Below are 144179 nucleotides of genomic sequence, written 5' to 3'. Positions count from 1 at the left end.
GCAGCTAGCCTGTCATCAGCATGGCTTCAGAAAACTCCATAGCACAACCACCGCCCTAAATGCCATCAGCACCCAGATAAATTGCGGTTTAAATCAAAACCCCCACCATAGAACAGTACTCGTAGCGCTAGACTTATTAAAAGCTTTTGATACGGTCAACCATGGCACGTTACTGCAAGACCTGGAAGGGTCTACCCTTCCCCCATGTCTTAAAAGGTGGACCGCAAATTATCTGGGTGGTCGGCTGGCATCGGTGCAATTTAGAAACGAAACATCAAAACCAAGAAGAATTAAACAAGGGGTGCCACAGGGTGGTGCCCTATCCCCACTTTTGTTTAATTTCTACATATCTAAGCTACCTTCACCACCAGAAGGAGCCACTATCGTTTCATACGCCGATGACTGCACAATAATGGCCACAGGCCCAGGCCCACAGATCGATGAGCTCTGCAACAGAATAAACGGCTACCTCCCTGATCTCTACAGTTTTCTCGCCTCGAGAAACCTGGTATTATCACCGACTAAATCTTCCGCGACCTTATTTACAACATGGACGTCCCAAATGTCGAACATCCACGTCGATGGCACTACGCTACCGACTGTCCTACACCCCAAAATCTTGGGTTGACGTTTGATCAGGATCTACATTTTGGTGAACACGCAGCCGCAATTGATCGGAAAATCCAGAGCTGTAATAAAATCCTCAAATCCCTTGCTGGCAGTACCTGGGGAAAAGATAAAGAAACGCTCATTACTACATACAAAGCAATTGGCCAGCCGTTTACGTGCTACGCGTCACCCATATGGTCGCCAAGCCTAAAAATTACCCACTGGAAGAAGCTACAGGCCTGCCAAAATACTGCTCTCAGAATCGCCACGGGCTTTCTTCTTATGTCCCCAGAACACATCTACATAATGAGGCGAGAATACTCCCCATCAAGGAGAGAAATGAGATGCTAACCAAACAGTTCCTGTTGAATACCCAGAAACCTGGACATCCAAACAGGCATCTGATTGATGAGCCAACACCGCCTAGGGGCTTAAGGAGTCATCTCCGTAAGCATTTTGAGGAAATACGGCACCTGAGAACCCAGCCGTATGAAGCAAAAAAACACAAGCAGGTCCTTGGTGAACTCCACAAACAGGCGTCGGACCTTTATGTCAGTAAATGCCCGGTGAATCCAGTAATCAAAGAAAAGTACTCAAAACTTGTGGAAGAGGAACGCATACTCCCCAGGGAAACGCGTGTCACTCTTGCTCAACTTCGTTCTGGATACTGTAACAGGTTAAACTCTTACCTATCCAGAATCAACCCCGACATACAAAATGTATGCCCCGCTTGCAATGTGTCCCCACATGACACCAACCATCTCTTTAATTGTAATGTGGAACCAACGCCTCTAACACCCCTTTCATTATGGTCCACCCCTATTGAAACAGAAAGTTTCCTTGGACTCCCGTTAGAGGATATTGATGACAATTTGTGATCGGTCGCGGCTGTTAGGTGGGGCGAAGCACTGCTACAACAACAACATACTTTCGTTACCGGAAGTATAAACAGTTTGGCCTGTCTTTGTCCTGGGTAGCGAATCCAGTGACACCTGAAAAGGGATCTGGACCATAGAATCCTGCTATAGCACCCTGCTTATCTAGGTAATCTGCATGTTCATTACCTTCATGTCCCTGATGTCCGGGAACCCATCTTAACAAAACCTTGTTTTTGGCTCCCAGGTCATTAACGATTTCATTGCAGTCATCCACTAGCTTAGATGTAACTGCGTAAGATTGTAAGGCAGGCAGGGCCGCTTGGCTGTCCGACATAATGTAGATGCTCTTCGAGGATGAGCCTCTCCGCAGACATTCTATACCGCAGACTTCTATTGCCTGGATTTCTGTCTGAAATATGGTGGGGTAGCGTCCCATCGGTATCGATTCCTTGAAGTTAATAGATACGTAAATCCCTCAGATGGTGGCAAAGGGCCAACCAAATCCAAATGCACTTCTGAAAAACGCTTTGAAGATAAAGGAAACTCACCAATTGAAGAATGAGTGTGCCTATTTACTTTTGATGACTGGCAAGGTAAACAACGTTTGGTCCAGATCTGAACGTCCTTATTGAGTTGTAGCCAAACAAAACGATCTGCAATTAGTTTCCTTGTAGCTCTAACACCAGGATGTGCAAGGTTGCAAGACATGCTTCATTGTCAAAAACAGGAAGTATAGGCCTGGGCTTACACTTAGATACATCACAATAAATTTCTGTTGTAAAACCTAGTAATGGTACCAGTTTTAACTTAAGTCCAGAATCAGTTGATAGAAGTAATTTTTATATATCTTCATCTGTTTTCTGAGCCTCGGAGAGTCGCGTATAATTAATTATAGAAACTTCATCTATCCTTGACATCGCATCTGCAACTTAAGAGGAGGAGTTCTTATTGCTGTACGCCGTATATTTCGCGCATACGTCGTCACCCTTATGAATGATAATTCCTTATTGGATCAATTGTGTGTATGTATAAGTACGTCCTCAAAAAGTGACTCATTGTATATTGTGGCATCCTACATTCCACCCAATAGTGAGTTTGAATTGTATAAAATGCATGCGGATAATATTGTATCTCTTGGGGTTAATAATATTCCGGACGGTAATCTTTGTATTTTTGGTGATTTTAACTTAAGTAGTGTCCGTTGGACTTCTAGTTTTTGTAATTTAGATCTTACTCCATCTAATGTCACGACTTCTTACGAGTCCTACTTTATTGATTCTATTCTCAGTCTAGACTTGAAACAAATAAACAAATTTGTTAATTCTTTGAACAAAATCTTAGATCTAGTATTTGTAAGCGATAATTTTAATTACAGTATATCTAATTGTTAATCTCCTATAACTCAGTGTGACAAACATCATGTTCCCTTAGTTGTAAGCATTGACTACTATAATTATTTGCCTATTTGTGAAGCCAATAATGATAGAGTCGTATTTAATTTCTCAAAATGTGACTTTCTAAGTTTAAATAGCTCGTTGGTTGAGATTAATTGGGATTCCCTCTTATCTGACATGTCAACGTCTAACTCTTTTCTGAAATTCAAGAAAGCTGCAAATGAGCTTTGTTTGAAGTATGTACCTTTAAAAAAAATGCCATACAGAGTGCCTTGGTACACGAATGTTTAAAAAAGCTAAAAAATCTTAGAAATAATTATTATAAAAAATTTCTGAAATCTAAATGCCAGAATTTTTTTGTCATGTATCAGCGGTACTCAAAAGAATTCACAAGGGTAGATAAACATCTTCGAAAAAATTACACTCGATCTGCTGAGTCCAGCATTAAATATAATCCTAAATTCTTTTGGACTTATATCAAATCCAAGAGATCGTGTTCAAACATCCCTAAATCGGTTTTCTTAGATGATAATTTCGCGGAGGTTCCTAAAGATTATCCTCTTCGCTGATTTTTTTATGTCCAACTTCGTATCGGATGATACCGATGCTTTACCAAGCTTTTCTTCTGACGAAAACACGTGCCTCAACTTCGGTTCCCTCACACTTTCTTCTGAAGATATCTCCAACGAGCTATCGTTGCTAAATTCCTCTTCGGAAACTGATGTCGATGGTCTGTCTGTGGTCCTATTTAAAAGTTGTCCAGCTTTTGTTGAGCTTTTGAAAATCTTGTTTAACAAGTCGCTGGCGTCTGGTAGCTTCATTGATGACTGGAAAGTCACTTACATAACTCCCATTCTAAAAACTGGTAAGAAAAGTGATGTTAGAAACTATCGGCCCATAACAAAACTTTCAACTATATCTAAACTTTTTGAGTGTGTAGTAAAAGAGAAGCTTTATTTTGCTACAAAGTCCATTATATGCCATAACCAACATGGCTTTGTTCCCGGAAGGTCTACAGTTTCGAACTTAGCGGCTCTTAGTGACTACTGCATAGCAGCGTTTTCTGATGGTCATCAAGTAGATTGTATATACACAGACTTTTCAAAAGCTTTCGATAAAGTCTCGCATAAAATTCTAGTTAAAAAACTGGCTAGTTTAGGTTTTCATTCCTACTTCTTGGAATGGATCAAATCCTATTTATCGAATAGACGCTGTGTTGTTACTATTGACGGCATGTGTTCCGAATCTTTCGTGGCCACTTCAGGCGTACCGCAAGGAAGCGTTCTTGAACGTCTGCTGTTTGTCTTATTTATTAATGACATTGGAAGTTGTTTTTCATTCGCCAAGTGTTTGCTTTATGCAGACGATCTTAAGTTATTTGCTGTAGTCAAAGATTCTCTCGATGAAGCAAGGCTGCAGCAGAATGTTAATAATGCTCTTTATCTATGGTTTAGTAAATCACATTTATCTTTAAATATCAAGAAGTGTTTCAAAATGACCTTTGCTAAAATTTTGAATGTACGTAGTACGTCTTACAGCATTTCAAATGTTACTCTGATAAATGTTAATGAAGTTAAAGACTTAGGAGTTATATTTGACACAAAACTCTCTTTCAACAGCCACATTAATTTTATTATCGCGAAAGCATACTCAGTTCTGGGGTTTGTACGTCGTAACAGCACTAATTTCTCAGACCCATATACCTTGAAACTTTTATTTACAAGCTTTGTGCGCTCGCATCTTGACAATGCTGTCTTCGTGTGGAGGACCTATAATCAACTTCCGATTAAGAGGATTGAGCGTGTACAAAAGGTTTTCCTTAAATTTGCCTTACGGTTTCTGAATTTTGAAAACCCGCTTCCGGCCTACACAGCTCGTCTTCAACTGATAAACTTGCAATCTCTGGAAAGCCGTAGATCTATCTTGTCCTTAACGTTTACGTTTAACATGATTCAAGGCATCGTTGATTGCCCATATCTCTTGCATAAAATATGTTTCAATGTTCCTAGACGTAACCTTCGTGTATATTATCCATTTTATCTACCCAAAGTAGAAACGACATTTGCTGGAAATGCACCTTTGGTACGCTCAGTGGAACAACGTTTTAAAAGCCATCAGTACAGAAGCTGTGCATAATGGAAAACCGTTTTAACTGCTATCGCGCTTGGGATATGAAACGTTTTTCCACTGAAAAAGTTTTAAAATGACTGCATACTAGTAATTCGAAATTGAAATTCCTCAATTTTTTCATATAAGTTATTAATGTCATTCTTTTGGACAAGCCAACAATACAGGAACAAAAAACAATCACAAAGCCTCCAAAAAACGTTTTTTTCTTTCCTGTAAAAAAACGATTTTGTCATCTACAACGTTATTCGCGGCTGCGCTTCAATTATTCAATTGTAATATGAAAAAAAAATTTGATGGCAAGAAAAAATATTACAAAGAAAAACAATGCCAACTAAAACTATTATTAACAATTATTGTTGTTATATCGGCCAACTGATTTTAAGATCGCGGGTTCGAATAGAGCTCAAGGCCTAACAATAATTTTGTATCATTATTATTGTTATGATAAATTTTTTCTTAATTGAAAAAATTTTTAAATTAGAATAGAAGAAAGAAAAATTTTTAGACAACTGCCAAAGCTCGTTGTATAGATCCATTTCGGGAACTGCTAAATTCCTTCATCGGCAACGTTTAGGCGCCGCTGCTATAACCATTCAGCCATCACAGCGGTTTTTTGTTTGTCTTCATTAATCCTACTTCTATTCTGGTTCGTGCCAATTGATATTCACAACACTGCGACATCTGTTGCAGAATGGATGTGAAAATTGGACTTGTTTGATGGCAATGCTGCCATAGTGTCATATTTTAGTGACACTTTTTTTCCCCGTGCTCTGGGATGTATTAACAATTTTTGTTGTTATATCGGCCTACTGATTTTAAGATCGCGGGTTCGAATCGAGCTCAAGGCCTAACAATAATTTTTTATCATTATTATTGTTATGATAAATTTTTTCTTAATTGAAAAAATTTTTTCAATTAGAAAACTATTATTATGAAAAAATTTCAAAGCACAGTGTTGTTGCTACAGGCATATAGATGGCAGCTCCCGTTCGATCCATCCGTGAACCAGACATCTGAGTCAGGGCCATTATAGGGATTCCCTGTTTCCCAGTGGGTCCTGTCCACAATGGACACTTCAAAGTTCCGTGAGATTTTAAGCTGGGGGACATTACGTCACCCAGTTATAATGTGGGATTCCAATGAATTTTCTTATTACTTTCATATGCCCTATCATATTTCCTGGCTTCAACTCCGCAATATTTTGTAGTCGTAGTGCGCCTAATGTTGTCTCTTTCTCTATCAGAATAGGGAAGGGAGGTATTCCCACTAAAACACCAAGTGCATCAGCAGGGGACGTTCTCATCGCACCCGTTATGCCAATGCAAACTAGTCGATGCAGTTTGCTGTTGCCGTTCTTTGCGTGGCCTTCTGCCACCAAACATAGTGAAGCATAGGTGACTATTGGCCTTACAACAGTATTAAATGTCCAGTATACCATTTTTGGAGATATTCCCCATGTTTTGCCGTAGAGTCGAGTACAGGCGAAGAAAGCTCTTGTTGCCTTTTTTCGGATAGCATCCAAATGGGCATTCGACGTGATAGATCCAGTGTGACCTCTAGGTATTTTGCCTCCATTGACCATTGTATTTTTGTTCCACCCAGGGATGGTTCTGGGATAGATGCTTTCCTTCTCCGGGTGAAAGGCCATATGACAGTTTTGTTAGGATTGATAGACAGTCATTTTGTATCGCACCACCTCTCTATGATGAGAAGGGCTTGTTGCATGCGATCTGATATTGTGTCCTCGTGCATCCCTGTGATGCGAATAACTCGCTCATTAACTGAAGGAGGTCATCTATGACCAGGCCACACAGAAGAGGGGAGAGCACACCTCGTGGGCATCCTTTTGTGGCCGCAATTGTTTAGTCAATCACAGCCTGTTCGATAGCTTGATGTGTTGTGTTATCGAAAGCTCCTGATATGTTAATAAAAGCGCAGAGTACTATTTTTTTTTTTTTGAATCTAGAGCCTTTTCGATTTTTACTATGAGGCTATGAATAGTCGTCTCCGTGGATTTCTCTGACTTGTAGGCGAACTGATTCTTGCACAGAGGGAGTTTATTTAGATTGACCTCCCTGATATTCTGATCTAAGATTTGCTCCATACCCTTTCGGAGAAACGAGCTCAGGTTTTTTGGTCGATACAACTAGGGTAGTTGCTCGGGCTTCCCTGGCTTTGGTAAAAATTCTAGCTTAACCTCTGCCCACCTGTTTGGATTATGGCCGAACAGTAGTGATGCTTTATATAAAGTGGATAAGGCGGGGGCTATATGATTTATCCCTTGATGTAACAGTCAAGGATAGACCCTATCCGGTCCTGGTGACTTGAATGGACTGAAAGTAGACAGGGCCCATTGCACTTGTTTGGCAGTGGTGAACTTTTTAGCTAGGCTTTTTTCATTACCGCTGATGGTCGGCAAATCTGACATTATAGGTGGTGATTGATAGCCTACTGTGCCGTCAGGAAAGTGAGTTTTAAGTAAGAGTTTACATGTATCTTCCGGCTGCCTGGTGTAGCTCCCATCAGTTTTTTGCAAAGTGCCAATTACATTTCTGTGATCTATAGAAAGGGCTTTTTGTAAACGAACTGCTTCTGGAAGATCATTAATCTTCTCACAGTGTTCTCTCCAGGTAGCCCTTTTAGATTTCCTAAGTTCTTTATTGTAAGATGTTAGAGGGACTTTGTACGAGTCCCATTCGCCCGTAGCTCTCTCTATATTAAACAGCTTCCTAGCCTGGCATCTCATGTGCCCAAGCTTTTTGTTCCACCAAGGCACATCGCGTTGTATACGTATCTTTCCGCTCATTGAAAGCCTTTTTAATGTGTGAGTAGAGCTGTTCAGCTTCCTTCTCAAGCTCGGTGGTTATAAGTCGCTGTAAGCTGTTTCCAGCTTCCTCAATAATAAAACGGAAAATCTCCCAGTTCGTTTTCCTGGGATTCAGGAAGCTGGCATGTGTTCAGGAAAGTGACGAATGGCGAATACAATGTGTTTGTGGTCCGACATTGACTCCTCCACTGTAAACTGCCATTTAGTGACGGTGCTGGTCATATTATGGCTTCACAGAGTAAGATCTAAAACTTCCCCTCTAATAGAATTTTCAAAGGTTGGTTCATTGCCCCGGTTGATAATGCTTATATTGTTACTACTAATAAACTCAAGCAGGTACTCAGCCCTGTTGTTGATGTTCGTGCTGCCCCACATGGTGTGATGGGAATTTGCGTCACAGCAGAGGATCCATGGTATACCACTCAGCTGACAGTATTTGATGAGGGCTTTTACTTCAGTTGTTGGGGCCTTCTTCTTCCCTGGAAAGTATACAGAGCACAAAATTGTCTCTTGTTCGCCTTTTGGGGTTGGAAATTTTGCCCATAAAATAAAAATAAAAAAAAATAAAAAAAAAAAAATGTAAGCCGCGATAACCTCCGAAGAGATCTAAGGCCGAGCATCTCTTCCAATTTGCTCCTCTTGATTATCCCTACAAATTGGCTGGACGGGACCTACATGTTTTATGCCAACTCCGAACGGCATCTGCAAGGCAGATGAGTTTTCACTGAGAGCTTTTCATGGCAGAAAAACACCCGGAGCGCTTACCAAACACTGCCGAGGGGGACCCCGCTTAGAAAAATTTTCTTCTAATTGAAAAACCTTATTTCTAAAATTTTGATGTTGCTTTGCCCGGGGTGTGAACCCAGGGCATACGGTGTGGTAGGCTGAGCACGCTACCATCACACCACGGTGGCCACCCATACTGCTACCAAATCAGCCGTGATGAACTGTAAAAGTGGAAGAAACATTAGTTTGTTGCTTAAAAGCATCGCCGCTCGTGGGCGAGAACTGGTCGCATAGATTAACTTACCATCAGTACTGTTCAGGTCTTTTACGGCACCATATTGAATCTAGGGCTCCTGTATTAAGGCTTTTCCCAGACCTTCCTCGGCAAATTAATTAAGTAGGACGTCTGAAGCTGCCTTGGCATGGTGAAGGTTCACCTAAAGGCATTTCAGACGTCTTGCCTTTTGGGCTTTAATTGGGAGGGGAGACGCTAGTTTCGGTCTTTGCGGCCACGTGTAGCCACCTTCCTTGCCACATTGTTCCGCGACATAACGGCTTTTTCAGCCGTTCCTCTTCGTCCTTTCTTGTTCCCTCTCCTGCCGTTGGGGCTCTCAAGAGGTGTTTGCCTTATTGGCGGGTTTTGTGGGACAGGCTGGCGGACTGTCGCTGCCTCGTTTGGCCAACGTAGACCCGGAAAGCCGGGGCTCATCTTGTGATGGTCTTTTGGGGGTGTCCGATTGACTCCGCATATTCTTCTGTTCAGTAGGTAGCTGCTTAGTAGATACCTTCAAAGTCTTCGAACAGCAGGGTTTGTCTTCGTCAACCGTTTCATCCTCCTCACCCTTATTGTCTTGCCGCTGGTTTAATATTTACCAGGGGGCAGTGAAGACAGAAAATCAAGTAGTTTCGTTGCTTTATTATCTCGGCAGACAGCGGATCGACGGCTTGTAACTTCCGCCACCGTGGAATTTCGTATCCGGTTGAGGATGTCCCGGATACTCACACCGACATTTTGGGCCTCAGCCTACCGCAAGATGTCGTCGTTTGAGGGGCATTTCTCTTCCCTAAAGTACCCCCCGAGAATGATGCGACGTGGCACCCTGCCAGGGCGATAGCCTTAACCACTCCATGGTGGTTTCATCCCTAGAGGTGATATAAAGCCAGCCTGGGCGAGGTTCAACACCGCTAAAGGTGAGCTTTATTGCACGATATTTTTTGGCTCATCACCTCTCTCAGGATGGCTTTCTGTATGGCTTTCAGTACTATTGAAGACCAGACTGTGGCTGGATAGATGATTAGGGGACCGTTCCACGAAAGAAAGAAAAATTGTCAGAACAAATGTTCTTGCATTGCAAGACTTGTATTTTTTGTGAAACGGGTCCCAAGACTCCAAGAAATCAGAAATGAGAAGATTGGATAAAGTTCCAGCCTCTTCATTGCAAATGAGGCAAATAATAGACGGTCTTTCCGCATTAATATTTATAAATTTCAAGGGTAAGGAGAAGAGCAAAAGTCGTTTTCATGAGTAATACAGGCAAAAACTACCACTACTTAGTTAAGTCTTTCGTAAAAATTAGTTTAACACTTTCTGTTTTGAAAACAATCATGAAAGTTATAGACTTCGGGCCATTGCGGAAAGAATATATCACCCTCATTGAGACACACAATTCTTGAAGCCAAATACTTGATTACTCGGAGACGGTCGTCTTAGATGAAAAAGACTACAAGTGGCCATCAGATCTCCTAATTCCGTACTGACAGTGACCCTATCAGATAGGATCAGCTGTAATCCATAAATTGAGTGTAGTGGTTAATAAAATTTACCACTATATTATTTTTAAAAGAAATTTTATTTTCCAACTCCTAAATGTATGTTATTTTTATTTTTATATTTTACCACTGAAATGAAAATTTTTGAAAGAATATTTTGAAGAATAAATATTTAAACAACTTGATAAGTATTAGAACAGTTCAAACTGAAACATGAGTTAAGTTACAATAACAATAACAATATAATAAAAGTACCCTACAATACTCCCCCTTCCGAAAATTAATTGTTCAACAAATTAAACCTAACTTTTTTCTTGTTCGTTGTAGGTACATCAGTGTAATTGGTGGTGTTAAATGTTGAAGCCTTTTCAATTGTTGCTGGCTTCAATCCGTCAATATGAATAGTTTTTACTTCATCATTTATTTCTATTTTAAATATTTCTTATCTTTTTTAATAACCTTGTAAGGTCCTTCATATGGTTGTTGAAGATATCTTTTATTGATAATTCGTACAAACACAAATTTACAATTTTGTAAATCTTTCGGAATATATATATCAATATCTAAATTTTGATTATGTTTCAAATCTGAACTAACATTTATAAATCGTTCGCGTAATTTATTCAAAATTTTATTTGAAGAAAAATGTTCAGTAGTTGAAACAACTAATTCACCGGGTAAACGTATATTTTGTCCAAAAACTATTTCAGCTGTTGTAGCCAAAATATCTTCTTTAAAGGTAAATCGCAATCCTAACAGAACAATAGGTAATTCTTCATACAAATTTCTGGTTCCATTTCTAGCCATTATCGAAGATTTTAATTGTCTATGGAAACGTTCCACCATACCATTTGCTTGCGGATGATATGAAGACGTTGTAATATGGTGACAGCCAAGTAACTTTGTTAATTCCGAGAACAAATTAGACAAAAACTGTGTACCTTGATCTGCAGTTATTTCTCACGACACACTAAAACGAGATATATATTCATTTACAAATTTATTTGAAATCGTAGATGCAGTAATATCTCTTATAGCGTATGCCTCTGGCCAACGTGTAAACCTATCAATAATTGTTAAAATGTAACGATATCCTTTTGAAATGGGCAGGGGTCCTACAATATCTAAATTAATGTGTTCGAATCTTGTTTTTGGAATTGGAATTTTATTAACTGGAGATTTCGTATGGCGATGGATTTTTGATTTTTGACAACTTATACATTCTTGTGATCAAATGTTTATTTCTTTGTTCATATTTGGCCAAAAGTATTTCTCAACTATCAAACGGCGTGTGGCTCTAGTTCCAGGATGTGATATACCATGTAACATATCAAATACAATTTTGCGTAAATTAATTGGAACAAAAGGTCTAGGATTTTCTCCTGACGCTTCACACCATATATTAAAGTTTTGAAGAGGAATTTTTATTAATTTAAGATTTTGAAATGTTTGTTGGGATATAATTGAATTACGTTCATTGTCTTCTTGTTGTTCACTTTGCAAAATTTTGAAATTTATTTCTTCATTTTTAATTGCACCTACTTCGAACGCTCGAGGTAATGTATCAGCTACAACATTTTCTTGTCCCTTAATATATGTATCTAATATCATTTGTGAATTGAGCAATGAATTCCATATGTCTAGTTTGTCTTGGACTACGTTCTGTTTTTGAATTTAAAGCAAATACCAATGTTTTTTGATCTGTGAAAACTGTAAACAGTGGTCCTTCTAAAAGATAGCGAAAATGTTTTATATTCAAGTAAATAGCTAATAGTTCCCTGTCAAATGCACTATATTTAATTTCGGATGTAGGCAGTTTCTTGGAAAAGAATGCAAGTGGTTCTGATTTACCATTAAATGTTTGATGTATGACACCAGCAATTGCCGTATTAGATGCGTTTAAAGAGAGTTTTGCATCTTTGTTAAAATGATTTAACAATATCGTAGATGCAAATCTGTCTTTAATGCATTCGAAGTCTTTATTAGATGTGTCGTCCCAAATTAAAGTTTTGTTTAGTTTCTTACTTGTCCGATTGATTAAATCATAGATAAGGTAAGTGTCCCCAATTTCGTGGTATTAAGGATTTTTCTGACTTTCTACCTCTCTTGCGTTAAAACAAATAAAAGAAAACTAAAAAAGTAATTTGTTCCCATTTAGTGCATCAATTACGATAAGTTCCCACCTACTGTCAAACAATACTAACAAATGTTTTAATTTATATAAATAAAAATGTGTGAGTAGCTCAAATGCACCTAATTTCGTGACAAAAATTTTCTGATGTACCTAATTCCGTGGTAAAGCGTCCCTAATTTCGTGGTATTTAGTTAAAGTCTAATTTTATGGAAAAAAATAGTTATAATTGATTTTAAACGCAAATTCCTAAAGACACATAAATTGATTTACTGAAATTCATATTCAGAAATTTGAAATTTAAAACTATTTTTTGTTATTGTTATTTTATTTATGAAAAGAGTTTTAAGACCAAAATAAATAAGTAAAAACAAATTATTTTAATGTACGTACTTTTCAAAAACTTTTTATTTTTATTTTTTTGTTCTTTTTTTTTTGTATTTTTTCATTAAATTTAAGAGTTCTTACAACTTCAGACATTAGTGAAATGAAATAACATTAAATTAAAAAGCTTTAAAACAAAAATAAAAAATAAAAAAAATTAATTCAATTGATGTAACTTGTTACTTTTCTAAAAATTACCCTTATGTATTATTTCTAAAAAAGCTTTTTTTATTTTTATGTTTTTTTTTTTAATTTTTTTGTTTTTTTGTTAACAATAAAAAAATTAATTCATTGATGTAACTTGTCACTTTTCTAAAAATTAATTTTATTTATTAATACCTGTAAATCTGGCGGCTCTAGTTTTTTCAAGACATCGCAAGCATCATAAAAGAGTACATCCACTTTGTCAGACCAGCGCCAGTTCGCCCCACTTATCTGCATAGTTTTCACCTCGAACCTTTTTCCCGATGGTCCTTCTATTATTATCAGTACCACACCAGGTAAATTTTCTTCCTAATAAGTTATGAGGACATAATCGCCAATTGCGGTTTGTTGATGTTAAACGGGGCCTAAGTATATTAGGTGATATATCTTTTTTCGCGGTTTTTATACTCAGCTGAGCAGAGCTCACAGAGTATATTAACTTTGTTCGTATAACGGTAATCCGTAACGGCATAAACTAATCAAGATGGATATAGACTTCTATATATATCAAATTGATCTGGGCGAAAAAAAAAAATTTATTTAGCCATGTCCGTCCGTCTGTCCGTCCGTCAGTAAACACGATAACATGAGTAAATGTTGAGGTATCTTGATGAAATTTGGTATTTAGGTTCCTGGGCACTCATCTCAGATTGCTATTTAAAATGAACGAAATCGGACTATAACCACGCCCACTTTTTCGATATCGAAAATTTCGAAAAACCCAAAAAGTGAGATAATTCATTACCAAAGACGGATAAAGCGATGGTAGGTGGGTTGACCTTATGACGAAGAATAGAAAATTAGTAAAATTTTGGACAATGGGCGTGGCACCGCCTACTTTTGAAAGAAGGTAATTTGAAAGTTTTGCAGCCGTAATTTGGCAGTCGTTGTAGATATCATGATGAAATTTGGCAAGAGCGTCCTATATGTGTGCTAAATAAAAATTAGCAAAATCGGATGATGAACACGCCCGCTTTAAAACAAAAATTTTAAGCCAAATTATAACAAAAAATTGAATATCTTTACAGTATATAAGTAAATTATGTCAACATTCAACTCCAGTAATGATATGGTGCAACAAAATACAAAAATAAAAGAAAATTTTAAAATGGGCGAGGCTTCGCCCTTTTTAATTTAATTTGTCTAGAATACTTTTAATGCCATAAGTCGAACAAAAATTTACCAATCCTTGTCAAATTTGGTAGGGGCATAGATTCTATGACGATAACTGTTTTCTGTGAAAATGGGCGAAATCGGTTGAAGCCACGCCCGGGCTTTATAAAAAGTCGACCGTCTGTCCTTCCGCTCGGCCCTTAACACGATAACTTGAGCAAAAATCGTTATATCTTTTCTAAACTTAGTTCACGTACTTATCTGAACTCACTTTATCTTGGTATAAAAAATGGCCAAAATCCGACTACGACCACGCCCACTTTTTCGATATAGAAAATTACGAAAAATGAAAAAAATGCCATAATTCCATACCAAATATGAAAAAAGGGATGAAACATGGTAATTGGATTGGTTTATTGACGCAAAATATAACTTTAGAAAAAACTTTGTCAAATGGGTGTGATACCTACCATATTAAGTAGAAGAAAATGAAAAAGTTCTGTAGGGCGAAATCAAAAGCCCTTGGAATCTTGGCAGGAATACGGTTCGTGGTATGATATATATAGCTAAATTAGCGGTACCCGACAGATGATGTTCTGGGTCACCCTGGTTCACATTTTGGTCGACATCTCGAAAACGACTTCACATATACAACTTAGGGTCACTCCCTTTTAAAACCCTCATTAATACCTTTAATTTGACACCCATATCGTACAAACACATTCTAGAGTCACCCACGGTCCACCTTTATGGCGATATCTCGAAAAGGCGTCGACCTATAGAACTAAGGCCCACTACCTTTTAAAATACTCATTAACACCTTTCATTTGATTCCCATATCGTACAAACACATTCTAGAGGCACCCATGGTCCACCTTTATGGCGATATCTCGAAAAGGCGTCGACGTGCAGAACTAAGGCCCACTACCTTTTAAAATACTCATTAATACCTTTCATTTGATTCCCATGTCGTACAAGCACGTTCTGGAGTCACCCTTTATGGCGATATCCCGAAATGGCGTCCATCTATAGAACTATGGCCCACTCCCTTTTAAAATACTCTTTAGTACCTTCCATTTGATACCCATGTCATACAAACACATTCCATGGTTACCCTAGCTTCATTTTCCTACATGGCGATTTGCCCTTATTTTATCTCAAAGCTTTCAGCTGAGTATGTAATGTTTGGTTACACCCGAACTTAGCCTTCCTTACTTGTTTTTATTGGATGTTGTTTGAGTTTGCTTGGGCCGGCTAACTTGGCTCTTCTTTTCCCGTCTCTGCGACGTCTTTTAATTTGATTTTTTTTTCTTCTTCGACACGGCGCTGATGTTCGATGAAGTCTGAAGCTATGGCCACTGTGGGTGTTACCCTTTTCACATTTCTTTTTGCCACTTATCCTGTAGGTATTTGGGGCCACAATAAGGCATTCTTGAACGGGGTTGGAAACCCTGCTTTTCTATCATCGTTATTATTAGCATTGTGACTAGAACTTGGTTGTGCCACATCATCCTCGCACACAGCAGACTCAATATTTTGAGAACTATATTCATTGATAGTTCTTCCTTGGTCAGTTGCCAGAGTTGAGTATGGTTTACATTTGGGGGTCGAGCTAATCAATGAACCATCAGGCTGCAGTGTGAAAATCTCAAATGAACCATTCTCTATGTTTAGCAAATCAGAGATCTGTATTTCAAGGGAGACATCTAGGGCGTTGTTAGCCGCGAGTGTATTGGCACTAAAGTTCAAGCTGTTATTAACATTTTCTCCCGTTTTATTGCGTATTTTTCTCCAAAAGTGAAACAGATTTTCATCCTTTATGTCACCCAGCCATACCCGATCTTCGCATTCTTGAAACGATCTTATTTTGGAAAACAGCTACGTCCATCGGCTGCAAAATATGAGTAGAATTAGGTGGCAAAGCAATTAAAATGATTCCCTTATCTTTGCAAAATTCGCTTAATGCAAGTGACAAATTGGACGAGTGGCCGTCCATGAAAAGTATCACTGGCAGCTTAATTTTCTCTTTTACCAAATATTGGTAAAATACATTCGTCATATGTGACCCGGCCTATGAAAAGGATGCTTATGACTCAAAAAAGAAATTGCTAGAAACAGCTGTTAAAGATAAACAATGCATTTCTTCAGTTTCTCAGTAGTTTTCTTTTTTTTGAGCCATAAGCCACCTTTTAATAGGCCGGGTCACATCCATCCTTTGTCGGACTTACCAATGGCCCAATTTTTGGGTATTTATTCAAAATGTTTTGATGCATGCATTTATAAGGAAACAAAGCGAAAATCGGCATTAGTTTTCCACTTGCAGAGGCTCCTAAAACCAAGTTCAGGTTTTCTTTTTCGTCATTCCCTGAATTATATAAACAATTGTAGCACCTTTCTGTGTCAAAACCTTCTGATCTTTTGGGCACATAAAAAATGTGGACTCGTCGCAGTTGAATATTCTCGTTGGGTCATTTAGAATATCCAGTTCATTATGTTCCTGTAAATAATGTAAGACCCTATCAAACCAACCTCTAATTTTTTCCTCGGTTGCTCCAATGCGTGCTGTTGTAAGTGGCTGAGCCACCCTGAGAGATACTGATGGATTTCGCGTTAAAAAGCCTTCATACCAAAGTCTCTCAGGTACACCATTAGTGAAATCATTTTTTCGGTCAATTTCTTTTGTTAGTCTACCAATCGAAAAAAGAAGTTGAACCTTGCTGACTGCAAACCCATACTCATATTTCTTCTTCTACGACAGTCAAAACTATTGGTTTCCCTAACGGTTTCTTACGCCTATCAAGTATTTTATCTCTAAGAGTCTGTTCAGGAATTTTATAAAGTTTTGCAGATTTATAAATACTTAATTTTTCATTAGTGACACCATTAAGCGCTGCTCTCAAATCTTCTTTTGTGCAACGAGCTTTTGTCATTTTTTCTATAAAATTAAGTTATTAACCCAATAATCAGCGAATGGAGATCAAAATAAGTTTGAGCCAGTTTTCTTAAATTTATTTGAAACAAGTAAGGAAGGTTAAGTTCGGGTGTAACCGAATATTACATACTCAGCTGAGAGCTTTGGAGACAAAATAAGGGAAAATCACCATGTAGGAAAATGAACCTAGGGTAACCCTGGAATATGTTTGTATGACATGGGTATCAAGTGGAAGGTATTAAAGAGTATTTTAAAGGGAGTGGGCCATAGTTCTTATAGGTGGACGCCATTTCGGGATATCGCCATAAAGGTGGACCAGGGGTGACTCTAGAATGTGTTTGTACGATATGGGAATCAAATTAAAGGTGTTAATAAGTATTTTAAAAGGGAGCGGCCTTAGTTCTATAGGTGGATGCCTTTTCGAGATATCGCCATAAAGGTGGACCAGGGGTGACTCTAGAATGTGTTTGTACGATATGAGAATCAAATGAAAGGTGTTAATGAGTATTTTAAAAGGGAGTGGCCTTAGTTCTGTAGGTGGACGCCTTTTCGAGATATCGCCATAAAGGTGGACCAGGGGTGACTCTATAATGTGTTTGTATGATATGGGTATCAAATTAAAGGTATTAATAAGAGTTTTAAAAGGGAGTGGCCTTAGTTGTATATGTGAAGGCGTTTTCTAGATATCGACCAAAATGTGGGCCACGGTGACCCAGAACATCATCTGTCGGGTACCGCTAATTTATTTATATATGTAATACCACGAACAGTATTCCTGCCAAGATTCCAAGGGCTTTTGATTTCGCCCTGCAGAACTTTTTCATTTTCTTCAACTTAACTTTGTAGGTGTCACCCATTTTACAAAGTTTTTTCTAAAGTTATATTTTCCATCAATAAACCAATCCAATTACCATGTTTCATCCCTTTTTTCGTATTTGGTATAGAATTATGGCATTTTTTTCATTTTTCGTAATTTTCGATATAGATAAAGTGGGCATGGTCATAGTCAGATTTCGGCCATTTTTTATACCAAGACAAAGTCAGTTCAGATAAGTACATGAACTGAGTTTAGTAAAGATATATAGATTTTTGCTCAAGTTATCGTGTTAACGGCCGAGCGGAAGGACAGACGGTCGACTGTGTATAAAAACTGGGCGTGGCTTTAACCGTTTTCGGGCATTTTCACAGAAAACAGTTATCGTAAAAAATCTATGCCCCTACCAAGTTTCACAAGGATTGGTAAATTTTTGTTCGACTTATGGCATTAAAAGTATTCTAGACAAATTAAATGAAAAAGGGCGAAGCCACGCCCATTTTGAAATTTTCTTTTATTTTTCCATTTTGTTGCACCAAATCATTACTGGAGTTGAATCTTGACATAATTTACTTATATACTGTAAGGATATTCAATTTTTTGTTAAAATGTGATTTAAAAAAAATTTTTTTTTAAGTGGGCGTGTTCTTCATCCGATTTTGCTAATTCTCATTTAGCACATATATAGTAATACTACTAATGTTCCTGCCAAATTTCGTCATGATATCTTCAACGACTGCCAAATTACAGCTTGCACAACTTTTAAATTACCTTCTTTTAAAAGTGGGCGGTGCCACACCCATTGTCCACAATTTTACTAATTTTCTATTCTGCGTCATAAGGTCAACCCACCTAGCAAGTTTCATCGCTTTATCGATATCGTTCATTTTAAATAGCGATATGAGATGAATGCCCAGGAACCTACATACCAAATTTCATCAAGATACCTCAAAATTTACTCAAGTTATCGTGTTAACGGACAGACGGACGGCCGGATGGACATGGCTCAATCAAATTTTTTTTTTTCAATACTGATGATTTTGATATATGGAATATATGGAAGTCCATATCTATCTCGATTCCTTTATACCTGTACAACCAACCGTTATCCAATCAAAGTTAATATACTCTGTGTCAAAGCACGCTGAGTATAAGAATACGGACATAAATAACTCCACTCCAAAAATGTGTGCTTTCCGTTTCACTGCTGAAATGTAAATGCCACTCTTTAAGCGGTAATTTGAGGTTTATATTCAAGTTGTTTTGCTATTATCAATATTCATTCAAAACAATAGTAAAGAAGTTGGAATCTTGATACATTTTTTTAAATTAAATGAAAAGCTATTGAATAAACAAATGTTATATAATGCCATTATTTCGTTAAAATGTTGTGCTTCGCAGAGCTTTTTGATTAAAATATTGACGAATAGATTAATAAAAGCCTAGCACGAAATTACATCAAAATCTTCCTCGGGGGTTTATTTAATAATAAAAATACTTAAAAAATAGGGTTTCTTATGAAATGTTAAAGAAAATATGAAAAACATAAAGTATTATATTACCCTAATTTCGTGGGTTAGAAATACTAAAAAAAAACTTAAAAAAAAAATTATTGGAATGAGTTTTCCAGTAATAGAAACGTTTAAGAAATGTTCACTAAATACTAAAAAATTATTCAAAAAAATTTAACGATACAATTTTTACAGGCTTAACAAAATACACTGGACTAGAGGTTTACGCCGATCACTTTATCGGCGGCGGCGGCGTGGGCGGCGCGCCGGCGTACGCCGGTGTTCTTACTTTAAAAAAGCTTGATTTTTCTATTTAACAAAATAATATTAAGGAAAGGTTTTGTTTGTATGTATTTAAGGAAATCAACGTGTCGGCCATTTCGCATAGATCCGGGGTTTTTGCCTTAAGATCTCGCAGACCGTTCAAAAATTTTCAGGAGTAGCTCCTTGCGGATGGATTGTCCCTCGTTCACTTACTACAGAGAGGCTTCGAACCTAACCCCGGTCTTTGGAATTGGTACTGCTGCGTCTGCTGAAAAGAAATAGAGATACATAAAGTGGTCACACTTTTGTCTGTATATCTCGTGCAAAGCGTAGTTTCACCTGGGGTTATCCCCTAATAATCGTCGCGAACACAATTTCTTTAAATGATTTGTCACCCACAAAGGCGATTTACGGTTGCTATTAATGGTCTATTAATACTCATGACTCTCGTGGTACAGGGCGCCTCCAGTTTTTTCGGCTGTTTTTAAGAGCTAAAATTCCCGATGTGCGAACAGTAGCTAGCACGACCACCAGTCACTACCACGCCTCCTGACCCTCACACCATATGCCAGCACAGAAGCTATAGGACTGCGACTTCGTACTCATACCTTCGTCGACGTCACTTTCCTAGAAGCTCTAGGTGTAGCTCCGAAGGCTTTCCAACGGATGCTTTTGTCGCGCTATGCTGCCGATCTACACCAGAGAAACACCTTGAAACGTTTGGTAGTGACTATTCGGCCAAGGATGCCGCCTTCGAAATCATGAGCAATCTAAGGGGAAATCATTGCGTAATGGGTGAAAATCGTATAATCCTCGGCGCACCTACATAATTAAAATGTTATAAGGACCCTGGATAAAATTTTTAAAATGTAGACCAAAGTTTGCAGACGTTTGTGTTCACATCATTGATTTTAATAGTCGTCGTTAATCAAAACGATATTTTAGAATGAAAGTCTACCGATTTTAAGTTGAAAGTTGAAAGCTGTTTTCCGGCCTTATGATATAAGAGTTCATTATGGATGACCGCGTAGCTTCAGTTTTCAGACCAGTTCGACTGTCCACTAAGTTAGGGTAGAAGCACACATGGTCATTAGTTCGACCGTCTGGGGAAAGCTTTTGATCCACCACTTTGAGTGTTCTTGCGAAGGACAAAGCTTCATATAAATTTATTATATAACTTTTCTTTTAATGTTTTGTTTTAATAACTTGGTGAATTGGATGATGCAAAGTCCGTGTTAAGCTGACATCGAAAAGGCCTGTTTTTTAAAATAACTTTTGAACAGTTAGAAAGAGTTAAATTTCGCAATTGGTTTCTTATAACTGGCAGTAATGCGCATCCTTTGATACCACTTTCGACCATATCCGACCAATTTTCGACATGAACAATAAATGGCCTAAATAGTCTTAAACGAGTAGAAAATATAATAACGCGCCGGACGCCGCCGCCACCGCCGAATGTCAAAAATATCGGCGTTTATCGGCGGCGACCGTGGTGTGATGGTAGCGTGCACCGCCTATCACACCGTATGCCCTGGGTTCAAACCCTGGGCAAAGCAACATCAAAATTTTAGAAATAAGATTTTTCAATTAGAAGAAAATTTTTCTAAGCGGGGTCGCCCCTCGACAGTGCTTGGCAAGCGCTCCGGGTGTATTTCTGCCATGAAAAGCTCTCAGTGAAAACTCATCTGCCTTGCAGATGCCGTTCGGAGTCGGCATAAAACATGTAGGTCCCTTCCGGCCGATTTGTAGGGAAAATCAATAGGAGCACGACGCAAATTGGAAGAGAAGCTCGGCCTTAGATCTCTTCGGAGGTTATCGCGCCTTACATTCATTTATTTTTTTTTATATCTCTACACTGGACTTACTTGAGAGGCCTCCTTACAACAGGCTCATTTTCCGAGCTTCCAACTTTATATTGCTTGACATTTAATATTAGGTTTAATATTAAAAAAAATAGTAAAATATCAATTATTATACCGTAAAAACCAATTTTTATTATGAAATTTTCAGTTTAAAAAAAAACTCCCCCAATTCCTTGTTTGGAAGAAAAAATGGTTAACAACTGGTTGCGAATAATCTGGTTCAGGAAAGAGTGAAGGAAAATCTTTTAACAACTTAGTATATTTATTATCAACAACAAAAATTTTTGGAAGCGAAGTATTACAAGCGCATGAAATTGTATTAACTGAAAGATTTGTTACTGGGTCAATCAAACATTTACATCTGATATCAACTAAAAGACCATATTTGGATAGAAAATCAGCACCAATAATTGGTTTCGCTATATCAGCTATCAAAAATGTAAACGGAAACTCGCGACGTAAACCCAAATTGATGTTTAAAAGTTTTCTACCATACGTTGAAATCGTTGAACCGTTAGCTGCAGAAGAAAGTATCAAAAACAAAAAAGTGTACCCAATCAAACATTTTTCTCCTGTATTATCAGCTGTGGGCAGCGACACCTCTCTTTGGTGAAGTCGAGCTATTTGAGCGGCCTCTTTTGACTAACCCCTCACCACGGACTGATCCCCAGGGTTCTTTGGCAAGCCCCCTGGCTTCGTCATAGTTAATTCCCCTGGCCAGAAGTCGCTTGCGAGCGGCGCCACGAGCATGTGGGAAGGTAGGTCAGCCGGTGTGTGCAAGGCGAGACATCCCCATCAAAGACATACTAGGTAAAGAGGCCTGTATTTTCCCGTTAGATAATCGGGCAAGCGACTGTGAGATACGCATATACTCGGACAGCCAAGCAGTGCTTAAATATTCACAATATTGCGTCCATCACACTCACTTGGGTACCCGGTCACAGGGACATTGAACACGTGGGCGGTGTCAAAATGCTCCATGAAGGACATCAGAAGGTTTATAGATCTTACCAAATGGTTTGAGCAAATACACGGGGTACATTATGTAATTGGTTCTAGGAGAATATGCATCAAAATGGCGCCAAATCCGCTTTTTGGGCCCGGCCTTTTCGGGTGGGCAGCACAGCAACCAACCAACCAACGATAACACGATGTGAACTATTTCTTCACATGCTACATGCAACCAACGGTTGTAACTAGAAAATCACTGTGTTCCGACCATATTGAAATGTCGAAATTTCTTACGGTTACATGATCCGAACGATCCATGAAGGAATTACTACAGGTGGCTGACGTTTCTAATGGCCTTCTTGAACTCCCACTCTGAAACTCAATTTGCCTCTTTGCGAAACTACTTTTTTATTCAGAGGAATCTTATAGTAAAAACCATAGAAATACATTTTCCTCCAAAAGAATGCAATGGCATCACTTTTCTCTCCAATACTATTTTGTGTTGACTTTTATACAATTCGAATTTGGGACAATTTTCATAAAACAATTTTGTTTATCTAACAAAGTTATAGACTTTTGAATATTTTCCACACAAAATGAAGGTAATAAGTTTAAAATAGTAATTACAATACATTTTTAAATGATTTTTCTGATTCGGGTCATTTGCTTTTCCTTTCCACGTGCTTTTTTCCTGCCATTCTGAGGCGTTTTCCGAAAGCACTACTTCCGCCGGAAGACAGGGATATCTGTTTGGAAGACAGGACTACCCCTTGCCAATGTTTTGGGTATTGGGAAAAGGGAGCCAGGTACACTTTTGTTAACCCTGGCGTTAAAGTCGCCAAGCATCACTTTTATATAATGGCAGAGGTATCGCTCGTATGCGCATTACAAGCGCTAGTACAATATTCTTTGCCGGTGGTGCGCAGATTAATATTACATTAAAGAACTACCACACTAAATTCAAGCTTTTCTACAATTGACCATATTTCTTTCGTATCTCTTGGTGGATGTTTAGTTTTCATGCTGTAACGAATTTTGGGAAATTCCTGATTATCTTGCAGCTTCTGTTAACGCTTGAATTGCCGAGCTGTCGAAAAAATAACTCAAATATTCAGTATGGCAAAATGTTCTTTATTTGCAACTTTACTTCACAATTACAATACTTGAATCGCCGAGCTGTCGAAAAAATAACTCAAATATTCAGTATGGCAAAATGTTCTTTATTTGCAACTTTACTTCACAATTACAATACTCGCGTACTTCACTAGCAGCGTGTTAAAATCAAACTGATTGATTATTCCTCAGCTTGCGCTGCCTTTATACTTTCTGTTGCCTCGTCCGCATATTTCTCCAAAGGTTTAGACTTTTCACGAACAACGTTCCCGGAAAGATGCTTATTTATTTCTCCTTTATGTATCTGGTATTTCCCTGCAAAAAATCGTGCGATTAATCCCTAAGGAGAGCAGATTGCGACTGATCTCTCTTATCCACATTGGGGTATAATATATCCTCGGTATGTCCTTTTGGGTATATGTGGCATCAGTCAGTTTGGAATTTATGTAGCCAATTAAAAAAAAAAGAGAACAATAAAAAACCAGTAAGGAAGGCTAAGTTCGGGTGTAACCGAACATTACATACTCAGTTGAGAGCTATGGAGACAAAATAAGGAAAATCACCATGTAGGAAAATGAACCTAGGGTAAACCTGGAATGTGGTTGTATGACATGTGTATCAAATGGAAGGTATTAAAGAGTATTTTAAGAGAGAGTAGGCCATAGTTCTATGGATGGACGCCATTTAGGGATATCGCCATAAAGGTGGACCAGGGCTGACTCTAGAATTTGTTTGTACGATATGGGTATCAAATGAAAGGTGTTACTGAGCATTTTAAGAGGGAGTGGTCCTTAGGTCTATCGGTGGACGCCTTTTCGAGATATCGCCATTAAGGTGGACCAGGGGTGACTCTAGAATGTGTTTGTACGATATGGGTATCAAATGAAAGGTGGTAATGAGTATTTTAAAAGGGAATGGGCTTTAGTTCTATAGGTGAACGCCTTTTCGAGAAATCGCCATAAAGGTGGACCAGAGGTGACTCTAGAATATGTTTGTACGATATGGGTAGCAAATGAAAGCTGTTAATGAGTATTTTGAAAAGGAGACCAGGGGTGACTCTAGAATGTGTTTGTACGATATGGGTATCAAATGAAAGGTGGTAATGAGTATTTTAAAAGGGAATGGGCTTTAGTTCTATAGGTGAACGCCTTTTCGAGAAATCGCCATAAAGGTGGACCAGGGGTGACTCTAGAATGTGTTTGTATGATATGGGTATCAAATGAAAGATGGTAATGAGTATTTTAAAAGGGAGTAATCCTTAGTTCTATAGGTGGACGCCTTTTCGAGATATCGCCATAAAGGTGGACCAAGGGTGACTCTAGAATGTGTTTGTACGATATGGGTATCAAACGAAAGGTGTTACTGAGCATTTTAAGAGGGAGTGGGCATTAGGTCTATAGGTGGACGCCTTTTCGAGATATCGCCATTAGGGTGGGCCAGGGGTGACTCTAGAATGTTTGTACGATATGGGTATCAAACGAAAGGTGTTACTGAGCATTTTAAGAGGGAGTGGGCATTAGGTCTATAGGTGGACGCCTTTTCGAGATATCGCTATTAGGGTGGGCCAGGGGTGACTCTAGAATGTTTGTACGATATGGGTATCAAACGAAAGGTGTTACTGAGCATTTTAAGAGGGAGTGGGCATTAGGTCTATAGGTGGACGCCTTTTCGAGATATCGCCATTAGGGTGGGCCAGGGGCTACTCTAGAATGTTTGTACGATATGGGTATCAAACGAAAGGTGTTACTGAGCATTTTAAGAGGGAGTGGGCATTAGGTCTAAGGTGGACGCCTTTTCGAGATATCACCATTAGGGTGGGCCAGGGGTGACTCTAGAATGTGTTTGTACGATATGGGTATCAAATGAAAGGTGGTAATGAGTATTTTAAAAGGGAGTAATCCTTAGTTCTATAGGTGGACGCCTTTTCGAGATATCGCCATAAAGGTGGACCAAGGGTGACTCTAGAATGTTTGTACGATATGGGTATCAAACGAAAGGTGTTACTGAGCATTTTAAGAGGGAGTGGGCATTAGGTCTATAGGTGGACGCCTTTTCGAGATATCGCCATTAGGGTGGGCCAGGGGTGACTCTAGAATGTTTGTACGATATGGGTATCAAACGAAAGGTGTTACTGAGCATTTTAAGAGGGAGTGGGCATTAGGTCTATAGGTGGACGCCTTTTCGAGATATCGCCATTAGGGTGGGCCAGGGGTGACTGTAGAATGTTTGTACGATATGGGTATCAAACGAAAGGTGTTACTGAGCATTTTAAGAGGGAGTGGACATTAGGTCTATAGGTGGACGCCTTTTTGGGATATCGCCATTAGGGTGGGCAAGGGGTGACTCTAGAATGTTTGTACGATATGGGTACCAAACGAAAGGTGTTACTGAGCATTTTAAGAGGGAGTGGGCATTAGGTGGACGCTTTTTCGAGATATCGCTATTAGGGTGGGCCAGGGGTGACTCTAGAATGTGTTTGTACGATATGGATATCAAATTAAAGGTATTAATGAGGGTTTTAAAAGCGAGTGGCCCTTAGATGTATATGTGAAGGCGTTCTCGCGATATCGACCAAAATGTGGACCAGGTGATCCAGAAAATCATCTGTCGGGTACTGCTAATTTATTTATATATGCAATACCACTTGTAGAACTTTTTAATTTTCTTCTACTTAATATGGTAGGTGTCACACCCATTTTACAAAGTTTTTTCCAAAGTTATATTTTGCGTCAATAAACCAATCCAGTTACCATGTTTCATCCCTTTTTTCGTATTTGGTATAGAATTATGGAATTTTTTCATTTTGCGTAATTTTCGATATCGATAAAGTGGGCGTGGTTATCAAACATTTTTCTCCTGTATTATCAGCTGTGGGCAGCGACACCTCTCTTTGGTGAAGTCGAGCTATTTGAGCGGCCTCTTTTGACTAACCCCTCACCACGGACTGATCCCCAGGGTTCTTTGGCAAGCCCCCTGGCTTCGTCATAGTTAATTCCCCTGGCCAGAAGTCGCTTGCGAGCGGCACCACGAGCATGTGGGAAGGTAGGTCAGCCGGTGTGTGCAAGGCGAGACATCCCCATCAAAGACATACTAGGTAAAGAGGCCTGTATTTTCCCGTTAGATAATCGGGCAAGCGACTGTGAGATACGCATATACTCGGACAGCCAAGCAGCGCTTAAAGATTCACAATATTGCGTCCATCACACTCACTTGGGTACCCGGTCACAGGGACATTGAACACGTGGGCGGTGTCAAAATGCTCCATGAAGGACATCAGAAGGTTTATAGATCTTACCAAATGGTTTGAGCAAATACACGGGGTACATTATGTAATTGGTTCTAGGAGAATATGCATCAAAATGGCGCCAAATCCGCTTTTTGGGCCCGGCCTTTTCGGGTGGGCAGCACAGCAACCAACCAACCAACGATAACACGATGTGAACTATTTCTTCACATGCTACCCAGCCGGCATTTTTTGAAAATTTTGATCAAAAAATATTCAAATATCATACCCTAAGATGATTAAAAACGTTCAAATTTCAAAGCATTTTCTGTTCGAATATTAGCGTATCGTCGGGAGAAAAATGTACCATAAATGTGATTATTCTTGAATAATCATTTATGATTCATATTTCGAAACGCTTTTTATTCATATTTGATATCATTGTAAAATTGAGCTTTAATTGTTTTAGAGTAATATTTGACTGCTTTTCACAGTCATTTTCTGATCATATTCGTGAATATATTTCAATCGTTTTGGTTTAGATTTTTGACTCATTTTTGAATGCGATTATGATGCATTTATTCTTCATATCTCATTCAAAATAAGATACTACATAATAATCTTATTTCATCAGGGGAAGAAAGCATGCGGAAGTGAGCTAGAGCATTTTAAGAGGGAGTGGAGGAGTGGTCCTTAGGTCTATCGGTGGACGCCTTTTCGAGATATCGCCATTAAGGTGGACCAGGGGTGACTCTAGAATGTGTTTGTACGATATGGGTATCAAATGAAAGGTGGTAATGAGTATTTTAAAAGGGAATGGGCTTTAGTTCTATAGGTGAACGCCTTTTCGAGAAATCGCCATAAAGGTGGACCAGAGGTGACTCTAGAATATGTTTGTACGATATGGGTATCAAATGAAAGCTGTTAATGAGTATTTTGAAAAGGAGTGATCCTTAGTTCCATAGGTGGACGACGTTTCGAGATATCGCCATAAAGGTGGACCAGGGGTGTCTCTAGAATGTGTTTGTACGATATGGGAATCAAATGAAAGGTGTTACTGAGCATTTTAAGAGGGAGTGGGCCTTAGGTCTATCGGTGGACGCCTTTTCGAGATATCGCCATTAAGGTGGACCAGGGGTGACTCTAGAATGTGTTTGTACGATATGGGTATCAAACGAAAGGTGGTAATGAGTATTTTAAAAGGGAATGGGCTTTAGTTCTATAGGTGAACGCCTTTTCGAGAAATCGCCATAAAGGTGGACCAGGGGTGACTCTAGAATGTGTTTGTATGATATGGGTATCAAATGAAAGATGGTAATGAGTATTTTAAAAGGGAGTAATCCTTAGTTCTATAGGTGGACGCCTTTTCGAGATATCGCCATAAAGGTGGACCAAGGGTGACTCTAGAATGTGTTTGTACGATATGGGTATCAAACGAAAGGTGTTACTGAGCATTTTAAGAGGGAGTGGGCATTAGGTCTATAGGTGGACGCCTTTTCGAGATATCGCCATTAGGGTGGGCCAGGGGTGACTTTAGAATGTTTGTACGATATGGGTATCAAACGAAAGGTGTTACTGAGCATATTAAGAGGGAGTGGGCATTAGGTCTATAGGTGGACGCCTTTTCGAGATATCGCCATTAGGGTGGGCCAGGGGTGACTCTAGAATGTTTGTACGATATGGGTATCAAACGAAAGGTGTTACTGAGCATTTTAAGAGGGAGTGGGCATTAGGTCTATAGGTGTACGCCTTTTCGAGATATCGCCATTAGGGTGGGCCAGGGGTGACTGTAGAATGTTTGTACGATATGGGTATCAAACGAAAGGTGTTACTGAGCATTTTAAGAGGGAGTGGGCATTAGGTCTATAGGTGGACGCCTTTTCGAGATATCGCCATTAGGGTGGGCCAGGGGTGACTCTAGAATGTTTGTACGATATGGGTATCAAACGAAAGGTGTTACTGAGCATTTTAAGAGGGAGTGTGCATTAGGTCTAAGGTGGACGCCTTTTCGAGATATCGCCATTAGGGTGGGCCAGGGGTGACTCTAGAATGTGTTTGTACGATATGGGTATCAAATGAAAGGTGGTAATGAGTATTTTAAAAGGGGGTAATCCTTAGTTCTATAGGTGGACGCCTTTTCGAGATATCGCCATAAAGGTGGACCAAGGGTGACTCTAGAATGTTTGTACGATATGGGTATCAAACGAAAGGTGTTACTGAGCATTTTAAGAGGGAGTGGGCATTAGGTCTATAGGTGGACGCCTTTTCGAGATATCGCCATTAGGGTGGGCCAGGGGTGACTCTAGAATGTTTGTACGATATGGGTATCAAACGAAAGGTGTTACTGAGCATTTTAAGAGGGAGTGGGCATTAGGTCTATAGGTGGACGCCTTTTCGAGATATCGCCATTAGGGTGGGCCAGGGGTGACTGTAGAATGTTTGTACGATATGGGTATCAAACGAAAGGTGTTACTGAGCATTTTAAGAGGGAGTGGACATTAGGTCTATAGGTGGACGCCTTTTTGGGATATCGCCATTAGGGTGGGCAAGGGGTGACTCTAGAATGTTTGTACGATATGGGTACCAAACGAAAGGCGTTACTGAGCATTTTAAGAGGGAGTGGGCATTAGGTCTATAGGTGGACGCTTTTTCGAGATATCGCTATTAGGGTGGGCCAGGGGTGACTCTAGAATGTGTTTGTACGATATGGATATCAAATTAAAGGTATTAATGAGGGTTTTAAAAGCGAGTGGCCCTTAGATGTATATGTGAAGGCGTTCTCGCGATATCGACCAAAATGTGGACCAGGTGATCCAGAAAATCATCTGTCGGGTACTGCTAATTTATTTATATATGCAATACCACTAACAGTATTCCTGCCAATATTCCAAGGGCTGTTGATTTCGCCTTGTAGAACTTTTTAATTTTCTTCTACTTAATATGGTAGGTGTCACACCCATTTTACAAAGTTTTTTCCAAAGTTATATTTTGCGTCAATAAACCAATCCAGTTACCATGTTTCATCCCTTTTTTCGTATTTGGTATAGAATTATGGCATTTTTTTCATTTTGCGTAATTTTCGATATCGATAAAGTGGGCGTGGTTATGGTCGGATTTCGGCCATTTTTTATACCAAGATAAAGTGAGTTCAGATAAGTACGTGGGCTAAGTTTAGTAAAGATATATCGGTTTTTGCTCAAGTTATTGTGTTAACGGCCGAGCGGAAGGACAGACGGTGGACTGTGCGGCGGGCGTGGCTTCCACCGATTTCGTCCATTTTCACAGAGAACAGTTACCGTCATAGAATCTATTCCCCTACCAAATTTGAGAAGGATTGGTAAATTTTTGTTCGACTTAGGGCATTAAAAGTATTCTAGACAAACTAAATGAAAATGGGCGGAGCCACGCCCATTTTGAAATTTTCTTTTATTTTTGTATTTTGTTGCATCATATCATTACTGGAGTTGAATTTTGACTTAATTTACTAATATACAGTAAAGATATTAAATTTTTTGTTAAAATTTGAATTTAAAAAAAAAAATTTGTAAAAAGTGGGCGTGTTCTTCATTCAATTTTGCTAATTTTTATTTAGCACATATATAGTAATAGTAGTAACGTTCCTGCCAAATTTCATCATGATATCTTCAAGGACTGCCAAATTACAGCTTGCAAAACTTTTAAATTACCTTCTTGTAAAAGTGGGCGGTGCCACGCCCATTGTCCAAAATCTTACTAATTTTCTATTCTGCGTCATAACGTCAACCCATCTACCAAGTTTCATCGCTTTAACCGCCTTTGGCAAGGAATTATCGCATTTTTTCGGTTTTTCGAAATTTTCGATATCGAAAAAGTGGGCGTGGTTATAGTCCGATATCGTTCATTTTAAATAGCGATCTGAGATGAGTGCTTAGGAATCTACATACCAAATTTCATCAAGATACCTCAAGATTTACTCAAGTTATCGTGTTAACGGACAGACGGACGGACGGACATGGCTCAATCAAATTTTTTTTCGATACTGATGATTTTGATATATGGAAGTCTATATCTATCTCGATTCCTTTATACCTGTACAACCAACCGTTATCCAATCAAAGTTAATATACTCTGTGAGCTCTGCTCAACTGAGTATAACAAACAGCAATGAAGTGAATAAAATAAAAAGATTAAATGTGATTGAATAGCATTTTTTAAGAAAAATTCGGAGCTCTATACCGAACCGAAAATACTAGGACTAATGTTCCATTATCGTAATATTTGTTGTGTTTTTATTATTCTACAACATCAATGCGAACAAAATAAAGAATATTGTATTAGAGTGTAAAAATTATAAGATGCGTACGGGTAGAAACAGCACTTGTCCGACAATACGTATAGGCGAAAAAGAGTATTGTGTGACTCTGGCTGTAGAGGCACGAAGAGAATCAGCCCAAATCTAAACAAAAACTCCCTGCGAGTTTTTTCCCTTCTCCCATTCCTCGTATTCTGAACAATGTTCGAAAAAGGGAAAACTGGTTAATAGAGAAAAGTAAGTATTATGAATGTGATTGAAGGAAAGATTTCTCTGCCATTTTTTAGGAGTTTTTTCACATGTTGAATTAAAGGGAATGCATCGAAATAGTTTATGTTTACTGTTTCTTATACGAAAAAACACTAATTTGTGCAAATTTGTACAATACATTAACATTCGACCACAAAACTCATTGTTACGGTCCAAAAGTTTATAAATAGCAAATTTTAGCAAATTTGATGCAGTCATCCAGAAATTGCGCAAGGATTTTTTAAAAAGGCTTCAATCGATTGTGGCATGTACGAAAGATGAATTCAACTCGGCTTAGCCCCAAAAATATTGTTTTGTTGAATGCAAGCAGGCAACTCCAGCGGATTTGTGTTATCGCGCAGTCTTCTTCTTATGCTCCTCTGTTGGTGTTGCTATGGCACCAATTCGTTAATGAATTCGTTACTCATTTCAGTCAATACCGTATGAAAGGCAAAACTGTGTTTTGTTTATATTTTATTTCTCAATTTTGAACAAATTCGCAACAATAGCTAAACTTTTCAATTTGTTAAACAAAAAATAAATGCGTAAAAAAATTCAATTGGCAAATCAGCTGATTTCGAAAGATCGAAATTCCTATTCTCCTATTATTGTTCGCCCTGGGTTAAAAGAATTGAAGGCATTTTTTTGCGAGAATAAAAAAATCTGCGAGAGGGAATATTTAGAATTGGGCTGAATATGTCCGACACTACCCGTATGGATACTAAAAGGGCCTGTCGGATTCTTCCCATAGGGGTACAACAAAGAGGAAGTGTCGAACAGCACAGAAAAGATCTGTCCGACAGGACTCGTAGGGGTAAAAAGAGGGCGTGTCGAACAGTTCCCAAAGGGGTACAAAGAGGAAGTGTCGAACATTACAAAAAGGATCTGTCCGACAGTACCCGTAGGCAGAGCTGGGTAGTAATGATTACTTTAGGTATTCAATTACCGTCAATTACGCATTACATGTACTTGAGGAAAGTAATCAATTCCTCTCCTCCACAGCAGAATTGATTACATTTCAATTCCTCAAAAAAGAAAAAAATATCAAAAGTAGTTTAGTTTTTTTGAGGCTCAAGTAAAAAAAATTTTTGTTTATAATTGAAAACAAATACTTTGCTCAAATGTAATTTCTGTCCCAGTACTTTCGAAAGGAATTGCAAATGTAATTGAAATTTTTCCAATTACATTACAAGGAATGCCAAAAGTAATTAATAATATCCCATTCCGCCAAGGAATTGCAAAAGTAATTGAATGTTTAGTGTAAAAATATTTTTGCGATTCAAGCGTTGATTTTATGAGGCCATAGTAACTCCTTTGACCATAAGAAAATTTTTGTAAAACACAAACACTGCCTTCTATGATTGCCAATTTATTTCTCCGAAGGACAGGTATGGTAAGATTTTATCATCGTAGTTTAGATTTGCTGTTGAACGGCCGCCCAATTGCTTTGTATGTGGCTAGCAACGTTTTTTTATCCAAGTGCTGCCGGCAAGGAGCTGATGTATTTTTTACGGCTTTGTTGTATCTACATTTCGATAGCATACACCTTGAAGGTAAAGGCGTTACCGAAAGTTACCCCTAAGATCTTTGGATGCCTGACAGTTGGTGGTTGACTGTGTCAAAACCTTTTGACCGCGCTGGTAGTGCTAAGCATTCTCGGAAACCATGCTGAGTGGCTTGGCGAAGATTCGGAGTAAAGGGAGGGAGCAGGAAGGCTTCCAATGTCCACGCTACTGGCGGAAGGAGTGAAACCGGTCGGTATGATTCACCTTCGTTAGTCGGTTTCCCAGGCTTGAAAATGTGCATCAGGTAGCTTACTCCCTCAGAGCTAAGGTGTATTGGCATTGGGCCTATTGATTTAGAGGGTTTGGTTTTTTCATGACTTCTTCAACCTCGGTGGGGGTGCTGATAACGGATCTCACTAGTTTCTCAATAATAAGCTGGTCAAGGAAGTACCCCCGTACCACATTTCAAGGAAATCGCACCATAAATTTGTTAAGAATATGTCGGCCCCTGGTTCATTTCCCGGAAAAAACGGGAAGAAAACGGACCAAGCTGTGAATCCAAAGCATCCACAATTTCCCTTGAACATACACACAAATATTCAGTAAAATCAGTGCAGTTTTTTAGTTCAGTTCAGTTACACACGTGCATATGATATACATACTATCCTGGGTCGATTTGTATGGACGAAAGTTAACCTATATCGCGCCATCGATTTTTCGATAGGATTTGGGCTCAAGAAAAAAAACTCCACTACGCATACCCAAAAAAATAATTTTTGAGCCTGCAAAAAAAATCGATTTTTCGACCAAAATTCTTCTAAATCTCCATAAAAGAAATTTTTTTTTTTAAAAAACTGCATTTACCAATTTTGCATTTGCCAATTGACACGAAAAAAAAAATACATAAAAAATTATTTGGAGCCTTGAAAATGAAAAAATTCATAAAAAATCGAAAAAATCGTTGAAATTTTGCAGGCACAAAAATTATTTTTTTGGGTATGCGTAGTGGAACTTTTTTTCCTGAGCCCAAATCCTATCGAAAAGTCGATGGCGCGATATAGGTTAATAAATTGACACAGTTTAATACATATTGTAACGAAGCACAGTGTTTCGTGTAGAACAAGCTAGCTGGACAAGAAAGTGTAATGAGAAATGAAAGAAAACAAACAAAATAACGGGATTTTTGCTTTTTTTTATATTTTTGCTCATATATATTGAGTAATTGAAGTAAGAAGGCAGGAGTGGTCGTAAAATGCATTGATTAATTTGCAAAGTTCTTGTTGAATATTAAGCTTCATATTTCTTTTAAGTGAACACTTTTATATAATATTTTTGATGGATTCTAAGCTCGAAGGTAAGTAAAATTTTTTAATAGTAATTCTTTCGCAATTAGAGTATTTTCAATATATTTAACATTCCGTTATTCAGAAGAAAAGGTATTTTGCCTCTATATTTTTAATTTTAGGGACAAAAAAGTTACATACATCCGCGGACATCCGGGCTAAATTTTACATATGTTGTAGTCGCAAGTATTCTCTAATAGTCGAAAGAAAAAACCATTTCGAATTCTTTGCACATCTATTTTTAATTTTTTTTTTTGTAGATTTAGTTATCTCTACATATAAAATAGGATGTATGTACGTACCAGCTCCGACGAGATATTTGAACCTTTAAAGCTGATTTACAAACGGCAAAACCAATTCCCAGGTACAGGGAACAAACACGTAGCCATAAAACACACAAAAATAAACGCGCAAGGTCAACAAGAGCACACCAAAAGCAAAAAGGCGAAGATCACTGACTTCAACCTGCCAAAACTACCGCACCAGTCACCAAGGCATAGAAACAGGTACATACAAAGCAATCCTAATGCAGGTATAACCACACAGGAACGCTACACAAAACAACCCCATTTGGTAGCATCTACGCCAATACCTGAATGTAATATAAATACTGCACAACTGATAACAAATCAGAACGATCAACGACACTTAAGATGGCAGCACAACAATCATCAACTATTCACCCTGTCGGAAAATCAACAACACAAAGCAGTTTAGTTATAACCGTACCAACAACGGAGTTTTTTGACATTTGGGTTCAACATTCGAAGGAAACCAGATATAAATAATTATTGAGTTTTGTTGTACTTAAGTATGATTTAAGCGAAGCAGCCGAGTATTCGATAAAAAGTTTAAGCTTACAAATATCGGCATATTCGTCGAAGCTGGATCACAAGTGGAACACTTCTAGAAGACATAAGGAACGATTTTTGAATAAAAACTCGGAGTGGCTTTCGGGTCCAGACTTCACATTTATAATACCGGTGGATTCAAAGTTGCCATCAGAACAACCACTTCTTCAGGTAACCCCGGCCCCGGAAGACGAAAGAAGGACTTTGTTAGCTGCAGTGAAAAAACCAAACGGCGTCGAGTGGATGACGTCTTGCAATCTAGAAGTCCTGGTGAGTTACTTTATGCGGCAGAAGTATCAACGCGTATGTTCGGCAACAGAAATGATGCTAAAATTATAAAAAAAATCACAGGAAACCACTCAAATGTCCGGCAAAAAGATGACATGTGAGCCAGTTGCAAGATGCTTGAGCAATGTAGAAGCTTTAGCATACTACGTAGATAGCAAGTCGACGACTCATGGGTACAAAAATACTCGGAAGTGGAGCATCAAGGCAAGCCATAAGGTTTATCCATCATTTTATAGTCTAAGAAAAGCTAAGGAATAATGCTATCCAAATGAAATTGATGTGGGTGAAACACGTGCGGAAATTAAAGTCCAGTCCGTATTAGATAAAACTGTTGAGCGTTTAGTTTTAGCAAATCAAGAAGTTTTTGTTAGTTTATTACCTACAAACTTGACGTATACTTTAATCAGCAAGTGGGGTTGCGATGGAAGCTCTGGCCATAGCACATATAAGCAAAAGTTTACATGCAGTTCTGACACTAATGAGTTTTTGTTAATATTTTCTTTCGTTCCTCTTCAATTACAGGATGAAAAAGGTAACATTGTTTGGCAGAATCCTCGCCCTTCTTCTACCATCTATTGTCGTCCAATAAAATTTATTTTTTCTAAGGAAACAAAATATTTTATTGTTTTTGAAACAAACAAAGGAGATAAATGCGTTGTTGCCAACAAAGTACAGGCTCGAAGAATACGAAGTTCCGTAAACCACAATATGCTTCTAACAATGATTGACGGAAAAATTTGAAATGCTTTGACTGAAACTTCTTCGGCACAAAAGTGTTATATTTGTGGTGCCACTCCAAAAGATATGAATAATGAGTTACGGGACTTTACGCCTAACCGAGATAATCTCTCCATGCATGGATAAGATGTTTTGAATGCTTGCTTCACATAAGTTATCGCCTCGAAGTAAAAAAATGGCAGCTTAGGAATGAGGCAGATAAAGAGAGTGTAAAGCTATGTTCCAACGAAATCCAGAATAAATTTAAAAGTATACTTGGATTGATAGTAGATATACCAAAACCACGTTTCGGCAATACCAATGACGGCAACACTGCTCGTGGGTTTTTCGAAAATTCTGAGGCTAGTGCTGAGATTACGGGATTTGATGTAACGCTCATCAAAAGATTCGACACTCTCCTTCGCGCATTAGCATCTGGGTACAATATAAATATCCAAAGATTTGAAAAATTTGCGGTCGAGACTAAAAAACTATACATAGATCTCTATCCATGGTTTAATATGCCTGTTACAGTTCACAAAATCTTAGTGCATAGTACTGATGTAACAATAAAATCAGCAATTTTACCTATTGATCGACTTTCTGAGGAAGCACAGGAAGCCCGTAACAAAGATTTGAGACGATTCAGGGATGATAACACACAAAAGCAGTCGCGTGAAGCCACGAATAGAGATCTTATGAATATGTTACTTATAACATCGGATCCTTTAGGGAGATACCTAAGAAAAAATTTAAAAGTCTGACTTGAGAAGTCTTAAATTAACTGTCCCCCGATAATGTTGAGGAGTCAATAAATACCTCAGTTGTTTCAAGCTTTTACAATAGTGTTGCTGATGCTCATGACTATTCCACAAGTGACTCATCGAATGAAAGTGATGATAGCGAATAATAACATAATTATAAAAGATAACCTACCCTATAACTTTTTGTTGGGTCAGGTTTTATTTAATTTAAATCTATTGTCTTTTCTACTTTGTATGATACTTTACTTTTAAGTTTTTGTAATAAGTAATTTTCACACAATTAATTTAATTATTTACGTTGTTATTATTATTATTGTAACTCACTTTTACATTCTTGACTGGTACTATAAAATAATTTTGTAAAAATGGAAATGGTATCAAAAAGTTTCATAAATTTTGTTTTATTTTTATAAAAGCGGTATTCATGTATAAATTGCCATGCATCGTGAAATGCCAAAATTTTGTGCCTACGGCTATTTTCATGCTCAAGAAAAATGCAAAATTTTTCTTGAATGTTTTTTGATCTGCGTACAGCGCTTAATAATACCAAAATGTAAGCTTTCGATTTCAAAGGATTTTGGAAAGTATGTATGTATTCTGTTTTTAAATACTTTCAGGGCCGCGGAGAAGGATGATTTTAAGTTAGATAAACGTTTTTGACACAATTTTATAAGCGCTATCTGTCAAAATTGTTTCAACTAACTTAAAATCACATTTTATTTCGACTTCCCAACGACTTAAGTGGTCGCCATTTCCTTCAAATCTCACTCCATACTACTCTAAAAAACGGAGAAAAAGTAAAACGTGATTGGCTCATTTGGAGTGCAACAAAAGAAGCGCTTTTTTGTTTTCCATGCCGACTTTTCAGCAAAATTTCCGAAAATGCCCGATCAGTTTTGACAAAATCTTCAGGTTATTCTAAAGAAAAAGGTTGGAAGAGGACACACGACAAAATTCCTGAACATGAAAATAGTCAAAATCATAAAACTTGCTATATAGAGAGGTGCCAATATGAAATGAGAATTCGAAATGCAAGTTCAGTGTATTTCCTCTTAGCGGAAACCCTTAAAAATGAAGCAGCTCGCTGGAGTATTTTGGAACTGATCAGCAATTATGACCCCCTATTGCATGAAAATTTGGAGAAGATGAGGGAATCTCAAACGAAAAAGAATCGTCTCCAAGCACATTATTTGTCTGATGGAATACAAAATTAGTTCATAGAAATCTGTGCAAGTCAAGTAATTAGAATGATAGAAGGCGAGAGAAAGTCCGTCAAGTATTACACAGTAATAGTAGATGCGACCCCTGATTCGCAGCATATTGAGCAGACTGTTTTTATATTGCGTTATGTTTTATTAGACAGGGACTCCGGAAAATGGAAAATCCAAGAACGCTTCTTAGAGTTTGTCGATTGTAACGTAAAAACAGGAGAAGCTATGGCTGAGCTGATTCGCAGCACCCTAAAAAAGCACAATATTCCACTGGATGACTGCCGTGGGCAAGGGTATGATAATGGCAGTAATATGAGCGGTCATAACAAAGGAGCGCAGTCATATCCTGAGAGATAACTCCCTGGCAATATTTGCTCCTTGTGCTTGTCATAGTTTAAATTTATGTGGAGTGCAAGCTGCTGAATGTTGTGCAGAAGTCATCACATTTTTCGGTATTACGCAGAAATTGTATAATATCTTTAGCCCAAGCCCTAAGAGAAGGGACATTCTCAAGGAAAAAACTAATTGCTCCTTGCACAGCATGTCACAAACACGATGGTCTGCTCGTGTGGATAGTGTGAAACCTTTCGCAACTCACATACCCCAAGAAAGCTATTGATGAAATCAAGCTTTTGAATCTGAGTTCAGAAACAGTAACGGATTTGGAAGGTATTGAAGCGTATATGGGGAAATTTGAGTGTATCCTCTTAGCCTCCATTTGTCTCAAAGTGTTGACGGTAATCAATCATCGAAATCTGGTACTGCAAGCTAGAAATGCCACACTGGACGTGGAAACAGAAAATATACGTAGCCTGATTGATGAGTTGAAGAAGTTCATACCTCAAGAATGTAAGGCTCTGGCAGGGAGTATAGGAGTTGTGAATACTTTCGCAAAGAAAAGAAGGAAGATAAGAAAGCGCCAGTTCGATGAATTACCTGGCGAATCACCTGAGTGTGATTCCAAAACTCAATTCAAACAGCAAGTTTTTTACGTTCTTTTGGACTGCTTGATTGGTAACATGACAAGACGTTTCGAAGCCGTAAATGACATTGCGATTAAATTTAGTTTTTTGTGGAAGTATCAGGATCTGACGGAAGAAGAGTTCAGAGAAAAGGCAGCGGCATTTTGCACTATTAATGGTATCGATATTTCTACGGATCTAATAGATGAAATCATTCATCTCAAAGCCATCCACTTAGCAAATTTGGGATGTGATTCGCTGCCACCATTTCAACTTCTGAACAAATTTCATGACTTGAAGATGGAAGTATTATTTCCGAACATCTGCACAGCATTAAGAATATTTTGCACACTTTCAGTCAGTGTGGCTGAAGGGGAGCGTTCTTTTAGTCTATTGTCTCGCGTGAAAATTTTTTTAGGTTCTACTATGAGCCACAATCGCTTGACAAGCCTTGGAACATTGGCGTTGGAGTCCAGCCTTGCTCGCAGCATTAGTTTTGAATCGGTAATTTCCACATTCGCAGACCAAAAAGCACGGAAGGTTTTCCTTGGCTGATTCAAACTCTTAAAATGTACATATTTAGAAAAAGTTAATGTAAGCAAATCAAACATTGAAATCTAAATCTTATTTTATATGAAATAAAACTGACAATGTGAAATTTATGTATGTTATGTTATTTTTCTACCGAATTGAGTTTATTTTTCACATTATTATTGTCGAGGTAAATGCGCGTCTTTTGACACCTCTCTCGATATTTTTGGTAGCGTATTAGCAGTCGACCCCTCAACGAGACTTTTACCGACAATTCAAACACCACTTTCCTTGTAATTAAAAACTCTTTAAGAGCACATTTTTCATTTCTGTGAAATAAATTTCAAATTTTAAAATTGTTGCAAAAACCATGCAAAAAAAATTGTTCTTGATTACATTTTTGCATGCAAGGAAAAGCACATACGCAAAATTTTACTCTCTATCATATTCCGTTGAGAAAAAAGTGGCCCGCAGTATTGATGCTAGATATTTTCATTTCCACACCTTGGACTTAAAGATTTTCCATACAAAATTTTATTTTTCAAATACTTTAAAAATTGAACATTTGAATATTTTTTTCTTTGGATATTTCATTTTTGTTCTGTAAAGTATGTATTTGAAAAATAAAATTTCTTGACCTTTTGGGAGGGGGGGGGGGACTACATGGTTCACAGATTTGGGTAATGCTTGGGTGTCCCCACCCCCTGAGTACCCGGGTATCTCAGGTCAAACGATCAGCCCTACCTCTCATCAGGCATATGGCAAATTATAGCAGGCCACAAGTATTTTCATTCAAAGCACCTCAGAATCGTACCTTCTTCCTTCACTACATCTACACTCATAGTTCATCTTGAAAAGGAGCCCTCGCTGCCCTTTAAAAACGTCCGAGATAGCGAAAGTGATTTCTGCAAAGTAGCTACTTATTCTATCAGCAGCTAACTAGAAATGATAGTGATCTATCTTTAAGCGGTCGGCTCTACTTGTTTTATGAACACTTCGAACGACATCTGCTAGAGCTGCTGAATCCTCTCTCAGAAACTTTGTATAGTAGAACCAGAAGTATATTCGGAGAACCTGCCATAAACGTATATTAATATAAAATGTAAAAAAATTTACTAGTCTAGGGCCTCTTGGTTTGTTCCCCTTTCCCTCATCCTTCGTTTAAAACGGAAGTTTTCAAAATTAACTGGAACTACATAGAAGCCCTGGCTTTACTATATCATGCGAACCACCATTCTTTGTGGGAGGTGTCGGCTTTGCTAAGTGTAGCGCACTCGGAAAATCACGACACATATTCTATTAAATAAATTCATTCGACACCTATTCCTATTAGTACAAATAAATAGATGTAAGGCGCGATAAACTTTGAAGAGATTTTAGGCCGAGATTCTCTTCCAATTTGCGTCGTGCTTCTTTTAATTTTTCCTACAAATTGGCGGGACGGTATCTACTTGTTTTAAGCTGAGAGGGACGACCCCGCTTAGAAAAATTTTCTTCTAATTGAAAATACTTGTTTCTAAAATTTTGATGTTGCTTTGTCCGTGGCGTTAACTTAGGATCTTCGGTGTGGTAGGCGGAGCACGCTACCATCACAACACGGCGGCCGCATCCTATTTGTATGCTAACGTCAAAAATACTACTCGATTGTTTTGAAGACCTCTGGAGCTGGGATCCGACAGTGATGAAAACTTTATCTAAAACCCTTTCACTCTGAGACGAATCGATCGAAGCTCCAGCAGGCTTAACCGATGCTGTAACATCACATGATAATTTCAGCGCGCCCAATTCATGTAGGTCTAAGTAGCGAATTGAATACATATCCGACCAAAAAATATTAGTCCAACAACATTGCTCAAAACTTTCGCGAAGTGATTTTGTTTTTAAACAACGTTTTTATTTATTTAAATTATGTTTGATTGAATAAAACACATTTTTTTTTGATTTCCTTCATTTGGATATAATGGAGCAATCATTTATTTGCAATGGTTTTCTTAGTTTTTTCATAAAAAAAAAATTGGAAATAAACTTCCCATTTTATGTAATTTTTTTAAAGGCCAAACTAAATTCTGTTATTTTTACATATATGAAAATAACGCAATTTGAAAAATTTATAACTAATATATTTTACAATTATAAGTAGTTTATTATTATCGTAATAGAAGTTAGAGATAAGGACTTACCAAACTATTTTCAAACATACAACGATAACCTTAAGCAACATTCTCAGCTGATCTTTCTTTATCTACATTTTATTATCTTTCGTTCGATATACATATCTTTTCTAGTGAATTGCCGAATTAAGTTTGAAACTAAGCTTGCTACATTCGTGCTATATGTATGTATGCCCGTGGTTGCCTTCAGCAGTCATTTGTAATTGGCATTATTTATATATATATATATATATATATATATATATATATATAAATAATTTAATTTAATTTTTTTTTTTTCTAATTAATCTATGTACAACTATATCCGTTTTTTTTAACATATATCATTGTATAAATATAACTTTTAGCGGCTTGGAAAATATTTCAATAATCGATCTCTTAGATTTTGTAACTGCAAATAAAGTTGTAACGAAATAATTACTTTTAATTATACAAATTGTTGTTTTTATATATCCATAACTTAGTTTTGTTTTAAACAATAATTTCAGTTGTATTTCATATACATAGTATTTGTTGTTGGTTTTTCTTTTCTTTCTTACTTATCTACTCACTGTGCCGGTTAAAACATCTTAGATTGAGCATGAAGGCGAGTTTTAGCCTCTAAAAACTTTCATATCAAATTTGGCATGATTAAAATTTCATTAACGACCTGTATCAATCTGTAGCAAAGTACTCATAAATGGAAATCTGTGACAGGTATGAGGTGAATATAATTTCACATTCTTGCCGTTTGCTATTGTTCACCGTAGTAAAAATGCTAACGTTTGACAGAGGCTCTTACGCTATAATTAATACTATTCAAGCGAATGTTTCAAACATTGCACATTTTGACCTGATATTTGATAATTTTGTATGGAATTAAATAAACCCGATTTCAAAGGAGTCGCTTTTTAAATTCCTTTGGGATCGCAACTAGTTTTTAAAAATAAAAACTGGCCAAATTTAATATGAATGCTTTATCTGGTAAAAACTTATCATTATATTCAGTCCAAATGTGTTAATACTGTATAGTATACAGTTATGTTTTGAAAAAGAGCAGCGATGCATCCACCATTACAAAGTGATGCGTAACAGTAGTTCTTAAATTTTATATTTTAGTTAGTGCACTTTTTACTTTTTTGTTTCCCGTTCCTAAGCACCGTTATAAGAGTGTGTAAAATAAATATTAAATACGGAAAGATCGAATTAAATCAAATTTTCCAAAAAATTATTCCATGATACTTAATTTGTCTATTAGTTCGGAATCAAAACCATGGAACACAAATAGTTACATGGTCCCATGTACAGACCACTTTTCTTTTGTGTGCAAGTGTACCTACCTAATTAGCTAATTTTACTTCTATACTAAAGCCGGTCAAAGTACTACGCCTAAAAAAGCAGACTTTTCATAAAATAAAATTAGATAATTTTAAATTATATCCCACAATAATGCTCCACATGCTCTAAACTAATAAGGTCTTGGAAACTGTAGGCATAAACGAGCAAAACAAAAGCCAAGAACCACTTCCAGAGAAATAAAACAACAGATTGCGCCGAGAACTATTACATGAAAATATTATTAGTGAGGAATTGACTGTCAGACAATTTCTGAATGTACCTTTTATCATCAAAACGCACATTGCTAAAAGGATGGAGTTTGCTACAGCGAACGGCAATTGGTCGATAACGAGATGGTACAAGATGCTGTGGAGAAACGAGTGGAAAATGGTGTTGTTTGTAGGCTGCTTAAAACTATTCCATTAATCGATTATTCGATTTTTGTACGTTTATTAATCGAATCTCACTATTTGAATTATTGGTTTGCTTAGATTAATCAAATAACCGCAACTCAACGTTTATTCGAATATCTTACCAAAGTCGATGTATGATTTTATCAAGCGTTATTTGTGACAAAAAAAATAATGTTTTTATTTTTTATGATTTGTAGGCTAGTCTGATCTAATTTATGCTAGTGCAAATAAAACAATTAATTCACTTTACGCCCCTTACGCCCCCTTACGCGTAAAATAAAAATTATTGAACTGATCGCAAAAAATCAAACAAGAATAATGTTTTTGTTTTGGGAAAATGAGAGCAACAAAAAAAAAAAAAAAAATTGGGATTAGAACATTTTTACAAAATACAGTGAAGGCAAGGAAGTTGCCTGCACCATTTGTGATGCTATTTTAAGTTTTCGCAACTCTACGACCTTATTAACTACTTACGACTACTTCACAGGAGGGAAATGACTCAGTTTGGCGAATATCGTTACCAATAATATATATCACACACCTGAACCTGCATCATCGAATGAATCGCAAACAGCACAACCCACTCGTGGCCGCAAAAGAAAAAATGCAGACGATGCTTACGAATGCACATTAGAGCGACAGGAAACTTTATCCCGGGGAGTAGCGCGTTTAATAGCTAGCAACATGCTACCAATCTCGTTATTTCATCCGATGGCTTCGCAAGCTCAGGAGTTAAGTTGAACCCGGACATAAAGTTCCCTCTGAGCAAAGCATTCGATCACGCCCTCAGCTTATATACAATGATATACAACAAAACCTTTCTAACGAGTTGGCTGGGGTAGCAAGTGCGTCCAATACTGTAGATGAATGGACTTAAAGAAGCCAAGACGTGATGATACTGTATGTATGTATTTGTCCCCACAATCATCACAAAATAACACCGGCAGAACCCTGAAATAAACCATAAGTTCATTCCGAAAAGAACCAAAAATAGACAGCGAAGTCATCCGCAAACTACTCTCGAATGATGTCGAAATTATCCTGGAAGTACCCTGAAACAGTCCGCAAGACCATAACGAAATGACAAAAACTTTACTCCGAAATCATCCCTAAATGACCCCGGGAGCTACGAAATAGTCCCCAAGTGATCCAAAAATAGTCTGCAAAACCATCCCGAATTTTCCCAGAAGTTATCCCTATATGACCTATGGAGAACCCCGAAATGGTCCCTAATATCTTCAGGAAATTACCACAAACTGACCTCGAAATTACCCCGGAATAACCATGGTCACCGTGGTGTGATGGTAGCGTGCTCCGCCTATCACACCGTATGCCCTGGGTTCAACTCCCGGGTAAAGCAACATCAAAATTTTAGAAATAAGATTTTTCAATTAGAAGAAAATTTTTCTAAGCGGGGTCGCCCCTCGGCAGTGTTTGGCAAGCACTCCGGGTGTATTTCTGCCATGAAAAGCTCTCAGTGAAAACTCATCTGCCTTGCAGATGCCGTTCGGAGTCGGCATAAAACATGTAGGTCCCGTCCGGCCGATTTGTAGGGAAAATCAAGAGGAGCACGACGCAAATTGGAAGAGAAGCTCGGCCTTAGATCTCTTCGGAGGTTATCGCGCCTTACATTTATTTTTTTTAACCATGAAATAGTCCCGAGGACCACCGTCATGTGGGCACGAACTGATCGCGGAACAGTCCATACAACCATCCCGATATGATCCCGAATAGTTCCTACAAATGTCCCGAAATTACAACGAAATAGTCCCTAAAAACTTCCGTGAGTGACCGAAATTCTCCTATTTGCTGCGCTCTAAAATACGACGTAGCTCATAGCAGCGCCAGAGCATTACTATCGCATTTTATGCAATTGCTCCACGCTATACTCTATGCATATTCAGAGCCAGAGCAGTAGCAGCTGCTGCTCTGGAGTATCAAATAGAAACATTGGTTTAAAATGAAAAATATTGAAATTTTATGCTTAACGTGTATCTATGTATATCTTAACATTCCAATAATCGTTCAGCAGCGATTATTTGTATAATCGACAGTGAGCAATTATTCGAATAATCGACGATGTACGATTATTCGATTTTAACTAATCGACTTCTGAAAATCGAATATTAGAGTATTCGAATAATTAGATTAATCGAATATCACGAGCTCTTGTAGTTTGGTTCTACAAAATTTTTGGAGTAATGGATCAAATTCTTTGTATAGATATTCTTAAGGGAACTATGCCTGCATAACCTGAAGAAAACATGGCAACAGCTCATATGGAAGTATCAACAGGATAATGTGGAAGAATTCATCAGATAGGGAATATAACCATGGTTTTGTGCGAAACAAGTCTAAGCTATGGAATGGCCAGCTCGATAACCGCATTTGAATTTAACTAAAATCTGTGGAGAAATTTGCAGAACGCAAAAAGAGTAGCTAGCCCTGGAAGTTGCCATAGTCAAAACCATATTTTTACTTCACCATTCGTTTTGAGATCGATTATTGTAGCCCTAACCTAAAATGTTTGATAATTTCATAATAAAAGAAGAAAATTCAAAGAATTACAAGCAAATTGCACAAATAGTCAAAACGTATCCAAAACGAAAAATAAAATAACAGATTACACATATCGGGCAGTCGTAAAAAAAGGTACCCATGCTTCTAAATTGATCAAGCTATTTACTTACGTATAGTTCTGCTATTTTTGTGAGCATAATTGTATATAGTGCTATGATGTCCCTATTCTTTAGAATACTAAGTTATTTGTTATGATTATGTATGCAAAAATCGTCACTTGGATAAAATATTCCAATTTTATATCTGCACGATATATATGTATGTATGCACATATTTATGGATATACGAAAAGCAAAATAAAACTTGATATTTCAAGGAATAAACCAGGCATGCCTAACCAACCAACCGATATAATTTCGTTATGATAATTAACGTTAATAAACGAAACAAAGTCATTTCGTTTCGTTTATTAACGTTAAGAACGTCAAATTAATGTTGAAATGACTTTGTTTCGTTTATTAACGTTGATTATCGTAACGAAATGATATCGGTTCGTTGGTTAAGCATGCCTAGAATAAACGAAATATCAAAAACTAAAAGCATAAAACAGGGGAGGGGATGTTATTTAGAAAAATGTAGCTGCATATCATTAGATAAATTCACACTCTAACAGATTTTTCGAAACTGGGTTTTTTACAGTTTCTGGTATGAAAATTTTGTAAACTGTCAAAAACCAATAACAAGGGAAGCAAGCCACTTTTAAAAAGTCAAATCTGCAGTGTTTGTGAAAGAAACTTTTTTGGATTCTCCTGTAAAATTGGAAATTTTGAAATTAGTGCCTTTGTTAATTGAGTTAACGATGTGTATCCCGAAATCGTCGATATGACGATTATGTCAATATTTTATCCACGCGAGTATGTTTTTGATGAATTTCAACACCTGTGATGGTCTGTTTGTGTGCCTATGCATTCATATGGATAGTTAATTTAATGCTGTTTATATTTACGTATATTTGTAAATTAATGTGGACGTTTGGTTGTATGCATATGACAGTCACGTCAACTTTATCTAACATTCCAAGGCGGACTTTATTTAAGCACAATGAAAAGCTTGACGCCAATATTCAGGCTTCACTCCGTTAGAGCACCCCTAGCTTTAATGTATATATGTATAAATATTTACTTCTCAGTTTAATTAATGCTTGAAAGCATCATTTTGAAAATTATATGCTTTCAATTAACTTAAATTTAAAAATTTATTAAATTGCTAAGTATCTAGTTTAAAACAAATAATGAAAACGAATCGATGTAATAATTGCTTTTCCGAAAGTACAGTAGTAACTTTTGATTATAGTAAAAATAACTAGAAATCAGATTTCAATATATGTATAATTTCAGGGCATTACCTATATATAGGGGGAAAACATTACCCTCGTAGACGATTAATATCAATTTTAGTAAACAAGGTTATTAGAATGAAGTTCTCTTCAGTCAGAAACCTATCTTAAGTCCATTTAAAGGGCCGCCCAAAACATAATGCTACGTTTCCACCAAACCCAAACTCCGTGTTTTCAAACGGTTTTATGAATAATATCTCTTTACAGTGACAATTTTTTTTCGCTGTAGCATCAATTATACTGAGACAACCCAGCGTCTTTACATACCTTTTTCGACTTTTTTGGACGTCGCTAGCGGTCGATCAAAACTAGCAAGCACGGAGTTTGGGTTTGGGGGAAATAGTATCAGCTGCACTATCTGGCCTGTAGAGAACTACCGATTGATATTCATATCCTAACACATTGATTTATGGTTCTGTACAAATCTCTTCCCGGGGTTTCATGAAATCGCTCCTTGCAACATAAGTTGGACATTACGCATACCACCACATTTACAGTTTTACAAATATGTATGTATGTATGTATGCATATTATGTACAGCTGTGAACACGAAAATAATAACAAAAGTATTTAACACATTTTAATAGTATTTTTTTTTTCTTTTTAGTAGGGATATTCTCTCACTACAGAAAGCGTTTAATATGTTACATTTTTTCTAGACCACGTTAAGGACACTCATAGAACGCACTACTTATAAGAAAACATTTCTTTAGATTTTACCATGCATAAAGCGCAAAATTTTAAATATAAAATGTATGCTTTGTTGGTTTTATATTTCAAAATTCAGTTTTCAATATTCTTATCAAACTAATGAATTCATCCTTCAAATATAAATGGGTATGGAAAATGGAAAAATCGGAGAATATTTTTCGCAAATGTATTTTGTTGTTGTTGCGTGTAGAAAAATGTTGGCAGTAATATGGAAAACTTTCTACCTTTTATATGCTTCCTATAGAAAGAAAGAAAATGCTAGAGATATTCTCTCTGTCTAAAATCCGCAGAAAAGTAGAAAGTTTTTTATTTAACTGTAAAAAGATTTCTACACTGTTTTCTATATTCAAACCCCCCATGTATGTACATATATTTGAATAGAAAATTTATTAATTTGACAATAATATTGAAATAAATTTTTTAAATAAACAAAATTTTTTATTTGTGTGCGCGGCAGTTTTGAAAATTTTTTGAATGCATAAATTATACATTTTGTATTTAACTGTTATGCAGGATCAGATCAAAAGGAAATTTCTTGGCAAAGTGGTGCATTATCTGAGTATATTTGGTCTAGTAAACGTGAAATAAGTATTTTTGAGTATATACACACTAAATGCTCTATCATTTCAAAAATTCGTAAAAAAGAAAACTGCGAAAAAAAGTTGTTCTTCTGTCCTGTGAAATTCAAACGCCGCCAGAAAGACGGTTTTGCAGTTGGTCGATAGATGGTTTTGCAAAGGCACTGATGATATAAAATACTCTTATATTGCTACTACAGTATACTCGCAATGAGTTTTGAATTCGAAATCAAAGAAAGACAACATGTTTGTGATTGTAGCAATATACATAAGTGACAAAAAAAATTATAATTAGGTAAATTCCCTTATCGAAAACAAAAACATTTTAACAGCAATGCATCGGCACTGTGATGCTATCGTGTGTACCCTACCTGTACTAGCAATATAGGAGTATTACGCAAATATATGATATAAACACATAAACTCCTATTTTCATAGACACATAAAAGGGAGAATAGCTGCACCTTTAGTTAGTTCTTAGCAACTTGAAAAAAAAAAACAACGGTTAAGTTGGATCCGTTCTACCTCATATATAAAAAATAATAAAAATAGTTTAAATTTTTTAAAGCGAATTTGCAACTTTGTTATACACATTTCCGTTTTACATTTATAGTGAAATAATTTATAAACATTTGCTGAGAGCATAAAAGGTATGCTTAAAAACATTTATTTAAAACTGAAAACGCTTATACCGTTTATCAAAGTTTGCTTTAAGTTATTTTTTAAAACGTTTACAGAAATGCTTGTTGGGTCTAATCGAGTATACAAGAACTGCATACGTAGAATTTTGAATACACTCTTAATATCTGGAGTTAGTGACCAAAAGCTACTTTTCCATAGGTTATATTGCCCCCGCAACTTTATTTCAGTTTTTTTCCACGAACACAATTTAAATTTCTGATTTTGAATATGTTAGTTATTGAATGCTCGACTATATCTACAACTTGGTGTAGTATGTCTCGCTAAAAGTATATCCCTGTTTTGTTTTTTTTGTCACACAGTGCAATTTCACTGTTCACAGCCGATACAAAATTGCAAAGAAAAATATTTCGGTTAACTTTTCCAAGCTTTAACGATTGCTTCCACAAGAAGCGAGGTGTTTGATTTTCAAAAGCAAATAGCGAGAACTTTTCCCCTAGTTCTTCCAAATTAAAACTCTCCATAATTTCCTTGAGAGTAGCCAAGTTTAAATGCCTTGCAAACATCACACTTATCCCCACCTGAAAAGATACACCTATGACAAGCAGAATCGATAGATTTACTTTTGTTTTTTTAACACTGATAATATTTTTTTGTATCTTCATATACGCTACATTAGATAATAAAACCCACTCAAATCAGGGACCGTATAGTGTTATATGTATATCATCATATTATATCACTGATCGAAATCAATTTTTTAAATCACAATAGCTCTGAAATGGTGAATCCTTTGAATAACATATGGTTACTAGTGACCATACGAAATCATAAGATACATGTTTTATTTCAATTTTTACAAATAGTTTGTCAGATTCGTAATCATCATTTGGGTGAGATTGGTTTTTCATCCCTGATCGTATAACACGATACGGGCCCAGATTTTATAACTTCCTACCATATTAAAGCTAATCGAATTTTTACAATAAGGTTTACATCGAAATTGTAATACATTTACTACAACATGGACAGAAATGATTCTAAGTGTGTAAAAAATCTTAATTTGAATTTGCATATCGAATGCTGTTCAAATTTTCAGGCTCTAGCCGAACTATGAGCATAAGAAATATTCCGCCGATTCAAAGAACTTCGCTTACTCTAGATACAAAAAAATCGTCGTACTCACGACAACCCAATAATCAAATTATCACGTTAAAATTTATTTTGCTCTATTTCTGTATTTCATTCTTGTAAAATGAGTTAGAAATATAAGAAAATAATCTAAGCACCTAATTACCAGGTCTACGTGAATTCCCCATATGTATGTAATTGAGGAAAGGGTTTTGTACATACACATGTATATGAAAATATTGCAAAATTTTAATCACATGTGCAAAACTTGACGCCATATTGGAAGCAACAACAAATTTTCATAATATACATACTATATTTAAAGGGGGATTCACTTTGTTTTGCAAACGGGGAATGCATAGATTGTAAAGTCACAACAAAATACATGAAAAAAAGTTTGTGCAATCCGTGCAATTTATAAGATGCTTAAACCTACATATGTATATTTTCGATCAACGAAATGTTTACCAATATTCTTCTCATAAAAAGATTGAGCAATTGTTTTTCATATTTTTTCGTCGTATTTTAGTATTTGATGTGCACATTTTTTCGAGCTTCTTACTGCTGCTCGTAATAACTTCGCAATGGAATGTTCCCATAGTCTTCCACATTTTGTCGTAGGATACAAACAATGCGTGAACCTTGCAAGACAAAGCAAATCCCCCTAATATTTCAGGAAAAAAATGGTAAAAAAAAAACTGATACCGCTAACATCTGTGCTTAGCTGTATGGTAGACTACTGCGGTTTGAAATATTCTGTAGAAATAATTGATATAGCGTATATTAAGAAATTTCTAATAATATTATTATAATTAAATTTATAGGCATTGCTAATAAAAAAAAATAAAAAAAAGTGTAAGATATATTACAAAGATATCTTCAGCAAGCAAATTAATATGCTTATGGGACATTGTAAAAGTGCTGCATATGAAATTTTCGCGTCTAGCAATAGCTTATGCACGCACTCTGCCGCCACCCTTAATCGAAATTAAATTTGCTTTAATTCTCTTATAAAGCAAAGTAAAATGATTTTAGTTTTATTAGTATGTAGAATTTCAAAATTGAAAGTCCAAACAAAAGCTCCTTATGGAACTTGGGGGTGGGGTAGGGAGGGATGTCCTGAAGGTTTAATGTGGCCATACAAATCGTTCCCGAGATGGTCGGGCTAGTACCTTAATGGTGCTGTGTTACCGGAGCGTACCGGATCCGTATCCGGCAAAGGACCATCACATCGATAACACTCCCCAAAGCCTTCGGGGAGTAACCTTATCGCTACAACAACAACAACAACAACAACAAAGGGCTGCCCAACTCAACATTTACCATATTGTATACTCGATTTAATAATATCTCTTCTAATCAGCGATAAAGGACTCTGTAAAAAAAAATCATTAGCGCATGTGGGGGAGGCAGTCAGCCTTTAGCGTTTCTGAACATTGCGATTTTCTGTGTTGTTCGCTGTTTGATATAGGCGTGCGATATGTAATATTAAATATGCTTGTACATTCTCCCGCTCTATTTGCATACATAAGGTTTTATATTATTTAATTGTTAATTATATAGAATTTGATCAATCCCTAAGAACTTTCATTTACAGTTCAGGTCAGAGCTTAAGAGCGTTTGTCAATAGTGAAGAATATTGCTCACAAAAATCTATTTTTAAAAATTCAGCTAAGTTTTTCAACTGCTGAGAGGAATATTACCCTAGCTGCTAGCCGAAATCGTCAAATCTCTAAAATTGCTAAGTATGTCAGACTTTTGTCTCTATTCGTCCCGAAAATTCTTTATTTTATTTCATTCTCAACAAACGATATTTTTTTTCCGGACGAATACCCACACAAAAATTCTAACACAAGTTAGGAGGTCATTATCTGCATATATTTTCATAATACTAAAAACTGCAGGGTTGAATTATGTGTTTGGAAAAAAATTTTGTTGGACAATGATTTAAAGGACTCTTTTCTACCTGTAGAAAGTATTTATCAATTATTCAGTACTATTATTCTTTCATTCGTGAAATGGTGATCCAAAGACTTTAGTGACCCTTATGTAACTAGAGCACTTTTCACCACTTTAGTTAGACCGATACTAAAATACGGATCAATAGTTTGGAATCCAAAATATCGAGTTCATGCAGATAGAATTGAATCAGTACTAAAGCAATTTCTATTTTTCTCTTTAAGAAATTGTCAGTGGTACTCTGCGTATAATCTTCCCCCTTATACTAGTCGGTTAAAGCTTATCAATCTTCCAACTCCTGCAAGTCGTAGAAAAATGCTAGGCGTAATATTTATGGCTAAACTACTGAATGGATTGATTTCTAGCCCAATTATCTTGAACGAAGTAAATTTTAACGTCCCATCACGAGTGTCAAGACATTACAAACCTCTTCTTTTGAGGCAGTGTAGAACTAATTTCGAATTAAATGAACTTTTTCAGTGTTGCATTATTCTAACTTTTTACAAAAACAAAAAAAAAAATAAATATTTTACGTACTAAAAAGTTCGCTTACTTAACAATGTAGTATATGTATAATTTTTAACTGTTATGTATAATACTCAGCTGATGATTTTTATTCTGTAGCTGAGCAGTTTTAGATCTCAACACTTAACAAACCTCCGCCTATCAACAAGTCGGCAAAAATAAATCCGTGCGTCATGCGGATGCGCCCCTCGCGTTGGTTGGGCGGGCTTTGGAGGGTATTAATCCGTTGGAGATTATTATTACTTATATCCGTTTGAAATAATTTAAATTTTTCTTGTACTTCATGCTAGAAATACTGAGGAAACATTATGAAAAAAGCAATATGCAAAAACGTGACCAATACTACACAAAATACATGAGGGAGACATTTCATTTTGATTTTGAAAAATTTTATTATTTCCCTACGAATAGACCCTGCGCGGCTGTCACATAAATCATAAGATTCCCTATGAGAAATATTATTATGGAGAAACACGACTGTTAAGACGTCATTTCCGTAATGAACTCATGGTCCCAACATGTTTAGGGTGAATTTTTAGCAATAAAAAATGTAATATGAATAAATCTTTGTGTTTTCTTAAGTCAGCCACATATTTTTTAAACATTCTGCACTTCTCTGGTTCCAGCACTCGAGTTAGTTTCGGTGGTATGATGTTTTAAGTGAAGGATTGTCACTATTTTTGCGCTATTTGCCGTGTCAAGCCAAGTTTCATATACATTTGTAAAAATATCGGTTCTCCTTCAAGGCGACTAGAAATTGATGAATTAAGGGCTTGGCAATATTTTAAGCTTTTTCCGAATCTTAAATCAAATTTTCAAAAAGTTTGATAAGAAAGCTGTTTTAATAAATGCACGTGCCATTTTAACTTTAATTTCCTGCTGGGATAATTATGGTCTCGCTCTTACAAATACACTTACATCAACATTTTTGCCGACCACTGACTTAGAACCATTTCTAGGGTGTGTTCTATGGGTGGAAGCACTGAATAAAATAGAGGCGTGAAAGTTTGAAAGCTAACAATCTAGTTCCTAGGTTGGATGATGGTACATATGTGAACGCCTAGATTAACTATCGTTTGTTTATGACAGATAAGTGTAAATGTAAGCCGTATTATTTATTGATAAAAGAGACCTGAAAAAAATATATGTGTGACCTGGAATCATCAAACAACCCTATTGTGCGAACACAAGTTTTCGAGAACACGCGTTTAAAGATTTGAATTATCGTGTATGAGGGTACTGATCTTGTACTTTAAACGCGATTTGTATAAAAACTAAGTACTGTGGTGTGTTCCTTTGGATAGAGCGTAAAATTTACTATAAGAAACACTCAAAAAGTGAAAAACGGTATTTTCGGACAATAGGGTCGTTTGATGATTCCAGGTCACATTATAGATAAAATACAGGGAAAACGCCTTTTCCAAAAATGCTTTTAAAAATATCAATTTGATTTTGACGGCGTTATATGAACTCCAGAACTATCAAATCTGTTTTATAAAATAACAAATGTACTTTAGAAAAAATCGGAAGTTTCTTCGATGTATCAAATTTACTTTGGAGTATATCAAATGTACTATAGAACCGCATAAATGTTTATTTATTTTATTTGAATTAATAATGTAAATAATAATAATAATATAAATTTAATACTGCCGAAAGATATTTTCTAAAAATACATTTGACTTACCTAAGGTACATTTCATGCTTTCTTAAATCGAATTGATTATTTCCACAGTCCATATGATACATTCTAAGATTTAACTGAAGCTTTCTAAAATCGAACTGATGCTTTCAAAAATTAATATATTTTCTAAAATATGGCTGGAAAAGGTGTAGTATATAAAGGTGTCAGTTTCACAAAACATGCTAGTCATGCCTTAATGAGAATAAAAAAATTGGGCCAGTGTCCGGACTGGATTTTTTGATATATAGCTGCGGACATAAAAAAAACAGCAAAAATTAAAAAAAAACTTCGATAAGTTCTATAACTAAAACTATGCAAGCCCATTTCAAAAACGTTATCCAAAATTCTAGGAATGCTTTAAAATCTGCATATTTATAATTTTTAGAATTTTTTCGAGTATGCAGTTTTGTAGTCTTTCAAAAAAAGTATTGATTTTTGACAATTTTTGCTTATATTAAAAGATATTCACGAAAAACCTAAAAATTACCCCACAGAACATTTTTATTGGACTACACATCTGCATACCGACAAATTTTTTTGAAAATGTATGTAATGAATTCTATTTTCATGCAGATTTTTTTAAACTTCACAAATTTTGGAATTTTTTCAACAATGCTTTTGAAACTGGGCCGAACCTTGTTATACGATCCGTGATCGAATTTAGATTTCAAAATCACAGTGGTGAATCGGATTAAGAAAATAGGTGAAATAATAACAACGAGTACTCATTAGATCCATGAGATATTCTTATTTTTACGTATTTTGACATTATCATATTTATCGGAAAAGTGCGCTAAAGCTCTGACCATAGCTGTATATCAACTGCGTTAATTATTCTAAAATATAAACAACTAAAACTAAATTTTCTGACGAAAACAATAAGAAATAATGCTTATGTCAACTAAACCGTTTTCCAATTTCACCTCGCACACAAAAATGCGCTATTGGCCCGATTCACGTAAATAATAAAATTGAAAAGCAATATTTTTACAAAAGCAATAATAGTGTAAAGCTTCTTTTGGCTCGCAAAAGCCTTTCCAAAAACCGTTTTCATAATAAACTTTACTGAAAAATTTCCTTGTGCTACTTCACATACCCCTAGTAATATTCGTAGTATTTGTTCCGGGATTATCATATCTCAAAAATATAAAGGGAGATAACTCAAAAATCACGACATCTGTAATTATGCACACTTAAATTCGACCGATCTATATAGACGAATCAGTAACCTATAAAGTTGGCATATATTAGTGTTCCGGTTATTTTGTAACAGCGACTAACATATAACAGTAAATCGGAGCAGAATTTGGAGTGACTTAGTGACTGTGAAAACAATTGAGCATACTTCACATTCACTGTTATCAATAATTTACAATTAATACCGAACCACAGTTCTTGTCACAGGAGCAACTAGCTAGGATAACATGAATCGTGGAATCTTTGATTAATGCTGTACCTAAACAGCTGAACATGACGAGAAATAGGAATGCTGATGCTAATGTAAACACCACACGCAAACGTGAGAAATAAAAAAAAAACGAGTTCAATTAAAATGTGAATAATTTTTTGTTTAAATGGCGGTCGATATTGACACTAAAACCAATATTGGATTTTGCAGAATATATACAGCAAGTTAATAATATGGTTTAACTAGCTAAGTAGGGACAAATAATCATACAAATAAGCAACATTGTCGACTATATCTGCACGCGAAAAACGAGAATGAATAATCACAGCAAATGTGATCAAATTGCTCTGCCATCAGTGTTCAGTCATAACTCACGTTATTTTCAATGTGTGCACCCTACTCGCCGAGACGACATTGTCAAAACTAAAAACTCCTTAAGTGCTTATGGGAAATTCTGTCAGTTTTTCGCTTTTGATGAGTAGATCGCTGTTTAGAATCCAGGCATAGCATATGCACAGGGTACGAGAAGTACTTGGTATCACGAACAATGCATATAGAAATCAAATTATGCAGTTTTTCTCTTATTTAGCGGCGAAATTAGTGCCTCGCTTGAACATTTTATTAAATTTTCTCTACTAATTTAAACTTAGGGTTCAATTTTCTTTACTTTCTATCTCCATTTTTTAAATTTTTTTTTATGTTTTAAACTTTTTTATGTTTTATGTTTAAATATTTTTTATCTTTTATTTTTTTATTATTGACTTTTCAACTTTGTTGGTTCCTTATACGTACATTTATGTAGCAGCAAAACGTACCTAATATCTATGAAAACTGTGAAGCGGTTCACCATTAGTACGTGTGAATGTGTCTGTCTTTCCAGGTTTAACGTGACTTTTAAAACTGTAAAAAAAGAATACATATTTAGATTTGTTGCCGGGATAGTATTTACTATAAAGCACATTATGTTATCATTTTATAGAAATTGACATATAGAACATCACAATATACATAGACATTTATGATACCCAAGAAAAGCTCATATGAAAAAGAACACTGTAGAATGAACCGACTGCTTTCTCAAACGCCTTTTAACATAATATAAATTTATGTATTTTAAACGTCTGATTAGTGAGTTCGACTCTGCCACTAAAATAGGGAGATTCGCTCGTCTTGCGAAGGAAATCAGAACACATTCAAAAATATATGCAATCCCTGCAGATTAAGGTATTCGTGCAACGATTTGTAGGAAATAGAAATACGCGGAAATATTGATCAACTGTTTCTCATAATGTTCGTAGTATTTTGTTATTTCCTACACCATTTTTTTTACCGCTGTTACTGGTGCATGTTTTAATTTTGCAAGGAGGTGCTCTCATAGTCTTTCATATTTTGTCATATTATATGGGCAATCCATGCAATCTGTGCACGTTGCAACACAATGCCAATTCTCCTAATTTTTTCATAAATTTTTTTGTAAGTCACCTTATTCCTTTTTTATTGTGTCTTTTGGCTATTTGAAAATTATTTACCTGTCCAATGATGTCCCGAAAAAGGGTTGTTTTTTGAGTAATCCAGATGTAAAACATGCTACTCAAAGTACTTCTTTACATAAACAAAATACCATAGGACTATTATTTAATTTTAATACAGAAATTCAATATTCGTCTTGTGTTTAAAAGGAATGAAAACCAAATTAAAGAGATGCGCCCTAAATATAGGGCGTTTCCGGGAATGTAACTGGTTAAATTCTTACTTGTCCAGAAAGAACTCCGACATACTACGTATGTCCTGCATACGATGTGTCGACACCAACCAAGCAGCTTCCCTACGGTCCACCCTGGTGAAACTTCCAGTTTTCTTGGATTCTTAGAGAACTTTGACGACAATTTGTGATTGAATGTGGCGAAGCACTGTTAACTTAACAACAACAACAACAGGGTAAAAGCGAGGTATTTCGCGAAAACGAGCACCACAAGTTTTACTTGGAATGGATTTTGATACTTTAGATGATCATAGACCCTATCCCTTTTATTGTTTTGGCGTAATTTTTTTAAATATATTTATCAGAGAAAGGTGTGCGCGCTTTTAATTAATTTCCGGCACTCAACCTGTATGCAGGACAGTAAATGCTTGGTTTTACTTCCTCTACTTTAGTTCGGTTTCATGTTTCTCCGCAGATTTCAGTACTAAATTAGGAGATTTTGTAATCCATTTTTAAGTAGCTTCCGGTGAGCCTAACTACAAAGTTAAATAGACTTTGCGTTCAAACTTGAGTAGACTTAACATTGAGCTAAAAAATTTAAACTTCAAACATAGTTCAGAGCACCGAGACAATGCAACAAAAGGAGAAACTAAAAAAGAGATAAACAAATTTTAAACACTTGTTTTATATAAATCAAAATGCAACGGAAAATGTGTCCTTAAGCAAAGACATATAATGCGATTTTGAAATTTGAACAATAGTTGTTTGTATGGAGCTATCAGAAACAAAACTACAAAGGTAGATCGCATTTTATAGACGTTTAATATCTTCTTTACTTTACGAAGTTTCCAATCTAGATGGGCTTTAAGTACTTTTTAACCTCGAATTGGTAAATTTATACTTCTATGGTAAATTTATACTTCCATTTATGACCAAGTACATGCGCTTCCCAAGGCAGGGTTTTTTCCCGACCAATGGCTGTCATTTTTGTCAGTGTAATCCCATTAAATTTGTTGCGTCCCTCCCACCAAGTATATGTAACAATTGCGGTTTACATATGAGCTCAAAGGAAAATGAAAATAATTTTAGCCGATTGTTTGAGTATGCATTTTGGTTCTAGTTCAGGTAAATTTTTTGAAACATCTAATCGATTTTACCAGTCTCTCCAAACTGAACCTGGTTATTTCTTTGTTAGTTTTCGCTCTGAGCTCCGGATATGTATGCACACATGTGTGTTTTTCTTAACTTTGTATCGTTATTTTATTACCAATTTATTTGTGATGTTTTAGTTTATCATCGCTGCATATGATGTTGCGAATACTTTTGCCCATAATCAGAAGTTTTACGCGTAGAACCTGTAGAGTTGATGGAATTGGATGTGAAGGTATCCGTGTTATGAATTCTATTCTTATGATAATCCCCATAATTTTTATGACCACTGTTACTATCGTCATAGTCATCATCATCATGCGACTCCCCAAAGAGTTGGTTCATATTATTCGATAACAGTTTCATCTGCAAGATCATTATCAAATGGATTGAAGCTAGTACCTTAATTTAAAGTTTGGAATATTGCATTCGCTTTTAACCCATTACCATTCGTATTAGTTCGTTTCATTGTGTATTCTAGATTAAGAGTTAGCCCGCTGCCGCTTAGTTTTCGGAATTATTATATATACATACATATGTGAAAGGTATGTTTGTGCATGTGTGATTGCAATTTCACTTATCTAAACGGTTGACTCAGAAAAAGGATTACAGCTAAAATGCGGGCGCTGTATAGGTTAGTGATGAAATGCATTGTCAATAGGGATGATAAAAGGAATATTAATTATGCAAGCCTGATTTTAGGACTAAATTTGTTTTTGGTTATGGCGATTGTGCTTAAATCCTTGTTCCGTTTTTAGTCAATGGATGGATTTATGTTGGACCTAATTAATGTATGATGATATTTGTCGATTTTATTTATGAGAATTCATGTCTTAGTTTGCAGTTTATGTTCATATATTGAAAAAAAAATATATATAAAATATTTTTAATATGTTTTTTATAACCTCACATTTAAGTCTAACTCGCTTACCGAAGTACTTGACATGAATGCCCACATAAAATGTGTGAATATTTCTGTGTCGTATGTTTTATAGAACTAACAATGTGTCCTTCAGCACCTTAATACAAATTTAAATGTTTACCTTGTTAGGGTTTTGGCTCTTTGGTGGCACAGTCGGTGTAGGTGGTAAATGCGTAAGCAATGGACCACCTGCTACTCCCTGTAACGTTATTGCAGAATGAAAAGATCCACCACCATTCGATTTAACGTTTTCATTGCTAGCCCGTTTTTTCTCTTTTTCTCGCTCCCGGTCCTTGTCACGATCACGATCTTTCTTTTTTCCGCTACCACTACTACCGCTACTACTGTGTGACGTTGTGTTCGATGTATTATTAGGTGTTACAAATGAAGAATAAAACCCCGTCGTCGGTTGCGCCAGCGCATGTAGTTGTTGTGAGGACAAATGAGATGAAGACTCTGTCGCATAGTTTTCTAACTTATCTTTACTAATTTTGATCTTTAACGCTGGTGCTGGATGCATAATAATTCCCATATCAGCAGTAGCGTTGCCTGAACTGCTGCTCATGTCATTTATTATTCGATCTTTTGGTATTTTGATCTTTAAAGATTCACCAGAGCCTTCAATTTTATCTTTAGATATTTTAATCTTTACATGCTCTGTGCTGTCCATTTCTCCTCGATCACGTTCCTTATGCTTGTCTTTGTCTTTTTTATGTTTTTTACGCTCTTCGCGATCCTTTGATTTATCCTTTTCCTTATGCTTATGTTTATCCTTTTTCTTTTTCTTTTCTGTTTTGCTACCACTTGACTCGGTTGTTTCTATTGGTGTGGGCTCATTACCAACATTTAAAGTAAACGGCTTTAGAGAAGTTTCTGCAGCAGTTGTTGGAACATACATTGCGGAGGGTTCGAATAGCTCAGCTGGAGGTTGCAGACTTGGTGCCCCTAACTGTTCCGTTTTGAGCAGAGCATTTGGAGGACATAAACTTTCTTTCAATAAACTTCTCACAAGGTCGGGATCGGTTTCTATTCCATTGACCACATGCAGTTTATTAGTTTCGGCTGGCTTTATGTCACTGTATGAAGACAATGCGGACTGAGTGTCAAGTTTTCGTATCTTATTTTGTTCCTCTTCTTGTTTATAGACTCCCTCGTTGGGACGTTTGATACCTGAAGTTAAACCTGTAAAAAGCAATTAAAGCGATTAAAGGAAATCTGACTGACTTGGGTGAAAATATCAAAAAGCCAAATTGATTACCTAAGAAATGTGGTACAACGGCAGTAAACAAACAAAAACTTAAGAAAAATGTGCTACGACTAGGGAACTACCGCAACATAGCTCACTACATCATCTGTAATCGAAGTGATCACTTAAGTTGCGATATATAAGAACTGGCTACTTTAACGTTTCTTTTAGGCCTGTGAACTGAATCCGAATTTTTTAACTATCCGGATAAACCGGATATTCGAATAACCGGATAGCTAAGCAAAAAATCCGGCTATCCGGATTCGTAAATGGAAAACCGGATATCCACTGTTCGGATATCCGGATTTTGCGTTTACGTATGTCCGGATATTGGAATATAAGTTGAATATCTGCATAACAGAATTGAACGAAGCAAACATCGGAAAATTATTCACAAAATATGTTTGTAGATTATTAAATTAACGTCGAAAATTAAAAAGCTACAATTTTACAAACATCAACAATTTTATTTTTTTTTATTAATGCTAAATAAACAGTATGTATATTGATCAAAAGATTGCTTTCAATGGATATCCAGAAATACGGTTATTAACCGGATCTTCATACATCTGAATATTCGGATAGTTTCACGAACGAATATTTACCGGATATCCATGCCGTCCGGATTTTATCCGTGTCAACGGATATCCGTGGGGATATCCGGATATTCGAATATGCGAATAGTCCCAGTCCTAGATTTTTTACACATTGGGACTAATTTTCATTGCGTTTTCACTTTACCAAATTAGCTAGCCCGGCTAACTTCATTCTTAGTTCCACGCTCAACGGTAAGTTATCTAACTGTTGCTGTTGTGTTAACCGTGCTTCGACCCATTCAATCTCAAATTGTCATCAAAGTCCTCTACTGGGAATCCAAGGAAACTAGCAAATTCGACAGGGGTGGGAAGTTGGTATTAGTACGTTTTTTCTTAACTTGTGACCGATGGGCTTGTTTTAAGAACAGTTTTTCCAAGCACACCGTTCGTATTTTATGACCACTTTGGTATCGATGTGTGAACCTTCTGTGCTGATTTCAAGCACTACTTGGGCTTGATTTAGGATTTTTCGTTCTCACGCTTCGAGAACGATTTGGGGCCGATTTAACATTTTTCGGTCTCAATTTAAGAACGGTTCGTGCTTGATCTTTGGTGGGAGGGAAAGTATTTTTTTAAATATATTTATTAAATTTTTATTAATAACAATATTTTTGTCATAAATAAAGAATATTTACAACAAAAAAATTGTTATAAAAATTCAAAAGTTTAAGAAAAATGCATAATAAGCATTTTCTCATACATTTCTCTTATTGAGAAATTATTCTTATTTAAAGATGTAATCTGCATATATACTTAAAACATTTCATAATAAGTTTGAGAATTACCTGTGGATATGTGAATGTAACTGAACGAAAAATAAGAGTTAAAAAAAAAGAACAAAAAAAAAATTGTTTTAAAAAATTCGAGTTTGGCGGTGATCGAACTCGCGCAACACGATCGCAAGCGCAACATCATAGCCGCTGGGCCACTACAACTGCTTGATAGCTGGTGCCAAATGGTGTATTTAGCATTGTAGTGCACACGAATTGTACCGTTTTTTTTTTCTTGGGCTTGATTTAAGAACATCGTTCTCATTAATAGAACATTTGTTCATATTTTAAGACCGGCCGTTCTTTTTTCAAGAAAATGGTGTCAGTTCAAGAACAAGGTTGTTGTTTTAAGAACAGGTCGTTCGTTTTTCAAGAACAAAAAAGTAAGAACATGAAAAGCTTGAGTTGAGTCCGGTGGTGCTGGATTTTAGAACGGCGTTTTTCTCTGAGTGTATGTCGTTTTTTGTATCTTCATAAGAAATCGTTGAATATAACAATTAAACCTTAATTAATCTTTAAAATCTTGCTGGATGCAGAATTGACAGTGAGTTCTCTTCAACAATCCTTTGTACATATATACATGTACCCAAATTAGTCCAGAAACCCGTTATACAAATAGAACAAGTGATGTGTTACGCTGAATTTTCAGTCAGCCCAATTCTAAACAAAAATTCTTTGCGAGTTTTTCCACTTCTCCCTTTCCTCTTATTCTGAACAATGTTCGAAAAAGGGAAACCCGATTAATGGAGGAAAGTAGGTATTATGAATGTGATTGCAAGGGAGATTTCCCTGGCATTTTTTACGAGTTTTTTTCACTTGTTTAATTAAAGATAATGCATCAAAACAGTTTAAGCAAATTGTTTCTTTTACGAAAAAGCACCATTTTGTACAAATTGGCTATAAAATACATTAATAAACTACCACAATACTTTTTCGAAAAGTATATAAGCATCGGAAGGGCTCTTAGTAAATTTGATGCAGCCATCCAGATATTGCGCAAGGTGTTTTTAAGAAGCTTTAAATAGATTTTGGCATATGAAGAAAGCAGAGTTCAACTGCTTGGTCACCAAAAAATTGCCTTGCTGAATGCGAGCAGGCTAATCCAGCAGATTTTTGTTATCGCGCTGTCTTCTTCTTATGCTCCTCTGTTGATGTTGCTGTGGCACCAATTCATTACTAATTTCAGTCAATATCATATTAAATGCATTGCTGTGTATTGTTTATATTTTATTGATAAATTTTAAACAAATTCGCAGCAATAATTAAACTTCTAAATTTCTTAAACAAAAATAGAAATGCGCAACAAAATTTCAACTGGCAAAACAGCTGACTTCGAAAATTCGAAATTCCTATTCCCCAATTACTGTTCTCCCTAGGATTAATACCCTCCAAAGCCCGCCCAACCGACACGAGGGGCGCATCCGCATGACGCACGGATTTTGTTTTTGTCGAGTTGTTGATAGGCGGAGGTTTGTTAAGCGTCGTGATATAAAACTGCTCAGCTACAGAATAAAAATCACCAGCTGAGTATTATACATAAGAGTTGGAAATTATACATATAGTAAATTGTTAAATAAGTTAACGCTTTTAGCATATAAAGATTTTTTTTATTTATTTTGTTACGAGTTAAGATAGGATAGCACAGTTTTCTTTATAGTAAAAAGTGAATCCGTTATATCATATGAATTCGAATGAGAGTTCAAGTCATGACACAAACACCGAAAAGGTTTATTTAATTCGAAGTTAGTTCTGCACTGCCTCAAAAGAAGAGGTTTGTAATGCAAAATGGTATTTATTAGAGTACTTCACAATAACACTTGTACTTCGCAACAAATAGCGTGCTTAAATCAAACTGATTTCGGACTACTCAGCTTCTGACGTTTCTTCATCTAGAATCCTCTACCTGGTCACTAGCCATACGCGCGTGTATTTGCAGTGTGTAACCATATGCGTGTGTATTTGTGAGCAAATGTAGCTGATGATGACATGCGTTTGTGAGAATCTCTCTGCTGCTTGTATATATGTGTGTACATGATTAATTTGTTTACGTACATACAAATGTGGCAGCTCGCTTTATTGTTGTTGTGGCTTTATTTACTTAGTATCAGATTAGTGATGTGAGTATCACTTAGTGTTACTAATATTCGTCACACTGCTCTCCACCTAAGTCTTTTTCCGGTCTACACGCTGCCAGCCTTTTCAAATGAACCACTTTAATTTTGTTTCGTGGTTTGCCAATGGTTTGTATGCGGTAAACTACATCGTTGATTCGTTTTATAACTTTGTATGGGCCTTCCCAATTACACTGCAATTTCGGTGACAAACCTTTTTTTCGTTGTGGGTTGTATGGCAGCACCAAATCTCCTTCTTGAAAACCTTTCGAATTGCTTTATCATATCTGGCGTTCATCTTGTCACTTATAATCTTGGTTCGTTGTCTTACAAGATCATGTATTTCCCTCAGCTCTTCCTCCAAGACACCAGTGGATTTCTTGGAATTTCTCTCCGCATCAGCATTTGTCCCAAACTTCAAATCAGCTGGCAGTCGAAGGTCATTGTCAAAAATTACTTTTGCGGGAGTTTGGCCCGTTGTCTCATGCACTGCCGATCGGTAAGCCATCAAGAATAATGGTATGCGTGTATCCCACTCTTTATGTAGCTTGTCCACTACTTTCCTTAAGTGCTCCTCCAATGTTCTATTGAAACGTTCCACCATACCATCGGTCTGACGATGCAATGCAGTTGTCCGTGTTTTTCGAATGCCCAACTTCTTACACATTTCTTGGAACACAGCTGATTCAAAATTCCTGCCTTGGTCAGAATGTAACTCCATTGGTACACCATATCTTGCAACCCAATCGTTTGTAACCACTTCTGCTAGTGTTCCCGCTTCTTGGTTTGGGATTGGGTATACCTCTGGCCATTTACTAAAATAATCCATAACCACCAGTACGTATTTGTTTCCGCGGTTGCTAATGGGAAATGGACCTGCGACATCCATGGCGATCCTTTCAAATGGTGCACCTGAGTTGTACTGTTTCATCTGGCCATGACTTCGGGTTTTGGGCCCTTTCGCTCTGCTGCAAACCTCGCAGTTTGCAATCCACTCAGTGACCGACTGACGGCAACCAACCCAATAGAATCTCTGTTTAATCTTCTCGAGCGTCTTCGTGATTCCAAGATGACCTCCGCTTGGGCCGGTATGCAGCTCGCTGAGCACGTCAGGAATCCTCTTTCTGGGAACAACTATCAGGTTCCTCTTACATTGACCATTTTCACTCTTCCATACTCGATGCAAGCAACCGGTATCAACTCTTAACTGTTCCACTGTACCCAATATGACTTCGCAATGGGACTCTCTGCTGACATCTCCTCTCTATTTGGTCTTTCGTTTCGTTCGAGCCCTTGCATAACATGTGACAGATCTGTATCTTCTAGCTGACACTTCCTTAGTTGTTCCTTGTCCCATTCATCCACACACGTTATAGTCATTAGCCGGACATCTATAATGTCTTCTTTATCCTCGGCCTTTGAACAGTGCTTGCATTCCAAACTACATTGTCTTCGTGACACTGCATCGGCATTCCCATGGGTACTACCTTTCCGATGCTCAATAGAAGTCATAGCTTTGTAGCCACTCGATCCACCGTGCCAATTGTCCTTCCGGATTACGGAACTGCAGAAGCCATTTCAACGCTGCGTGATCTGTCCTGACGCGAATTCGCTGGCCGTAGAGGTATTTGTGAAAATGTTTAATGCACTCTACCAATGCCAACAGCTCTCTCCGTGTAACGCAGTAGTTCCTCTCTGGTTTTCCAATTGAACGGCTGTAATATGCAACTACCTTCTCCTGTCCATCAACCAGTTGTGACAAAACGCCTCCTAAAGCATATCCGCTCGCATCTGTATCTAGAATAAACGTTGCTCCTGGAATCGGATATGCTAAAATTGGGGCAGTGCACAAACGCTTTTTCAATTTTTGGAAAGCTACTTCTTGGTCCTTTTTCCATTCATAACCTTTATTTTTTTTGTACGTGGAGGCTATGGGCTACGCTGGAAAAATTTGGTACAAATCGCCGGTAGTATGTGCACTAGGCCGGGTCGATTTGTCGGGAAGCAAAAAAATCGCCCATTGCTCTGTGAAAATCATATCCAAAGGGGGGGTCATCAGAATTCGTTTTAGAGGTATGGTTCCTTCGGCAAAGTTTCTTATTTTGATCCCTAGAATACGATTTTCACAGAGCAATGAGCGATTTTTAAATCGACCCGCCCTAATGTGCACAGCCCAAGGAAACTTCTCAATTCATGCAAATTCTGTGGTCTTGGCCAATCCTTCACTGCTTCTATCTTTTCATTCGCGGTGCAGATGCCCTCCGTCGTTACTTTATGACCCAAGTAACTAACTTGCTTCTTGAACTGAGAACACTTTGGGACTAAGTTTCAGACCAGCACCAGCTATTCTTTGGATGATGTTTCACAACATTGGTGCGACCTGGTTTGGAGCCATCGTGGTCAAATATGTTCGCGTACTTTAGGAGCAGTTGTTTTGCCTTACTCTGATAGGCTTCCTCTAGCCTCTCCGTCCATGCCGTGATTTGGTTTGCGTGGTGACTTGAATTCACTGAGTACTCTTACCGGAATACGTCCATCTTGCCTTGTCATAGCCAGGGTTTTTCCTACAAGTACGTTCGGTGCTGATTTGTTTGCTGCTTCGGCAACCCACAATTTGTTTGTCCCACAAGCTCCATCAACCTTTGCCCAAATGACTGCTTGTGATTTTGGTAGTATTTGCTGACTCTCTTCCACCAGCACTCGTTTACTGCTGTAGCCTCTCTCGTAACCGAAATTAAGTGGCACATCCCTGTTCTTATACCGCATCATCTTGCTTTGCATGTCGATCTTGATGCCCTGGTCGATTAAGAAGTCCACTCCAATTATGATTTCATCAACAATCTCTGCCACTATAAAATTGTGTACTACCGTGACGTTCCCAATTGCGACTTCACATGCTACTTCTCCTAGAACCGTGGTGTCTTCTCCAGTGGCACGCAATCTTGCTCCATGCAATGGTCTTATCTTCTTGTTGACTAAATCTGCTCGAATGATGGAATGAGATGCAGTAACGTTCCTTTCCATCCACATGTCCTCTGACAGTAAGATTGCTCGATCTTCTTCCAATCTGCGAGATAGAGATTATGGGGCATTCAATTGCGGGAGCCAGCTGTCGCCCCTTGCGGCTGACTCGCTTTAGTTTAACGATTGAGTGGATTTGGAGATTTGCTCATCTCGTTCAGCTCTGCGTTTACGGCCACCCACATTGCTGCAACTGTTAGGATTGGTACTGCAATGACGTGCAATATGCCCTGGCTTTTCACATTTAAAGCATTTGGTGGCACCATCGTATTTCCGCTGCGTTCCTTTTAATGCTTCCAAAATTGTGTCTACCCAGTCTGGCCTTTCCGCTTCCACGGGATGAGCTTTGTATTCCGGCCTACTCCAAAGTGAGGCATTTTCCTGAGTTATTGAATGGGACACTGTTTCAGCAAATGTTTGCTGGGCTTGCGTATGTAGCTCGCTTTGTTTCGACGCCCCGTATGCCATTTATAAAACTCTGAATCTTTACCCTTTCAGTGTATTCCACAGGTGCGTCCGCATTTGCAAGATGAGCCAATCTTTCAATGTCTGAAGCAAACTCCTGCAAAGTCTCGTTAGATTTTTGGTAGCGGTTTTGTAATTCTATTTGGTAGATTTGTTTCCTATGTTTGCTTCCGTAACGTCGTTCTACAGCAGCCATAAATGCTTCATAGTTGTTCCTCTCCTTCGGGAATCGTCTGTAGGATTTCGGCTGCTGGCCCCTTCAATGCTACGAATAGAGCTGCAACTTTATCTTCAGCATTCCAGTTGTTCACTGTTGCGGTCTTCTCAAACTGAAGTTTAAACACCTGGAAAGGAACAGAACCGTCAAAGGATGATGTTTTTACCTTTGGATTACTCGCTGAAACTGCTGGCCGATTTATTTGCAACTCCTGTATACGACCTCTCAATGTTTCAATCTCGGCATCAATTTTGTCTTCGAGTTGTAAAATTTTTGTATCTTGCGCCTCCAACTTCGAGGAAATACGTCCTTCTTGCTCTTCCAGTTGAGCAGAGATCTGCGATGATATATGCGCTGAAATTTGCGCCGACATTTCGGATATTCGTGCCTCTTGTGCCTCAATCTTGGATGTTATGCATGTCTGCTGCGATTCCAGTTGGGATGCCATATATGTCTTCTGTTCATCCAGTTGAGTTTCCATCTTGGATGTAATCTGTGTCGACATTTCTGAAATACGCGTTTCTTGTGCTTCCATCTTGGATGTTATACGGTTCTCCTGGGATTCCAGTTGAGATGCCACTGTCGATGTTTGAGCAGATATTGCAGCCAAAATCATGCTCAAGTCTGTGCTCGTAACTGTTTGCGATGTTTCGTTTTTCTCTTCAATTTTTGTTGTCGTCCCGTCCCCATTAGGATGAAAGACACCATCGTCCACATTAATTCCTTCCGACTCCATAGCGTCTCGTAGTCGTGCCTGAAGTTCGACTTTATTGGCGGTTGTATTCAATCCACGGCTCTCCAACTCATTCTTCAGTTGCTGGATCCTCAATTCACCCAACTTTGCCATGTCCAAGTTGTATTCGCAATCGGAATTTATTCAACAATTCCTCTTCTGACACCAATTGTAACGAGTTTAGTGCAATTCCGCTTATTTGCAACCTTCTACTAACGTTCGTATCGCTAAACTGTTGAATAAATAATTCCAATATTCAATAATGCAAAATGGTCTTTATTAGAGTACTTCACAATAACACTTATATTTCGCAACCAATAGCGTGCTTAAATCAAACTGATTTCGGACTACTCAGCTTCTGCTGCTTTTATACTCTCTGCCCAAATTTCTAGACGTTTCTTCTTCTAGAATCCTCTAATGAATGTGTTTCTCAGGGGGGCCTGCGATTTAGAGGTACTAAGAATTTTTTTTTAATTCAGGAGTCCTTAGTTGTTCCGTATGCAAATTTCAAGCCGGATTTCAAAAGCAACGAATACTGATAATGATTTTTTGCCTGGGCCTGAGGAGACAACAAAAACATCAAACAAAAATGTATGTTTACATGAATCCGAAATCGTAATGTTTCGTGGTGAGACTGATGAAGGTTCATCTTCAAAAAGTCTTGCAACAATACCACCAACTCTGTATCAAAGTCCAGATTATTTAAACGACTTCGACATCGGTATCGTGAATAATAGGTTTTTGCAGTCGTCAACGAAATAATTCGTCCAGGTCATCAAAAGTGTCCTGTTATTTTTCCACGTGTCGTCATGAAGAGGTATTTCCTACCTCGTTGTTAAACAGAATCTTGCCAAATGGAGAGAAAGTGGAGCGTGTCTGGTTGGTGTGGAGTGCCAGTAGCAATGCTTTTTATTGCCTTCCATGTCGTCTGTTAAGCACCAATACTTTAAATCGATCTAAAATTTGTTGTCCTGGCGGATATTCGAAATTCCAGGTATGGAAATATACTCAAGATCACATTAAAAATACTCAAGATCACATTAAATGTTATATTCAATGGCGATCTTTCAAAATCTAATTCAGAAGGAGGCTACAATTGATACACTTATCAATGAACAGCTAATCATTGAAACTCAAAAGTGGAAAAAAATTTTATATAGAATTTTGGACACTATCTTATTTTTGGGTGAAAGAGATCTAACTTTCAAGGCGAAGGTATATATCTTGGTGAACGAAACGATGGACATTTTTTGGGCATCTAAGATCTCATAAGCCATTATGATCCCACACTTGGAGATCATTTGGGGAAAGTTAGGATTTCACAACAGCAGCACAAACGTTTACAAGTTCACTATCTTTCCCCAGACATTCAGAACGAGTTTATAGAAATTTGTGCAAAGCACGTGAAGGAAGCTATATTAGATCAAGGCAAGAAAGCCAAGTATTTTGCTATGCCTGATGCTAGCCACGTTGACTACGTTCATTTTGCGCTAACTCCATTTCAATTTGAAAGTAACAAGTTTTACAAATCAAGAACGGTCTTTGGCTTTCGTGATTTGTAACCAAAAAAACTGGTCAGAAAATCGCTGATCTAATTTGCCATACTTGATTGAAGATTGTCGTGCACAAGGGTACGATAACGGCGCCAATATGAAAGGAGCTTACAACGGAGCACTACGTCACATTCTCGACAAAAACTCGAATGCTGATTACTCGCCTTGTTCAACCCACAGCCTCAATTTATGTGGTGTTGATGCTGCAGAATGTTGTACGGCTGCAATTACTTTCTTCGGAGTTGTACAAAAATGTTTTACTATTTTCAGCAGCACTCCACAACAATGGAACATCCTCAAAAAAATGTACCGAGCTCTCTTCATAGTCTTTCAGCAAAAAGCCAAATTTGACTGCGCAAGCATACGGCGATGTTACCGGCATTCTCAAGTACATCAACAAGTTCAAATGTATCTTGCTGTTCCCAATTTGGTTCAAAATACTGACTACCATTAATGAAAGAAACGTAGTCCTCCAAGCTAGAGACGCCACCATAGATGTTGAGTTCCGACATCTAGATGCCTTATTAGCTGGTTTGAAGTTGATCAGGAACCAATGGGAAACAATTTTAAACGAATGCAAAACAGTTGCTATTCAGTTGAACATCTCGCCAAAGTTTGCGGGCATTCGAAAGAGAAAACCCAAAAGACGTTCTGAAGATAATTTAAATGAGATGATTAGGGATGATTCAGAGTGTGATTTTAAAACCAATACATTCCTGGTGATCGTTAATTTGGTAATCACTGGCATTACTGAACGATTTGCAGCTATGAGAAATTTGAGCGAGACGTTTTCCTTTTTGTGGCATTTTTAAGACATGGATGAATCTACGGTTCGGGCAAGCGCAGCAAAAAAATACAAGTCGGACATTTCTCAAAGCTTCTAATGCGAAATAATTCACTTGAAACACATATACGAAGCAAATTTTGATAAAGGTCTGTCACCATTGGAATTGCGAAATGCCATCTACATATGTTCAAAATCTGTAGGTATACGATTTTCCCCAACATTTGTGTTGTTTTACGTATCTTTTGCACTATACCTGTCACTGTGGTTAGTGCAGAACGTTCCTTCAGCGTCCTTTAAAAAATCAAAAACTTTCATAGATCGTGTTCATCTCAAGAGCGAGTTTCCGGACTTCCCACGCTTTGTGTTGAATCCGTTTTGACAAGACAGTTAAATTTTGATATTATTATAAACATTTTACAGCGAAAATGCAAGTAAAGCCACTCTTTGATATCCGAACTTTCTATATTGAATAACTAAATTTATAATCATCATTAAATTTATCAGAAATGTATTAAAATGTTACCAAATAACTAGAAAAGATTATTTGAAAAAATATGTGGCTGTTAAAAAAGGATTTTATTTCTACGTCAGCTCTTAGTCCAAAAATCATTTAGTTGATGTGGTAAATTTTTTTTGATGTAATCCATCAATAATGATTCATGAATGAGACGTGATTAATTCAAGTTAATGTTGTTGTTGTTGTAGCAATGCTCGCCCCACCTAATAGCCGCGACCGATCACAAATTGTCATCAATATCCTCTAACGGGAGTCCAAAGAAACTTGCCGTTTCAACAGGGGTGGATCATAAGGAAAGGGGTGTTAGAGGCGTTGGTTCCACATTACAATTAAAGAGATGGTTGGTGTCATGTGGGGACACATTGCAAGCGGGGCATACATTTTGTATGTCGGGGTTGATTCTGGATAGGTAAGAGTTTAACCTGTTACAGTATCCAGAACGAAGTTGAGCAAGAGTGACACGCGTTTCCCTGGGGAGTATGCGTTCCTCTTCCGCGAGTTCTGGATATTTTTCTTCAAGTACTGGATTCACCGGGCAATTCCCGACATAAAGGTCCGACGCCTGTCTATGGAGTTCACCAAGGACCTGCTTGTGTTTTTTTCGCTTCATACGGCTGGGTTCTCAGGTGCCGTATTTCCTCAAAATGCTTACGGAGATGACTCCTTAGGCCCCTAGGCGGTGCTGGTTCGTCAATCAGATGTCTGTTGGGATGCCCAGGTTTCTGGGTATTCAACAGAAACTGTTTGGGCAGCATCTCATTTCTCTCCCTGATAGGGAGTATTCTCGCCTCATTATGCAGATGGTGTTCTGGGGACATAAGAAGACAGCCCGTGGCGATTCTGAGAGCAGTATTTTGGCAGGTCTGTAGTTTCTTCCAGTGGGTAGTTTTTAGGCTTGGCGACCATATGGGTGACGCGTAGCACGTAATCGGCTGGCTAATTGCTTTGTATGTGGTCATGAGCGTTTCTTTATCTTTTCCCCAGGTACTGCCAGCAAGGGATTTGAGGATTTTATTACGGCTCTGAATTCTCGGAACAACTGCGGTTGCGTGCGCACCAAAATGTAGATCCTGATCAAACGTCACACCCAAGATTTTGGGGTGTAGGACAGTCGGTAGCGTAGTGCCATCGACGTGGATGTTCAATATGGTCGACATTTGGGGCATCCATGTTGTAAATAAGGTCGCGGAAGATTTAGTCGGTGACAATGCCAGGTTTCGCAAGGCGAAAAAACTGGAGAGATCAGGGAGATAGCCGTTTATTTTATTGCATAGCTCATCGATCTCTGGGCCTGGGCCTGTGGCCATTATTGTGCAGTCATCGGCGTGGGAAACGATTGTGACTCCTTCCGGTGGTGAAGGTAGCTTAGATATGTAGAAATTAAACAAAAGTGGGGATAGGACACCACCCTGTGGCACCCCTTGTTTAATTCTCCTTAGTTTTGATGTTTCGTTTCTGAATTGCACCGATGCCTGCCGACCACCCAGATAATTTGCGGTCCACCTTTTAAGACATGGGGGAAGGGTAGACCCTTCCAGGTCTTGCAGTAATGAGCCATGGTTGACCGTATCAAAGGCTTTTGATAGGTCTAGCGCTACGAGTACTGTTCTATGGTGGGGTATTGATTCAAACCGCAATTTATCTGGGTGCTAATGACATTTAGCGCGGAGGTAGTGCTATAGAGTTTTCTGAAGCCATGCTGATGAGGGGCTAGCTGCAAATGTGCTGGGAAATAAGGGAGCAAAATGGCTTCAAGCGTCTTTGCCACTGGCGATAGGAGAGATATCGGACTATATGACTCACCTACGTTAGCTGGTTTCCCAGGCTTTAGTAGCGGGACCACCTTGGCCATTTTCCATTTCTCGGGTATGGCAAAGGTGGAGAGAGACAGCTTGAAGACATGCGCTAAATATTTGAAACCCTCTTTCCCTAGGTTTTTAAGCATCGGCATGGCTATGCCGTCTGGGCCCACTGCTTTGGATGGTTTAGCGCGACCAATGGCGTCCTCAACCTCTCTAGCGGTGATGGTGATTGGTGACGCGCTGAATTTGTGTTTATGTGCGTGTCTATTGGCTCTCCGTCTATCTTTGTCGACCGTAGGATGCATTATATATTGTCGGCAGAAAGCGCTCGCGCATTTTTCCGCATCCGCCAGCACCTTATCGCCAAAGGCGATGGAAACTTTGTCTTTGTGCTTAGTCGGATTCGATAGGGACTTTACGGTGGACCAAAGTTTACCTACACCGGTAGAGAGGTTACAACCTCTTAGGTGCTCTTCCCATTTCGCCCGTTTGTGTTCGTCCACAAGCAATCTGATGCGTTGGTTTATATCCCTTATTTGGGGGTCGCCTGGATCAAGCTGTCTTATAAGGTCGCGTTCCCTCACTAAGCTCGCGGCCTCCGCCGCGAAGTGGGCCGGATTTCGGGAATTCTCCCGGCGGGAATGAAATGTGCCGAGGCGGATTCAATGACCTTACGAAAGGCACGCTCCCCTTGGCGGGCATCAGTCGGGATAGGGAGGGCAGCAAAGCTGCTGTCTGTTGCAGATTTATATTCTTCCCACTTTCCTTTTTTGAAGTTTATGAAAGTGCGTTTTTCGGTGACGATGAAGTCGGCGGTACGCTCGAACGAAATAAGTATGGGCAGGTGGTCGGATGCCAATGTTACCATCGGCTGCCAGTTGACGCAGTTTACGAGTTCTGCGCTCACGATTGAGATATCTGGCGAGCTATGACAGCTTCCTACCATACGTGTGGGGGCGTCTCCGTTTATTGTGCAGAACGTCGTTTCTTCTATTTGATCCGCCAACATCTCACCACTACTGTCCGCCCGCAAGTTTGAATGCCATAGGTCGTGATGGGCATTGAAATCGCCTAAGATAATGCGATTGTTGCCAGTGAGTAAGGCCTCGATTTTAGGGCGGTATCCACTGGGGCAACAGGTGACAGGAGGGATGTAGATGCTGATGATTTCTAGATTTGCATCGCCTGACCGGACAGATAGGCCTTGACGTTCTAAGACATTGTCCCTGCGGTCGATGCCAGGATCAAATATATGATATTGCACAGAGTGGTGTATAATAAACGCGAGGCCGCCTCCATTTCCGCTCTCGCGGTCCTTCCTGTGGACATTATACCCAGAGCAGGTCTGCAATGCAGATCTTGCTGTGAGTTTAGTCTCTTGAATCGCAGCAATGCGGATGTTGTGCCGCTTCATGAACAGTTTAACTGCAGAATTCTGAAGTGCATGAGGGGTGACGCCGCCACTCTAGGGGTAAGTGACGGGTGACTACGCCTAGGTTGTGGAAGGCCAGGACGCAATTGCTGTTGTGGCCTTGGGACTGGGCGCCCTTGGGCAAGCATTGGGATACCCGGATGATTTGGGTTTGCGACCTGGCAACATGGCGCGATGAAACCCGTCGAGGGGTTGCCGTCGCGGAGACCAGAACATCTAGGAAAGTGGCACCACCCAAGGCAGGAGCTGCATTGAGCGGATGTCGCAAACCTATATATTCTGTGCTGGCAGACGGTGCAAACGGAGGTAGGGACTAAGAGTCTGTTTCCCTGACCTGCACGATTGCTGCCAGAAAAGAGGGGGGGAGAAGAAGACGGGGGCAGGGGCTACCAGCTCTACTACGAAGGTAGTAGTTATGAGTGGTATCAGCTGTTTGAGTTGTTGGCGCCGTGGGGCGCGAGCAGCAGCGGGTACTTGTTGTGGCTTGCTGAGCAGCGAGGCTGCTGGAAGGTAGTGGAGGGGCGCTTAGGCGTAGACTACGGGCCGCCCTTGGGCGTGAGCAGCAAGGAGCCACAAAAGATTTATAAAAGTTACGTGGACGTCGGGTTTTGGGATCAAGCCCAGAACAACCTGTCCGATGCAACCATCCCTTGCACGAGACACACTGAACAGAGTATGACCGTCCTAAAAAGATTCTTTTCTGGCAAATGCAGCAAAACCATTTCTCAGGACCGGGGTCAGGAGACGGACCCGGATTGGGTTCGATACCTTCCCGGAGTAAGAGAATATGTAGCAGTCCTGCTGCAAGGAGCTGCTGGGAGGATGACAATTTGTGGGAGGGACGAAACAAATTAAATGGGGTCACACTGAAATGACAGTCCTTGGTCGGGAAAAATCCCGAGTCGCTCCGGTACATAGAACCGACTGCCTTGGGAGCGAATTCAAGTTAATCAAATGTATTAGTGGATTTTTTATAGGGGGCCGTAAATTGTTTAGTCCCGGGCCCGGATTTTCTCTCTACGGCCCTGACTCCAATATTGGGGCTCACGTGGTAGCCTATGATATCCAGATAGTATTAGGATACCCAAGAATCTCCGTAGGTCATCATCGTCCAGTACGAAGTCATGCCTACTATTTTGGGTAGCATACAGGTTAGTGTTCTGCTTGATCAAATGGAGTACCTCCTCATCAAATATTTTTTCAAAAATCTCTACCGGCGAAAGGCTACGTAGCTGTTCAATAACTTCGACTTTTCGCGATGAGCAATCCTTATTCATAAACTGGGAGGAGTAAGACGGCGTGCATTTTTTCCATTTTGTCCGTGAGTCAGACTGATTTAAACGTCGTCTTTTGCTACACAAGGGTTCGACATCACTATCGTCCCATTCAGAATAGTCATACAAATTCGCATTACGGTGCATGACCTCAATAGTCCCAGGAATGTCTGTTGGTAAAGTTGACGTTTGCAAACCCTCTTCATCACTTTCTTCGTCGGTTAGTTCATGAGGATCTGGCGGCAATATAATGATCAAACGTTGGCGATTTTACCAATTCAATTGTAATTCCTGAATCCGAACTTTCAAAGCATCAATATCGGCCCCCATTTTATCTTGTCGACCACTGAACCGTTCTTGAAACTGTGTTAAGTTTCTCTTCGATACGCGCTTCCAGTTCTGAATAGGTCTGTAATGATGCCTGCGGTGAAACTTGTGCCGATATTTCGGAGATACGTGCCTCTTGTGCTTCAAATTAAGCAGTTATTTGTGTCTCATGCGATTCCAGTTGAGATGCCATTGCCGACATTTGTACAGATATTGCAGCCAATATCATGTTCAAGGCTATGTTCGCCACTGTCCTCCGCATCAGGATGAAAGTTTCTTCCTCAACGTCGATTCCTTCAGATTCCATAGCTTGCCGGAGCCGTGATTTCAGGTCGGATTTATTGCCAATAGTATTCAAGCCACCGTGGTGTGATGGGTAGCGTGCTCCGCCTATCACACCGTATGCCCTGGGTTCAACTCCCGGGCAAAGCAACATCAAAATTTTAGAAATAAGATTTTTCAATTAGAAGAAAATTTTTCTAAGCGGGGTCGCCCCTCGGCAGTGTTTGGCAAGCACTCCGGGTGTATTTCTGCCATGAAAAGCTCTCAGTGAAAACTCATCTGCTTTGCAGATGCCGTTCGGAGTCGGCATAAAACATGTAGGTCCCGTCCGGCCAATTTGTAGGGAAAATCAAGAGGAGCACGACGCAAATTGGAAGAGAAGCTCGGCCTTAGATCTCTTCGGAGGTTATCGCGCCTTACATTTATTTATTTTATTCAATCCAATCTTTCAAATCCTTTTTGAGCTGCTGGATCTATAATTCACTAACTGTTGGCTTCGAAATCTTCAGAATTTGTTCAACAATTCCCCTTCTGACACCAATTGTAAAGAATTTTGGGAAGTTCTTGATTGTTTTGCGGCTTTTATTATCGTTCGAATCACTGACCTGTCGAATAAATAACTCAAACATTCATATAGCAATTTGTTCTTCATTTACAACGCTAGTATGGCCGTAGTACTTCACAATTAATTTACTCGCGTGAAGTTATGGGGTGTTAAAAGCAAACTGATTCATTATTACTCAGATTGCGCTGCTTTTATACTCTCAGCTGCCTCGTTCGCCTGTTTCTCATATGGCCACGCTTTCGCGAACAGCCGTCTCGAACACTGGCTTGTTTATTGCTCGTTTCTGTATCCCATAGTTGGTTATTTAGCTATATTGTTGTGCATTTATTTACTAGAAGAATAGTAACGTATCGAACTGCTAATATCCTCCACAATAGGAATGTTATATTTTAACATTAATATAACAATATAATAAAAATTTGCTGTAAGAATAATTTCGAAGTATAAAATCAGTTTAAGTCCAGCTATTGTGAAAAAATAATAAAAAAAATAGTAAATTTCGTTTTACTGCTTTTAGATTTACTTTTTTATTTATTTATTTATTTTATTTATTACGACTCTTAGAGCCTAAATCAACACTTAAAAATATTAGGGGAACTCATGTAACCTTATAAATGCCTTATAAAGTGTGTAAACGTATAAATTTATCTAGTGCATAAACGAGCTGTCAAATTTTGTATGAAAAATCATTTACACAATTTGTATAAATTTACGCGCACACTTCATTGTGTAAACGCGGTAAACTCAAAGGAATGCAACCTTGCAGACATTACAGCAGGCATTTTCATCGGAAATCTCCAACATCAGCAAGTCATTTAGAAGTATATCTTAGTAAAGACGTTTTAGTTTTGATTTTTCACTTAATCTTGGCATTTTTTAATTTGTATAACAATCAAAAAATTTTTTTTGCCAATAATACAGCTGATAAACATTTAAGTTTATCAAGGATATTACTAGGTGCGTTCATATAACAGCGTGTGTAAATGGATATAATTTTACACCTTATAAGTTTATATGCTTTCATGAGTCCCCCTATTATTGCATTAATTAACAATATGTACTATGTATGAGATTGACCTCGAATTTGTATTTGAATTTGAAACATGAATTTGAATTTGTATTTGAAACATGTAACACAAATCTATTCGAATCCTAATATTTATTTTATATACATTGACTTCGCGTGAGCATATAATCTTTTCTTAAATAAGTTATTATCACAATTCTTAATATTTGCAGGTATTTCTTAATATTTCGTTGTAACATTTTAACCCTTTGTAAAAAAAGACTATTTTTTCAGACTCCGTTTTGTAATTAGGTAATTTAAAATCATTTCTCTGCCTCGTATTTCTACCACGAACCTCGTAGTTAATTTTAATATTTGTTTTTAGATAATCAGGCAAATTTCCGGTTTTTATGTTGTATATAAACTTCATACTGTGGAAAAATATTTGCTGTTTTATGCTCATCCAATTCAAACTTTGTAGCATATCTTTAATGGGGGTATCAAAACGTTTACCTAATATAAAGCGCATAGCTTTATTGTGCATTTTTGTAGTTTATCAATTTGCGAATCTTTCAAGATAAAGAAAATAGTAGAACAATATATGAAGTATGGCTCAATTATGGATCTATATACTTTTGCTTTATAATAACTATTCAAGTTTCTACAGGTTCTTTGAATGAAATAAATTTTTTTAGCTATTTTACCTGTTATATAATCAACATGGCCATCAATTTTTAGTTTACAATCTATTTGAATGGCGAGATATTTAATCATCTGCACCTTTTCAATTTTAGTATTATTTATTCTAATAGTTTCAAAATGAGCAATATTCTTTCTTGTTATTACTATATATTTAGTTTTTCCAATACTAATTTTTAGTCTGTTACCACACAGCCAAATATAGAGAGCATCCAAATCACTTTATAAGTTTTCTCTTATTTCATGTTCATTCCTACCATTTATGGAAATTAGTGCATCATCCGCGAATAGTTTTATGGTACTGAATTTCAATATAGACTTAATATCATTAATATAAATATTAAATAAAATTGGAGCTAACACAGAGCCTTTGGGTAAACAAATCTTAACGTGAACTTCCTCCGATAATGCTGAACCAGTTATTGTTCTTTGCTTACGATTTGTTAAGAAATTATCAAACCAGTCTAATTCAATGTCTTTAATACCAATGCTTGATAATTTTTCTAATAATATTTTCTAATCGATAGTTTCAAAGGCTCTTTTGAGATGGGAGCGTGTCATTATTCTGTATTACAAAATTCTGGGTGACAAAATTCTGTAAATTGCAAAAAAATTCTGCTTGAACAAAATTCTGCTTTTTAAAATTCTGCTTTCTAAAATTCTGCTTTTTCAAAATTCTGCATGTTTAATTCTGGAAGTCAAAATTCCGAAATCATGGCATGGCGTAGCCGGTGTTGAATCGGCTAAGGGTTATTTTTTTTAAGTGCGGCCGAAGGCCGCCTACGCAAAAGGGTATACTACGCAGAAGGGCACACCACGGTTATACCACACCCGGACTTGGCATGGCGTAGCCCAGGGTTATTTTTTATAAGCGTGGCCGAAGGCCGCCTATGCAGAAAGGTGTTCTACGCAGAATTACTGTACATGGCGTACTTTTTCAAAATAATTACATGACCTCTTTAACATTGTTAACATTATATTTTAATACAGAATTAGTATTTGCAACTTTTTCTATTGGGTCTATAGTCGAGGTTTTCCAAATGGTTGGAAATATGCCACTGCTTAAACTTTCATTTATATATATATTTATATTTGAGCATAGAAATAACCTAAATATGGTATTACACCATCTGATAACAATTTCTTTCCACCTCTTTTGGCTTTAAATTTACTGACAATTTTTACGACGTCGTCCGTGCTAAATTGGTCAAATTTAAAGACACAATTAGTTAGACTAGGTATGTTGGCATCTCTACCAAATACTTCTATATTACTACAAATGTCTTGGATGCTATCTACAAAATATTTATTTAAATTGTTGGCAATTTCCGATTCATTATCATATATTAAACCATTTATTACTATTTTCTTTATTGATGAAGTTCCCTTTCCCATACTTATTTCCTGTTTCAAATGTTTCCACATTACTTTACTATCATAAATATTAATATTTATTTTATGTTCCATATGTTTGATTTTTTTAATTTTGACAAGCTCTTTGGTTTTTTTTTTTTTTTTTAATGAGTCTGTACTCATCCCATTCTCCTGGAGTTTGCGCAAGTTTATACATTTCATATTTATATTTATTCAAATTGCCTAACTCATTGTCAGACCATTTATTTATTAATTTTAATTGAACTACTTTTTCATAAGTTAGATTTTGCATAACACTCAAAATATTGGTATTAATGATAGAAACTTTGTTATCCAAATTAACTTTGTCAAAATTGCTAAAATCACATATGCGCAATTGATTTGTAAGTGATTCAATATTATAGCACTCCCATGACGTAATTTTTATAGGGCTCCTCATTCTAAATTTAGGCTTATTTTTATCTTAAATTGTATTGTTTCATGATCGGAAATTTGGTGGTGTCTTTAGTATTCGAAAAAAGTAAATCAATTTTTGTTTTGGATACCTCGGTTATACGAGTATCAAAATCAACTTTTGTTGTTGTTGTTGTAGCGATAAGGTTGCTCCCCGAAGGCTTTGGGGAGTGTTATCGATGTGATGGTCCTTTGCCGGATACAAATCCGGTACGCTCCGGTACCATAGCACCATTATGGTGCTAGCCCGACCATCTCGGTAACGATTTATGTGGCCACATTAAACCTTCAGGCCATTCCCTCCCTCCCTACTACCAAGTTCCATGAGGAGCTTGGGGTCGCCAGAGCCTCGTCTGTTAGTGAAACAGGATTCGCCGCGGATAGGTGAGGTTGACAATTGGAGAAGCTATATATTGCGCTGGCAACCTGAAGGGTTGCGCTACACAGCCCCTTGAATCTGGTATTTTAGTCGCCTCTTACGACAGGCATACCTACCGCGGGTATATTCTGATCCCCTAACCCGCTGGGGTAAAATCAACTGTTTGATACATACAGTATGATTTAAAAAGTTCAACTAGTTGTATACTATATGTTGACATATTATTTAAGTTAATATTAAAATCGCCTACAAGAATGTTATTAACAGACAGCTCACTAGTATTACCTAAGACGGTACGTAAGTAGTTTATGAAATCCGCATCGCTTGTACTCGGTGAGTGATAAACCACACCGATTTGCCCATTTTGGATTAAAATGCTTCAATTTAATAAAAATACACCACATATTTTTAGCTATTGCTTTATTATACTTAATGCTATATTCGATGGATTCATGCACATACACCACCAGTATGCCATGGTGTACATCAGTATCTATCAATTTTTTCTGGACTAGCTCAAAACAGTTTACACAATTATATACATTTGGTACACAATCTCTGAAATCGTGATTGCCTCCACATCCACTACAAGCTTTTTTATTGATACATTCAACCGCCTTGTGATTAAATCCCAAGCATTTAAAGCATCTAAATACTCTTTCATTATCAGCAATTATGCAAGAGTCCCATTATACATTAATTCTCTTTTGTTTAATAATATTGTCGTATGTTTCTATATCTGTTTCAACAAGAGCATTGAAACATTCTTCTCTTCGACTGAAATTCTCAAAAACCTTTACAACTTTGAAATGTTTACCCTCACATATGCTATTTTGTTTTGTAATACATTCTATCAATCGCTCACTGCTAAGCCTTTCAGTTAAACCAATAACTTTAAATATTTTGTAATCTCTCTCTTATCTTTTATTTTTTCCATATCGTATTCATTCCCAATTTGTTCCACCATCTTTTTCTGCAATAGTTCGCATGATTCCTTATTCTTGCATTGCACTACTATCCCTCCGTTGTTGATCTCTTTTACTGCTGTGACATGACATTCGGTTGGCTCGATGACTGTTTTAAGCGCTATTTTGGTGTGTTTATTTTTCTTTGCTTTGTCTTTCGGTTTAATCACAATCCTATTTTCACTTTGTGAAGCTGCTTGTGCATATGTAATTTTTTTGTTTACATTTTTGTTGTTGTTTAGGCTAGTACCCGCCAAAACTTCACTTAACTTTTCACTATTATTTTCTATTGTTTGTGAAAACTCGACAGTATATCTTTTCTCATTCTTTTCTACATTATGTTCAAGCATTGAATTAAAGTCAGTCATCAGACTAATTTTCAACTGCTGTATTTTGTGAAATAATGCTTCTTCAATTATATCTTTCATTTCTGTCTTTCCGAGTCTCTTTTGATCGCAACTTTGTATCAAATGTCTTATTTCAATAAATTTGGTATTGGTATCACATACCGAGCATTGATTGCAAAACCACTTTAAATTAGTATTCTCACTCAATAGTTTAATTTCTTGTCTTTTCCTGTTGCTGCATTTTATGCAGAAAAAAGATCCACAGCCACCCGAACATGAAATCGCATCGTATATTTGCACTTATTTTATCATGCATTCTTTGCATTCAGAAGGCGGCATTTTGCCTAATCCGCCACCACTTTTTCATAAAAATTTGTTGATAATGTCACTGTTTTCACGATTTCCAATTTGGAAATTATATTTTTTGCTCATCAACGAGTTTATTAAACAATTAGATTAAAAATTAGGAGCCCAATTGCGCATGAAAATAAAAACTGACACGGATCAAATAAAAACACGTCCGTCTTCTTTCGCTCTCTTTTTACAAGACATGAAGGCGGTTCACATCTAATTTCGGGCTCCAAAAAGAATTATGTCCCAGAATCGCATGATAATTGTTCTCCATTAAAGCATTTAAACAGGTCTTATTCGTTCATTTTTGTTGTGCACCAAACAAAACTATATATTTAGTTAAAATAAACGCATAACCTGTACTTTATATTTCTCTGATTTTATTTTTTACGCTTTACTGATTTTTTGCTATGGACGAGGGTATACCTCTGTAGTCTCTTAGACACTTATTTCAATTTCATAAATTATTCAATAAATTCATTTTTGGTATAAATGCTTAAATGTATATATATAATTCGCTGCAATTAAATTTTCGTATTGTGTTTTTGTAATCATACAATTATATTGTATGTATGTGTTTTGTTATTTTTATTTCTTACTGTTATTTCAAATTGTTACCTATCTATGTTAACAGAGTAACCGTGAATTTGGTCGATGATAATGCCGGGTTGCGCGAGGTGAAGATAAATCTCGGGAGATAGCTGCTTATTATAGAAATTGATTCGTCTGTTGGAGGGTCCCGTGAACCGTATAGAAATGGATTTTTTTATTGCATGAATTTCGACCTTTTTTCAACCAAAATTAGTGTTAGTTAACAAGTAGTTAGTGGCCGCCGTGATGTCCATCAGCGTGCTCCGCCTACCACACCGAAGATCCTGGATTCACGCCCCGGGTGAAGCAACATCAAAATTTTAGAAACAAGTTTTTTCAATTAGAAGAAAAATTTTCTAAGCGGGGTTGCCCCTAGGCAGTGTTTGGCAAGCACTCCGAGTGTATTTCTGAAAAGAAAACTCATTGAAAACTCATCTGCCTTGCAGATGCCGTCGGAGTCGACATAAAATAGGTAGGCCCGGTCAAGCCAATTTGTAGGAAAAACTAAAAGGAACACGACGCAAATTGTAAGAGACGCTCGGCCTAAAATCTCTTCGGAGGTTATCGCGCCTTACATTTTTTTTTTTTTACGAGTTGGAAGTTGATTGCACATATTTCATGAATCTTTGATGGGTCGCGGTTTGTCAAGCGTCGAGATCTGAGACCGCTCAGCTCCAGAAGGTTAGAGCTGTAAAACTGTGCAATCATTTGAAATTTTAATTCATGGATTTAAGAATGCTGTTTCTTCATTCATTTATTCCTTGTTAAGGAATGTGGCTTAAAAGTTAACCCATTCTTCATTCAGTAGTGGAAGAAACGACTGCACTCCTGAACACATTCGAAGAAAGAATGAAGTAATTGAATGAAACACAAACATTTTGCGCTTCCCAAGGCAGCCGGTTCTATGTACCGGACACGGGACTTCATTTCAGTGTAACCCCATTTAATTTGTTGCGTCCCTCCCACAAATTTTCGTCCTCCCAGCAGCTCCTTGCAGCGGGACTGCTCCATATTCTCTTGCTCCGGGAAGGTATCGAACCCAATATTGGTCCGTCTCCTGACCCTGGTCCTGAGAAATAGTTTTGCCGCATCTGCCGGAAAAGAATCTTTTTGGGACGGTCATACTCTTGTCAGTGTGTCTCGTGTAAGGGATGGTTGCATCGGACAGGTTGTTCTGGGCTCGATCCCAAAACCAGACGTCCACGTAACTTCTATAAATCTTTTGTGGCTCCTTGCTGTTCACGCCCTAGGGCGTCCCGTAGTCTACGCCTTAACCCCCCCTCCCTCCCACTACCTTCCAGCAGCCCCGCTGCTCAGCAAGCCACAACAAGTACCCGCTGCACGGCGCCACCAACTCATACGGCTGCCCCACTCATACCTACAATCTCCGTAGTAGAGTCGGGAGCAATGCCGAGCTTCAGCCCCTGACCCCTTCTTCCCCCCCCCCCCCCCCCACCCCCACCCCCCTCTTTTCCGTCAGCAATTGTGTAGGGAAACAGACTCTTAGTCCCTAACTCCCTTTGCACCGTTTGCCAGCACAGAATATATATGTTTGCGACATCCGCCCAATGCAGCTCCTGCTATGGACGGTGCCACTTTCCTAGATGTTCTGGTCGCCGGGACGGCAACCCCCCGACGGGTTTCATCGGCCCATGTTGCCAGGCCGCATACCCAAATACACCGGGTACCCCAGTGCTTACCCAAGGACGTCCAGTCCCAGGACCACACCAGCAGTTGCGTCCGAGCCTTCCACAACCCAGGCGTAGTCACCCGTCACTTACTCCCAGAGTGACGACGTCTCCCCCTATGCACTTCAGCATTCTGCAGTTACACTGTAATGGATTAACTGGGAAGATCACGTAGATAGTCGATTTCATGAAGCGGCACAACATCGGCATTGCTGCGATTCAAGAGACTAAACTCACAGCAAGATCTGCTCTGCACTTGTTTTGGGTATAATGTCCACAGAAAAGATCGCGAGAGCGGAAATGGAGGTGCCCTCGCGTTTATAATACATCACTCTGTGCAATATCATACATTTGATCCTGACATCGGCCGCAGGGACAGTGTCTTAGAACGTCAAGGCTTATCTGTCCGGTCAGGCGATGCAAACCTAGAAAACATCAACATCTACATTCCTCCTTCCACCTGTTGCCCCAGTGGATACCGCCCTAATATCAGCGCCTTACTCACTGGCAACAATCGCATTATCTTAGGCGATTTCAATGCACATCACGACATATGGCATTCAAACTTGCGGGCGGACAGTAGGGGTGAGATGCTGGCGGATCAAATAGAAGAAACGGCGTTCTGCACAATAAACGGAGACGCCACTACACGTATGGTAGGAAGCTGTCACAGTTCGTCGGATATATCAATCGTGAGCGCAGAACTCGTAAACTGCGTCAACTGGCAGCCGATGGTAACATTGGCATCCGACCACCTGCCTGTACTTATTTCGCTCGAGCGTACCGCCGACTTCATCGTCTCAGAAAAACGCACTTTCATAAACTTTAAAAAAGGAAAGTGGGATGAATACAAATCCTTTACAGAAAACCGCTTTGCTGCCCTCCCTATCCCGACTGATGCTCGCCAAGGGGAACGGGCTTTCCGCAAGGTCATTGAATCCGCCTCGGCTCGCTTTGGTCCCGCCGATAGAATTCCCGAAATTCGGCCTCACCTTCCGGCGGCCGCAAATTTAGCGAGAGAACATGATCTTATAAGACAGCTCGATCAGACATACTCGAGGTAAAGAGTGCCACAGGGTGGTGTCCTATCCCCACTTTTGTTTAATTTCTACATATCTAAGCTACCAGCCACCAGAAGGAGTTACTATCGTTTCCTATGCCGATGACTGCACAATAATGGCCACAGGCCCAAGCCCACAGATCGATGAGCTTTGCAACATAATAAACGGCTACCTCCCTGATCTCTCCAGTTTTTTCGCCTCGCGAAACTTGGCATTATCACCGACTAAATCCTCCGCGACCTTATTTACAACATGGACGTCCCAAATGTCGGCCATTCTGAACATCCACGTCGATGGCCCTACGCTACCGACTGTCCTACACCCCAAAATATTGGGTGTGACGTTTGATCGGGATCTACATTTTGGTGAGCATGGAGCCGCAATTGTACCGAAAATCCAGAGCCGTAATAAAATCTCAAATCCCTTGCTGGCAGTACTTGGGGAAAAGACGAAGAAACGCTCATTGCCACATACAAAGCAATTGGCCAGCCGATTGCATGCTACGCGTCCCCTATATGGTCGCCAAGCCTAAAAACTACTCACTGCAAGAAGCTACAGGCCTGCCAAAATACTGCTCTCAGAACCGCCACGGGCTGTCTTCTTATGCCCCCCGAACACCATCTATATACTGAGGCGAGAATACTCCCCATCAGGGAGAGAAATGAGCTGCTAACCAAACACTTCCTGTTGAATATCCAGAAACCTGGGCATCCCAACAGACATCTGATTGATGAGCCAACACCGCCTAGGGGCTTAAGGAGTCATCTCCGAGAACTCAGCCGTATGAAGCAAAAAAACACAAGCAGGTCCTCAGTGAACTCCACAAACAGGCGTCGGACCTTTATGCCAGGAATTGCCCGGTGAATCCAGTACTCAAAGAACAGTACCCAAAACTTGCGGAAGAAGAACGCATACTGCCCAGGGAAACGCGAGTTACTCTAGCTCAACTTCGTTCTGGATACTGTAACAGGCTAAACTCTTACCTATCCAGAATCAACCCCGACATACAAAATGTATGCCCCGCTTGCAATGTGTCCCCACATGACACCAACCATCTCTTTAATTGTAATGTGGAACCAACGCCTCTAACACCCCTTTCATTATGGTTCACCTCTGGTGAAACAGTAAGTTTCCTTAAACTCCCTTTAGAGGATATTGATGACAATTTGTGTTCGGTCGCACCTATTAGGTGGGGCGAAGTACCGCTACAACAACAACAACAACAAACATTTTTCAACACAGAATAAGCATTCAAATGAATGCAGCCTTTGCTGAGTGTGCACACACTTTTCTAGTACCAATCAATTATGAAAAATGTCGTACATGCACAAAACCCGCTCAAATATCACATGGTTGCATTTAATTAATGCCACTTCAAAATATCAACACAAAAATTAAATTATTGTCCGTGATGACCAGTTTTTTCGATATTTAAATGGTAATAAAGCACGAAGAAGTTAACTGGAAAGGTATTCTTATTGAAATTTTCCTAAAATTTTAATAATAAAAAAGCAAATGACAAAGATTTCAACATCACTGTTCCGAAAATTGTCATCGTTCGAAATAAGTGTTGCCAATGTGCCATATAAAAGGCTTGCATGAAAAATTACTAACCTACATTTGAATGTCCTCAATTGGTGATTAAACAATTGAAGAAAAGGCAATACATTATAAAAGCTCTTAAGTTCCTTCATATATTCTTCCTAGCGGTATATGATCAAATACTGTACTATACTGGTTTGTGAGTTTGCAAATTGCAATAGCAATATACTATTTTTATTTATTTTCTAAGAAAAATATTCTTCTAAACACAATAATTTCTAATTAAGTACAGTCATTTAAAACAGGCTCTATAGGTAGTTGTAGCTTTTTTGATAGCAAAGAAAATTAAATTTGAATACAAATCTGCTCAAGTAAGATAGAATTCAACCTTCCAAAGCAACTGTCAAAAGCACACTGTCAAAACATCAGCTGTAAAAAACTGTAGTCCGATGGAGCCAGTCTATCTTAATAACCTCTGAAGAGTTTCTCCCAATGGACATTTTTTTTTTTGTGGCACAGGTGAAAGAAAACGGAGAAGGTGACTCAGGTGAATAGAAAAAGTCTGAATCGTTGTAGGCCGATGCCATGGAAATAGACATATGTTTATCGAAATTCTCGAAATTAGGAAGCTCCAACGAAATCGCCGATAGACCTATGTTCTTTTATGTATTTAAATTTAAATGACTTAAACTCAAGTATCTGTTTTTGTTATATTATCGACAAAAAATATCCACAATTTACTCTATTTGGTCAATGCACAATGTGTTCATTTACAACATCCATTTCACAACAATAGCAAAATAACTAGGACATATAGTAACATTTTGACATACTCGTATAGCAAGAAAGCAATAGATTATCTCTGGGAAGTTTCAGCCAAATTCGAATATATCTTCATGTTTTCGGAATGCTTTACATAATCAAGAGCCCTATGCTTTTATGTAAGCAAATTTTCCGCGAGATATACCTAAAAAGGAAACCAATTAACTCACAAGAGCCTCAATTTTTTTTTTATCTTACACGATTAATGAAAGAAAAATTAACCCAGTTACGAAGTATACAAAATCTGCTATGAAGTACTATTTCTTGTATGTCTTATGTTCGGACACCATGAAGATGATTTAAGACTTTCTGGATTTATAATTAACTACTTGTTTGTTTGTTTAATTTATACTTAATATTTAAGATTTCATGAGCTTAACACCGGCTTATAATAATTCAATATTCAATTTGTTTTGTTTGTTTGTTTAAGAGAAACTTAAAAGAAAGAAACATTTACTGGCATATTCCGATGAATTAAAGCAACTGCAATTTCACCGTGTGATTCGCGGTTCGAATCTCGGTGAAACCTTTGATAACATTACGAAATTGCCTGATGATGATTATATGGCGGTTTTCCAAATGGTACCATCGCAATATGCCAGTAAATGTTCCTTTCTTTTCAGTTTCTCTTAAATAAACGTAATAATTGAATATTCAATTATTATAAGCCGGTGTTAAGCTCATGAATTCTTAAATATTAAACTACTTGAATAATTAAAAAGGGCTATTATTTCCATTGACCAATTTTACGCCATTTTTGCACCCAACTCCTAAATTGATTTTACGTATCTGATGGCAATGAAAGTATACAAAAAAAGAACATTGGGGAAAAGTATTTAGTACTGAATGGAGAAAAGTGTGCATTAATTTCAAGTTTACATTCATTCGTAAATATCTCGTTACCTTTGGTAATGAATTATCGCACTTTTCGGTTTTTCGATATCGAAAAAGTGGGCGTGGTTCCGATTTCGGTCATTTTAAATAGCGGTCTGAGATAAGTGCCCAGGAACTTACATACCATATTTCATTAAGATACCTCAAAATTTACTCAAGTTATAGTGTTTACGGACGGACGGACAGGCGAACGGACATGGCTAAATGAATTTCTTTTTTCGCCGACATCATTTTGATATATAGAAGTCTATATCTATCTCAATTAGTTTATGCCGTTACGGATTACCGTTATGCGAACAAAATTAATATACTCTGTGAGCTCTGCTTAGCTGAGTATAATAATTTACAAAAATATAATGTATTTAAATAAAGTAGATAACCCTATAACTGATATACTAACTACCGTTTGCATTGTGCTTCTTTTTATCTGTTTACCGATGCGATTTTGTTACGAATAATATTGAGAGGGAGAGAGCATCTTCGGCTGTTTAAAAACAAATACGCGTCGATGCACGGCCAGAACAGATACAGCGTTACTGAAACGATTTACATTAGAGTATGGAGTTAATCAAAATTGCTTCTGAAATAAATTACTTATTATTCAATGGCCAAAAAAATTTGCCACTCAACGGTGCTAATCTTTAGTTTTTTATAGTATTTATTACCGTTTAAAAGCTTCAAACCGTTTTGGAATTGCTCTATTCGTTCTTGAGATATGTATATATGATTAAGGGGACCCAATTTTTTTTTTTTTTGAAAAACCGTTATTCGTAAATATCTTAAAAACTTTACCATGGGGGTGATTTTACCTAGGAATTTCATAATGACGTCTCTGGCGCATTTTGGCTGTAAACCAGTGTAATCATTTAAAAATAGTGTACAATTTTAATTTAAATATATTTATACTAGCATTAAACTCAATAACGCTAACATAGGTATTGCATAATCTAACGCTCCTAGCAATCGGCTCGTTCATGGCGTAATTAGTAGAGTGGAATGTGTCTGCCAATAAGCGATTATTTCTTAAGTTACGAGGCGGGTCATATAAATTGACCAAATTAGATAAGTCCTCACAGTGTATGTTATTATTAATGACATTATAAATAAAAAGTATTGAGAAGTATAGTCTTCTATCATATAGGGACTGTGAGCCCATTAGTTTCCGCCTACCAATATGAGAAGGAAGATTACCTTTCCACGGTAACTTTCTTAGAGCAAATTTCGTGAAAACTTTTTGAACTCTTTCGATTTTGTTTGAGTGGGTTTCATAGTATGGGCACCATATTAGAGAACAATACTCTAGTCTGCTTCGAACAAGAGATAAGTAAATAGATTTTAGAGTGCAAGGATCTCTGAAATCCATTGAATTTCTTCTTATGAACCCTATCATAGAAAAAGCTTTTGATTGATACTATGAAGTCAATGTGTTGAGAAAATGTCAGCTTTGAGTCGAAAATAACACCCAAACCTCTCATTTCGGTATTTCTAGTTAGAGCACAATTGTCTATATTGTAGCTAAATATTATGTTGTTAGACTTCCTAGTGTAGATAACAACACAGCCTTTATTGATGTTCAGTTTGAGACAATTCAAAGTGCACCACTGATTAAGTGAATTGAGATCAACTTGTAAATTATGACTATCACTTGCATCACGAACGGTACAAAAAAGTTTGAGGTCATCCGCGAACATTAGACACTTAGCGAATTTAAAGCAAGTCGCAAATCCCTCGGAGTCATGTTTGGAACTGGACTTTAGCGATGAAATAGCGGATAGTACATCCTCTTCGTCGATTGAAAAGGAGGTTAAGAAGATAAAGGTGTGGAATGAAATGTAGGCGATATAGGAATGCTATGATTCTAATAAACTTTCTGAAAAAATTTTGCAAATAAGTCGCAGGAGTCGACATTATTGTCAGAGATAGCGCCATCATATTCCAAGTTCGTTGGGAATACATTTGTTTTCCTTCTGGAATCTATAAATTTCCAAAATCCACTCAGATTGGACTTTAAATTCGTTTCAACGGTATACATATAGTGCCTAAATAAGAAGTTATGAAGATGATCATACTCCTTTCTTAAGTGAATGAAGTTAAGACGATGACTTCAATTATTTTTCTTGAACCTCTTAAAAGCCTTATTCTTTTTATTTCTCAAGTTAGAGAGACTTAGATTGAACCAATGTGGCTTCTTTTTAGCTGAGCATCTTTTTAGAGGCATAAAATTAGAAATGGATTCCGAAAAAATGGAACACAATATCTCGTAAGAAGTATTGGGACAGCCGGAATTTTTCAGAAACTCCCCATCGGAAGAGCGCAAAAAATTATTAATAGACTCATTATCGGCATTCATGTAATCACGCCGAGCTGGTGGTTTATCTTTAACGGTATCGAAACTATAAAACATAATACTAAGAAAAATAGCCTTGTGATGAAAACTATTATTCAAAATTGGAGATAGATATTCATGACATGATACTTTTAATTTATTAGTAACAAATATTAGATCTAGGATTTTATTATTGTCATTCCGAACTCCGTTACGTTGAAGGAAACCATGAGAGCGCAAAGTGCTTGCGACATGGATTTCGACGCTGGTGCTGAGATTATGCGGTATTAAGGTTTTATTATGATTTTCCCAAGAGATATTGGGTAGATTAAAGTCGCCTAAGAAAATTATTTCATCACCAGACTAGAGAATTTGAGATTGCAATCACATTTTCTAATTGTTTTACATACATTTCTATATCACTACCAGGAGGAATTAAGAAACTTAAAGTATTAATGATTTGTTGCTAGTAAATTAAATTCTAACGCAGATTTGATCTAACAACCCATCCGATAAATCAAGACTGATTACGTTACTGCACATTTGATACACATAGGTTCATCATGGTTATTTTCCCTTATTTTGTCACCATAGCTCTCAACTGAGTATGTAATGTGCGGTTACACCCGAACTTATCCTTCCTTACTTGTTCTATAAAAAAGACTGTTCTCACCTCTCTTAATAACACTGGATCACAAATTCCAATTTTCTTTCTGCACCAGAGACGCCATTATGAAATTCCTATGTAAAATCACCCCCTGATTTCGAAAATCAAGGTTATTTTTAATTCTATGGTAACGGTTTTGAGGTATTTACGAATAACGGGTTTTTCAAAAAAAAAAAAAAAAAAAACCAAGTAAGGAAGGCTAAGTTCGGGTGTAACCGAACATTACATACTCAGCTGAGAGCTTTGGAGACAAAATAAGGGAAAATCACCATGTAGGAAAATTAACCTAGGGTAACCCTGGAATGTGTTTGTTGTATGACATGGGTATCAAACGGAAGGTATTAAAGAGTATTTTAAAAGGGAGTCGGCCATAGTTCTAAAGGTGGACCAGGGGCGACTCTAGAATGTGTTTATACGATATGGGTATGAAATGAATGGTGTTAATGAATATTTTAAAAGGGAGTGGGCCTTAGTTCTATATGTGGACGCTTTTTCCAGATATCGCCATATAGGTGGACCAGGGGTGACTCTATAATGTGTTTGTACGATATGGGTATCAAATTAAAGGTATTAATGAGGGTTTTAAAAGGAAGTGGCCCTTAGTTGTATATGTGAAGGCGTTTTCGAGATATCGACCAAAATGTGGACCAGGGTGACCCAGAACATCATCTGTTGGATACCGCTAATTTATTTATATATGTAATAACCACGAACAGTATTCCTGCCAAGATTTCAAGGGTTTTTTATTTCGCCCTGCAGGACTTTTTCATTTTCTTCTACTTAATATGGTAGGTGTCACACCCATTTTACAAAGTTTTTTCTAAAGTTATTTTTTGCGTCAATAAACCAATCAAATTACTATGTTTCATCCCTTTTTTCATATTTGGTATAGAATTATGGCGTTTTTTTCATTTTTCGTAATTTTCGATTTCGAATAAGTGGGCGCGGTTATAGTCGGATTTCGGCCATTTTTTGTACCAAGATAAAGTGAGTACGTGAACTGAGTTTAGTAAAGATATATCGGTTTTTGCTCAAGTTATCGTTTTAACGGCCGAGCGGAAGGACAGACGGTCGACTGTGTATAAAAACTGGGCGTGGCTTCAACCGATTTCGCCCATTTTCACAGAAAACAATTACCGCCATAGTCTATGCCTCTACCAAATTTCAGAAGGATTGGTAAATTTTTGTTCGACTTATGGCATTAAAAGTATTCATTCTAGACAAACTAAATGAAAAAGGGCGGAACCACGCCCATTTTGAAATTTTCTTTTATTTTTGTATTTTGTTGCACCATATCATTACTGGAGTTGAATGTTGACATAATTTACTTATATACAGTAAAGATATTCAATTTTTTGTTAAAATTTGACTTAAAAAAAATTTTTTTTTAAGTGGGCGTCTTCTTCATCCGATTTTTCTAATTTTTATTTAGCACATATATAGTAATAGTAGTAACGTTCCTGCCAAATTTCATCATGATATCTTCAATGACTGCCAAATTACAGCTTGCAAAACTTTTAAATTACCTTCTTTTAAAAGTGGGCGGTGCCACGCCCACTGTCCAAAATTTTACTAATTTCCTATTCTGCGTCATAAGTTCAACACACCTACCAAGTTTCATCGCTTTATCCGTCTTTGGTAATGAATTATCGCACTTTTTCGGTTTTGCGAAATTTTCGATATCGAAAAAGTGGGCGTGGTTATAGTCCGATATCGTTCATTTTAAATAGCGATCTGAGATGAGTGACCAGGAACCTACATACCAAATTTCATCAAGATACCTCAAAATTTACCCAAGTTATCGTGTTAACGGACAGACGGACGAACGGACATAGCTCAATCAAATTTTTTTTCGATCCTGATGATTTTGATATATGGAAGTCTATATCTATCTCGATTCCTTTATACCTGTACAACCAACCGTTATCCAATCAAAGTTAATATACTTTGTGAGCTCTGCTCAACTGAGTATAAAAATGGGTCCACTTAATCATATATATCTCAAGAATTGAGCAATTCCAAAACGGTTTGAAGCTTTTAAACGGTAATAAAATTTTCTATAAACTGTGCATGCAACACTTTTTGCTAGGCCCTGCAGATTCAAAGATAACGAACAATCATTACGGATTTTTCCCATTTTTTTGTAAAAGTATAAAAAAATGTGTACTTTGCGAGGAAGGATCCCGAAAAGTTTTTATTTTTATACTTGGGATATATATGATTAAGTGGACCCAATTTTTTTTTTTTTAAGAAAAAACCGTTATTCGTAAATGCGTAATTTTCAAAATCAGGGGGGGAATTTCATAATGGCGTCTCTGGTGCAGAAAAAAAATTGGAATTTGTGATCCAGTGTTATTAAGAGAGGTGAGAACAGTCTTTTTTATAGAACAAGTAAGGAAGGATAAGTTCGGGTGTAACCGAACATTACATACTCAGTTGAGAGCTATGGTGACAAAAAAAGGGAAAATAACCATGATGAACCTAGGGTAACCCTGGAATGTGTTGGTATGACATGTGTATCAAATGTGCAGTAACGTGATCAGTCTTGATTTATCGGATGGGTTGTTAGATCAAATCTGCGTTAGAATTTAATTTACTAGCAACAAATCATTAATACTTTAAGTTTCTTAATTCCTCCTGGTAGTGATATAGAAATGTATGTAAAACAATTAGAAAATGTGATTGCAATCTCAAATTCTCTAGTCTGGTGATGAAATAATTTTCTTAGGCGACTTTTATCTACCCAATATCTCTTGGGAAAATCATAATAAAACCTTAATACCGCATAATCTCAGCACCAGCGTCGAAATCTATGTCGTAAGCACTTTGCGCTCTCATGGTTTCCTTCAACGTAACGGAGTTCGGAATGACAATAATAAAATCCTAGATCTAATATTTGTTACTAATAAATTAAAAGTATCATGCCATGAATATTTATCTCCAATTTTGAATAATAGTTTTCATCACAAGGCTATTTTTCTTAGTATTATGTTTTATAGTTTCGATACCGTTAAAGATAAACCACCAGCTCGGCGTGATTACATGAATGCCGATAATGAGTCTATTAATAATTTTTTGCACTCTTCCGATTGGGAGTTTCTGAAAAATTCCGGCTGTCCCAATACTTCTTACGAGATATTGTGTTCCATTTTTTCGGAAGCCATCTCTAATTTTATGCCTCTAAAAAGATACTCAGCTAAAAACAAGCCACCTTGGTTCAATCTAAGACTCTCTAACTTGAGAAATAAAGAGAATAAGGCTTTTAAGAGGTTCAAGAAAAATAATTCTGAAGTCAATCGTCTTAACTTCATTCACTTAAGAAAGGAGTATGATCATCTTCATAACTTCTTATTTAGGCACAATATGTATACCGTTGACACGAATTTAAAGTTCAATCCGAGTGGATTTTGGAAATTTATAGAGTCCAGAAGGAAAACAAATGGATTCCCAACGAACTTCCAATATGATGGCGCTATCTCTGACAATACTGTCGACTCCTGCGACTTATTTGCAAACATTTTTCAGTTTATGAGAATCATAGCATTCCTATATCGCCTACATAACCTCATTTTCAATCGACGAAAAGGATGTACTATCCGCTATTTCATCGCTAAAGTCCAGTTCCAAACATGACTCCGAGGGATTTGCGCCTGTATTTTTCAAGCATTGCTGCTATACTTTAGCTAATCCCATATCCCAGCTTTTCCAGGATTGTATCAATAAGGGTACTTTTCTCGAACAGTGGAAGTTATGTCACATTGTTCCGGTCTTTAAATCTGGTGATCGTAATGATGTTTGTAATTATAGGCCTATCGTTATACAGGGGACGCTGGCCAAATTGTTCGATTACATAATCCAATCAAAGTTATTTGACCATGTGAGGGATTTGATCTCTAAACATCAACACGGCTTCTTTCCTGGAAGATCAACCTGTTCGAACTTGACCTTATTAACGAATAGTAGGTATAGTGGGTGCGTTCGGAAAGCAGGCACAATTTGATGTGATTTACACAGACTTTTCCAAAGCCTTCGATAAGGTATGCCATACCATACTTTTGCAAAAGTTATGAAGTTACGGAGTTAGTGGCATTCTCATTAAGTTCTTCGCTAGTTTTTTGTCAAACAGGAAACTATTTATTAAGTTAGGGAATACAACCCCAAGACTATTTATCGACGCGTGGTCAGTTATACCTCAGGGTCATGCAAGTGATAGTCATAATTTACAAGTTGATCTCAATTCACTTAATCAGTGGTCCACTTTGAATTGTCTCAAACTGAACATCAATAAATGCTGTGTTGTCACCTACTCTAGGAAGTCTAACAACATAATATTTAGTTACAATATAGACAATTGTGCTCTAACTAGAAATGCTGAAAGGAGAGGTTTGGGTGTTATTTTCGACTCAAAGCTGACATTTTCTCAACACATTGACTTCATAGTATCAATCAAAAGCTTTTTCTATGATAGGGTTCATAAGAAGAAATTCAATGGATTTCAGAGATCCTTGCACTCTAAAATCTATTTACTTATCTCTTGTTCGAAGCAGACTAGAGTATTGTTCTCTAATATGGTGCCCATACTATGAAACCCACTCAAACAAAATCGAAAGAGTTCAAAAAGTTTTCACGAAATTTGCTCTAAGAAAGTTACCGTGGAAAGGTAATCTTCCTTCTCATATTGGTAGACGGAAACTAATGGGCTCACAGTCCCTATATGATAGAAGACTATATTTCTCAATACTTTTTATTTATAATGTCATTAATAATAACATACACTGTGAGGACTTATCTAATTTGGTCAATTTATGTGACCCGCGTAGTAACTTAAGAAATAATCGCTTATTGGTAGACACATTCCACTCTACTAATTACGCCATGAACGAGCCGATTGCTAGGAGCGTTAGATTATGCAATACCTATGTTAGCGTTATTGAGTTTAATGCTAGTATAAATATATTTAAATTAAAATTGTACACTATTTTTAAATGATTACACTGGTTTACAGCCAAAATTGGCCAGAGACGCCATTATGAAATTCCTATGTAAAATCACCCCCTGATTTCGAAAATCAAGGTTATTTTTAATTCTATGGTAAAGTTTTTAAGATATTTACGAATAACGGTTTTTCAAAAAAAAAAAAATTGGGTCCACTTAATTATATATATCTCAAGAACGAATTGAGCAATTCCAAAACGGTTTGAAGCTTTTAAACGGCAATAAACACTATAAAAAACTAAAGATTAGCACCGTTAAATGGCAAATTTTTTTGGCCATTGAATAATAAGTAATTTATTTCAGAAGCAATTTCGATTAACTCCATACTCTAATGTAAATCGTTTCAGTAACGCTGTATCTGTTCTGGCCGTGCTTCGACGCTTATTTGTTTTTAAACAGCCGAAGATGCTCTCTCCCTCTCAATAATATTCTTAACAAAATCGCATCGGTAAACAGATAAAAAGAAGCACAATGCAAACGGTAGTTAGTATAGCAGTTATAGGGTTCTCTACTTTATTTAAATACACTATATTTTTGTAAATTATTATACTCAGCTGAGCAGAGCTCTCAGAGTATATTAATTTTGTTCGCATAACGGTAATCCGTAACGGCATAAACTAATCGAAATAGATATAGACTTCTATATATCAAAATGATCTCGGCGAAAAAAGAAATTCCTTTAGACATGTCAGTTCGCCCGTCCGTCCGTCCGTAAACACTATAACTTGAGTAAATTTTAAGGTATCTTAATGAAATATGGTATGTAAGTTCCTGGGCACTTATCTCAGATCGCTATTTAAAATGACCGTAATCGGAACCACGCCCACTTTTTCGATATCGAAAAACCGAAAAAGTGTGATAATTCATTAGAAAATTAGTAAAATTTTGGACAATGGGCGTGGCACCGCCCACTTTTAAAAGAAGGTAATTTAAAAGTTATGTAAGCTGTAATTTGGCAGTCGTTGAAGATATCATGATGAAATTTGGCAGGAACGTTACACCTATTACTATGAACGTTACACCTATTACAAGAAATTGAATATCTTTACTGTACATAAGTAAATTATGTCAGTATTCAACTCCAGTAATGATATGGTGCAACAAAATACAAAAATAAAAGAAAATTTCATAAATCGGCGTTTTAATGCCATAATTCGACCAAAAATTTACCAATCCTTGTGAAATTTGGTAAGGGCATAGCTTCTATGCAGGTAACTGTTTTCTGTGGAAACAACACTTTTTGCTAGGCCCTGCAGATTCAAAGATAACGAACAATCATTACGGATTTGTTCCATTTTTTTTGTAAAAATATAAAAAAAATTTGTACTTTGCGAGGAAGGATCCCGAAGACTTTTTATTTTTTTGGAATTGCTCAATTCGTTCTTGAGATATATATGATTAAGTGGACCCAATTTTTTTTTTTTTTTTTTTGGAAAAACCGTTATTCGTAAATATCTCAAAAACGTTACCATAGAATTAAGAATGACCTTGATTTTCGAAATAAGGGGGTGATTTTACATAGGAATTTCATAATGGCGTCTCTGGTGCAGAAAAAAAAATGGAATTTGTGATCCAGTGTTAACTGCGTACGATATCTAGTTTGTAAGAATTAAATTCTGTAGGCTTAACTTAAATAAATAAATAAGTAAATGGAAGGTATTAAAGAGTATTTTAAGAGGGAGTGGGCCTTAGTTCTATAGGTGGACGCCTTTTCGAGGTATCGCAATAAAGGTGGACCAGGGGTGACTTTAGAATATGTTTGTACGATATGGGTATCAAATGAAAGGTGTTAATGAGTCTTTTTAAAAGGGAGTGGGCCTTAGGTCTATAGGTGGATGCCTTTTCGAGATATCGCCATAAAGGTGGACCAGGGGTGACTCTATAATGTGTTTGTTCGATATGTGTATCAAATTAAAGGTATTAATGAGGGGTTTAAAAGGGAGTGGTGGTAGCTGTATATGTGAAGGCGTTTTCGAGATATCGACCAAAATGTGGACCAGGGTGAGCCAGAACATCATCTGTCGGGTATCGCTAATTTATTTATATATGTAATACCACGGACAGTATTCCTGCCAAGATTCCAAGGGCTTTTGATTTCGCCCTACAGAACTTTTTCATTTTCTTCTACTTAATATGGTAGGTGTCACACCCATTTTACAAAGTTTTATTCTAAAGTTATATTTTGCGTCAATAAACCAATCGAATTTCCATGTTTCATCCCTTTTTTCGTATTTGGAATAGAATTATGGTTTTTTTTTCATTTAACGAAATTTTCGATATCGAAAAAGTGGGCGTGGTCATAGTCGGATTTCGGTCATTTTTTATAACAATACAAAGTGAGTTCAGGTAAGTGCGTGAACTGAGTTTAGTAAAGATATATCGATTTTTGCTCAAGTTATCGTGTTAACGGCCGAGCGGAAGGACAGACGGTCGACTGTGTATAAAGCTGGGCGTGGCTTCAACCGAGTTCGCCCTTTTTCACAGAGAACAGTTATCGTCCCAGAATCTAAGCCCCTACCAAATTTCACAAGGATTGGTAAATTTTTGTTCGACTTATGGCATTAAAAGTATCCTAGAAAAATTAAATGAAAAAGGGTCGAGCCACGCCCATTTTGAAATTTTCTTTTATTTTTGTATTTTGTTGCACCATATCATTACTGAAGTTGAATGTTGACATAATTTATTTACAAATTGTAAGGATATTAAATTTTTTGTTCGTTCTCCGATTTTGCTAATTTTTATTAAGCATATATATAGTAATAGGAGTAACGTGCCTGCCAAATTTCATCATGATATCTTCAACGGCTGCCAAATTACAGCTCGCAAAACTTTTAAATTACCTTCTTTTAAAAGTGGGCGGTGCCGCTCCCATTGTCCACAATTTTACTAATTTTCTATTCTGCGTCATAAGTTCAACTCACGTAACAAGTCTCATCGCTTTATCCGTCTTTGGTAATGAATTATCGCACTTTTTCGGTTTTTCGAAATATCGAAATTTTCGATATCGAAAAAGTGGGCGTGGTTATAGTCCGATATCGTTCATTTTAAATGGCTATCTGAGATGAGTTCCCAGGAACCTACATACCAAATTTCATCAAGGTACCTCAAAATTTACTCAAGTTATCCTGTTAATGGACGGACGGACGGACATGGCTCAATCAAAATTTTTTCGATACTGATGATTTTGATATATGGACGTCTATATCTATCTCAATTCCTTTATACCTGTACAACCAACCGTTATCCAATCAAAGTTAATATACTCTGTGAGCTCTGCTCAACTGAGTATAAAAAAGGGAGTCCGAGCTATCAAATGTGTTTGAGTGAGAGTTATAATCTTGACATAAACACCGAAAAGGTTAATTTAGTTCGAAATTCGTTTTACATTGTTTCAGCAAAAGAGGTTTGAAGAGTCTCGAAGTCCGAGAAGGAACACAAAAGCTCATTTCGGTCAGGAGGAGTGGGCTTGAAATTGATCCATTTAAAAGTTTTGTCATAAATACTACGCCAAGCATTTCCCTTCGACTAGCAAGAATCGGAATATTGATAAGCTTTAATCGATTAGTATAAGGTGGAATATTATATAGAGTGCAATTTAGAACTTCCTAAGGCAAATAGTAACAATTGTTTTTCAGTAGTAACTTGTTTGTTTGCTGAAATATATACGATTGTTTTTTAAAAATAGTCTAAGAGACGTATCGTTGTGTTGTTGTTGTTGTAGCAATGCTCGCCCCACCTAATAGCCGCGACCGATCACAAATTGTCATCAATATCCTCTAACGGGAGTCCAAGGAAACTTGCCGTTTCAACAGGGGTGGACCATAAGGAAAGGGGTGTTAGAGGCGTTGGTTCCACATTACAATTGAAGAGATGGTTGGTGTCATGTGGGGACACATTGCAAGCGGGGCATACATTTTGTATGTCAGGGTTGATTCTGGATAGGTAAGAGTTTAACCTGTTACAGTATCCACAACGAAGTTGAGCAAGAGTGACACGCGTTTCCCTGGGGAGTATGCGTTCCTCTTCCGCAAGTTTTGGATAATTTTCGTTAAGTACTGGATTCACCGGGCAATTCCCGGCATAAAGGTCCGACGCCTGTTTATGGAGTTCACCAAGGACCTGCTTGTTTTTTCACTTCATACGGCTGGGTTCTCAGGTGCCGTATTTCCTCAAAATACTTACGGAGATGACTCCTTAAGCCCCTAGGCGGTGCTGGTTCATCAATCAGATGTCTGTTGGGATGCCCAGGTTTCTGGGTATTCAACAGGAACTGTTTGGTCAGCATCTCATTTCTCTCCCTGATGGGGAGTATTCTCGCCTCATTATGCAGATGGTGTTCTGGGGACATAAGAAGACAGCCCGTGGCGATTCTGAGAGCAGTATTTTGGCAGGCCTGTAGTTTCTTCCAGTGGGCGATTTTTAGGCTTGGCGACCATATGGGTGACGCGTAGCACGTAATCGGCTGGCTAATTGCTTTGTATGTAGTCATGAGCGTTTCTTTATCTTTTCCCCAAGTACTGCCAGCGAGGGATTTGAGGATTTTGTTACGGCTCTGAATTCTCGAACAATTGCGGCTGCGTGCTCACCACAATGTAGATCCTGATCAAACGTCACACCCAAGATTTTGGGGTGTCGGACAGTCGGTAGCGTAGTGCCATCGACGTGGATGTTCAAAATGGTCGACATTTGGGGCGTCCATCTTGTAAATAAGGTCGCGGAAGATTTAGTCGGTGATAATGCCAGGTTTCGCGAGGCGAAAAAACTGGAGAGATCAGGGAGGTAGCCGTTTATTTTATTACATAGCGCATCGATCTTTGGGCCTGGGCCTGTGGCCATTATTGTGCAGTCATCGGCGTAGGAAACGATTGTGACTCCTTCCGGTGGTGAAGGTAGCTTAGATATGTAGAAATTAAACAAAAGTGGGGATAGGACACCACCCTGTGGCACCCCCTGTTTAATTCTCCTTGGTTTTGATGTTTCGTTTCTAAATTGCACCGATGCCTGCCGACCACCCAGATAATTTGCGGTCCACCTTTTAAGACATGGGGGAAGGGTAGACCCTTCCAGGTCCTGCAGTAACGAACCATGGTTGACCGTATCAAAAGCTTTTGATAGGTCTAGCGCTACGAGTACTGTTCTATGGTGGGGGTATTGATTTAAACCGCAATTCATCTGGGTGCTAATGGCATTCAGCGCGGTGGTAGTGCTATGGAGTTTTCTGAAGCCATGCTGATGAGGGGCTAGCTGCAAATTTGCTTGGAAATAAGGGAGCAGAATGGCTTCAAGCGTCTTTGCCACTGGCGATAGGAGAGATATCGGACGATACGACTCACCTATGTTAGCTGGTTTCCCAGGCTTTAGTAGCGGGACCACCTTAGCCATTTTCCATTTCTCAGGTATGACAAAGGTGGAAAGAGACAGATTGAAGACATGTGCTAAAGATTTGAACCCCTCTTTCCCTAGGTTTTTAAGCATCGGCATGGCTATGCCGTCTGGGCCCACTGCTTTGGATGGTTTAGCACGACCAATGGCGTCCTCAACCTCTTTAGCGGTGATGGTGATTGGTGGTGCGCTGAATTTGTGTTTATGTGCGCGTCTATTGGCTCTCCGTCTATCTTTGTCGACCGTAGGATGCATTATATATTGTCGGCAGAAAGCGCTCGCGCATTTTTTCGCGTCCGACAGCACTTTGTCGCCAAAGGCGATGGAAACTTTGTCTTTGTGCTTAGTCGGATTCGATAGGGACTTTACGGTGGACCAAAGTTTACCCACACCGGTAGAGAGGTTACAACCTCTTAGGTGCTCCTCCCATTTCGCCCGCTTGTGTTCATCTACAAGCAATCTGATGCGTTGGTTTATATCCCTTATTTGGGGGTCGCCTGGGTCAAGCTGTCTTATAAGGTCACGTTCTCTCGCTAAGTTTGCGGCCTCCGCCGGGAAGTGGGCCGGATTTCGGGAATTCTCCCGGCGGGAATGAAATGTGCCGAGGCGGATTTAATGACCTTACGGAAGGCACGCTCCCCTTGGCGGGCATCAGTCGGGATAGGGAGGGCAGCTAGGCGGCTGTCTGTAAAGGATTTATATTCTTCCCACTTTCCTTTTTTGAAGTTTATGAAAGTGCGTTTTTCAGTGACGATGAAGTCTGCGTTACGCTCAAGCGAAATAAGTATGGGCAGGTGGTCGGATGCCAATGTTACCATCGGCTGCCAGTTGACGCAGTTTACGAGTTCTGCGCTCACGATTGAGATATCTGGCGAGCTGTGACAGCTTGTGGGGGCGTCTCCGTTTATTGTGCAGAACGTCGTTTCTTCTATTTGATCCGCCAACATCTCACCCCGTATCGTTATCTTTTACGTCACTACGTGTAATGACTAATTTCATATGTAATTTTTGCCGAAAATGGTAATATTAGCGAATATTTTTTTAAGTATAATTTAAAACAGTTAATTCATTCAATTGAAGTACAAAAATATGTATTTTTTTTAATTTTTTGCTATAAACTGAGGTCCTTCGAAAAAAACTGATTTTTGTAAGGACAAGTCCAAGACAAGTCAAACTTAATTTTTAATATATTAAGAAAATAATATTTTTCTTTAAAAAACATTTAAAACAAGTGAATATATATCAAATATATGATTAAAAAAAAAAAAACAAACAAAAAAAATGTAAGTTTTTTTTATATCTTTAGGGTCCTTAAACTTGAACACGTCTCTCAGACGTACGTTATCTTTGTAGGGTAAGAAAATAACGTTATCTTTCTAGGGTTAAATTCTTTTGAACACCGTTTAACAAATGCAAAAACACCTTTGCCTGTATTCACTGTAGCATTAATATGAAGGTTGAAACTAAGTTTGGAATCCATCATAACTCCCAAGTCAACAAAATTATTTACAATTTCTAGACTGTAGTTGTTAATTGTATATGAAGCTGGTGGCAAAATTCTCAGAGAAAAACACACAGGTAACCAAGTGATTTAAATCCGTTAGAAGCAAGGAATGTCCCGCAACCGACGCGTATGATTTCAAAAGTTTGACATCGTCAGCGTACATCAAGATTTTGAGTATTTCATTGTGTTGGATATATTGTTTATGAACAATAAGGAGCAGAACCGGACCAAGATGGCTGCCCTGGGGAGCACCAGAAGAAACATTGATCACCCCAGAAAGTGTATTTTTAAAGATTACTTTTTGCGTACGATTACCAAGATACGAAGAAATCCAACATATAAGACGGTTTTGAAAACCACGTTGAGCGGGCTTATAGATAAGTAATGGGCGTGATACTTTGTCGAAAGCTTTACTCAAATTGGTGTAAATTACATCGCTGTGAAGGCTTTTTCTAAATCCATTAGAAATTGGTGATAGTTGATTTGCCCTTACAGAACCCATCTTGCGAGCTAGCAATTATGGGGGAAATAGAGAACGTTAGGTGGTGGGTAACAATAGTTTCAAATAGCTTTGGGATAGCGGACAACTTTGCTATGCCCCGGTAGTTTTCTATTGAAGACCTGCTTCCATTTTTATGAAGCGGAATAAGAAAATATTCCTTCCACATTGTTGGGAAAACACCATATATTAAAGATAAATTAAATTAATCTCTTAGCGGCTGATATATGTATGAACATTTTTTAGGAAAGTGTGTCGGGGTCCTGTCAGGGCCGTATGTTTATGATACTTTTAAAGTTTTTAAATAAGATAATACATCTTCTGAAGATATAAATGGAGCTCTCATTGAATTACATGTATCAAGATGGTATGGGTATACATTAGGCGAAACGTTGGTCACAATAGAGTAATTTGATTTCGAAAATTCCGCAAAGAAGCCGGTAATTTCTTTATCATCGCTGGAAATAATATTTTGGAATTTCATGGATGATGGAAACCCTTTCACCCTGCGTTTAGAGTTTACGAATCCATAAAACGCCTTCGGATTGCGAGTTATATTTCTTTTCATTTTGCAAAGATAAGCTTTGTAACACTTTTTGTTCAAATGAAAATACTTATGGCATAGAATCGAGTACTGTAAGTAATGGTTATGTAAACCAGTTTTTGGGAACCAGCATCAACACTAGCAACAACATCAGCTCTGAAATACAGCGAAGAATCACTCTTGCCAATAAATGCTACCTTGGACTAGGTAGGCAATTGAAAAGTAAAGTCCTCTCTCGGCAAACGAAAATCATACTCTACAAGTCACTTATCGTACCCGTCCTGCTATATGGGGCAGAAGCATGGACCATGACAACAGCAGATGAAGCGGCTTTGGGAGTTTTCGAGAGAAAAGTTCTTCGAAAGATTTATGGACCTCTACGCGTTGGCGATGGCGTGTATCGAAGAAGATTTAACGATGAGCTCTACGAGCTATACACAGACATCAACAAAGTCCAGCGAATTAAAACGCAGCGGCTGCGCTGGCTAGGCCATGTTATGCGAAGCAGAGGTAGAGGGCGGACTTCACCCCTTGGAAGGACCAGGTGGAAAACGATTTAAACTCCCTTGGTGTGACCAATTGGCGCCGGTTGGCAGTGAGGAACGACTGGCGCGCCTTGTTGGACTGCCATAACCGTTTAAACGGTTAATCGCCTATTAAGTAAGTAATTAAGTAAACCCGTCTTTTTGAACAACTTGAAAGATCGAGATTTTTTTTACATTTTCACCTCTTTAGCGAACTATACTTGGCTTGTATCGGAATGTACACAAATCCGCTTAGCTACGTATTTTTCCAAAAGACAGAAAATGGTATTGTAAAAACGAGAAACGCTTTGCTCCACATCAGCAATAAATATTGGCCACACTATTCGAGATAGATCCCGATTTAATTTTTTTGAAATTTGCCTTCGCAAATTCAAAGCGATAACTGGAGTTGTAACGTTTATTGCCGCGGTTACAAGCATTACTTACCACTTCGTAAACTATTTTGAAGGAAGGGTGGTATAAGATCTTCGGGTTCAATAATCCCATCGCCTAATGGAATATTTAGAGTCATCATACACAAAGGCTAAATCTAATATTTTTCCGAATTTATTCGATTTAATGTTGATCTGTTGAAGGCAAAGTTCACCATTTCACTATTGTGATTTAAAATATGGTTTCGATTGCGTTTTATTTCTGGTTGTATTGTCGAATGGCTACGACGCAGCTTATAACTTTATTTGTCGGCTAGGTGAAGTTCAATGTTGCTACAAAAATGTTGGCAAACTACAATAATATTTTTCTTTATATAACTTTTTGCGAAAGTATTTAGGTTCATACAAAAGAAAGTACAAATAACACTGTGTGACACCAAAAAAATACCTGGGAAGTGATACCCTCCGGGTTTTCTGGGACACCTCCAAAATCGTCAGTTACGGGTAAAAAATTAATTTTTCGTACCTTTGGTCCTTATGAGCCTAAACCTTAATTGGATCTAATAAGAAGAGATTTAGACCTTTCCAGCGATATATACATATATTAACTAGGAAAACATAACACAACTAAAAAAATTTCCAAATTAACTAGTTGTTTCATCTTTTTTAAGGGGGTTTTCTCAACTATGCACTAATTTATAAGAAGACTATGCCAACAATGCATTGCATCAAAACTGGAAATTAATTATGAAATCAATGGATATTATTTTTCTCTTTACGCTAAAAGCTGCCTGAGTTATTCGAATTTTAGTGAAAACAAAATTTGAAAAAAAAATATATAAAATTGTATCAAAACGACTCAGAAATGTTGACTTGGCAATTGTTGCCTAATATGACTATAACTTATATAGTTCTAAACCGATTTTAAGCTTTTTACCAGTTTTGGATAGACAAAACATCATTATTTTAAATTATATACAGACTTTTAAGGATATGTTATGAAATCTGTGTGCATTTACCCAACAAACCACTTAACAAAAAAATTTGGTTTCTTGGGTGAATACACACAAGACCACATATTTTTTAAAAAGCGTGTATACCATTTCATATCGATATCGTAAACATTTAAAAAAATTGATAATTTTTAAGTAATAATTGTGCAAATGCAAGAAAGTAGCATATTTTAACGAAATAGTAAAATTGAAGGAATTTATGAAAAGAAGAAATACAGCGCAGAACGAGTTGCCGACCACAAGAGACTCGATGCCCGTCCGCTTTCCTCTTACCCCCTCTTCGTCAAGTAACAAGTTCCACCAACAAAAGTATTCGTTTGTAAACAGAGACTTAAGATGCGGAAATAAACTGAGAATTGGTTTATAACCAACAAAGTTATAGACTAAATGTCCAAAGGTACGAAAAACCAGTTGTTTACCCGTAACTCACGATTTTGGAGGCGTACGGGAAAATGTTATACGCAGTCATCCTTAAGGTGCGTCCCCACCAGTAACAAAACGTGTTACAAACAGTTATATAACCAATGTTATGTAACTTGTTAGAAATTCAACTGAAAAATGTTGTGTAACTTTTTCTGTTTTTATAGCAGGTTACTTGTTATCCACAATTGTTATACAACTTTGCTATTTCGTTACCGGTGTGGACGTAGCTTTAGATTTTCAAGATCTACAAGAAAAAGACCTGGGGGAGTGTTATCGATGTTGATGAGCCTTTGCCGGATACAGATCCGGTACGGTCCGGTACCAGGCCAGACCATCTCGGGAACGATTTGTTATGACCACATGCGACCTTCTAGGTCATCCCGTTCTCCCATCCCCTAGATCCATGAGGAGTTCGAGGTCACCAGAGCCTCGGCTGTTAAATAAACAGGATTCGTGAGGTTGATAATTGGGTTTGGAGAAGCTATATATTGCGCTGGCAACCCCTTGAAAGGGTTGCGCCACCCAACCCCTTGAATCTATTTGGTATTTTTGTCGCCTCTTACGACGGGCATACCTACCGCGGGTATATTCTAACCCCCTAACCCGCTGGGGGTAGCACCGTGTAATTGTGTACGTATATACATTTTAACTTACCACTCAGATCACCAGTATTGCCAGAGTCTATTTTCTTTGGCATGGTAATCTTTAATGCCTGCTGTTTTTGTAACGCCAGATGGAGTTGGGGTTGAGCCGCATTAGGTCGGATACCCATCATTATTGGAGCGGTCCCGTCTATACCAGGGTGTGCACCTCGATTGCGCTCCTTCTTTAGAGCTGTAGCATTACCATCCACACGCTCTCGATCACTTTTATCACGTTCTCCTTCCTTATAGGATGGGAATTTAAAATTATATCCATCGCCAACAGAAGACGGTGGCAGATTATTAGCAAATGTACCTCCAGGTAATTGCTGAGACTGATGTTGCATTTTTTCACTCCAATCAGGACTAAATATAGAAGTTTTGGATTGGGTAATATTTGTTGGCTGCTGTAACATTCCATGAACAGAAGACATTTGTGTAGAAGTATTTTCTTCATTGTGTAAAGTCTCTTGAGGGCGAACATTCAAATGGCCAGCAGAAGAATGAACTTGTGGATTCAAAGTTACTTGTTGGTGGGGGTCATGAGTTCCAGTAGTATATGTTGTTTCAGGGGGAATAGATGTTTGTTTACCATGTTGTTGATGATGGACGGATGTAGGTTTTGATATATCGTGTTTGTTGGTATTATTTCCACTATTACTACTTTGCCGAGCATGCTGTGGCTGATAGCTACCTAATAATGGTACACCTCCAGCACTATTATTGACTCCATAACCACGTTGTCCATGCATTAAGTTGCGTGACAGATCTTGTCCCATATCTAGTTTATTTTGCGGCTGTGAGGTATTGTTACCATATTGAGGCATAGATACCAATGAAGAATTAGGTGGGAATAATTTATTATTGTTTCCACTGCTACTGTTGGTATTTTTTGTTGTTTCTGCCAATTTAACAGCTGATGGGTCCTTTTGTAGGGTACGGGTGGAGGTGGAGTCTGATTTTTGTGCAGCCTTATACCCCGGATGAGGTTGGTTTACAGCGGTGTGTGGATATGAGCCCATAATATTGCTCTTTTCCCTAGATTTGTGATAGTTCACATCCAATTGATGGCCTTGTGCTGTTTGTCGAGTTAGATTTTGGCCAGGTATATTACTTAATGACCGACTTCCAGATGTTGAAAGGCTTGAACGAGACGAATTGGCTGAAATAATAGATTGTTGATGTCCCTGAGACGACTGCGAATGATCACGTTGGCGGCCAACCACTCCGCTAAACGGTTGTTTGTGACTGTTTTTATGATCTGTTACCAATGAAAAAAAAATTACTTAATGAAAATATGAATACTTATTTATTTTACAATCTTATTAATATTGTAAATGCGAAAGTTTGCATGTTTGTTTGGATGTTTGTATGTTCAGACATTTGTCTTTGTGCCTCAATCATGCAAGAACGGCTGGACGGATTTGGATGAAATTTGGCACAAATATAGCCAATAGTCTAGAAGGATCTACTAGATATATATTTTTGAAAATGGGTGCGGGCCCCGCCCCCTAGGAACAGTTATAATTTAATTATTATGTTGTTGTGACTGAATCACACCAGAATGGCTACACGGATTTTGATGAAATTTGGGACAGAGACAATAGTCTACTGGCGAAATTTGTTGCGAACATGGAAAGGGGGGAGGGGGTTCCACGACACCTTCGAATAATTACTTTTTAAAAAATTTTACACATTATAACTTTACGTATACTGACCTTCACCAATATTACAAACTCAATGGGTAAAATAAGCAGGGGCTGAAACTGTTATTCCTTTTATAATATAAGTCCTTGCAAAACTATTAATTTTGGACTTTAAATATATTTGGATCAAGATAAAAATTATTTTCGGATTTTTATTTTTTGAGTCCGATAGAACTAGTTAAACTCGGACTTTTAAAAATAAAAGTCCCGAAATAAAAGTTAAATCAAGGCTTTTATTTTTTAAGGCCGAAATAAAAGTCCCGCTTGATAACAAAGAAGATTGGCGGCCACCGTGGTGTGATGGTAGCGTGCTCCGCCTATCACACCGTATGCCCTGGGTTCAACTCCCGGGCAAAGCAACATCAAAATTTTAGAAATAAGATTTTTCAATTAGAAGAAATTTGTCTAAGCGGGGTCGCCCCTCGGCAGTGTCTGGCAAGCGCTCCGATTGTATTTCTGCCATGAAAAGCTCTCAGTGAAAACTCATCTGCCTTGCAGATGCCGTTCGGAGTCGGCATAAAACTTATGAAGGTCCCGTCCGGCCAATTTGTAGGGAAAAATCAAGAGGAGCACGACGCAAATTGGAAGAGAAGCTCGGCCTTAGATCTCTTCGGAGGTTATCGCGCCTTACATTTATTTATTTTTTTATTTTTTTGATAACAAAGAAACGGCTTATCCGAAATACATTTTTTTTTCAATTCGGATAAGCCGTTTCTTTGTTATCAAGCGGGACTTTTATTTCGGCCTTAAAAAATAAAAGTATTGATTTAACTTTTATTTCGGGACTTTTATTTTTAAAAGTCCGAGTGTAACTAGTTCTATCGGACTCAAAAAATAAAAATACAAATTTTACTTTTATATGTAGACTTTTATGGAAAAAGTTCGAAAAATAAAAAGGATGCATGATTCGACATGATATTGCTATAGGGATACCTGGGAACTCAAACATTTTCACCTAGGACAATTTTTTGACCAGGACTTTTTCGACTCCGAAAAAAAAAGTAATTATTTTCCGTCCCTGAAAATAAGTCGAGGGCTTACAAAGTGAGCAGTGACACCCTCCTTCTAGGGACTATTCCGGGATGATTTGGGCATAATTTCAAGACTATTTCGGGATCATTTGGGGACCCTTCCGGCATCATTTCTGGATAGGTTTCGGGATCCGTCCGGCATTCCGTCGGGGTAATTTAGGGAATTTTTCTAGACCATTTCGGGATCCTTTGCGCACCCTTCAGAGATCAATTCCGGATGGTTTTCGGGATCTCGTCGGGGTTATTTCCCGACCATTTCTGGATCATTTGGGGACTCTTCCGGCATCATTTCTGAATGGTTTGCGGGATCCGTCCAGGATCCACTCAGGGTCATTTCGAGACTTTTTCGGGACTATTTCGGGATCATTTGGGAACCCTTCCGGCATCATTTCTTGATGGTTTTCGAGATTCGTTCGGGATCCCGTCAGGGTCAGGTTGGGACCTTTTCGGGAGTATTCCGGTGTCATTTGTGGATGGTTTTCGGGATAATTCCGGATGATTTTCGCGATCTGTCCGAGTACTTGTCAGGGTCATTTCGGGACTTTTTCGGAGTCTATTTCGGTATCATTTTGGAACCCTTACGGGATCATTTCGGGCTCATGAACCGGATCATTTGGGGACCCTTTCGGCATCATTTCTTGATGGTGTTCGAGATTCGTCCGGGATCCCGTCAGGGTCAGTTTGGGACTCTTTCGGGACTATATCGGCATCATTTGGGGATGCTTCAGGGATCCTTTCTGGGCGGTTTACGTAATCACGAAGGGTGATTTCGTGACTTTTTGTGCATTTATTTCGGGTTCATTTGGGGAGCCTGCCGGCATCAGTTTTAGATGGTTTTCGCGATTAATATGGGAACCCGTCAATGTTATTTCGGTATCATTTGGGGACTCTTTAGGATTATATCTGGATGGTTTCTGGGATCTGTCCGAGATTATTTCGGGATAATTTTTCGATACTTCCGGGATCATTTCTGGATGGTTTTCGGAATCCGTCTGGAATCTCGAGGGGTCGTTTCGTGACATTTTCTGGAATATTTCAAATTCATTTGGGGACCCTTCGGAGATCATTTCAGGATCCGTCCGGGATCCCGTCAGGGTAATTTCTTTACATTTTTAGAACTATGCCGGTATCATTTGGGTATCCTTCCGGTATATCTGTATTGCTTTCGGGATCCTGTCAGTGTTATTTCGACATTTTTTCGGGATCATTTGGGGTTCTTCCGGCATTATTTCTGGATGGTTGTCGAGATCCGTCCGGGATCCCGTCAGAATCATTTCGGTAATTTTTTGATACTATTTCGGGATCATTTGAGGACCCTTCCAGCATCATTTCGGTATGGTTTTCGATATCAGTCCGGCAACCCGTCAGGGTCATTTCGGGACTATTTCAGGATCATTTGGGGACCCTTCCGGCATTACTTCTGGATACTTTTCGGGACTATGTCGGAATCATTCGGATACTCTTCCGGGATCACTTCTGGATGGTTTTGGGGAACCCTTAGGGATCATTTCTAGATGGTTTTCGAGATTTGTCCGGGATACCGTCGGGATCATTTCGGGACTTTTCCGGGACTATTTTGGTATCATTTTGGGACCCAACTAAATACCCGAAAAAGCACAACCATTTTCATCTAAAATAATATCTTTGATTTTAGCTAATTGTAGTTTCACTCCTTTGTTCTATGTATAGTAGTTCCTTCACCCCTGCCATATCAATTAACTTAAAACAAAATGTATTTTTTTAATTCGAAAAACTGTATTGTACGTAAGCGTGCCTTACAAGTTATCAGCTCATTTAGTACTTTTTTTTTTACTCTATTCCAAAAATAAAATTTATTTTCACGACCACGGGCTGTCATTTCAGTGTAACCCCATTTAATTTGTTGCGTCCCTCCCACAAATTGTCATCCTCCCAGCTGCTCCTTGTAGCGGGACTACGTATACTCTCCTGCTCCGTCAAGGTATCGAACCCAATCCGCGTCCGTCTCCTGACCCTGGTCCTGAGAAATGGTTTTGCTGACTTTGCCGGAAAAGAATCTTTTTAGGACGGTCATACTCCTGTCAGTGTGTCAACTTTTATAAATCTTTTGTGGCTCCTTGCTGTTCACGCCCAACGGCGTCCCATAGTCTACACCTCAGCGCCCCCTCACTGCCTTCCAGCAGCTCTGCTGCTCAGCAAGCCAAAACAAGTACCTGCTGCTGCTCGCGCCCTACGGCGCCACCAGCTCATACGGCCGCTCCCACTCATAACTACAATCTCCGTAGTGGAGTCGGTAGCAATGCCGAGCATCAGCCCTTGCCCCCGTCTTCCCCCCCGCCCCTCTCTTTTCCGGCAGCAATTGTGTAGGTCAGGGAAACAGACTCTTACTCCCTACCTCCCTTTTCACCGTTCGTCAGCACAGAATATATAGGTTTGCGACATCCGCCCAATGCAGCTCCTGCCATGGACGGTGCCACTTTCCTAGATGTTCTGTTCTCCGCGACGGCAACCCCCCGACGGGTTTCATTGCGCCATGCTGCCAGGCCGTATACCCAAATGCACCGGGTACCCCAATGCTTACCCAAGGACGTCTAGTCCCAGGGCCACAACAGCAGTTGCGTCCTAGGCTTCCACAACCCAGGCGTAGTCACCCGTCACTTACTACCAGAGTGACGACGTCGCCCCCCTGGCACTTCAGAATTCTGCAGTTAAACTGTAATGGATTCACTGGAAAGATCACAGATAGTCTATTTCATGAAGCGGCACAACATCGCATTGCTGCGATTCAAGAGACTAAACTCACGGCAAGATCTGCTCTGCAAACCTGTTCTGGGTATAATTTCCACAGAAAAGATCGCGAGAGCGGAAATGGAGGCGGCCTCGCGTTTATTACGACAGTCATACCTGCCGCTGGTATGTATATTTTAAGCCCCCTAACCTGCTGGGTTACCCTCAATGCAGGGAGTGTAATTCCTTTTTTAGATGAGATTGCAGTACGTTCAGGTCCAGCACGTTTACGTGGAAATAAACTTTTTGTAATATCTTACCAAGAACGTCAGTTGATGGAAAATTGATTTTAGAATGATGTGACGATGAATTGTGATGCGACCGATGTTGACTGGAATGCAACTCGCTTTTTCTTGGCAATTGTGGTTGTGGAGGAGGAGGGGGTAACAATGAGGACATTGATTGTTGTGATGGCTCAATACCAAGCGAGGTCGAACCATATGTTTGGTTGCTGTTACTACCACTGCTACCCCCACCGTCATGCGCATACATCTTCATCATATCACCCATCTTCCATTCTTCGTGTTGACCTTTCTTTTCTTTATTGATGACACGGTTGCTAGCGTTTTGCGCTAAGGCTTTTATCGAATTCAATTTAGATTTCAGGCGTGAAGGGCTCTTTTCATAAATAGCTATAAACTCATCAGTTAGCTGTTTCAATAAGTCCATTGTCACAGTTTTATCAACATAGTGGAACCAATGTTTCCCTTCAGTAGATTGTGGTATCTATTTCGATTATAAAATTATATTTATCTCCTGTATAAGTTTAATTATTATCGTTTTCTTACCTCCCATCGAGACCACTTACAAGCCAAATAGATACAAAAACAAGCAACTACCGTCGGCTTATATTGCAGGCACATAGACGTTAAATGAAGGCTATATTAATAAATATAAGATACATTAGTAAGAGTCTAAGGAATATATGCCTAGATCAACATTTAAAAGTAAGATCTTTGATTACCCACCTGTTAGAAGCCAGAAAATAAGAAGTTTGTGCTAAATCCTTGCATGCTGAAAGTTATGAAGCTATTTGTTAATAGTTTTTAAAAATGTATATAAATGTTAACGTATGACAGAGTAACTCTGGTTGACTTGACATCAAAACTGTTTCAAATACTTTAAAAAATTTAAGACTTAAATGTTAAACAAACAAAAAATCATTTAAGTTGCAAGCTCCCTACATGCAGATAAGACTTTAGTAGTGCCACAACCAGAGCTTAGTGGTATTGACTACTTTAGTATTTAAATTACCCTCAATTCCCCTTCAATTACATGTTATTGGGAAGAGTAATCGATTAATTTTTCCATCAACATTTCAATTTCTTAAAACAAAAGAAGCAAACGCGACTTCTTTGAGGCTGGAGTACAAAAGATTTTCTTTCTGTAATCCAAAAAAAAAAAAACAAAAAAAAAAAATATATATATATATCTATATATATAAAAAGAAGTGTACATTTTGATTGTCACTCCATCACTCGAGAACGGATAGAAAGACTGTCATGAAATTTTTTGAAAAGATACAGGAAGGAGAGATGATGGTTAGCTGATTTTGAAATCCCAAATCGGTTTAGCCATTCTTGAGTTATGATTTTTTTTTAGAAAAAACTCAAATATGTATATAAAAGAAAGTGGTGTTAGTTACAATACGCATAACTCAAGAACGGATGAACCGATTTGGCTGAAAATTGGTGGAGAGGTGGTCCAGGGAACGGACATGGGATACTTTTTATCCCGTTCTGGCTAGGGTCTTGAGATCAAAACGTGGACCTGGGTAATCCTGGGATATGTTTGTAGAGTATGGGTGTCAAATGGAAGCTGTTTATGAGTACTTTGATACTGGGTATTTTTCGTACCCCTGGGTGACTAGGGTCTCGAGATATAGGCCAAAACGTGGACGGGACACCCCTAGAATGTTTATACAATATGGATATCAAATGAATTTGTTGATGAGTGCTTTAGTACAGGGTAGTTTTCATACCTATTGGTGACTAGGGCTCGAGATATAGGCCAAAACGTGGACCCGGGAACCGCTAGAATGTGTTTATATAATATGGATATCAAATGAAAGCTGTTGATGAGTGCTTTAGTACAGGGTAGTTTTCATACCTATTGGTGACAAGGGTCTCGAGATATAGGCAGAAACGTGGATAAGGGTAACACTAGTATGTGTTTTTAAATTATGGATATCAAATTGAAGCTGTTGATGTGTGCTTTAGTACAGAGTAAGTTTCATGCCGCTGGGTGACTAGGGTCTCGAGATATAGGCCAAAACGTGGACCCGGATACACCTAGAATGTGTTTTTACATTATGGGTATCAAATTGAAGCTGTTGATGTGTGCTTTAGTACAGAGTAAGTTTTACACCGAGGAGTGAATACAAAGATTAGGAGAAAGTGTAGAGGGGCGAGGGCAGAGTTAGACGGAAAAAGCTCATTAAAATGTATGCAGATAGACCAAAAGTTTAGGGCAGAACAACGTCTGCCGGTTCTGCTAGTATATATATGGGGTATTCCATCCCATTTCGACCAATTTTGAACCCGACCCCTTTAGAATTGGCTGAAAGTTTTTCTTCTTTTTCTAGCTTACGAAAGACGTTTTTCAGAATTTTTTCATCCAACTCAAAAAAAGTTATGAATTTTTAAATAAAACACCGTTTTTGTTTTCAAAACGCTATAACTTTTTCAAAAATTTACCGTTTGGGATCTTTTTTTTTTTTAAATTTGTTATTAAATGTACTTTTCGGAAAAAATACATACAAATTTTTAAAGTTTTTTTTTAAATTTTTCAGTTTTTCGAGATTTTTCGAATTTCGCCATTTTTTTTCTCATAAAAAACTTCAATCAATTCTGCAATCATCCCCACTAATCCCGGAGTGGGCCGATTTTTTTTTATATTTTTTTTATTTCGCGGGTTCGAATCGAGCTCAAGGCCTAACAATAATTTTTTATCATTATTATTGTTATGATAAACGGGGGAAAAAGTGTCAATAAAATATGACACTATGGCAGCATTGCCAACAAACAAGTCCAATTTTCACAGCCATTCTGCAACAGATGTCGCAGTGTTGTGAATATCAATTGGCACGAAACAGAATAGAAGTAGGATTAATGAAGACAAACAAAAAACCGCTGTGATGGCTGAATGGTTATAGCAGCGGCGCCTAAACGTTGCCGATGAAGGAATTTAGCAGTTCCCGAAATGGATCTATACAACGAGCTTTGGCAGTTGTCTAAAATTTTTTCTTTCTTCTATTCTAATTAAAAAAAATTTTTTCAATTAAGAAAAAATTTATCATAACAATAATAATGATAAAAAATTATTGTTAGGCCTTGAGCTCGATTCGAACCCGCGATCTTAAAATCAGTAGGCCGATATAACAACAAAAATTGTTAATACATCCCAGAGCACGGGGGAAAAAGTGTCAATAAAATATGACACTATGGCAGCATTGCCAACAAACAAGTCCAATTTTCACAGCCATTCTGCAACAGATGTCGCAGTGTTGTGAATATCAATTGGCACGAAACAGAATAGAAGTAGGATTAATGAAGACAAACAAAAAACCGCTGTGATGGCTGAATGGTTATAGCAGCGGCGCCTAAACGTTGCCGATGAAGGAATTTAGCAGTTCCCGAAATGGATCTATACAACGAGCTTTGGCAGTTGTCTAAAATTTTTTCTTTCTTCTATTCTAATTAAAAAAAATTTTTTCAATTAAGAAAAAATTTATCATAACAATAATAATGATAAAAAATTATTGTTAGGCCTTGAGCTCGATTCGAACCCGCGATCTTAAAATCAGTAGGCCGATATAACAACAAAAATTGTTAATACATCCCAGAGCACGGGGGAAAAAGTGTCAATAAAATATGACACTATGGCAGCATTGCCAACAAACAAGTCCAATTTTCACAGCCATTCTGCAACAGATGTCGCAGTGTTGTGAATATCAATTGGCACGAAACAGAATAGAAGTAGGATTAATGAAGACAAACAAAAAACCGCTGTGATGGCTGAATGGTTATAGCAGCGGCGCCTAAACGTTGCCGATGAAGGAATTTAGCAGTTCCCGAAATGGATCTATACAACGAGCTTTGGCAGTTGTCTAAAATTTTTTCTTTCTTCTATTCTAATTAAAAAAAATTTTTTCAATTAAGAAAAAATTTATCATTACAATAATAATGATAAAAAATTATTGTTAGGCCTTGAGCTCGATTCGAACCCGCGATCTTAAAATCAGTAGGCCGATATAACAACAAAAATTGTTAATACATCCCAGAGCACGGGGGAAAAAGTGTCAATAAAATATGACACTATGGCAGCATTGCCAACAAACAAGTCCAATTTTCACAGCCATTCTGCAACAGATGTCGCAGTGTTGTGAATATCAATTGGCACGAAACAGAATAGAAGTAGGATTAATGAAGACAAACAAAAAACCGCTGTGATGGCTGAATGGTTATAGCAGCGGCGCCTAAACGTTGCCGATGAAGGAATTTAGCAGTTCCCGAAATGGATCTATACAACGAGCTTTGGCAGTTGTCTAAAATTTTTTCTTTCTTCTATTCTAATTAAAAAAAATTTTTTCAATTAAGAAAAAATTTATCATAACAATAATAATGATAAAAAATTATTGTTAGGCCTTGAGCTCGATTCGAACCCGCGATCTTAAAATCAGTAGGCCGATATAACAACAAAAATTGTTAATACATCCCAGAGCACGGGGGAAAAAGTGTCAATAAAATATGACACTATGGCAGCATTGCCAACAAACAAGTCCAATTTTCACAGCCATTCTGCAACAGATGTCGCAGTGTTGTGAATATCAATTGGCACGAAACAGAATAGAAGTAGGATTAATGAAGACAAACAAAAAACCGCTGTGATGGCTGAATGGTTATAGCAGCGGCGCCTAAACGTTGCCGATGAAGGAATTTAGCAGTTCCCGAAATGGATCTATACAACGAGCTTTGGCAGTTGTCTAAAATTTTTTCTTTCTTCTATTCTAATTAAAAAAATTTTTTCAATTAAGGAAAAAATTTATCATAACAATAATAATGATAAAAAATTATTGTTAGGCCTTGAGCTCGATTCGAACCCGCGATCTTAAAATCAGTAGGCCGATATAACAACAAAAATTGTTAATACATCCCAGAGCACGGGGGAAAAAGTGTCAATAAAATATGACACTATGGCAGCATTGCCAACAAACAAGTCCAATTTTCACAGCCATTCTGCAACAGATGTCGCAGTGTTGTGAATATCAATTGGCACGAAACAGAATAGAAGTAGGATTAATGAAGACAAACAAAAAACCGCTGTGATGGCTGAATGGTTATAGCAGCGGCGCCTAAACGTTGCCGATGAAGGAATTTAGCAGTTCCCGAAATGGATCTATACAACGAGCTTTGGCAGTTGTCTAAAATTTTTTCTTTCTTCTATTCTAATTAAAAAAAATTTTTTCAATTAAGAAAAAATTTATCATAACAATAATAATGATAAAAAATTATTGTTAGGCCTTGAGCTCGATTCGAACCCGCGATCTTAAAATCAGTAGGCCGATATAACAACAAAAATTGTTAATACATCCCAGAGCACGGGGGAAAAAGTGTCAATAAAATATGACACTATGGCAGCATTGCCAACAAACAAGTCCAATTTTCACAGCCATTCTGCAACAGATGTCGCAGTGTTGTGAATATCAATTGGCACGAAACAGAATAGAAGTAGGATTAATGAAGACAAACAAAAAACCGCTGTGATGGCTGAATGGTTATAGCAGCGGCGCCTAAACGTTGCCGATGAAGGAATTTAGCAGTTCCCGAAATGGATCTATACAACGAGCTTTGGCAGTTGTCTAAAATTTTTTCTTTCTTCTATTCTAATTAAAAAAAAAATTTTTTCAATTAAGAAAAAAATTTATCATAACAATAATAATGATAAAAAATTATTGTTAGGCCTTGAGCTCGATTCGAACCCGCGATCTTAAAATCAGTAGGCCGATATAACAACAAAAATTTTTTTTATTTAATTGAAAAAAAAATTTTCAAAAATAAAATTTTTTTATCAATTTTATTTATATAACAAAAAAATGTAAGAAAATGATTTTCAAGTATTCTTTTCTTTATATATTATGGTAATCTACGATTAAAATGACATGTTTACTGTGTCAGTCATTAATCCTGGCTATTTTAATCGTAGATTACCATAATATAAAAGAAAAAAATACTTAAAACTAATTTTCTTACATTTTTTTGTTATATAAATAAAATTGATAACAAAAAATTTTTATTTTTGACATTTTTTTTTTCAATTAAATAAAAAAAAATATAAAAAAAATCGGCCCACTCCGGGATTAGTGGGGATGATTGCAGAATTGATTGAAGTTTTTTATGAGAAAAAAAAATGGTGAAATTCGAAAAATCTCGAAAAACTGAAAAATTAAAAAAAAAAACTTTAAAAATTTTTTTGTATTTTTTCCGAAAAGTGCATTTAAAAACAAATTTAAAAAAAAAAGATCCCAAACGGTCAATTTTTGAAAAAGTTATAGCATTTTGAAAACAAAAACGGTGTTTTTTTAAAAATTCATAACTTTTTTTGAGTTGGATGAAACAATTTGAAAAAACTCTGAAAAACGTCTTTCGTAAGCTAGAAAAAGAAGAAAAACTTTCAGCCAATTCTAAAGGGGTCGGGTTCAAAATTGGTCGAAATGGGATGGAATACCCCATATATAAATGTAATTTCTGCAATACTTTCGAAAGGAATTGAAAATACAATTAACATTTTCTCAACGAGAATACAAGGAATGCCAAAAAAAGAGTGTCCACTCACAAATTGCCAAGAAATAGAAAGTCCTCTAACGGGCGCCGAAGGAACCGGCAGTTTGAAGCTGATGAGACCATAGTTGTCTGCTGGGTGCACAGGTTTGGGAGAGTTCAGCAGAAACTTTAACTTTGTTTATTTATGGAGGTTATTTTTCCTCATAACGTAAATCATGCACAGGCAGTTCCGTGTGCTGTGTTTTTGGCAGCCCTGCAGCCTTTTTCAGTGCTTGTTTTAAGACGGATGACCAAACTGCGCGGTCGGCCAATGCTTTCTTAGTTGTTAGCAATGTTTCTTTCTATCATGTCACAAGTGTGGACGTCAAGCGACTTGAGGATTTTGTTGCGGCTCTGCACGTTAGATATAATTTACGTATCATATACATTGAAGCTGACACTACTGTCGGACATAACAACCAAAAACTTTGTGTGTATCATCTCGGTCCACGTCGTGAATGCAGTGTCCGTGCTTTTGGTCGGGGACAATTATGCCGAAAAACTAGAAAAAATGGAGGAAATCATTTATTCTTTAGACTAGCGCCTCTATGAAGCGTTCGGGCCCTGTTGCCTTTACCGTAATTCTTCGAGACTTGGCTGTTTAAATTCCAGTTAAGCCCAACGAAGATGCGACTAGTGCGCCTTATTGGTCGGCCATAACCATTTAAACGGTTAAAACCCAATTAAGTAACGACGCCTGCCGGCCCACCTGTTTTTGTTGTTGTATAAACGCTAAAGACACTCCCCCGGCGGGTTAGGGGGTCAGAATATACCCGGGTAGGTATGCCTGTCGTAAGAGGCGACTAAAATATCAGATTCAAGGGGCTGTATAGCGCAACCCTTCAGGTTGCCAGCGCAATATATAGCTTCTCCAAACCCAATTGTCAACCTCACCCATCCGCGGCGAATCCTGTTTCACTAACAGACGAGGCTCTGGCGACCCCAAGCTCCTCATGGAACTTGGGGGTGGGGAGGGAGGGAATGGCTTAATGTGGCCACATAAATCATTCCCGAGATGGTCGGGCTAGCACCTTAATGGTGCTGTGGTACCGGAGCGTACCGGATCTGTATCCGGCAAAGGACCATTACATCGATAACACTCCCCAAAGCCTTCGGGGAGCAACCTAATCGCTACAACAACAACAACAAAAACACTCCCCGTCCCGAAGGTTTTGGGTTGACAGTCCCTTGACGGATATAGATCCGGTACGTTCCGGTAAAAAAAGCAACATTAAGGTACTAGCCCGACTATATCGGGAACGATTAATATGACCACATTATCGCATGAGCGGAAATGGAGGCGGCCTCGCGTTTATCATACACCACTCTGTGCAATATCATATATTTGATCCTGACATCGACCGCAGGGACAATGTCTTAGAACGTCAAGGCCTATCTCTTCGGTCAGGCGATGCAAACCTAGAAATCATCAACATCTACATCCCTCCTGCCACCTGTTGCCCCAGTGGATACCGCCCTAATATTAGCGCCTTAATCACTGGCAACAATCGCATTATCTTAGGCGACTTTAATTCCCATCACGATCTATGGCATTCAAACTTGCGGGCGGACAGTAGGGGTGAGATGTTGGCGGATCAAATAGAAGAAACGACGTTCTGCACAATAAACGGAGACGCCCCCACACGTATGGTAGGAAGCTGTCACAGTTCGCCGGATATCTCAATCGTGAGCGCAGAACTCGTAAACTGCGTCAACTGGCAGCCGATGGTAACATCGGCATCCGACCACCTGCCTATACTTATTTCGTTCGAGCGTACCGCCGACTTCATCGTTACAGAAAAACGCACTTTCATAAACTTTAAAAAAGGAAAGTGGGACGAATACAAATCTTTTACAGACAACCTTTTTGCTGCCCTCCCTATCCCGACTGATGCCCGCCAAGGGGAGCGTGCTTTCCGCAAGGTCATTGAATTCGCCTCGGCACATTTCATTCCCGCCGGAGAATTCCCCAAATTTGGCCCCACTTCCCGGCGGATGCCGCATATTTAGCGAGGGAACGCGACCTTATAAGACAGCTTGATCCAGGCGACCCCCAAATAAGGGATATAAACCAACGCATCAGATTGCTTGTGGATGAACACAAGCGGGCGAAATGGGAGGAGCACCTAAGAGGTTGTAACCTCTCTGCCGGTGTGGGTAAACTTTGGTCCACCGTAAAGTCTCTATCGAATCCGTCTAAGCACAATGGCAAAGTTTCCATCGCCTTCGGCGATAAAGTGCTGTCGGATTCGAAAAAATGCGCGAGCGCTTTCTGCCGTCAATATATAATGCATTCTACGGTCGACAAAGATAGACGGAGGGCCAACAGACACGCACATAAACATAAATTCAGCGCGTCACCAATTACCATCACCGCCAGAGAGGTTGAAGATGCCATTGGTCACGCTAAACCATCCAAAGCAGTGGGCCCAGACGGCATAGCCATGCCGATGCTTAAAAGCCTAGGGAAAGAGGGTTTCAAATACTTAGCACATGTCTTCAACCTGTCTCTTTCCACCTTTGGCATACCCGAAAAATGGAAAATGGCCAAGGTGGTCACGCTACTAAAGCCTGGGAAACCAGCTAACATAGGAGAGTCGTATCGTCCGATATCTCTCCTATCGTCAGTAGCAAAGACGCTTGAAGCCATTTTTCAGTACTCGTAGCGCTAGACCTATCAAAAGCTTTTGATACGGTCAACCATGGCACGTTACTGCAAAACCTGGAAGGGTCTACCCTTCCCCGATGTCTTAAAAGATGGACTGCAAATTATATGGCAGGCATCGGTGCAATTTAGAAACGAAACATCAAAAGCAAGAAGAATTTAACAAGGGATGCCACAGGGTGGTGTCCTTCTTTTTCCACTTTTGTTTAATTTCTACATATCTAAGCTACCTTCACCACCAGAAGGAGTCACTATCGTTTCATACGCCGATGACTGCACAATAGTGGCCACAGGCCCAGGCCCACAGATCGATGAGCTCTGCAACAGAATAAACGGCTACCTCCCTGATCTATCCAGTTTTTTCGCCTCGCGAAACCTGGCATTATCACCGCCTAAATCTGCCGCGACCTTATTTACAACATGGACGTCCCAAATGTCGACCATTTTGAACATCCACGTCGATGGCACTACGCTACCGACTGTCCTACACCCCAAAATCTTGGGTGTGACATTTGATCAGGATCTACATTTTGGTGAGCACGCAGGCGCAATTGTTCCGAAAATTCAGAGCCGTAATAAAATCCTCAAATCCCTTGCTGGCAGTACCTGGGGAAAAGATAAAGGAACGCTCATTACTACATACAAAGCAACTGGCCAGCCGTTTACGTGCTACGCGTCACCCATATGGTCGCCAAGCCTAAAAATTACGCACAGGAAGAAGCTACAGGCCTGCCAAAATACTGCTCTCAGAATCGCCACGGGCTGTCTTCTTATGTCCCCAGAACACCATCTGCATAATGAGGCGAGAATACTCCCCATCAGGGAGAGAAATGAGATGCTGACCAAACAGTTTCTGTTGAATACCCAGAAACCTGGGCATCCCAACAGACATCTGATTGACGAACCAGCACCGCCTAGGGGCCTAAGGAGTCATCTCCTTAAGCATTTTGAGGAAATACGGCACCTGAGAACCCAGCCGTATGAAGCGGAAAAACACAAGCAGGTCCTTGGTGAACTCCATAGACAGGCGTCGGACCTTTATGTCGGGAATTGCCCGGTGAATCCAGTACTTGAAGAAAAATATCCAGAACTCGCAGAAGAGGAACGCATACTCCCCAGGGAAACGCGTGTCACTCTTGCTCAACTTCGTTCTGGATACTGTAACAGGTTAAACTCTTACCTATCCAGAATCAACCCCGACTTACAAAATGTATGTCCCGCTTGCACTGTGTCCCCACATGACACCAACCATATCTTTAATTGTAATGTGGAACCAACGCCTCTAACACCCCTTTCATTATGGCCCACCCCTGTTGAAACAGCAAGTTTCCTTGGACTCCCGTTAGAGGATATTGATGACAATTTCTGATCGGTCGCGGCTGTTAGGTGGGGCGAAGCACTGCTACAACAACAACAACCACATTATACCTTCTAGGCCATCCCGCCCCTCCCAATAGTTACATGAGGAACTTGGGTTCGCCAGATCTCTGCCTGCTAAATATGTGTATGATACATTCATATTTGTAACAGGATTCCCCTCGCGTAGTTGAAGTTAACAATTGGGTTGCGGAAGCTTTGAAGCTATAAAGCTTTGTATTGAGCTTATCAACCCCTTGAATCCCTGTGGATCACCTCTTTAGACGAAATAGAAGGGGTGGATCTCCTATGCTTTATGTTTTTTTTTTTCTGGAAAAATTGTTACACTCTCTAAATCAAAATTTTTGGTAAAATCATCGGGCGCTATGCAAAATGACTCTTTTTGTAGGTATTGAGACCCTTTTTGTTATTCAGATAAAAAATATTTTGTGAAATGAACACACTACTTCACTGGAGAGATGAGAAGATCCAAAAAGGCAACACTAATTTCAGAAAAGAAAACGCCCTTAGAGTAGAGTGCTATGATTGACTTTGTCCAAAGCTTTTAGCAGGTCAAGTGCCAAAAGCATCGTCAAGATCTCCCACAGCTTTTCTAGATTTTGCCCGTAAATTATATCTGAGTGTTATTCACGTTTATCGCACTGGTAGTGCATTTGCATTTTTTGAAAGCTATACGCCATTTGATGGCAGTTTTGATGAAAAATAAGTGAGCTGAACAATTTCCAAGGACTTCTGCACGGTTTTATCGGCATTGGCAGCCCGGTTATTCTTACATGCTTCCACTTTTCTGGAATGACACTGAAGACTATGCTACGTAGCTGATTTCCCCATCGCTGAGGCGTTATAAGCTTTGCTGGGATATTCCGTAGGGGTCTATGGATTTTGAAGGCTTGGTCTTTTCCATGGCTATTTTTTATAACCGATGACTTTTGGTTTTTCAATTACTTTCACAATTCCTTTGAAGAATAAAATGGGAATTCGAAAGTACTATTACATCCCTTTGATTGTAATTAAAAAAAAAAAAATACAATAACATTTTCAAATTCTGAAAGTACTGCGGCAGAAACTAAATGCTTTTTTCAATTTTGTTAATAACAAAAAGAAAATGTCTTGCACTTGAGCCTCAAACATAAAAATTACTTTTCGTATATTTCGTTTTTGAGAACGAAATGTAATAAATTCTTTTTCTGTGGAAAAAAGTAGTTAATTGTTTTTTCCACTTACAGGAAATGTAATTGGTATGTAATGGAATTGAATTTTCCCAACTCTTGCCACAACTTTGTTATTGTTACAAATACTTTCAAAATTGTAGTAAGCATAAATTTCTATATAACTTTTCTAAATCTTAGGAAAACAGCTTCAAAAAATTTTATTTAGGGCCTTTGTGAATTAAAGTGGGTTGTGTTTCTGCAATACATATACATTTTTAATGAACAGCTATTACCTTTAACCAAATGACATGTCTTTACGACAAATGTATGGGGATGATCTATTGCTACATCAAATCCAAGAGTTTGCAGCAGAACATTTTCATTGAAGACAAGCTCCTGTGCTTGTTCAATATAATAAGCGTCTGTTGTGGAAGATGTCGGCTGACTAAGGCACTTGTTAGCAGCCTTAATAACATGCTCAAGTTTACGAGGTTGTTCTTCCACTTTTGCCGCTAGGAATAAACTAGCCGCAGCAATATTATTGCGATGGAAATGCGTGAAAGAGTGGAAAGCATAAAACCGATGCATGTACACAATGGCAGTGTTAATGCAAAGTTGGGAGCTGTAAATTTAACACATTCAAGTCGAAACTTTCAAAAAATCACAGCTTGTTTTTTCACTTACACTTGCAGTCGTTGTCCCATTTCTTGAATCAGATAAGCAGTCATTTGTCGATATGAGAGTTCAGTGTCAGCATCTATTCCTTGTCGTCGGCTTGGAGAATTTGAGAGCTGTTCGGAACTAAAATACCAGTGTGAGTCTTTTTCTTTTTCAGGTCCACCGGAACTGGACCCAGACGAAACACCTCCACCACTCATTTTGACAGAAATGCCTATCACAATTGACCTCTGCAAACAATAAATATAAAGGGGCATTGCAATACACAAAATATCAAATTTTTAAACATTGGAACAAATTTTGTATCTGTACTTACCAGATGTAGTGCGACGCAGATCCTGCTTACGTGAAAAGGTAACTGTATGTGTATATTACCAAATAACACTACACTACTGGCAGCCAAGTCAACCAGAGCAAAGACCCGATGACCTTAAACTTTCATTTCTAGAAATAAGCGCTCACTCTAAGCAGTATTTGGTTAAATGCAAACACCATTAATTGGAAAGGGAGTGTGTATATTTAGAGAAAATTTATGAACGAAGCCGTCAAAATTTCCCCGAACAGCACTTACTGTAATTCCATTTGTCTATCCACTTGTTTCACTTTTGCAGTAGATTAATCCTTTTCGCAATATTGTCTCGTAATAGAGATAAAATATTGCAGTTTTAATGAAAAAATACACTAAAATTCACACTTTTTAGCCACAATTTGAGAAAAATAGGAACGAAAATTTTTTCACGAAACACGATAAGAAATTTTTTCACGAAACACAGAGATGCTGCTGCATAGTGACATTGGTGCTGCCATACCGAAATATTTCTAGGATTTTCAGCCCTAGTCTGCATTTCAACTTGTATTGGAATTTTTCGATCTGGCAATTTTGGTAATCTGTGTTCCAAAACTTTCGATCCAATTTCGCAGGGATGCACCTTAACGTTAAGCTAATCGTTTATCAAAAAATTTCCACCGTTTCCGTTGAAACACTTCGAAATATTATCGATAAAGAAATTATCAAGATAAATTGTATCTCGTTTTTAACCGAAACGAAAAGCTTTCGTTAACGTTAAAAACGTTAACAAAAACGTGATACTTTATGTTTGAATTGTGCTGGCAATGCTATAGCCATGGTGAAGCCGTAAGGTGGTAACAACGAGCGCACATACACACACAAACACTATGTAATTTGTTTGTGTAATTCGTTGGTGGTAATGTCAAAAATACTCTGAGAAATGTTCGTACTGTCAAAATTCATGAGAAAAGTTGCAATCAGCTTGGCTAATGCTTTGACCTTTAATGACTCCGCCATCAATCAGCTTTGCCAGCATAGTTTGAAATTAATAATCAACATAAACGATATTTTTTATTTTTTATTTATTTATTTATTTATTTATTTATTTAAAGTCGACGCAAACACAAAGCTGTCGACTAATTATTGTAATAGACAGATATATATGTAAAATACAGAGCCATTCTTAAAATTAAAAAATTCAAAAAAGGTACATAGAAAATTTGTATGTTATAAACATTTGACATCGCATTGTATAAGAAAAAATAAAATTAAAATATCAGGCTAAACATAAGAGTATAGCAGTATGTAAAGCAGCAAACGAACATTCAAAGCCAATGCAGTTATACAAATCATTGTACCGCGAGCACCAATGGCGCAGGGGACTGTTTCTAGCAAAATTTTGCCGGCATAGAGGTAAATGAAAAGGCACAAAATGCCTGGACGCCCTAGCAGGAACCGCAAAATTTAGTTGACTGATTAGGTCAGGGGAGTCAATCACACCAATGATGAGATTGTGAATGAACATAACGCCAAGTAATACTCTACGATTCTCTAGAGATGGCAAATTAATTAGAAGAAGTCTATTCCTGTATGGTGGAAGATAAGTACTTGATTCCCAGTTGAGACCTCGTAATGCAAAAATTAAAAACCGTCTCTGGACCGACTCAATCCGATCAACATGGATTTGATAGATCGGAGACCAGACACATGAACAGTACTCGAGAATAGGACGTACCAGCGAGGTATAAAGGATCTTTGTGAAATAAGGGTCATCAAACTCTTTAGCCCAACGTTTGATAAAACCTAATACACCAGTTGCTTTGTTTATAGCGGTTGAAATATGTGTGGTAAAACTTAATTTCGGATCAAAAATAACTCCTAGATCAGTAACAATAGATATCCGCTCCAAGGGGTCGCCGTTAAGTGTATAAGATGATAGGACCGGCTTCACACGGTGAAAAGTCATTTGCTTACATTTAGAGTAATTCAAAAAAAGTAAATTTGCAGTACACCAGCTTTGAAATGAGTCCAGATCGGCCTGAAGCTGATTAAAACAGAACAAGTTCGAAGGCAGATATGTGTAACAAAGTTTTACATCATCTGCATACATAAAAACTCTAGAATGTAATATAACCTTTGGTAAGTCGTTAAGGAACAGGTTAAAGAGTAATGGACCCAAATGGCTACCCTGGGGCACGCCAGAAGTTACATCAAACGACTTTGAAAGATTGTTGTTAAAGAAAACTCGCTGAGTCCTATTTTCAAGATAACTTGAAATCCAACTTAATAAAGGCGCTGGAAAACCCAGAAGATCAAGTTTGGTAACTAAGAGCTCGTGATTAACAGAGTCAAATGCTTTACTAAAGTCGGTGTAAATTACATCTGTTTGTTTGCAAACTAAAAAACCATTCATAACAAAAGACGTAAATTCAAGCAAGTTGGTAGTAGTTGATCTCCGATGAACAAAACCATGTTGACAAGGTGATATTAAAGAGCTACACAAGTATTGAAGCTGGTATGTAATTATCTGCTCAAAAGTTTTAGGGATAGCTGAGAGCTTAGCTATGCCTCTGTAGTTCTCAATATTAGACCTACTACCTTTTTTATGCAAAGGTATAATAAACGATTGTTTCCAAATAGATGGGAATGATGCGGATTCCAGAGACAGTTTAAATAATTTAAAGATAGGCTCTGATAAGCTGACAGCACAGTACTTAAGTACACAACTAGGAACACCATCCGGACCCGGCGAAGATATCGGTTTCAATGCAAGAAGTTTATTAAGAACAGTATCTTTATCAATAAATGGGTTTAAAATATTATTAGAACTTTCCAAGCAATATGGGTAAAGATTAGACTGGACACATTGGGATGAATAGGTTGATTTAAAGAATTCAGCAAATAAATCAGCGATTTCGTGATCAGAATTTGCGTTTTTGCACCCATAAATAAAAGTAGATGGGAAACCAGAAATTTTCCTTTTGGAATTAACAAATCTGTAGAAAGGTTTCGGATTATTAGTAAATTGGAATTTGCAACATGATAAGTAACCTTTATAACACTGCTGGTTAAGACGATGAAAATTGGAGCGCGCCACTAAATATTTAGATAAATCAATAGCTTTACCAGATCTTTTGAAACGCTTATAGAGTCTAGATTTAATATTATCAAGTCTTAATAGTTGCTTTGAGAACCAAGGTGGTTTACCCGTGGTGGTACTGGAATAACGAAGGGGGACACAGCTTTCAAACAAAGCATCAAGAGAACTATAAAACAAGGAAGTCGCTGTTTCAACGTCTGTACACGCATAAAGACTCGACCAGTCATGGGCAGAGATCAAATTATTGAGCTCACTAAAATTCGTCTTTGAAAAACATCTCGACCGGGGTCGGGAATTGGGCTTAGAAACATCGAGCATCACAGGTTGAACAACATCCAGTACTATCTCAAGCGTAGGATGAAGAGGGTCTTCAGGAAGGGATAATGGGGGAGTTCGGGTTAGAGTAATACCCGCAGAGTCATCTGTAAAAACTAAGTCTAAGATTTTCCTTTTGGAATTTAAAACATTATTAATTTGGAGAAGAGATGTATCTAGCAGGCTGTTTAAAAACTCGTGCTGAGTAGTGGGAGTCATGAAATTTGAGTCGATGGTATTGATCCAATTTACTGATGATAAATTGAAATCACCAAGAACTACTAGGCGGTCTTTGTCTCGCAATTGCGAGTACAAACTGCAAATAACAGTGCTATGACATGTATAAACGTGTATATCCGATCGTGGCGGTATATACGAGCAGCAGATAAACAAACTAAAATTGTGCAAGGCAAGCTTTACTGCTATAAATTCAATGTCATTTGTGGTGTCCAATAGCAGCAACTCAGATGGAAGCGTCGAGTCAACAGCAATAAGGACACCACCTGCTCTAGATTCACGATCACGCCGATAAACTACATATTTACGTGAAAAGAGTTCAGAGTTAAAATTGTCAGCTTTTAACCAGGTTTCAGTAAAAGCTATAACTTGAGAAGTAAAAATAAAACTATTCAGATAAAAGGTACTTAATTTCGATCTTAGGCCACGAACATTTTGGTACGTGATGGTTATTTTTTCACTGTTTCCGCAGGGATTTTTGAGTTTTTTGAAGCTCCTGCGGCGTTAGGTTTTTTTGTAAACAAATGCACAACTGAATGTTCCGGCCAGAATGTATGTTCAAGAACTCTATCAAAATAAACGTCTGGCACTGATATTTTAAATGATGAAATATCCCTATCATATCTAAAATTAAATTTATAAACGCCTATTTTAATAGGTTGTAAAAGGTCTAGCTTATCTTCTATATACTTAATAATATCATTTTCCATAAGCGAAGAATGAAGACGAGATACAAAAATTGTCCTGCGAGGCGGCACGGCAGTCACCTGCCTCGGTTGCGCATTGTCAACATTTGGCAAACGCACAGCGGCGGAGGTAGAATCACCACCAGTGTAGGTGGAGCTGGAAGCAGCATTGTCATTATTAATGGTTTTTATATCATTAACAGCAGTAATTTGAACTTGAGCCAAGGGTGTAGGTTTAGCATTCGTGTTTACCTTATCAGCGGCTATGTGTTCAGCAGCAGCGTGGGCATGTGCAGTTTTTGCAGTTTTATTGGTAACGTCTTTAGCAGTAAGGTTAACAGAAATGTTATTAGCAGTCGAAGGCTTAACATTGGTATTTACAGCATAAGAGGTACTTGAGGTGTCGACGGCATCATTATTAGTCTGTGGGACGACAGTATGTACTTTATCGGCGGCGGTGAAATTGTTTGAATTAGCGGCGCCAGAATTTTCAACAGTAGACAGCCTGGCGTCACTGCAGACAGCGGACGGTGACAAAACAATTGACGAAAACGAAGGTGGGATAGGCACAGAGAGGGGTGTAGGTGTGAGCATAGCCGATGCATTATCAGCTATATGTAGCTGTGAACCTTCTAGAGGAGTGTTTAGAGGGGGACCCGTACACTGCGAATGCGAGCCAGAAGGCACCGGCGAGAAAGTGCATAGATCCATTGCATATGTAACCATAGCATCGTTGTTGTGTTTTGGGGGGAAAGTACACGAACTCACTGCATGATTTCGTTTTGATATGGCAGAAAACGAAACGAAATCATTTCGTTAATTTGACGATCTTAACGTTAATAAACGAAACGAAATGACTTCGTTTCGTTTATTAACGTTGATTATCGTAACGAAATGATATCGTTTCGTTGGTTAAGCATGCCTGCAATTTCGAATCATTCGATTCTGTTTATTCTGCATGCCGATCATAATTCCGTTTTTCTAAGTTGCCAATTTGTTGGCGCAAAAATATTTTATTTTTAGATTTTTGTTGGTAATAGGACTTTTTGACCAATCGTTTTTTAATTGCAAATAAAGATATTTATTTCAATTTTTCCACCTAACGTTTCGCTAGACATCCTATCATCTTCAGAGGTGATCTAATTTACTAACAACAATAAAAATAAAAATATTACATTAATTTGTGGTATAAAGATTACATTAATTTATATATATATATTTACTTTATATATGTAACAAGAACAACACTAACATTGATTTACATACGTACAAACATAGACAACACTTGCGTAATATTTGTTAAAGTCAACACAGACACAAAGCGGTCGACTACTGAGTATAATATACAATACATATAACAAGGAAAGAAAACATAAGCGTAAAGAACAAAATTTAAATTAAAAACTTAAATAATAAACAATCAAATTAATTAAGTTAAATTTTAATTAATACATAAATCAAATCAAAAATAAAGATTAGTTAAAATTAATATTGAAATAAAATTGACATCTTATTTAAAAATCTTTAAAAATATCATGCCAGACGTGAGAGTATTTCCTTACGGATAGCAGCAATCGAATACTCAAAACGAATGCAGTTGTACAGTTCGTTATAGCGCGAGCACCAATTGCGAAGAGGGCTATATTTGGCAAAATTACGCCGTAGAATGGGTAAATGAAAGAGTACATAGTGTCTTGTAGTTCTCGCAGGAACGGAAAAATTCAGTCTGCTTACAAGGTCAGTGGAGTCTATCTCACCGATAATCAGTTTATGAAGGAACATTACCCCGAGTAATGTTCTTCTATTCTCTAAAGTTTGCAAACTAATGAGAAGAAGTCTATTTCTATAAGGTGGAAGATGTTGATTTGATTCCCAGTTAAGACCGCGTAAAGCGAAGATTAGAATCTGCTTCTGTACCGATTCAATCCGATCTATATGATTTTTATATCCCGGGGACAAAATACAGGAACAATACTCAAGTATTGGGCGAACCAAAGATGTGTAATGGGTCTTGGTTAAATAAGGATCATCAAATTCTTTAGCCCATCTTTTAATAAATCCGAGTACACCCGATGCCTTGTTTACAATAGATGAAATATACATGTTAAAGCTCAATTTCGCATCAAAAAGAACACCTAGGTCACATACTTCAGATATACGCTCCAAGGGAGCACCATCTAGCATATAGGATTTTAAAACTGGGTTGACTCTGTGAAATGTCATTAGTTTACATTTGCAGCAGTTCAAAACTAGTAGATTTAATGTACACCATAATTGAAATGAGTCCAAATCGGCCTGAAGTAAATCCAAACGGGAAGAGTCAGAAGGCAAGTATGAATAGCATAGTTTAACATCATCTGCATACATTAGAACACGAGAATACGAGATAACCATTGTTAATTCATTTATAAAGAGGGTAAAAAGTAATGGATATTTGTTATTTAACTATTAAAACTAAAAGCATTAGTACCATTTAACACTGGTATCATTGTCATGCTGATTCCTAACTATAAACATAAAAGGTAAACAGCTTCTATATTTTGTGTGTCCTCTTTCTTGTTTATCGTATTTGCCCTTTTTTCCAATATTCTCAGACTTTCCAATGTATATCTGGATCTCCCGTGTTTGTTCCTATCATTTTGGTATTTGCTAGATCAGCTGAGTGTCCAGTTGTGTCTTGGTAGACTACCAAACGTGCACTGGGGATCCGACTGAAAGAACACGAATCTGATCACAAGTGGACACTCAGCTGATCTGGCAAATACAAAATAGGAACAAACACGGGAGAGCCAGATATACAATGGAAAGTCTGAGAATATTCGAAAAAAGGGCAAAAACGATAAACAAGAAAGACAGGACACACAAAATATAGCAGCTGTTTACCTTTTATGTTTATAGTTAGGAATCAGTATGACAATGATACCAGTGTTAAATGGTACTAATGCTTTTAGTTTTAATAGTTAAATAACAAATATATTACGTAAGTGTTGTCTATGTTTTTACGTATGTAAATCAATGTTAGTGTTGTTCTTGTTACATGTATAAAGTAAATTTATATATATAAATTAATGTAATCTTTATACACCAAATTAATGTAATATTTTTATCTTTATTGTTGTTAATAAATTAGATCACCTCTGAAGATGCTAAAAAGTCTAGCGAAACGTTGGGTGCAAAAATTGAAATAAATATCTTTATTTGCAATTAAAAAACGGTTGGTCAAAAAAGCCTATTATCAAAAATAAATTGACCGGAAAAATCATAAAATATTTTATTTTTATTTTTTTATTAATTTATAACAGAATTTTAAAAATGTAAGTAAAACTTGTTAAGAAACGTAGAAGGCTTGATGATGATTGTTTTTTTATATGTTTCCAGGTCAAAACCAACATGTCCATGTTGTAGTCCTTGCACGTATTTGCCCCGCAAAAGTATCTAGCAAATGCTTGAAAGCATCCTTATTAAGTCGAAAGTTTTTTTTTTTTTGAATCTAAATAAGAAAATAAGTCATTAAACTTTACCCTTTTAAGTTCAATTTCTTACAATTCGTCACTCATCTCAAATGGATTACACAAATCTCGCTATATTTGCCTTTCCATTCTCGCCTGGCCATTTTCGCATGCGTTGCTTTCCAAATTCACAAATAATGCCACGGCTATTGATTCCATTATGATAGACAGCTATAATTTGTGTCTGTTCGTTGGGTCCAGTTATATGCAAAAGCAAGCTGCCGGAGTAGAGGAAGGTGAAGCGAAAACGTAAACAATCCTTGCGGAAAGAATAAATAAACCTTCATAAGGTATTTTAGGCCAGTGAATGAAATTAGCATCCATAAAATTCAGAAAATGTTAACTATATTCGTGCAGGAGTCCGTTTTAAAAAACTTGGTGGCCACGGCAGGGAATTGGCCAAAATAACGACAAAAACACACTTACAATTATGAAAGCACTTCCCTCAAAATAATATAACACGGCGGCAATATATTCCATTGCTTTTTTTGTACAAAATGGCGTGGATAATAAAATATAAACGGTTTTCAGTGTTTTTGAAAAATTGTCTTTAATTTATTTTGTTCCAATGTTCACACATACCGTACAAACAGTTGATTTCGAAAAATCATTTGCTCTTCCTATTATCGTTACGATTCCGTCGTAATGCAGAATACCCAACTTCGATTAAACCGGAGCGTAGAACGGGAACGTAATCGAAATGCAGAATAGGGGTGATTAACTTTTTTTCACTTGAAAGAGTGATATCATATTATTATATCTACAACTCGCTGAAAAACTAAAACTTTAATTATTGTTGTTTTTCTTTAAAAATAAATGATAAAATAACCGCAATAATTAGCCATCATCCGGTGGCAAAATCCTGAGCCAGATAAAAAATTTTGCATGTAAATGCATCAACAACGATTTGAGCCAGATAAATCCAGATAGAAGTCTGGTTCAATTTGTGAGCCAGATAATTTGTTAAGTACTTCTTTTTAGTTTGGCAACACTGCCTTTAATAAACCTACTCTTTCAAAAATAGATGCCGCTGTTTAGCCTTTCGCCGTATGAGTTAAATGAAAAAGAGCGGCGACATCTGCTTATCACATTTCACGTGTGCGAAAATTTCACGACATCTGCTTCTCAAGTCTCTTAATGATCCAGAGCATTCCCGCCCTTCAAAAAACGCCAGTACCCATAGATAGTGTAAGGAATACTCCTTTAGGAGTATAGGAGTGTTCCAAAACTAATCTGTATTCATACAAAAAATGTGCTCCAATTAACATTGCGATGTCCTAGGAGAGGAGTAGGTGATCCCACTCTCGCTTTGTTTGTGAGTATTCCATAGAGTACATACGTGAGAGTACTTTCCAAAGTACTTTCACTGTAGTACTCCATGGAGCACCCACAGAGGATCATATGCCAAAGTACTAAAGAGGAATTGTGTCGGAAAGAATAATCGGAGTGAATTTAATTTAAAATGAAAGTAAATGAAGAGGGGCAATACAACATTTATATTTTATACTACGAATATTCTTATGTTATTTAGCATTTGCCTGAATAAAGAAACTAATATTTCTCTATACTATAGTATCCCTTGGATTACGTGTTTTCTGATAAATCGGAACCGCGCCCTGGTTTTATGTATACATACTATAGTATGTATAGAGAAATATTAGTTTCTTTATTCACGCAAATGCTAAATAACATAAGAATATTCGCAGTATAAAATATAAAAGTTGTATTGCCCCTCTTCATTTAATTTCATTTTATTTTAAATTCACTTCGATAAATCTTTCCGACACAATTCCTCTTTAGTACTTTGGCATATGATCCTCTGTGGGTGCTCCATGGGGTACTACAGTGAAAGCACTTTGGAAAGTACTCTCACGTATGTACTCTATGGAATACTCACAAACAAAGCGAGAGTGGGATCACCTACTCCTCTCCTAGGACATCGCAACGTTAATTGGAGCACATTTTTTGTATGAATACAGATTAGTTTTGGAACACTCCTATACTCCTAAAGAAGTATTCCTTACACTCTGGATGACGGCAATTACTTAAGTCATAGCATCTGGCATCATATACGAACACATGTCAGCAATCAGAGTTGCATTTAAACAATCCTTCGTTAAAAATAACAGAGTTTCCACACCAACTTTTTGTTTTACAAAGCTCTATTCCGGCAAAGGACAAAATGTAAAAAATCGCGTACATTAAAAGATTTTTCAATTCAACATCTGAAAATTAACAATGTAATACCTATTTTCTCTTACTCTTTTTGTTGCACTCCATCCTAATACGGTTTCAGTACTGGTGTAAGTGCGTAAACTATATTTCGAAAAACTAACGAAATACAAGAAAAATACAACCTAGTTCATTTAAAACAAACGAGCCAGTTTGTATTTCGATATGTTTTTTTGACATTCGGCCGTTTTTTCTTTAATTTTTCTGACAAATGAAAATTTTGTTTTTAGTTTCAAGACTTTGTGCATAAAAACACAATTAAAATCAACTTTCTTGTGAAAAAAGTGAACAATAGAGACCGAAATAATTTCAAAATATAAAAACAATTTCTACCATGAGAAAGCGACACCACTATTCCCCCAAAATTAATGAGTTTGACATGTTTTTGTTTATGTTTTAAATTTTATTTTTATATTAACATGTTTAACAATAAAAACAATGCATAAACACGGGAAAATTATTTCGGCCTCTGACTGTTCACTTTTTTCACAAGAAAGTTGATTTTAGTTGTGTTTTTATGCATAAAATGTTCATTTGTCAGAAAAAATCAAGAAAAAAACGGCCGAATGTCTATCGAAAAACAAACTGGTCGTTTGGTTTTAATGAACTGGGTTACATTTTTCTTGTATTTTATTAGTTTTTAAATGGTTTTAATTAGCTTGACTTGATAGGCTGGCTGGCTGGCCGCCACGAATTTTGTAATTGAAATTTAAGTAACTTCCCGATAAGCTACAAGCTTGAAACTTGGAATATAGTTCAGAACCCGATGACAATGCAATAATAAGAAAAAAAAACTCTGATAGGTCGCGCACGGGTCGAAATATTTCAAAAAATCGTATTTGTGGTGCGATTTGGTTCATATTTGGAACAAAAATGCCGTCTTTCAGTGAGTTTTACAGCTCCGTCTCACGCTCAATTCTCACGGGAATGCTCTGGATCATTGAGAGACTTGAGAAGCAGATGTCATGAAATTTTCGCACACGTGAAATGTGATAGGCAGATGTTGCCGCTGTTTTTCATTTAACTCATACGGCGAAAGGCAAAGCAGCGACATCTATTTTTGAAAAAGTAGGTATATTAATGGCCGCGTTGCCAACCTAAAAAGAAGTAATTAACAAATTATCTGGCTCATAAATTGAACCAGACTTCCATCGGGATTTATCTGGCTCAAATCGTTGTTGTTGCATTTACATGCAAAATTATTTATCTGGCTCAGGATTTTGCCACCGGATGATAGCTAAAATGCATACATGAATAGAAAGCGACAAATGAAAAAATCGCCGCTAGATGGCGCAAGCTTTGAGATATTCAAAAAAATCGTATTGGTAGTCCGATTTGGCTCATATTTGGAACACATAATACATACAAGAATAGGAGGAGGCCTATGAAGAAAAATCGCCGCTAAGTGGCGCAAGGATCGAGATATTCAAAAAATCGTATTTGCGGTCCGATTTGGCTCATATTTAGAATACATAATACATAGGATAGGATAGGATGGGTTAGGTGGTAGCTGCCCTGATAAGGATAGCTCACTTGGACAACACGAAGGTCCGTTGTGATACCACATACACCAAAAATAACGGTGACTTAGATCTAGCTACTTAGAGAATCGTTGGGTAGCAACGATAAAGCTCCGAATGATACCGATCTCAACTTTGGATATATCCTCGGGAGATCCAAGTGAGTCGCGACCGAAGTACTTTCGCCTAGTTCTGGTAAAAGCTGGACAATCAAGCATAAAGTGATTTGGTGACTCCACCTCATCATCCTCCATACAGCTGCAGCAGGATGGAGTTTCCAGTATATTGAGACGTACCGCATTGATACCCATGGGAGACCTCCTGCCATCCACTTTTGGCCAGAAAGATCTTGCTACCCTGCAAGACGTGGTATCCGCCCAACGTTTGCTAAGCTGATTCGAGGCCCAGCTATGGAGGAGCAATCCACAGGTGGCCAGCGGGATCCCGAAATCCCTACAGCCATCTTCATCCGGTTCAGTTGTACCGATGCGGGCTAAGAGATCCGCTTGACAGTTACCCGGAATATCACTATGGCCCGGGACCCAGATAATCTTAATTGTAAAATAATTCGATGCAATCGCAAGCGAGGTCAGGCACTCCCAGGCCACCCTCGATCGCACTGTAGTTGAGCTCAAGGCCTTGATAGCCGCTTGGCTATCAGAGTAGATGTTAAATTCCCTAACCGTGGTAGCACTGGATAGCATTCCATCCACCGCATCCTTAATCGCAGCAATTTCCGCTTGGAATACACTGCAGTGATCAGCCAACTTAAACTTGCGGCTTAAATTTAGCACTCCGCTGCGACAATTCTGCCGCATAGAAGTTTGCTAATAAATTCAACCAGAGCCCCCTCGACTCCTAAACCCACCAGAGCTCTTTCGATTGCCCCCGGTAAGACATTGTTAAAAGCTCCCTCGATGTCTAGAAAGGCACCCAGAGCATACTCTTTGTGTTCTAGGGACCCCTCTATTTGCTTTATAATCGAAAGGAGAGCCGTTTCCGTCGATCTGCCCTTGCAGTACGCATGCTGTAAAGCCGCAGTAACCCCCGAGGTATCCTTTCCCGTAGGTACAGGTCAATCAACCGCTCAAACGTCTTAAGAAGAAACGACGAGATACTGATTGGCCTGAAATCCTTAGGTGATACATGAGAGCTTCTGCCGGCCTTCGGAATGAAAATAATCCTAACCGTGTGCCAAGACTTCGGGATATAGTTAAGCCTGAGGCAGTTAGTATATATGATGGCCAACCAGCGGCAGGAAATCCCCAAAGACCTTTGACATAATACATACATGAATCGAAAATGGCCTGTGAAAAAAAATCGCCGCTAGGTGGCGCAAGGATCGAGATATTGGTCTATATTTGGAACACATAATACATACATACCTACATGAATAGAAAGCGGCCTATGATGTCCGATTTGGCTCATATTTGGAACAAATATTACATACTGCGACGAATATTCACATCACTAAGTGATACTAGCATCCCTAATCCGATACTAAGCAGCCACTTGTGTGTACGTAAACAAATCAATCATCATTTACACATGTACCAAAGACTGATCGAAGAGTAAAGATGTTGCAGGTACGAAAAATAGTGTGAGGCAAGCTTCACAAAACCTCTAGTAGGCCACATTCACCACTTACCACAGGAGAATTTGTTAACTACCACTGTCTGTATTTGTTATTTAATAATTATTTTTACACTTTTTATTCAGCTAATGTGTTCAGAATTTTAACTTTTACTCTCTAAAACTTAAATTATGTTTAAATTATGTTAAAAATAATGTTAAAGTTTTTGGTGTGGTGGAAGTGACCTACCAGAATTTTGTTACGCTCCGCTGCTTTCCACCGCAGTTTGCGCCTGCAACATCTTTACTCTTCGATCAGTATTTGCATGTTCATACAAGGCTGCAGAGGGATACTCACAATCAACCGAAGTAGTACTCACATATACACACGCATATGGCTATGGGGGAGACTATAAACTACAAATATATATGAACATATATGGCTGGTAACCAAGCATGAATTTCGCGAAGTTACTAGACCTTAGGAGAAATGGGTGGACGAGGTAACAGAGAGTATAAAAGCAGCGAGAGCTGAGTAGTTAGTGATCAGTTTTGATTTACGCACGCTATTGGTTGTGAAGTATAATAATAAAGACCATTTTGCATTATTGAATATTAGAGTTATTTATTCAACAGTTTAGCGATTCCAACGTTAGCAGAAGGTTTCAAATAAGCGGAATTTCACTAAATTCGTTTCAACTGGTGTCAGAAGAGGAATTGTTGAATAAATTCCAGATTTGCAGAGTACTATAAGAACATGGCAAAGTGGAGTGAATTGAAGATCCAGCAACGGAAGAAGGAGTTGGAGAGCCATGGATTGAATACAACCGGCAATAAACTCGAACTTTAGGTAAGGCTACGAGAAGCAATGGAATCAGGCGGATTTAACGTGGAAGAGCATATCCTTCATCTTGATGGCGATGAGACAAAAATGGAAGAGAAAAACGAAACATCGCAGACAGTTACGAGCACAGACTTGAAGATGATATTGGCTGCAATAACTGCTCAAACGTCGACAGTGTCATCTCAACTGGAATCGCATGAGAACCGTATAACATCCAAGATTGAACACAAGCGTCTTTCAGAAATGTCTTCGCAAATATCATCCCAACTGGAATCACAAGAGACACGTATCTCAGAGATGTCGGCACAAATTTCAGCACTGGTATCATCGCAGATCTCTGCACAACTGGAAGCGCGTATGGAAGAGAAACTAACGCAGTTTTAGGAAGGGTTCAGTGGTCGACAAGATAAAATGGAGGCCGAGATAGATGCTTTAAAAGGTCGTATACAGGGGTTGTAAATAAATCGCCCAGCAGTTTCAGCGAATAATCCGAAGGTAAAAATTCCATTTTTTACGGCTCTGTTCCTTTCTAGGTATTCAAGCTTCAATTTGAGAGGACGGCAGCAGCGAACAACTGGAATGCTGAAGATAAAGTTGCTGCATTGTTCGTGGCTTTCAAAGGACCAGCTGTTGAGGTCTTACAAACTATTCCAGAGTACGAACGACACAGTTATGAAGCATTGATGGGCGCACTTGAGAGGCGATACGGAACCGAGCATAGTGGACAGATATACCAAATGGAGTTACTGAACCGCTTGCAGAGGCCTGGTGAAACATTGCAAGAGTTTACGTCGGATGTTGAAAGGCTGGCACATTTGGCGAATGCGGACGCACCCGTGGAATACACCGAAAGGGTAAAAATCCAGAGCTTTATTAATGGAATACGGGATATCGAAACGAAGCGAGCGACATACCCAAACCCAAAACCTACATTCACAGACACGGTATCACATGCTCTGATTAAGGAAACAGCATCGCTTCTGTGTAAGGCAGCTTTCAAAGCACGCCGTGTGGAGGTAGAAAAGCCAGACTGGGTGAACACAATATTGGAGGCACTGAAAGGATCGCAAAAGCGGAGTGAGAGAGTTGTCAAATGCTTCAAATGCGGGAAGCCAGGTCACATTGCACGTCATTGCGATCTTGATCCTAGTGGTTCCAACAGCTTGGGTGGTCTGAAGAACAAAGCTGGAGGAAATGAGCAAGAGCGAGTCAGATATAAAGATTGAGAGCTAGCTCCAATTGTGGAATGTCCCGTTATCCCTGTATCACAAATCGGAAGAAAATCGAGCAGTCTTACCGTCAGAGGAAGTGTTGATATCAAGGAGCGTGTACTGACTGCAGATACGGGCGCATCTCATTCCTTAATCCGATCTGATTTGGTCAACAGAAGAGTAAAGCCATTACCTTGCCTACGGTCACTGGCGAGCAGGCGTGGCGAGAGGGGGGGGGGAGGGGGGATGGGCCCGCTATTTAGAGGTACTAAGAATTTTTTTTTAATTCAGGAGAGTCTTTAGTTGTTCCATGTGCAAATTTTAGCCGAATTTCAAAAGCAACGAATATTGTTAATGATTTTTTGCCTGGGCCTTCGAACACTGAGGAGACAATAAAAACATCAAACAAAAATGTATGTTTACATGAATCCGAAAACGTAAATTTTTTGTGGTGACACCCATTAAGGTTCATCTTCAAAAATTCTTCCATCATTCTTCCAATACCACCAACTCTGTATCAAAGTCCAGATTATTCAAACGACCTCGATATCGGTACCGCGAATAATGAGTTTTTGCGATCTGAAGAAGTCAACGAAATAATTCGTCGAGGTCATTAAAAGTGTCCTGTTATTTTCCACGTGATTGTCATGGCAGAAACTATACGATAAACTGCCATCACACGAAAATACAAAAGGAGGCTACAATTGATACTGTGACGAATATTACCATCTCTAAGGTTATTAAATAAAGGCACAACAACAAAACATTAAGCAAGCTACATGAACACATTAATCATCATTTACCCACATACATACAAGGCAACGAAGAGATAACTCACATACAGATGTAGTCATTGGCTGAAGTATTACTCACATATACACGCGCATATGTTTATGCGAGAGGCTATAAACGTGTATCTGGAGTTTATAGCTGGTATCGTATAGCTGGTAACCAAGTAGAAAATTCTAGCAGAAGAAACGTCTAGACATTTGGGTACAGAGTATAAAAGCAGCGAAAGCTGAGTAATCTGTAATCAGTTTGATTTAAGCACGCTATCAGTTGCGAAGTGAACTTTAATTGCGAAGTACTCTTAAAGTAGTCTAATAGAGACCATTTTGTAATACAGAATATTGGAGTGTTTTATTCAACTGTTTAGCGATACGAACGTAAGCAGAAGGTTGGAAATAAGCGGAATTTCCCTAAATTCGTTACAATTGGTGTCAGAAATGGGATTGTTGAATAACTTCCAGAGGACAACAAGAACATGGCAAAGTTAAGTGAATTAAGGATCTAGTAACTGAAAAAGGAGTTGGAGAACCGTGGATTGAATACAGCCGGCAATAAGATCGAACCTCAAGCACGGCTACGAGACGCAATGGAGTCGGAAGGAACTAATGTGAACGATGACGTCTTTCATCCTCATGGGGACGAGACAACAACAAAAATTGAAGAGAAAAGCGAAACATCGAAGACAGTTACGAGCAAAGACTTGGACACGATTTTGGTGGCAATATCGGCTCAAACATCGACAGTGTCATCTCAACTGGCAGAACAGAAGACAAGTATAGCATCCCAACTGGAATCAGAGGAGACACGTATAATTTCCAAGATTGAAACACAAGAAACGCGTATTTCAGAAATGTCGACACAGATTACATCCAAGATGGAAACTCAACTGGAAGAACAGAATACATATATGGCATCTTCACTGGAAGAACAGAAGACATATATGACATCTCAGTTGGCTGAGCAGTTGAAAGCACAGGAGGCCCGCATATTCTCGCAGCTGGAGGCACAGGAGGTAAGGATATCATCGAAGCTGGAGGTCCAGGATGTAGGGTATTTGTAATAACTTTAAATAATATCAACTTTTGTTATTTTAAATATTTTATGTATTTGTTCTAATTTTCAATCTT

General features: G+C 38.0%; 1 protein-coding gene across 4 annotated transcripts; it reads right to left on the bottom strand.

The window, feature by feature from the left end:
- Positions 1-42043: 42043 nt before the first annotated feature.
- CycT (Cyclin T) lies at positions 42044-127535 on the bottom strand. 4 transcript variants are annotated; one of them, XR_010953945.1, is made up of 11 exons: positions 127065-127535; positions 126755-126978; positions 126364-126692; positions 115025-115070; positions 114845-114935; positions 114317-114782; positions 108567-109814; positions 59895-60955; positions 58970-59217; positions 56816-56900; positions 42047-42110 (listed from the first exon to the last, which is right to left on the bottom strand). XR_010953945.1 is itself a non-coding variant. In XM_067791651.1 (11 exons), exons 3-10 carry the CDS (start codon positions 126946-126948, stop codon positions 58996-58998), a joined length of 3657 nt encoding a protein of 1218 aa, XP_067647752.1. In that variant the 5' UTR covers positions 126949-126978; positions 127065-127211; positions 127320-127535; the 3' UTR covers positions 56574-56900; positions 58970-58995. The 4 variants fall into 4 exon arrangements, 2 of the variants coding, with proteins under 2 accessions (XP_067647752.1, XP_067647753.1); XM_067791651.1 differs by lacking the exon at positions 42047-42110 and having other exon boundaries at positions 56574-56900; positions 127065-127211; positions 127320-127535; XR_010953946.1 differs by lacking the exon at positions 58970-59217 and having other exon boundaries at positions 42044-42110.
- Positions 127536-144179: the final 16644 nt, after the last annotated feature.

This window comes from Eurosta solidaginis, chromosome 5 (assembly GCF_040869045.1).
Source record: "Eurosta solidaginis isolate ZX-2024a chromosome 5, ASM4086904v1, whole genome shotgun sequence".
Lineage (NCBI taxonomy): Eukaryota > Metazoa > Arthropoda > Insecta > Diptera > Tephritidae > Eurosta > Eurosta solidaginis.
Note: the sequence above shows the minus strand (reverse complement) of the source record. Positions and strands in the feature narration are given on the sequence as shown.

Bases quoted from the DNA above. Each gene is read 5' to 3' on its own strand.
- CycT (XM_067791651.1), bottom strand. From the start codon at position 126,948: ATGAGTGGTGGAGGTGTTTCGTCTGGGTCCAGTTCCGGTGGACCTGAA. The intron at 126,693-126,754 runs GTAAGTGAAAAA...TTAAATTTACAG, and splicing joins ATGGGACAACGACTGCAAGT to CTCCCAACTTTGCATTAACA. The intron at 114,936-115,024 runs GTGGGTAATCAA...TTATTAATATAG, and splicing joins TATTTTCTGGCTTCTAACAG to CCTTCATTTAACGTCTATGT.